Here is a 144,179-nt window from a genome sequence, read left to right as displayed (position 1 = left end):
AATTACTTTAAGTCAGCATCTTTCCCCCAGAGTTTGAGCAAGCTGTTCTCTGCAATTTGTATTGGTGGCCCAAGACTATATCCCGAATCCATTTCCAAGCCTAAGCATGTCACATACTGTAGCAGTGAAAGACACGTTGCTGCAGTAAGCAAAGACACGGGGGCTCTGCCAGGAGTACTTTGCTGGCTGACCATAAACCCCACATGATGGAGAAGGGCCAAAACACATAGAAGGAAAATGAGCAGAGAAGGGAAAAAGAGCTCCTACTCCATTAGGCTCAAGATGTTTTATCCTGGAAAGATTAAATGTAAGTTTTTGCCAACATTTATTTGACTTCTATTTATTTTGGCCAACTCCCCATTCTCCGTTCAATACCTGCACAAATAACTCTGTGTTCATTGTGGTTTTCATGAAGATTAAGAAAATCAGCAAATGGTTTTGGTACAGGTGTCTTAAAAAGTCACCTGCTATTTACTGTTTGTGAGTAAGGCTCTTGTAGTTCCCTCGTAATTTTCTTCCAACACTCTGAAAATGTTTTCCATGATGCCACATTTCCAGGGTGGCTGAGCAAGCGAATGGCTTTATTTCTTTGACTTCACATTCTGCCTCCTTATAGCATTAGCTATACTATTAAGTGGTGATAACACTTTCCACACTTAGAATTGCTTTCTGGTTACCTGGAAAGGAGAGATTTCTTTGAGATACAGCACTTCTAACCTCTCTTGACATCAAGGGCACAGAAATAGTTGATAAAATAGATGATTGATTACCTACTCTGAGCTCAGCACTTAGATTTTCCATTATGTTCAGAAACTTTCATTAGGCCCATACCTGGAATGTTTAGGTATTTGCCTTTAATATCTTTATCTGCTGGGATATACTCTAATATTCCTGGTTGGGGTTAGTTGTACTTGGAAAGAGCAGAGGAACTAAGTCAAGAATACTTTTTTTTCCATAAATATATTCTTAAATCTTAATAATAACTCATTGAGATTTGGTTGATGTTCAGGTTGAAGCTTCAGATTAGTTCTAATATTATCTCGACTGGTTTGGCCATATGTATTCTAATCCCATATAAAAACCAACATTTCATTCTTTCATAATACAATTATGGTTTATGGTATAATAAGAGCTCCATCCATTATGTGAGACATAGATTATGCAGGCATTGGACACAAGGATGAAATGGCTCCTCTTCAGCTGTTCTTTTCTACTGTGTAATTACATGATTAGGATATAGACTATCCATCATACAATTCTTTTTGTAATTCCATGGGAAAAGCTACTGAATATGGACAACAGATGATTCTTAAACCTCAATATCACAGCTGGTTTACATTTTTTAACCCTAAATCCCGTAAGTGGGCAGGCCATGTTACAGAACCTTTTCATGCCAAATTTCCTTTTTAAAAATTGAAACCACTTTGGTATTATTCAAGAGAAAGGGAGCATTAGGGAATGGTCGACTGTTTACCTGATGTTCATAAGTTCGTAAGTGTTTCAGTGCACAGTTTCCTTTCTTTAAAAGGTTTTCACCACTTTTAATTCCCATTCTAGCTTTTCCATGTTTTATATTTTTTCCAATCTTCATGTTTTTCATTAAAATCTTTCTTTTGTCCCTTCTGTATTCAATGCCTCCTGTTTCATTGTCCAATCCTGGGCAGCTTAAAATTGTTTAAAGACTACTAGGTTCCCTTTGCAGGATCTCACTCAATTGATCCTCTTTTTATGCACAATATATCTACTACCTACCTTATATCACTTGTTCTCTAACAATATAAAAAAAAGAATCTTTAGATCTAACTCAATTCAAAAACATATTAATTATTAAAGAATGCCCTAAATACATTTAGTAGAATTGGTCTCATATCATTAACATAATCATTTATCATTAACATAATCATATGATCATAGTAATTTCATAACAGGAATTGAGAAAAATGGGGACTTCACTTGATACAAGAAAATGTATGGGTCTCCTACTATCACAAATGTAGCTCAGTGTGAAGACAGCAGGATATAGAATATTGCAAGGGATGTAATTTTGGATTCATTTCTGTAAGTAATGCATAATGGGAATTAGGCCAAGTGGGTTTCTTTGTTGCTCATTGCTTAAGTTACTATAGCTATAGAGTGGAATACATTATGGGAATAAAAGAATTTTTAGCTCCAATCAGTTCAATCAGCATATATTAGATACATATTCTGGTGAGATACTTCGCCAAGTGTGTCAAGATAGAGTTGTTGATAAGATGACCCCTCTATCTCAAGTTGTTCATAATCAAATTGCGAAAATAGGCTTAGCAACAACTAATAAAAGCTATTCTAAGTGTCACATAAAATGTGTAAATAAAACATGGAGACTATGTGAATAATTTCATTTGGAAGGATGCCTATAATGACTTAGTGGAAGAGTTGGCATTAGAAATCAGCCCTAGGTTGGGGTGTAGCTCAGTGGTACAGAATGGGCTTACTATATGAGAGACATTGGGTTCAATCCCTGACACCAAAAATTAAAAAAAAGAAGAAGAAATAGAAATAAGTCTTAATCAATGAATTTGAGTTTTAAATGGAGGGAGTGGGAGGGAGGAAGAGAATTTAAAATGTAAAAATAATGGGAGCAAAAAACAGAGGCAAGAAAGTTCAGAGAATTTTTAGAGAACAATTAGTGGTGGAGGGGTGAGTCTGGAAGAGTATAATTTGACTTCAATTATGCTTTCATTTACAGAAGTTCTGTCACTTTTTCTTCAAATGTCTTTTGTCCTTTTTAAAATAGTTTCTTATTTCTTGCTTTATTTTCAAGCTTTGAAAAATTCTTTAGGTATATTAAACATGGTGTTTTGTAATCTGTTTCTGATAATTACAGAACCTTAAATCTGTATTCATTAGACTCTGCAATCTGTTTTTTCTGCTTACTTCTGCTCAGGATTATTTGTTATGTGCCTTTAGGTTTTTGACTATGTGCTGCTCATCAACTGTGCACCTGTATCTATATGAGTTATTTAAGGCCTGTTTTATAGTAGGTTCTTTGAATTGCTTTTGCTTCTGAGATTTATGTGGTGTTTTCAACATGTACTCATTCTAAATAAATGATCATTAGAAGATTTTTAACTGTGTAGGCATCAGGAATTCAGAGCCACAAAGCCGTGAGAAGAGCCCACGTGTGCTTCTCAAAGCATATTTCCCCTTCTTATGTCAACTCTAACATTAATATTGACAGATTTTTCTGGCTTTCTCCTTCTGTGTGAGAGGCTAATTTCTTGTCACCCTTAGATTAAGTAGGATACCCTCTGGGGTCTTTTACATGTAGGGCTTACCCTTATTCGTGTGAATGCATGATGGGTTGATCTACTCTCAAGTATAGCATAACCTTTGAAAAGGAGCTTCAGAGCATCAAGGAGCCCTGGAATTAGATACGACATGTGGTATCTCTGGTAACTCTTTACCTTCCAGGGATCCTTCTTTTACTTCTGTTGTGGCTTCTGGTGTATTCTTTTACACTAGTGCAGCAATAACTTTCAAAAGTTTGTTTTTACATTTTATTTGGCATTTAGTTTATTTTAGCTAAGAAAGTCATTCTGGGTATTTAGTCGGTTACATTTTCATGAATATAAATCATAAAGGGAAATTTGGGGTCAAGATTAGGACCTTATTTTTTTGCCTAAAAGCTTAGATGGTATTTTTATAGTTAATCAAAATCCACTAACTTTATTTTTATTTTAAGTAAGGAAGTGACATGCTCAGAGCTTTATATGGAAAAGTGAATCTGAATCTGACAGGAAGGATATAATCAGTGAGAATGAAGGTGAGTTAATTAGAAAGTGTTTATCTGGTTTAGAAGAGAAGTAGACAAGTCTGATCTAGGAAGTATTGTAGGAAATGAAGAGTCATGGATCATGAAGAATACAGATGAGAACCGATCCCTTTTTCATTGGTTAAAATAGCTGGTTATATTGACTAAAAAGAGATACCATTGAAGATGTGCACTATGGAGGGACCTTGGATGATCTATCAATATAAATTCTGACTGAAATGTCAACGCATCTGAATGCTGACCGCTCTATTAAAACAAAGATAGATTCATGTAGTTGGACTTTCTAAGGAAGAATTTCCCTAGTAACTATTCTCAGTCTTAGTTTACTTAGAGGAGAGCCCTAACCTACCTTGAGGTGTGACAAATTTCAGGGAAATACTAATGAACTTTTTATAACCCATATTTGACTTTACTCAATGATTCATAAGAAATTTATGCAATTTAGTCTTAAGAAAATGTACCTTAGTCTATAAATATCACTTTCTAAATGCAATTCATTTCCAAGAACTTTATATGTGGTATACATGCAGTTGTATTTATGGAGTCTCCTTTATTTTTCAGGTACAAAGCTGAGGGCTTGGATTAAAGGATTAACTGTGAAGGATTTTTTTTAAATGGTACAAACAGCTAAAAGGTTGGGTGACCACAAGGAAAGCAGAGTATAGCATAAAAACATATTGGAAATGTTCACAATTCAGGCTCAGGGCTTTGGGAAAGACTGCCTGAATCAGTGACATCTAGTTAGTGCCAGAAAATGAGTTTGAGATGGCTAGAGGAAGACAGAAATGAAGGAAACAGGCAGAGGGAACAATTGCAAAGGCTCAGAAGTGAGTGAAAATATGGTAATTTTGGGAAAATGAAAGAAGTTCAATATGATTGAAATATAGAGAATAAAAACTAAAGGTAGATTATGTTCTCTTTCTCTCTGCTCTCTGCTTTCTTCCTCTCCTTCTCTTCTCTCTTCTTCTCCTTTTCTTTCCCTTCAGACATCCCCCCCACACCAATAAAATCTCTTGGTTGAAGAAAACAAAAAACTAAAGGTAGAAAGGACATCAGAGGTTAGATCATAAAGGACACTGTAAGCCATGTTTAGGGACTGGACTTTGCCCAAAAAAATTTAGGATCTTGAAAGGCTTTGGCATAGAAATGATGATTTTCAATTTAGAAACCTTTGTGTATTTGAAATACAATATTAGGTAAACTGAATTTTGCAAATCAAGTGGATAGAGCTTTCTTTCTTTCTTTGTTTTAGAAAGTGAACAAACACAGGAGGAGAAGCAGGCTTAGAAGAATTGAAGGCAAGATGAAGAAGAGGAATAGTGAATTCAGTTTGAAGCAGGTTGAGTTTGAGATGTCTCCAGACATCCTGTCAGACATGTTTTATATATGGGTCTGAGTTCAAGAGTGAATTTGAACTAGAAGAATATTTGAGAGCCTCAGGTAATAGAGGCAATTGAAGTTATGGGCCTGGATACACTTTCACAGAGACTATAGAATATAGATTCCAGGTTGAGTAGTGTGTCCCTGCCCCAAATTCATGTTTATGTGAAACTTCCGAATGTGACCATATTTGAAAACAAGGTCTTTGCAGACATAATTATTTAAGATGACATTAAATCTATATTACAAAGGGCCCTAATCCAAAGACCTATATTCTTATAGGAAGAGAAAAACAGGCACACACAGAGACCTGAAAGGAGGACACCGTGTGATGATGATGGAGGCACAGGTTGATAGTGGCACTTCCATGATTGCCTCCCACTGCCAGGAATGGGCGAGTGGCAAGGAAGCGTCCGTCTCTCCTGGAGTCATATGATGAAGCCTGACCCTGCTGAAACCTTCACTTTTGACTTCAGAACTATGAGGGGAAAAAAAATAAAAAATTCTGTTCTCTAAGCCACATGGGTTGTAGTACCTCCTCATAAAAGATTTAGGAAACCAGAAACTTGAGAAGCACCAGAGTCAGAGGAGGAAGCACCTAAAATGAGGCAGATGGATACATCAAAATGGTAGGAGGAAGAAAACTTGAGAAAGCAATGCCACTGGAGTTAAGTTAAAGGAAATTTCACGAAGGACCTGAATAGTCTATAGTGCCACATGCTGCTAGTTAGGAAGTAAGATATGGACTAAATGTCAATAGAATTAATTGCAAGATAGTCACAGACTCAGTGAACTTGGCAAGAGAAGCTTCCATGGCATGGTTGGTTGAGAAAAATAAACACAGGTAGGTAGTAGAATCAGGAGGGGCAACAACTCTTTCAAGAAATTTGCCAAGAAACAGTGGTGTGAGACAGAGGAGTACCCACACAGAGAGGTAAGACATTTGAATGGTCATTTTTAGAGTTAGATTTCAGCATGTTCAAAATGCGGACAGGGAGGAGTCTATGGAGAGGGAAAGGCTGAAGTTAAAGGTGATAGAGAGGGAGCCATTAATGCAACCATGTCCTTGAGAAGACTGAAAGTGAGCTTGAGAACTTAGGTGGAGGAACAGTCTCCTCTTCCATTGTAGTAGGAGGAAATAAACAGAGCGTAGGAAGAGATGGAAACACATTTATGGGCTCACTAAAAGAAAGTTCAGGCATTTCTCTCACTTTATAAGGTGAAGTCTTTGGATGAGAGAGAGGAGATCTGTGGTGCTATTAGAAGTTTTAGGAGAGTGGGAAAGCTTTGAAATGATCCCTGTGGAGAAGTGAAGAGAGAGCTGGCCAGGAACTATTGAGCAATATTGAGACTCTAGCTGAGGTTAGAGACCTGATATTAATATTGGCACCCAAAACTTGGTGTAGTTTAGTTTTTCTTTTCTAACTGCATCAAATAGTCTCAGTGGAGGACAGGGTTGGTGGTTGGTTATATTTGAGAACTTTCAAGTTAGAAAGTTCTCCAGGCAAAGTGGCAGAGGAGTTGGGGGTGTGTCATGCAGGGACTCAGACCCAGGAAACAAGGTTGGAGGATCCATCAATTGAAAAAAGATGCGAGTAGTAATATTAATCATCCTTTATTAGGATGGGGCCATAGCTATTAGCCAGCCCCCTCACCCCCACCGGCCATTTTCATAGGCCCTTTTTATAAACAATTCAAACAAAGAAGGCACACTGCCAACAGGTTACATAAGTGGGGTGGGGTGCATGCTTACATGTTAATATCTATGACCTTGAGTCTATATGCTGAATCACAGCATTTCTGGTCTTGACCAACCATAACATAGCTGGTTTCCAGCCTTGGCTACACACTAAAAGTCTAATAGCCTGCTGGAAGCCCTGGCAAGGAGCCTAACTATAGCATTTTGGGACTGCCCCAAGAGGGTGATCAAAGCATACTTTGAAAATTTGACGAGAAAGCAGTAAAAGGAGGAAATGACCAATAGGAGGGTAAAGAGGGATTAAGATACTAAAAGTCTCTCTGAGGTTGGGGGAGTAATGTGAGCAACTGACATCCAGTTACTACATGTGTGTTTTGTGCCCAGCACTGTGCATGAGTAAAGGGTAGTGAGTCAAATATTAGCTAGGGAAGCAAAGATCTACTATCTTAGCTTTCCATAATTGGGTTATTGCAAGTGTTTAAAGTACTTGGGTCTTGGATCCCTCTTCAGTGTTTAAGAGGAGTAGAGAATGATGGGAAGTCATGTAGAACAATGCCTTTACTTCCCAATTTTCAAAGTGGCTCCTTTTGAAAATTAGATCATCTCCTCTTCTTAGCCAAAATGATTTTTAATGAGTAAGTTTCTCTTATGATTTTCAATTTTTGTTTAAAAATTACTTCCATATTATCATTCCCACATCATTCATGAATTTAGAATTGAAGTTGTGATATTTCTACCATGCATTTCTCTAGTTTAGTTGTAGCAATTACAAGAACACATTGACACTGTTTGAGTTCACATAGAGGGTTTTGTGGTTAATGATGAGCCTGGGTATTCAGGGTACCTCAGGGGTAATACCAATCCTACAATACAATGTACAGGATTGAGGCTGATTATGTGCTCTTGCCATGAAATTATGTTTTGGCATATTAGAAATAATATGTGCCATAATTATGATTAAATATATTTTAATTTCTTCAAATCCCTGGGATTTAAAAGACTTAGATTCTTGTCCCTCAATAGCTTTCTTTCTTGTCTTTACTAGGAAATGAGAAGAGATTAAATTATTTTGCAAATAGGCAGGTCATATAGCTTAGAGTAATGTGATGATAATTAATTGAAATAAATGTATTTCCTCTAAGCTACTCCATCAACAATAAATAATTCAGAAGTCATAAAAACTTACCTGATTTGTAAAGTAGGCATTGTCTACAGTGCTAATGTGGTTTTCCTAGGGAGAAATGGTTGCATTCAGTTAAAGAACATGCTATTTTGGAGAAAAATGGACTACATTCATTTAAAAGAAGCATCCAGTGCTTCCTTTGTGCAGATTGTTTGCTAGGAGGTCTCTCTGGACTGCAGATGACAGTCTTCTGTTTGTGTCTCCAAATAGTCTTCCCTCTGTGTGTGTCTGTCTGAAGTCCTTCTTGTAAAAAGGTGGGTCATACTGGATTAGGGTCCATCCTCATCTTACCTCTTTGAAGACTCTCCACATCCATGTCCAGTCACATTCTGAGGTAGGAGAGGTTAGGATGTCAACATGTGAATTATGGGAAGTAACTCAGCTCATACAGTGAATGAAGTTGATAAGTTCTTTTTTCATGGAACCCATATGCTACTATGGAAGATGACAGACAGTTTTAGAAAGGATCAGATAGTATTTTATGATTTGAAAGCCACAGAGGATCTCTGTTGCATATTCTGGATTTGGCTCACAGGACTTAGTGTGCCACTCCCTACAGATGATCCAGTCATTATTATGGATCTATGATGCAATGCTAGGTGCTCATAAGTGCAATGCACATACATACTATGGATAAGTACATAGAGAATGGCATTAGTGTGCTGCTGTAGATATGGTGGTTGGAAAGACGTAAGACACTTGAAAAGTCCTCTCTAGTTATGAAGGAAGAATGAAATAAGCGACTTCTTATTTGAGTGGAGTGTGGAAACAAGTGATCTAGGTAGAGAAAGTGGTACAGGCAAGATGCTGAGGTGGTTATATACATGAGTGCTTAAGGAACAATCAGATGCCACTGTGCCTGGAACACACCTGAACTATTTTCAACTGGTTTGTCAAAACACCGTTATTGGTATTCATGCATATTTCCTCCAAGCCAAACCATATACTAAATATAAGTTTATTGTTTTAAAATTATCTTGTAAATTTGCCTCATGATTATTATTCTGACAATTTTACAACTTTGAACCGAATTACTGCATTATTTAAAATATATTTAACGTGCTGGTTTAAGGGGTATGCAAACTTTGGTTACACAGAAGATTTTAAAAAGTGAAGACTTACCACCCTTCGACCCAGCTATCCCATTCCTGGGTTTACACCCAAGGACTTACAAACAGCATCCTATAGTGATACAGCCACATCAAAGTTTATAGCAACACAATTCACAATAGCTAAATTGTGGAACCAACTCAGATGCCCTTCAGTAGATGAATGGATAAAGAAACTGTGGTGTTTATACTCAATGGAATATTACTCAGCATTAGAAGTGAATAAAATCATGGCATTTTCAGGTAAATAGATGGAGTTGGAGAATATTAAGCTAAGTGAAGTAAGTCAATACCCCCAAACCAAATGCTGAATGTTTTCTGTGATATGAGGATGCTGATCCATAATGAGGATGGGGGGCAGAGCATGGGAGGATGGAGAAACTCCAGATAGGGCAAAGGGGAGGGAGGAGAAGAGAGGGAGCAGGGGTAGGAAAGACAGTGGAATAAGATGAACATCATTACCCCAAGAACATGTATGAAGACATGAATGGTGTGACTCTACTTTGTGTACAACCAGAGATATGAAAAATTGTGCTCTAATATGTACACTATGAATTTAAATACATTCTGCTGTCATATATAACAAATTAGAATAAACAAATAAATTTTAAAAAATGAAGACTCAAGTCTTCTTAAATATCCTTTGATATTTTAACTTATTCAGAATTTATGTGAATATGCAACACTGGGATTAAATCTTTTTGATGATCGTGTTTTACTCCAATCCTATTCCGTCCAGGATGTTTGGGCTATGCTGGAAGTTCTGAATATAGGGAAAGTGTGAGAAAGGCAATTTTTGGTTAGGTGCAGTGGCACAAACCTGTAATCCCAGTGACTTGGGAGGCTGAGACAGGAGGATAGCCAGTTCAAAGCCAGCCTCAGCAATTTAGCAAGACCCAATCTAAAAATAAAATATATTTAAAAAGGGCTGGAGGTGTGGCTCAGTGGTTAAGGAACCCCTGGATTCAATTCCTTGTACAAAAAAAAAAAAAAAAAGAAAAAAAAAAAGAATCCTTGCTGAGAAAGGGATTTTTTTGTTCTGGCACAGGACTGGTAATTCTGAGGCTTGACCTGAAATTCTGCTAGATCTTGGAGTATTCAATTGTTTTTCTACCACCCTTTCTGCTGCCCCATTTTTCCTCAGACTCTAACTAAAATTTTATGTGAGCTCCCATGTAATCAAATGTATTAAAATAATTGACAAAAATATTAAAACCAGCTAGAAAAGAATTGGTGGTTTTTCTAATTTTTTTTTAACCTATCATATTCACTGGTGATTATATGGAGCTTCTCAAAAGTTGTTCCGTACCTCACTGATGCTTTCTTTGGTTCTTTCAGTCTCTTGTGTTTTTCCTTTGATATGCCTCAAGTTCACTAATTATTTTCTTCTGCATTGTCTAATCTGTTGTTAATTCCATTCACTGAATTAAAAAAGATATTCAGAGATTGTTATTTTTATCTCCAGAAGTTTGATTTTGGTCTAGCTTTATGTCTCTCTTTTAAATGTTTGTCCCTTTCTCTGCCTTTATTGAACATATGAATATAGTTATAAAAACTATTTTAGTGTCTCTGTCTACTAATTTTGACATCTGTGTCAGCTCTGGATAGATTTTGATTAGTTGATTGTGGGTTATATTTTCTTGTTTCTTTGCATGCATGGTAAACTTTGATTAAATGCCAGACATTGTGAATTTTATATTGCTTGATGCAGGATATTTTTGTATTCTTATAAATAGTCATATGCTTTGTTATGCGATTCAGCTAGATTACTTGAAATAGATATTTTTGAGGCTTGCTTCTAGACTTTTTAAGGTCCAATCGGAGGAGCCTTTAATTTAGGCATAATTTTTGTCCTACCACTGAGCCAATACCCTTCTGAGTACTCCATTTGATACCTTGTGATTTACAAGGTGTTTGCTAGTCTTCTTTGTGGGAAAGCAGACCACTCTTGGCCTGGTGTTAGCTCCGGGGATCGTTCCATTGGTTCCTTTTTGGGTGACTCTTCTCCTGGCTTTGGAGAATTAGTCACTTTATTATCATGCATTAATCAGTACTGGGTGGAAGACTTGAAAAGACCCTCTGTGGATTTGAAGTAAAAGCTCTCTTCTCTCTGGGACTTTGCATGGGTCGTCTAGCTGCTGGACTTTCCATGCTTCCAGATCTGCTTCCTCAACTCCTGAAGACTGGCCAAGTTCTATTTGACTCTGCTTTCGGGTTCACTGAATTGTGCTGAAAATTTCCTCCATGCAATGAATTGAGGAAACTCAATACTCACTTCATTTATTTGCTCTTTATTCTTGTGCTACCTGATGGCCAATGTCTAAAAACTATTGTTTTCTATTATTATTATTATCATTGCTTCAGGTTCTCTTTACAGTAGCCTTGAAGGGACAGATCATTCAGTTAATATGAGAAATGCTAGAGGAAACTTCTTACTCCAGGGAAAAAGCATTGGTAGGAATTGAGAGAGGTCAGGCTTCAACTGTCCAGGTAGTTGGGTTTTTGTCCCCAAGAAGATGTTTTTTTTCAGACTCAGAAGTAGATGGGAGAAAAGATGGATTGTGGCTCAGGTATTCTATCCCAAGAGCTTAAGGGAACCTAGAATTCATATCATCCTGGTGCATAGGGTCAGCAATTATTTCCAATCGAATTATGAATTTTGGCCAGGCATTCGCTAAACATGCAAGTAGAATATAAGCACTTAATTTGTAATAGTGATTTCCAAACTTTCTTACAAAAGAGAGAATGAGGTCTGTTTCATAAATTCTTATAAAATAATATGAGTAGACAGCTAGCCACCTAGAAATGAATGAAGCCACCAGAAGACTCATTAGGCCAGGATTCATTCTTCCACTCCTACTCTCCAGTCTTCAGTAACTACACATTTCTACATGCCGTAAGTATTTGGAGTTGATTGAACCTTGAATGTTAAATACATGAACGTCAGGTTTTGTTATGATTTGGATGTGAGGTGTCCTCTAAAACTCACATGTGAGACAATATGATAGGGTTCAGAGGGGAAATGATTGGGTTATTAGAGTCTTAACCCAATCAGTGAATTAATTACCTGATGGGATTAATTGAATGGTAACTGAAGGCAGGTGATCTGTGGCTGGGGGATCTGGGGCATTGGGTCCATGGATTTGGGGTATGTATTTGTATCTGGCAAGGGGAGCTTTCTTCCTCTGCTTCTTGATCGTCATGTGAGCTGCTTCCTCTTGCCATACTCTTCCACAATAATGTTCTAAGCCTTGCCTTGAGCCCCAAGGAATGGAGCATGCTGTCTATGGATTGAGACCTCTGAAACCGTGAGCCCTCAAATAAACGTCCCCTCCTCTACAATTGTTCTGATTGGGTCCTTTTATTCACAGCAGCATAAAAGCTGACTAAAACAGGCTTAATATTATTTTGGGCTACAATTTCTTTTGTTTCATTGCCTGTCCTAAGGCATGGAAATTTTGAAAAAGGAAGTAAAAGAAAGAAGCCAAAAAAAAAATCACAGACCAGTTATTCTCTGAAAATATTAGTTGGATATTTCTCTGAAAAGTCAAATGTGTAACTGGATTGCTGTGATGGCACCAGAGTGCCTCTGTCCTCTGAATGACAGAGTGGTGCTTGTCACCACACTACTTTACTATGTACTGGAAAGAGTTAGCCAACCCATCATCTCTTTATGTCCTCTTTAATTCTTAGACCTTAAGTATTACTGGTCCAGGAAATAGGTGTCATAAATCATCTTTAGTGGTTGGCCACCTAGTTCATTGAAATAAGCTTTCTTAGAGATGGACTTTAAAATAGTTTTGAATTCAGGGGGAAAAATGACTTGGTATTTCAGATCCAGAGTGTTCTTCAAGGCACATGCACTGGCATGAAAGAGAAATGAGATGGTGGTTGACTGAAAGATTTATTTAGGCTGTATGTAGGAGAAAAGTAATGCAGTAGGACTTAGACTTGGGGATTCTTCATAGTTTCTGGTTATTGGGTTCCTATTCTCCCTGAAATTGGGAACATTGAGCCCTCACTTGCAAGTTAAACTCACCCCATTTTTCAGGACCAATATTGATAGAGTTAAACTCAACCATTAGACACACACACACACACACACATGCAATCAAGATAATTCTCAACAAGACTTGTAGGTTTTGTCTGTGACTTAAAAAAAATCACATAGTTGACCCTTGTGATGTTTAGATTTCAGAGGTCAACTCAGTTGCTTCAGAATCAGACCACTGGGAGTTAAGCTGGGATTAGAAATTATGAGAACAAAGTGGGTTGTTTTTCTAATTATTTTTTATTTGTGAAAGCACAATTGTTAATACAATCTTCCAGGGAAATCTCTCTCTTTTTGAGCTAACCCTTTGGAGCTTTGATTAAAATTGAGGAATCCCTTTTTCTTTTGGTTTACTGTGGTATTTATACAAGCACGATTCAGTTCAGTAGGTATCTGTTTACAACTATATGCTTAAGGTAGCTTGTTAAGTGCTGTGTGCTAAGCATGGAAGGAAATAAAACAGCTTCTGCCATGTAGAGAAGGTAAGCCATGAGCCAAAATAAACTTTTTAAAAGACAGCTGTGGTAATTAGAGATTGTAATGGGTCATCCAATGAAGAAAGTATTTTTGGCTGAAGAGTTAGGAAACAAATCTGAAGGAGACAGCCTTTTCCCTGAGGCTTTGAAGCTAGTTGGACTTCTGAAAGTTGGAGTCTAGGGGCAAGGGAAAATAGAGGCCAGGAAAATATTCATCTACCAGAGAATGAGGTTAGGGAATTAGGAGAAAATACATAATGCATATAATATTCATTTGTACAATTTTGTCACCAATTTCAGTGTAGTGTATGTAAATGCTGGAATGTGTATATTCCTTCTCATTGTTCCAGGGCCTTGAAAAGGGGGTTATTTATTCTATATTTCAGAAAGGGACTTAAGTTTGTGCAAGTGTGCTTGCTGACATTTTGCAACACAGGCTAATCATAGATTGCACTGGTGCTTACCATATAATAGGAGATGGAAAAGCATGGTGTTTACTAAAGGAGCACCAAGTTCTTGAAGCTTCCCTGAAGTGCAGGTAGAGCAAGGAGTGCTGGAGTGAGGGATTCACTTTACTTCTGATGGGGCTTGGCTTTGCTCTAAAAAGCTTCTTCCTGGGGTCGTGAAGATAGACTTGCACACTGCCTTATGCTGAGTATTTGCCTGGGACACTGATTAGAAACCTACATCAAAGGACTATGCCATGAGCTGTGTTAGCACCTCATTAACACTCCCTACACTAGAATCCCAGGTATTGGAAGTATAATGCCATGTCTGTTCCCTATTTTCAGCCTTCACCTATATCTCACCCTGAGTTAAATGAGTCTTTGTCTTCTTTGGAATTTTATGTTTGAGAAGGAGAAGAGGAAAAGAAGGAGGCAGGATAATAAGTGGTATAAAAAAGCAGTCCAATTTGTTTCTTATTTACCTGTTCTGTATCTAAATGAGAACATTGTTTTTAAATGTGCAGTATTGATTACTGTTAGGCATTTAAGAAAGAGGAACAAAGGATTAAGTGTCGAGTTAGTTGATGACTAAATTTAAGGGATCTGCAGGTATAACAGCAATTGTTTTTAAGACATTACTGATTCTTTTCACTTTTCCTCCTCCTGGAATGCTGATTAGCCATAATGGGTAAATAATGATTATGGATGGAGATTTACATAACAGATGAATCTGTTTATAAACTATCCAGAGATTCAGACCATTTTGCCAACCCTTTTAGAAATCTATACAAACTACTTATTGGTGTCTACAGCTCCCAAATAGCTTCTCCTAATTACAAGTATTTAAACATAAATGAAAGTAGAAGTTTAGGATTGATGCAGCGGGTAATTCTAATAAAACTTCAAATTGGCTGAAAAACCCACTTCTATTTCCATTGCATGTTAGTTTTTTTTTTCTATTTTATAATCAACAAAATTTATTCACATAATGACAGTGGATCCCAATTAAGAGGGTGGACAAGGGGAGTGAATTATTGACCTTCACAGATGGGATCTTTTAAAAAGGCATATCTGCTGAGATACCTATGAAAATGTAAAATGGTAAAATAATTTTTTTTTCTTATTGATTTGGTCAGTTGGTAAAAGGGGAATGACAATAAGAAGAATGTACAGTCCCCCATGTTCTGATCTTTCTGAGGTTGCAATCGAGAGGTTATACATTTCATTTGAGCTGACAGGAATTTGAAATGTTATAGATAGGTTTCCTGAGCCCAACCATTATTTACTGTTTGACTGTAATGTCAGTCTCTTTCTCCTTCTTCAATATTGTTTGCACTTTACCTTTGTGAAAAGGGCCTTGATTGAGCCATACAAGGGGAGATATTTCTATCTTTCTGTGGGATCAATGAAGATGTGTTTACAGGTCCCTGGCACAGTGTACACACCACAATAATGGATTTTAGTCCATGTTGACTGAAAGCTCTTTTTCTTTGTTACTTGTCAATCTTGTATCTATTACTTGATTGCATCATAAAAGGCTATTTGGCCAAGCACTGAAACAACAAGTCTATCAGTCAAGCTGAAGTGGTTACCTGAACTAAATATATTCAGCTGTTAGTCCAAGTCGCTTATAACTTGAAAGCAAGCAAGACTTTATTTGACTCTCCATTTAGGAAGCATTTTATGGTTATACTCACCTAAATTTTTAAATGTTTTTTCCTCCTCACAAAGTAGTTATAGTTAAGTTGTAGTTGTGATGAAGAGCAGTTCCAGTTTCAAATTAATCAGAGAATTGTACACATAACAAGAAATATGATATTATTTCTTGAAGAGGAAATCTGTTCCCAACAAGAAGAAAAAAACTTGTATGCCCATCATGGTTTCTTTTCCCCATGATGGAGGCTGGTTTTTGAGATTAGGGGTGGGGGGAAGACTATTCCTACTCCACGTGTATATATGACTCCTTAGTAAATGATGCTGTGAGACTGAAGGTGAGGAATGTTTTCCTTCTGGTCATTTCAGTGACAGCTTCATTACATTAAATGAGGTATTCTTCTCTTCATGATTTCACCTCTAGAGCAGCTAAAGGTTGTGGCTCACTCCCAGCCATCTTGAAGATGGCCCAGGAAATCTGGATCAGTACTGACTCCAAGCCCCTGGGCACAAATTATAATTATTCTTAGACTAAAACAAGAGTTCAATTGGAAACTCTGATAAAGATGATTGAATGTGTAGAAATTTCTTCAGGGAAACCATTTCCCTCCATTACTTTTGTTGCTGAAGATCATCTGGTAACACTTATCTAGGAAATCATGGCCAAAAAACTTAATAGGAAACTCGTTGAGAATAGATACATTATCACAGATCTTAAAGCATGAGTCTTGACTATGAAGTCATGGAAATCAGTTTTACCATTATAAATATATCTCACTTGCTGCAACAGGCACTTGGAAAAGATATGCGTAATTAAATTTTAAATTAAATTTTAGTAAATAGACTTGCCCTTTGAAAAAGATAGGCAACTTACCATTAAAGAAAACTCATGCAATATATACAGTCATCCATTAACTGTTTTGAACATCTGTATTTCTGTGTAGCAGATGAAACCAACAGAATATACAGATACTCTCTTGGATGGTATAGTTACTGTCTATAGTTAGCCATTGATGAAACTGGGTTCAGAATGCATGCCTCCAGAAGCTTAGCCTCACCCTCTGAGGGACAGGGAGGGGAAGCTGTAGCAGCTTGCCAGGTTGCCTTAAAAAAGTACCACAGATTGGTAGCCTGAACAGCACAGGTGTATGTTCTCACAGGTCTGGAGACTCATAGCCTCCGTTGTCAACAGATGGGTTCCTTCCAAGGGCTGTGAGGTAGAATCTGTGACAGGCTTCTCTCCTTAGCTTCAGGTGCTTTGTTGGCAATCTTTACTTTTCCTTGTTTTATAAACGCATCACCTCAATGTATTCTTTAACATTCATGCAGTGTTTTGTCTCTGTGTGTGTCTCCAAATTTTCCCTTTTTGTAAGGACACTACTCATGTTGGATTAGGGACCACCCTAATAGTCTCATTTTAACTTGATTAGCTATAAATATTCTTTTTCTAGGTAAAGTAACATTCTGAGGTGAAGACACCAACATGAATTTTGAGAAGACACAATTTGACCCACACAGAGGATCTCTTCGATTCTAAGTCTAGCAAGCCTCCTTATTTCAGAAGCCACGTATTAAGAGGCAAGGAAAAAGGAAGGTAAAATTTTGTTTAACAAACAAAACCAAGCAAATATTCCAGGCCTCTTTAAAAAACAAAACAAAACAAAAAAACCCAAACAAACAAACAACAACAACAAAAACAAAGGTAAATTAACCAAGTAAACAGAAATTAAATGGACTTTTAAAGAGGGAAAGAACAGATTTTTAAGTGTCTTCAAGTGTTTTGTGTAAAGTAAACATCTTAGTTACATTCTGAACCCAGTCTTTTATCTGTGGGTTATAGAGGTTCCTTCAAACTTTATATTAGACACCATTTTATCATCCTTGCTTGAATTATTCTGTTTCCTCAAGGTGAAGCTACAATGCTTGTAGAGTCAAAACTTTTTACAAATCAAATCAGCTTCTTGATTAGAAGTTAGCAAAATTAAAGATTAAAACAACAACAGCAACAACAACAGAACCAGCAATAGCCATGCATGATGGTGCATACCTGTAATCCCAGCAATTTAGGAGATTTATGCAGCAGAATCACAAGTTTGAAGCTAGCCTCAGCAACCTAGCAAGGCCCTAAGCAATTTAGCAAGACCTTGTCTCAAAATAAAAAAAATAAAATAAAAAGGGGCTAGAGATAGTTGCTCAGAGGTTAAGCATTCCTGGGTTCAATCCCTCGGTTCCAAAAAAAAAAAAAAAAAAAAAAACCAATGAACCAAACAGAAAAATAAATAAATAAATAAAAACTATTGAAATGTTGCATTCAGTGGATTTTTGTCAATTTACCCAACTATATTTGCTCAACTTGTGCTCTCATGATGGAATCAGCTTCTTGAGGAGAATTTATCCATTGAAATATTCCTAAATAGCATCTAAGTAATTACTTCTGCCATAAAACTCAACACAGGGACAGGTGGGTCTAGGAAACAGAAGAAGAGTTGATATGGACAGGAAGATTAATAAAAAGTGCTCACTAATTTTATTTTGAACTGACACTGCTTAGAGTAATGTTTCTAATAAAATTTCCAATACCCCATGCACTGTTTTTTAAACATCTGGCTTTTTGAAGATGATGGGGATGCAGATCAACACTATTCTGAAGGGAGCCAGGGATTGTTCTTGGTCAGTGCTTTTCAAGCTGGTGCATATACACTGCTAGGGTGTTCAGTAATGTTTTGGGAATATTAGATGCTTCAGTCAAAAATAATGCAACTCCATAGATTGTCAATTTCACTTGAGATCAGAGGTAAGTGTTCTCAACATTCGAATTCTAAAAAGGTTTATTGCCTGCATGCAAAAGCAAAAGTAGAAACCCAATCAAGAAATTGCTCATGCAGTGAATGAAAGTGTTTTTGTTTCTGTGACTTGTGGGTACATGGTGCTATTTATATTACAGAATTGTCATGAACACGATGCAATACTATGGTAAAAATATTATGCTGATGATATTAGCCCATTAAGGTTTATCTGCAAAATTACAAATATTTCAGTGAAAATGTGTGATTTTTCGCACTCACACACATACTCACATACACACTCCTTGATTAATTAAAATTAAATTACTTCCATTACAAAGCAACATTTAAAACCATTTTTTGTTACATGAAATGCTATTGTCACCTACAAATATGCTTATCTTCTTTCTGCAGTTGTGAGAAATTAATCAAAGTTTGGTTCATAAAAAATATGAGTATGGATATATCTCAATTGAAGTTCCTCTAGAAGCCACCCTTAAAATAAGACTTTGAGTGCAGAGGATTTAACTGGGAAGTGATCTGAGGAGATACCACTAGGAAGTGGGAAAATGAATCAAAAAAAAAAAATGAAGGAAACGAATAAAGGGAGAGTGTGTAATTAAGCCAGTTACTGAATGCAGGTGTTGAGACATATTCCCACTAGGGAGTTCCAGGATTCAGCATGGAACACATCTCAAAGAGTTAATATCACTGAAGGACCAAGTGGGTATTTAAACAACATTGCCTTCTGTCAGATCTAAAAGTATCCATGAACGGGTCCTCTTTGATAATGGCAGCTTGTCTTGTTCTTGTATAGATGGGATCCTACACCAGAAAAAAGAGCTCAGGCAGAGGGCTGCAGGTGCTCCCAGGAAGTAGGCTTCTGTGTATGAGATGAATGCCTGTGGATGGAGAAGGAAGGGCACCCACAGCATTCATGGCCGTTGCTCTCACAATAACAACAAAAAACCTGCTTGATGCCTCCTTCAATGTGAATTTCAGAATTTCCAAGGAAAATAAAACCCAATGAGGAAAAAGTCAGTGATATTCTATGTTGCAGATCTGATCATATCTGTTTTAGATCACAAAGAAACGGACTCCAAGAGTTGCATTTATTCAGTTGTTCAAATGATACACTTTATTGTAGTTCAACTATATTTCTGAACAGCTATTTGGAAAAAAAAATGAAGTAAATTTAGTACTTTAACTTGTGGCATAAAAATATATCTATTAATATTCATCCTATGTGCTGTTTGTAATGATGGCATACATGAAGATGTACTGATTGGGAAGGTGTTTAGTGTGATACATGGTGAAGAAGTGCTCAGCCAATAAGTATTTCCACAATCATGCTGTTGACCTGGAAAAATGTGTGCAGCTGAACCCAGATGGGGAAAACTCTGGGATGTGGAAGGCCTGCTGTGAAGGTCATGCTGCCCTCTCCCCAACAGCAGCCAGCACAGTGTGAAGCACAGCCCCAGTCCAAGGGGTTGACCTCTTGATTGTCTCAGAGTATAAAGAAAGTGCTAAAAGGCAATATTTGGTTAATGCAATAGTTTGAAATTTTTAAAGAAATATTTGTTATAAAATATGAACTCTTAACAATTGTATCTCAGTCGTACTCTGATCCAAAGAACTTAGTCTCAGTAACCAAAAGTAATTGCAAAATAATATTTATTCTGTTTATTAAACAAAATGAAGAGATACAGTGTAGCAATTTTTCTTTTTCTTAATTCCTCTTTAGCTGCTCCTTTTCTTTTCTCAGCATTTTCGATACCCTCTAAATCCTCATGTGTGAACCTCATTCTGTCCTCTTTCTTCCCTATTGCTTTCCCTCAGTCACAAACTTCTATGCAATGTCTGGGAGGAAGGAATGGCTTCCAGGGGAGATAGAGGAGAAAGCTGAAGCAAGTGAGCTAGAAATCTTTCTAACAAGGAGGGAAAGGGGAAAGACGAAAAAGCTGGGATACTCATACATTAATCATTGAACTTGTGAAATGAGAAGTGATTTTGAATGCATATTCTTCTAAATAAATATATGCAATATAGTGTAATAATTACAGTTTGTGAACCCGAGTTAGAATCCTACTTCTACCTGTAAGGTCTTTGGATTTTTCATATGTAAAATGCAGGTAATTATAGTATCTACCACGTGGGGTTGCTTAAAGTATTAATAGATACTGGCTTATAATAAATATACCAAACATGTTAGCTACCATTATCGTCTTATCATCATCATCGTTATTACACTGAATTGGCAGGGAAAAAGTGCAGGGGATGATATTTTAGTTTGAGGTGTGTGTGTACGTGTTTTAAGTTGGAGGAAATAACACATCACAGTGATAATTATAAGCCCAGACAGAATGAATACTTTTTTTTACCCTTATGATAAAATGGAGCTGACCACATTGACTTATTTAGCTGACTCTCTCAATGAACATCAATATGGTATAACTCTAAAGGATTTCCCATTAACTGACATAGTTCCACTAAAATTTAAATTTGAGAGTTCAATGAAGAAAACTGATATAGGGACTATGAGTTTAAAAGGACCTACAGCCAATGAAAATTTCAGAATTATGATCAATTATACAACATCATTGCAAATTTTTTATTTAATGGAAGAAGGCTTTCATAAATATGTGCTTGAGGTAGAAGAGAATGTACTGCTAAGATTTCAGTGTCACACTCAAGTACATGTGATATGACCTTGTAGTAAGGTACTATTTTAGTCAGCTTCTCATCACTGTGACCAAAATACCTGATCCGAACAATTTAGAGATAGAAAAGTTTATTTGGGGCTAACAGTAAAACAGTCCATAGATGGACAAGCGCATTGCTTTGGGTCTAAGATAAGGCAGCTATCACGCCACAGACAGGGCAGAGGAAAACAGCTCACCTCATGGTGGCCAGAAAGCAGAGGGAAAAGGCCCTAGAGAAGAGCAGCCCTTCTAGGACACAGTCTCAGTGACCCTCCACATCCAGCCACGCCTTGCCTGCCTGCAGTTACCATCCAGTCAGTCCATTCAAACTATGATAAACTGCTTAGCCTACAGATCCCAAGACCCACCATTTTACCGCCAAAGATTTCTTGCATTAACACAGGAGCTTTTGTGGGACACCTCAGACCCAAACTATAACAGAGACTATGATTTAAATTCCTATAATCAGTATCAAGTCTTGTGTCATCTCTTGACCAGGATTCTGGGCATGTCACTAGAGTAATTTCCCATGAGTAGCTTGAAAAGCATTCAGAAAACTGCTGTCACGTCTATCTATGTATTTATGTGAGCCTGAAACCTCATACAGTGCCAAGTCAAAGAAGAAGTAGTACCTGGGTTCTAGACCGGTTTGCTTCTTCTCAGCCCAGTTGTCCTAAACTAATAGACTTAATACATCATTTCACCCATCAATCTCTGAGAAAACTAGCAGTTGTTTTTATTTATGATCATTCAAATATTATTTATATATTAAAAATTACATAGTTGGAGTATAAATTCACATGTATTTAAAAAATAAAGCATCAGTCTTCAAAGAAACTTCTACTGTTGTTGGGGTCACTTTGTTTGATATTGTTAACACTTCTTTCTTCTGCCTGATAATTTATGGGGGAAACTCCATAAGTAAAGTGGTATTTGAGCTGGTATTGGGAGAAGAAGTATGTCAATATGCAATTCTGGCACTTTCTAGTTGGGCTTGATATGACTGAACTTTAAGTCATACAGGGTAAAGGTCATAGAGTTCTGGTTTTTCTGATGGACAGTAGGCTTGTGTCCATTAGAGAGGAAGAGAACATGCCCTGGATACCTGGATGAAGTTTTTATCACCAGACCAGGAAGGTATGAGTAATATGTTGTGACAAAGATCTAAATATAGAAAGTATAGGTCAGTTTGGAAGAGCAATGTTGGAGAGTGTCAGAGGTACAGCAATATAGACATCTCATGACTAGTACATCCACGGGAAGTACTGCAAGCATCCAAGGGGTGAAGAAATAAGAGTTGTCTGAAGTGGCCTCTTCCCACCCCAACACTGAGATAAAGAGTTGCCCTTAACTGGAGTACAGGCTTTGTAAAAACAATTTCTCTGGATGCCTTTAAAAGCAGTATCATTTAAAAAATACAAGGAAAGAAATTCAATCAGATTTATAATGTATGTTTCTCAAAGACATAATATAGAATTTAGTGACAACTGTGCTATTTGAGGTAGTTGTGGTGAAGATTAGTAGAATTTAAATAACATAATTTTGAGATGTGACCTAGGCCAAAAATATTGTTGAAGAATTTGAGCATATTTTAGGAAGTTAGGAAATATATAGGAATATAGGACACACTTAAACCATTTCCACCTTAGTACTATGTAAGATTCCAAGCTGCTCTATTGGACAATCCAGATTATCATTTTTCCCACTGTAGGAAGTGTCTACTTTACTCCTACACTGCTTATAGTAAACTGGCTTGGGCAGGTGTGTGTTTGTAGGTTGGTTTTCTGGGCAGGAAATGGTGAATGCATGAAATCCCTGTTTGTTCTAGAAAGCCTTCTCTTTAAAATAGATGTACTACCAGACTGTAAAATAAGAGCAGATTTTTTTCTGGTTATTAGAGTCACTAAAAATCAACAGTGGAAAGATGGTGAATCTGAATTCATTGTTAAAAATAAAAAAATAATGCAGGTCAATGAAATGAGTACCATGACGATTATAAGAAGTGCTAGGTGTCATTGTAAGTGTCTGAATGAAGATGTTGGTATTATAAACATCAATGACTGGTTTTACGTGTTCCATAAATTTCGAAATGAAGAACTTAACTTTAAAAGTGGTAGGGTGTGTTTGCATGTTTCATCTGTATTTATCAGTTGAATGCAGGGTGGAGAGCGAGTGTTGTAGGAAAAGAAGATATAAATACAGTGATTGTGTCATATCCCTTTATTCAAGAACTTTCTAAAATAATGATAAAATAGTTATATTATCCACTCCCTTGCTAAACTCATTTTAAAGTCTGTTCTGATTCACTATGGGAATGAAGCTTAATCCTTTTAAAAACCAATATAAGATTTGCTGGAATATTTTTGAACATTTTAAAGAGATAAAGAATCACTATTTTGGGGCTGAGGCTGTGGCTCAGAGGTACAGTGTTCGCCTAGCACGTGTGAGGGCCTGGGTTCGATACTCAGCACCATATAAAAATAAATAAAATAAAGATATTGTGTCAACTACAACTAAAAATAAATACTTTTAAAAAAAGAATCACTATTTTGTCATTTTTCTCTTTTGGTTAATGATAACCCAGCAATAACCAGTCACATTAGGTTTGGGGATGCCATAAAAATTGGTAATTCCTGGTTTCATAGAACATTATAGTTGCAAGGGCCTCAGACAGCATCTTGTTCAACAATTCACACAAGTAGTTAATAGTATAATAAAGTGGAATCATATTTTGCTTTCATTTTGATCAATTAATTATGTCTTTCTAGCAAAGAATTTACATATAAGCTATAGGGACCATTCATAGCAATGAACAAAATAAATAAGTAACACTCATAAATATTGCATATTTTTTCCTCTTAGTGTTAATTTCATTGTTAAAATATAAATGCCTAGGGGCTGGGATTGTGGCTCAGTGGTAGAGTGCTCGTCTATCATGTGTGAGACACTGGGTTTAATCCTCAGGACTGCATAAAAATAAATAAATAAAATGAAGGTAATTGTGTCCATATACAACTAAAAAAATATTTAAAGAAAGCCAAGTGCCTAATACTGGCACAGAAGAAGAAATGTTTAAAATAACAAGAAATGAGTTTGGTTTTTTATATGAAAAGGTGTACACATTGATGGAAAAATTTATAAACTCAGTGTGTGCTTACACATAATATTTCAATTGTTTTGTCTATGTATGTGTCATAACCTGTCCTCAAATGATAATAATGAGGTACTAAAATTACACATTTTATCTTTATTTGTTCTTTCTGACAACAAATATTCCCTGAATGCCTGGCATGTGCTGATATTGTCCCAGGTTGTGTATATACTTGTGAACAAAAAAGTGAATTTCCTCTCCTTAAATGGCTTACATTTTACCATGGGTGCCAGATAATAAATAGACAAATCAAAAAGTAGGATAAATAATGTCAAGACATGATAAATGCTATGAAAATTATTAAGTCGGGTGTAAAGTCTCATAGTCAGATGCCACTTTAGATAAGGGGACCAAGGAAGCTCACTTGACATTTGAATGATAGCCTGAATGAAAAGAGGAAGTGAAAAATAAATTCTGAAGAAATTAATAAGGAGGAAGAACAAAACCTCAAGGTGTGAACTAGCTCAGGATGTGAAGAGCGGGATACACAAGGCAGAAATCACAGGAGACAGGAGTAGAAGTAGTATGGTCTTTAGATTTTATTCTAGATATGGGAAACAATAAAAAGGTGGACAACAGGAAATCTCTCCTTCCAGTCATCTGACAAGCATTTTTAAAAGATCACCTTAGCTGGTGTGTGGAGCATAATCCAGAAGAGAGAGAAAAATTGATGATGCAGGAGAGAGAAGAAAAATTGCAGGAGCCAAGTCCTGGAGTAGTGAGTGGGGTGGGACTCAGTAAGTGGAGGGGCTGATGTCAGGTAGAACACAGACTGTTGACCTGTAAAACAGGAGGCTCTGCAGAGCCTACGGGCAGATTCAGGAGCTGATTGTAGGGGCAGCCTGTGGACTTTCTCTCTTCATTGCTTCTTTTTTTTCAGTAAAACAAGAAATAACCTAATCACCTGAGAATGAAGAAATATAGAAGTGAGATTTAAAGAGAGAGGAGATAAATGATCGGAAGAGCAAATCAGCTAAATGCATATACATGCACACATATGTATGCTTATGTCTATAAAATGTGCATGTTAGATTTCGACTTTCAGGTAAAGTTTAAATTTTAATGCCTAAGACCTACATGTTACTTACAGTTCCCAGTGATCTATATTTATATGCATTTATACCATTTATGACATTGTTTATTACTCTTGAGAAAGTTGAAGTAATCTACTAAATGAAATAAATGTTATGGAAAGAAGAAGTAGAGTTCGAGTCCAGTGTGTGTGTTTTCAGGTTCCCGTGACTGCCACTTCCACTGTTAGGAGAGGGGAGACTAGGGAAGAGAGACAAAGGGTTACAGACACCATTGAGAACTTTTAAGTCAGAATGTACCACGACCATTGTGTTTTTAAAGTGTGTTTATGATTTTATCTTCATTTTCCATTGTTCATAAAAATGTACTTAGAAGAGCCTAAGTACTACTTGGCAGTGTAAGAGCCACAATTCAATGGTTTTCTAAGTTTGACTTTATGACCTGAGACTATTTTGTTTAACAAAATGCTGTTCGATCAAGAAATTAATGGGTAATACTGGGAGGAGCCAATCTTAAATGCATTGATCATGCAGGATTTGGGGTAAGAATTAAGTATAATAACACATGTAAAACATGTAATGCTAAGCACAAATCAAATATTCCAAAACCCTTTCTATTATTATTATTATCATCATTAATCTTTTCATCTTTGAATTTTGGTGTTAATAAAACATCTGGATAACATCATGAAGTTTATTTTATACATCAATTTTTCTCTTGTGGCAGAGACTTATGTGCTTTAGTATGGTAAGTTTTTGTATATAGACTCATATCTTTTATAAAACAAGACCACTGAAGAATGGGCCATAACTTAGAAGGTCTTATAAGCCAGTACTACAACGAGTAATAGTATTAACTCAAAACAGAACAACTGTTTTTATTTGAATATCTTTTTATCTCCTGGTGATGATTACTATATTTTAGAGTCATCTGATATACCTGGGGCTCTATGTGGTTGCAGAGGTATTTAGGCAAAATGCACAGTCTGACAGAACAATTCCTAAATAACTGCCCTTACTTCTGCCACTAGCCACAAGCTCAAGGGTCCCCAAGGCCACTCTCATTTCAGAGCAGCTTGCTACATCAGGGATTCTTAAGACCACCCTTAGATTCAATAATTTACCAGGAAGACTTACAAATCTCAGGCCAGCTCTCTATTTATCATGATAAATTTATGTTGGTGAAAGAATACAAATCGGAGCCAGCCAAAGAAGTGACACATGAGTTAAAGTCTGGGAAGTAACAGTACAAACTTTCTAGCATCCTTTGTCTTTCCAAGATGTCTTACATGGAGTTCTATCCTCCTGACTGTGACGTGTCATGGTGGTTGTCAAACATGGAAGCTCACCTGGGCCTTTCCTGTCCAGAGTTTTTACCAGAGCTTGATCAAAAATCAGTCGTGTGACTCTCTCTCTCTCCTGAGATTCAGAATATGCCTTGAGTTCCAGTTCTCCTGGAAGTCAGAACTGACAGGTCATGCCTCAAGTCCCGTCATAACACATATCTCATTGCTAGACTATCCAGTAGCCAATCTGTGGTAGGAACAGAATGGAAACTTTCACAGTTTAAGAGCTGACAGGCTGTGGTTTTGTATGCTGATACACTGCAGCTCTGTTTACTGACATCTAACTATAGAGGATTGCAGCCGCTAACAGGTAGCTGTAACAGGTACCTGCAGGAGCAGAAGCAGGAAATAATGTAGTGGGACAGAACAATCCCCATTAGGCTTAGTGCAGTAAATGTCCCTAAGCAGTATAAGCTAAGAGTCCCTAGGTTATTGACAAGCTTGTACCCACATAAGGAATATAGAATGCACCCTCCAATAGAATTGCACCAACTCCCTTGCCTTGATGTACCCGAAACTTGCTTATGTATAAAAGTAAAAGCCCTGCTGTGCTTGAGGCTCAGACTTTGGGAATTATCTCTCTGGGCCATGGCATCACTAATAAAGTTGCTTCCAGATCTCAGTGTTCTGATCCTCATTTCCTGTTATAAAACCTCTGGGCAAACAAGGACACTCCTACCAGGTAGTACATTCCAAAGGCCTAGTGATCACCCCTCAGTAGCCGAGGGCAAAGACCAGATCTCTTTTTAGGCAAAATTATTTACTGCACAGTGGTTTTGACACCAACTAGTGCTACATTTAGTTTTTATTTTTCTGTTTTCGTTTTGTTTTTATGAATGACTTTTGAACATAACTTGGTTTGGTTTATTATTATGAAAAATATTGCGTTTCACTGTTATATAACCAAATAACTGATATTCAGAAAAGTTAGCACCTATCCTGTCCCTTTAATGTATCCCATTTCTTTTCTAGAGGTAATCTGTATTTTCATTTCATAGCTTACGTTTCTTTATTTTTAATATGAGAAAACATGTAAATGAATCCACATGCCCTCTTTTTTTTTAGATAAATAACAGACATTATGGGATAAAGCTGTTCTTCATAGATTTGCAATACCACGTCTTCCATATATCAGATCCATTGTATATGAAGATCTTTCAATAGATAGGTAGATGGATAGATAGGTAGGTCTACCAATCTACCCAATACCAGTACAGCATCATAATCATTGAGGCTTTACAAAAAGATGTGACATCTGGCAGGGAAATTCTCCTGCCCTGTTTGTTTTCTTTAAGGATGTCTTGGCTTTTTTTGGCCCTTTGGGCTATTTGATTCAATTTTCAAATTCAAATTATTAAATCCCTCCAAAAAGCATTGCAATATTGTCAATAGAACATAAAATTTATTCCTCAATTTTGTCAGAACTAGATGTCCTTATAATATCGTCTTTCAATCCATGAGTGTGGTATCTGTTCTCATATTTAGAACTATGTTAGCATTTTCCAGTAAAGTTTTACACTTTTCTCTACAATGATCTTAGACAAAATGTGTTACGTTTATTTTATACACTTTATATTTTTGGTGGGACCTTAAATAGTAACTATCTTAAAATTTGGATTTTCTGTTTGTAGTTATATACAAAATGATATAGATTTTTAAAATATTTATTTCATGTTTAGCAAGTTTGTTAAAAACTATCTCATACATTCCAATAATTTGGGACAAATTATTTTATACTTGGGAGTACAAAATAGCATTAATTTTTGATAATTATATTTGTTTCAATTCTCACGCTTTTTTTTTCTAGTCTATATGCATTGGCTAAGACCTCAAATTTTTTACTTAGAGAATATTCGTATTCTTGTTCTGGGTCTCAAATGAATGTATTTCAATATTGTGCCACTCTAAATAATGTTTATTTCATTTTTGTAGATAACAAGAAAATTTTTTAAATTTCTAGGCTGATAAGGTTTAGTTTTTTAAGTATAAATCAATGAGGTATGTTGACTTCCATGGATTCTTAACATTTATTTAAAATTCATGTGCATTTTAATAGGTTCATTATTTAATTTTAATAGTTTGTTTAATCAATTGTTTTGTTTTTTAGTCTTACACCAATCTTGCTTGAGATTATAATTATTTTACCTGTGATAATCAGTTTGTTCATGAGGCTACAGTATTTTCATACTTTGATGAATTTGTTTTGCTTATATTTAGTTTAGGATTTTTGAATCTTTATTTATTATAGCCTTTATTTTTCTTTTCTGTCAATGTTATGCTAAGTTCTTCAATGTGTTTGGGAATACCCACTTTTTTTCTATTCATGTAAGAATTTGTATAAGATTTGTATTTTTTTGTTTCTAGAAAATTTGGACCTGGAGGTTTTACTGTAAGGAAATTTTTGTGATCTGTGACAAAAATAGTCATAATTTTGTTCAAAGGACAAAAAAAAAAAAAAGAAGTTGAGAAGCTACATTGTTTGCTGTAGCAGAAATAATTACTGCTATTTTTCAAGGAGGTTGTAAAGTTTAAATGAAGTATCCACTCCATATGGAAGTACCCAGAACAGTTCCACCCAAAGGACACGTGGATACATACATTATTTATAGCTGTATTAAACTTGTTCTTACAGCAGTCTCTCTAACCTTATTGGCAGCTGTTGTGTTCATTGTCATGTCCCTAATTTTTCTGGAATTTCAGAAGAACAAAGACTAACGTGAGCAGTTGTGCCCACTGCCATCTCATTCCAGTGCCACCCTGAGACTCTACCTTCTCCAGGCCTCAGGAAATAACAAGTATCATCTCTTGCTGAAGAATCCGGATCCTTTATCTAGCTCAGGTGAATCTGTTTCTTGCTGTGCAGTAAGTAAGGGACTGTCAGCCTCGGTTTCCTGTGTAGATATCATAGGGATTGGAGTTACTATCTAAAATGCCATCCAGGTCTAAGACTACGTGATTTCTCTGACTGAATTTAATTCTGACGTGCCACTACTTTGGCAGTTTGGGCTGACTTAAGCATTCTTTCCTTTTGCCCACCTGAAGTTAACTTTTGAGCTGTTGGGCTGTGTGACTGCAGAGTTTCACCTCAGGGGCTGCTCCATTGCAGCAGTTAATTCCACGATCCCTACATAGATTGTGAATATAGAGTGATAGCTGCCAAAAGCAAGTAGTAGTTTTGTTGTTATCATGAACAAAAAGTTTCACTTTCCTTCCTCTTTCTTTAACCTTTTCACTCCATTTTCCTAATTGTCTCATCAAACATCTTAAACACTGCACACTTCTTTTGCTTTGAAAATTCAGAATGGAAAATACACCATAGTAAAATATTGAGAACAGGTGGGAGGAGTCAGCACTTGGGAGAAAGGGTGGGTCTCTCATCAGTGGCAGGTTAGAAGCACTGTCTAGAAGTGGAAAGTTCCAAATGTTTTATGTTGGACTTTTTTTCTGATCTCACCCTTGGCAGTTTGATGTCATCTCAGCAGGTGCTGCCACTGTCAATGTCTGTCAGATTCTTTCTCTTGTACTGTAAACAGTGGAAAATGTACAAAAGAAATGATCATGATATTTCCTTCTCTTAGCCTCAAAAAAGAGAAGTATTTCTCTATTAATCAAATGACCTTGCATATTAGCACGACTATGCAGGAATGTGTGTGTGTGTGCACAAGTGTGTGCTTGTTGTGTAATAGGTTTTGCCCTCCGCAAAGTAAGAGTGTACTGGACCTGCAGGGCATCAGCTGAGTCTCAAGGAAGTCCTGGTTTTCTGTAACCTTCTGTTCAGAGGGTCTGATTTCTTATCCATTTATAATAAGAATGTTGAATTAGGTGATCTCCAAGCTTGGTTGGTAATATTTCTGATGCAATGATTTTTAAGTTGCAGTTAAATAATGTTAGAAATTATCCTAATAAGGTTAATAATTGTGTTTGGGCAAATTATAGTCTCTTTAGAATAGATATAAAAATTCTGTGCCAAGGGATGTTTTGTGGTTTTCAAAACAAAGGTCATCTTCAAACCCTCTTTTCTATCTGTGCTTACAGGGATCAGAGCAGACATCCTGATTCCTGCAATTCATGGCTTTGTGAACTTGGGGAAACGACTGCACTTTCCTGAGCCTCATTTTCCTCCCTTGCGAAGTGGAATAATCTCCAGGTTTGCTGTCTGACCCAGTAAGATATTCCTTGCTTACAAAGGCTCTTAGTAAACAAAAGTGGGCAAAACAAATGCTAGTTGTTATTATTTCTCAGAGAATCAAACACATTTTTTTCAGTAAAGAATTTGAATCTTGGGTGCTTGTGACTTTACAAAGGATTCCATGGTGACTCAGTGGCTGATGAGGGACCAGATCTCTGAAATCCATGCACTTGCACTGGGAAGCCTCAAGTTTCCAGGTGTGTGACTCAGACTGCTTATCTTTCTCATCTCTCTCTCTCTCTCTCTCTCTCTCTCTCTCTGTTTGTGTGTTTGTGTGTATGTGTGTGTGTGTGTGTGTGTGTGTATGTATGTATGTATGTATGTGGTATTTTAACAAACACACCATTACCAATCTGCTGAAATTATTTCTGTGCCTCCTTCATATCTGTTGATTTTAGTTCAATAGTGGTTCAAAATCCACCCTCCTTGTTAACATTTTCTTTGTTTTATTTGGAGGGCATTTTATTACTGAAAATGCAAGAACCTAATTTTTACCCTCATATTTAAATAAAGCAAATTAGAGATGATGGATAAACTGGATGAGAGCTTTACATAATTTCAGAGCGCAGGAATGGAGGTGTTTTGGCTTCTTTGTGTGTGCTGAGGGTGGAGGGGTATGTTCATTGGTGCTGACTACAAATGGGACTGAGCCTGGATGTTTGTGGTTTGGCTAGGGAAGAGAATAATAAAGGAGAATATCCCAGATTGTCACCAAGGTTGAGTGAACTATTCCCTCTGGCAAGTGGTCCCTGAGAAGACATGTGTGAGCACGCCAATGATTGGATATCAGTCTCTTGTTTCACTTAGGACAGTGGATGCTTTTGTTTTCTTTCTCAGCTGAAAAATGACTTGTTATGGCTTTTGAACTCATTTCTCCACTGCAACTATTACTCCAGAAAAAAGTTTTTGCTTTGTTTTTTAAAATATATTGATTACCCATGATCATAAGATTTTTGTGGTTCATTATTGTGGATTAAGATGATTTAGAAGTTTTAATCAGATGCTGAGTATTCATTTCTTAAGTATATATAGTCCATGAAATGTGTTTATAATTGCTGAAGAGGATTGGCTTAGTTCAAAGGAAAGACTGTGGAAAATGGCATTCTCAGGGTAACATATTCATTCTTTAAAGCTGAAAAGGTATACCCTGTTTTTAAATCTTCAACAAATTTAAGTTGAATATTTACTTAGTATCTATTAAAGTTGTACATGTATGCATGCCTGTAGAATGTATACAAGTATTCATTCATTTATCCACTTCTGATTCATGAACAATGGTTTGGCATCTATTAGTTCCAATTCCTGTTTGGACTCAGGAATATCACATACCACTTGGCAGTCATGAGTAGAATTCAAGAGCGACATAATCAAATACATTAGATTATGCATTCAGAGGAATTCAAAGATGAGAGCTAATAATACATGTGGGATGTTAGTAGAAAAGAGAAAATTTTAAAAGTTGATTCATGTTGTGAAGACAGTGATGAAAAATGTTTACTTCTTATATTTTAAGGGTTAATAAGAGCAGTCTGACTGAAGTAAAAGCTTGAGGTTGAATAAAAAAATCTATGGAATAACATTTTAGGTGACTTTAAATGTCAGAAAGACTTCTAAATGAGAGTTACTGAAGCTGGAAAAGGGGGTATTTTAACAAATTTTAACAAAAGTGGTATTTTAACAAATACATTGTGTGAAATGAAGTGCAAGAGGATTTTGGTTTTGTTACTCTCTTTTCCTAGTTTCATTGAAATTACACATAGACACAGCTAAAATAGCAAATATTCTACAAGAAGTAGTATAAAGTCTTCTTATGACACACAGTAAATCTCTGGTCCTCTTTCTCCTAATCAGCTTCTTGGAAGAAGACATGTTCGGACTTAACTTCAGGCTCTTTTGGTTTATAACCTCTATGTAGCATATTTATATTGCTGTGTCCTGATTTTTCAGATACCCACTTCCTGTTTCTCATCCTTCCAACATAGCTATTTGAAATCTTGTTTTCTCTTGAGGCTTTTCTGTTTGCCTGGCTGTTTTGAATTTTCACAGAGAAGTAACTTATTGTGTGTCTACCTTCATACACTGTGCTGGCCACTTAGTAGACTTTAAAAAAATTTTTTTTTAGAAGTTGATGAACCTTTATTTTATTCATATATTTATATGTGGTATGTGGTGCTGAAAATCAAACCCAATGCCTCACACATTCTAGGCAAGTGCTCTACCACTGAGCCACAACCTCAGCCCATTAGTAGACTTTTTATGCTAGAATCTTATGTGCTTCTGTTCTGAAATAAAATGTTGCAATTATGTAGATGATGATGTCCTCCATCTTTTTTTTTCATTTGAAATGTTCCTCTAATTTTCTCATTTTTCACGCCCATTTTTGCCTGTTTTGTTCTTTTCCCCTATTTCCTGGGAAATTCCTAGAAATCCTTAATTTTTGACCCTCCCAATGGTATTTTTTCCTCTTTTTTTCTCTTTGCTTTTAATTTCCCAAAATATTTATTCTCAAATGTCCTTTTCAGATTACATCTTTTGTTCTTTCTTTCCTTCCTTCCTTCCTTCCCTCCCTCCCTCCTTCCTTCCTTCCTTCCTTTCTGTACTTGTAACATATCTTTTTAGCTATCTAAAGATAATAATTCCTTTTCCCTAATAATTTTGGTTACCCTTAGCCCTTTCTATTTGTCTTGGCTTCCTGCTTTCCCATTAGAGGGCTTTCTTAATTGTTCTAGCAGTTGAATTAGATTTAAGAAGGAAAAATATAAAATTTCAGTGGGGAGTCTGTGTGGGCAAGGCTTGTCCTCCGGATCTTCATTTCAGATCACGAGGTTGGGCTGCTTTGTAAGGTGATATTCAAGCTCAGTTTCCCCAGGTTCAAGTAAATCATGTTCCAAGTGTACAAGTCTGGCCACGTTCTCGGATCCAGCAAAGTAGGGGGACTTAAACTTTGGATGTACAATTTCTTAATCTTTCCAGTTTTACTATGGCATACACGGAAATACACATTCCGCGATAATCAGCTAATTATATTAAAAAAATAAATCCTTAGTCTTCTTCTAGTAGCCTAGCCGCACAGAGTGATGGAGATCTGCAGCTTTCCTTCTTTCTTCCTTTCCTTCCCTTCTCTTTTTCTTTCTTTACCTTTTTTGCATTCTTTCTTTCTCTTTTTATTCTGAACCACATTTTAAATTCATCTTCTCATTTTTGTTTCCACCTCCAGTCTACTTGCAGAGGAAACTTGCCTTGTAGAATTCTGAATGTTCTGAGAGCTATGTAGTGTGAAATAGGTTGTTTTTAGGTTTCCCTATTTTTCTGGTGAAGAATTCAGTTTTTATTATATCTTCCATGTCATTCACTACCCTTTTATTTTCTTTTCAACTTTCAGCATTTAGTTGCTATTATCTTTTAATCCAGTATCATCGTTCTTGAGGTTTATGTCTTTAAAAAATACTTTTAATCTAATTTTTGAGGGATTTAGAAAGTAACTGAAGGAAACTATGACAAGTGATAATGAAGAAGGACATATGAGGATGAACACCTGAGGAATTTTCAGGAGGCAGTTTTACTGATTGCAGAGTTCAGAGGTGGCTCTCTCCTAAGAATTCTTCCTCTGAACAAAGATTTTAGAAATTCTTTGAACTTTATACCCAGTGTGTGTGTGTTGGGGGCAGGTGTAGGGAAGGCTTGGAGGTTCACGTCTTCTAGACCAGACACAGGTTTCACAAGTTTTTACCAAGAAAACAGAGATAATACTTATTGAACAGCAAGTTTGCTGACTAACTCTGTCACACCTCTTGTGTACGAACCTGGCATTTACAAGAAAGAGGTAACTACTAACCACAATAATCTCTGCAGACATCTGCTGATCTGACAAGAGGAGAAACTTAATTATGGCAAAGGTCTTTTGGGTGGGGATACCTGGTCTACTTCAATAAATTTTCTGCTTTTAACTGGAAGTCACCAAGAGCTTTAACCTTGGTTTTGCTGATGTGGGATTACTGGAGACAAAGTAACAAGTGATAAACTGCAAGGAAAATTCAGTGGGATAAATCGGCTGATTTAGAAGAAAGAAATGAAGAGTCAAGGGTGACACTGGGAGGTTTATGTGGGTTGACTAAAGTAATGATGGCGTCACCACTAGAAATTATTAGAATTGGCAAGCAGTTTCTAAAAAAAATATTTATTGGTGCATTATATTTATATTTGGTAGTGGGATTCATAGTGACACATTTGTACTTGCATACAATATAACTTGATCAATTTAATTTCCCAGTACCTCCTCTTTTCCTCTCCTCATTCCCCTGATCCTCCTCTACTGCACTGCTCTCTCTTTGTCATGGTTTGGATGTGAGGTGTCCCCCAAAAGCTCATGTGTGACACAATGCAAGAATGTTCAGAAGTGAAATGATTGAGCTATACAAACTCTAATCAAAATATTTTTATGTATTCTTGATATTAATTCTCTGTTGGAGGAGTAGCTGGAAAATATTTTCTCCTGTTCTTTAGGCTCTCTCTCTCCTTATTCATTTCCTTTGCTGCACAGAAGCTTTTTAGTTTGATGCCATTTCATTTATTCTTGGTATTATTTCCTGAGCTTTAGGAGTCCTATTGAGAAAGTTGTTCACTGTCTGCACCTCCATGGTGGAGTGTTGACCCTACATTTTCTTTTAGAATTTGTAAAGTTTCTGTTCTAAATCCTACGTCTCTGATTCTTTGATCCATTTGGAGTTGACTTTTGTGCTGAGTGAGAAACAGGGTATCTAGTTCAGTCTTCTACCTATGGTTATCCAGTTTTCCCAGCACCAATTGTTGAAAAGGCCATCTTTTTTTAATGTGTGTTTTTTGCATCTTTGTCAAGGATCAGGTGACTATCCGTGTGGATTTCTGTCTATTTCTTCTAGTCCATTGATCTACCTGTCTGTTTTTTATGCCAGTACCATGCTGTTTCTGGAACTACAGTTCTGTGGTATAATTTGAATTTGGGTATTGTCTGTGTTCCATGTCTGTGGTGCACATGATTCTGCTGGAGCATAGGTGGCTTCTTCTGGTTTCTGGGGCACATGTGTCAGTGGACCTGCATCTCTGGGCATGCTTGGGAGTAGCTGGCGTCTGTGGAGCTCATGTCTGTGGGCCAGTTGCCTTTGTGGTACATGAGGTGCTTCTGGGACCTGGTCAGCTTCTGCTGTTTGCTGGATTCACATAGCTATGGTCAGTGGTTGGTTCACTTGCTAATCCCCAATGTGGCATTGCTATATATATATATGAAATAAATAAGGATGTTAGAATGGATGCTGAGTGTGAATTCATAATATCAAACATAATCACCCTCTTTGTTTACTCAATGTATGCAAATATTACCAAACAATAAAAACAGAAGTAACAAAGGCCTATACATAGTGCAACTATCCATTGTACAATTTAAAAATACCTAAACTTTTCACTCAAAGGGAGAAGCTTCACCTATTGATTATGAATTCATCTTTGAGTGATATGCATTTCCCTTTTTGTTCAATCACAATCCTACCATGATATTCTATAAACTAATGAATCAGTTACAAAGCTGTAAAGAGAAATTTTAAGGCATATAAATATGCATAAAATAGAGAAAGTATGAAAAGTCAGAAAATGAAGTGCATTACTACAACGATTTGATAAACTATGCTGTAGTTAGAATGTCTTTCCTCTACTATGCTTTAAATAATCCAATTTCTCCTAAACAATATGTTACTTGGATTCTTCAATGGGTGAAGGATGACTTAATTCTTTACTCTTGTGGAGATATGACTCCTCAGTTTTCATTCCTGTTTTGCCACAGCCTTCCAATTATTTTTAGTATTAAATATAGAAATATTAGTGATACTCCCCAAATAATCCCTTTCATATGAACATAATCTCCCTTGCCATATTTTCATGTTGATTAATATGGTTATAATGTGGTGTCCCCTTCAAATCTCCCGTTTACGTACAAATGTTCAGAAGTGAAATGATTAGATTATGACAGTCCATCCAAGTCTGAGACTGACGGGGTGGTAACTGTAAGCAGCTGGGGTGCGAGTGGAGGTGGAGGATCACTGAGTGTGAGCTCTGGAAGGGTGCATCTTCCCTTTGTGCCTCCGCCCTTTGTCATCCCCACTTCCTTGCTGCTATCTGGGGAGTGTGCTGCACCTGTGCTGCACCCTGCCATGATGCTCTGCCTCACCTTGTGCCCAGAGCAATGAAGTTGGCTATCTCTGGACTGAGAACTCTGAAACTGTGAGCCCCAAGCAAACCTTTCCACCTCTAAGTTGTTCTTATCAGGTATTTTGATTATAGCAATGCAAAAACTAACTAAAACAATGATCAAACACTTTGTTCAATATAATAACATACTTTTATGTGTGTTGATTCAATGACACAAAAAAGTGGCAGCATTAGCAATTCTTTTTCATATCCTTTTGTTGGCAAAAGTATTCTTCCTTTGGGAATGAATACTCATAACCAGCAGAGCCCCAAGTTGGTAGTGATAAAAAGCAAAAACTTTGCAGTGGATCATTAGGTATAATAGTGAGAAGAACCACAATCCTAATTCTATTTCTTTGTTCCAAATTCGTGAATTCTGGGCATGAGAAAAATGGCATCATGTACAGGCACAGATTTAGAACATATACCACATCATGTGACCTTTACATAGGGCAGCACCAAGCTTGCAAGGTATCATTGTGTAGCTGGTGCCATCAACAGACAATTCCACAGTACAACTGCTTCTAAATGATGGGGCACCCAGAAAGACTAGTGACTCCCATGGGTATCAACCCACTGATTCACTTTCTATTTATGTATAATAATTTCTTTGATTACAAGGAAAGGTACAGAATGGTAAATGTGACTTGAAGACTACAGACGGTAAGCTTGTAAATGCAGTCAGGTGGGAAGGTGAATCCTTTCTGTTCTCTTCCAGTGAGGAGTTCTTTCTATGCCCTCTTTGGAGGATGGGTCCAATTCATAAGGATTGATATCATACTGAAAGCTTAGGATTGATTTCTGTTGTTGGAAGAGGATAACCATTTGTATCTGGAACAACTTGGGAGAGGGTAAATCTTATGACTGAACATGTACATATCATCAAGTCCCACCATGGCTAGTTTGTTCCTGGACAGTTTGAACAAGCCTTTGAGCAGTTTGGGAAAAAAGGGGATTGAGAGGAAACTTTAATAAATTCTTCCTTAAAAGACTCTGCTCCTGTATAGGGAGTATGCTTGGATGACAATTCATAACAGATACAAATATTTTCAAAATCTGAGCCAATTCTGAGAGATATAGCCTCATATCTATTTCCTGGATGCCTTAGTTCTTTAATTTGACAAACATCCTTGAAAGCATATGGTGCGTCCAGTTACTCTTTTTTTTTTTTAAAGGAGAGAGAGAGAGAGAGAGAGAGAGAGAGAGAGAGAGAGAGAGAGAGAGAGAGAATTTTTAATATTTATTTTTTAGTTCTCGGCGGACACAACATCTTTGTTGGTATGTGGTGCTGAGGATCGAACCCGGGCCGCACGCATGCCAGGCGAGCGCACCACCGCTGAGCCACATCTCCAGCCCCGCGTCCAGTTACTCTTAACATACAGGGTACAATAGTTTGCAAAATTCTGGACTTGTGGCACTCACATTATTAGTGCTCTAATCTTAATCCTTCTAGTCCTTAATTATCAAGGCAGCTTGTTAGTACTGACCAAAACTCCATATAGAGGCCTCCCTCTAGTTATATTTTCTTCTAGGTAAAGTGATTGACCTGAGATGTCATGCAAATTTGTGTCTACTGGAGGATTTCCTTCTGCATTTGACCGAGGGACTTTAATGCTGCCATGCAGAAATTAGCTTAACCTCACATGCAGAAATTAGCTAATTAGCTCAGTGGATAAGAGCCCAGTGCTGATTTAAGTGCAGGATGGGGGCTCTGGTTCCCTAAGAGTAGAGTATCACACATTTTTTTATTAGTTGTTCAAAACATTACAAAGTTCTTGACATATCATATTTCATACATTTGATTCAAGCGGATTATGAACTCCCATTTTTACCCTATATACATATTGCAGATTCACATCGGTTACACATCCACTTTTTTACCTACTGCCATATTAGTGTATGTTGTATTCTGCTGCCTTTCCTATCCTCTACTATCCCCCCTCCCCTCCCCTCCCTTCCCTTCTTCTCTCCCTACCCCATCTACTGTAGTAATTCATTTCTCTCTCTTGTTTTTTCCCCTTTCCCCTCACTTCCTCTTATATGTAATTTTGTATAACAATGAGGGTCTCCTTCCTTTACCATGCAATTTCCCTTCTCTCTCTCTTTCCCTCCCCGCTCTCGTCCCTGTTTAGAGTATCACACATTTTTGTTATTGATGACAAAAGGAATTATGAAAGAGTGTGTTTGGTTAGATTAGCACATAGACATCAACACTGACAAAAACATATTCCAATAGTCATTTACTGATGATAGATTTGTGACTTCAGTTTTACATGTGAAGTGATGTGGTTGAAAGGGCAGTTAACTGTTTCAGATGGCTTATATTATGACCTTAATTTTACTATAGGCTGCTAAGAAAATCACCTAACATATCCTATAAAGACTGTAGTAACGTTTGACTTAGCTATTTCCTAGGATCATTGTGAGGTTAAAATATGAAAATGCCATAAAATGTGTTATGCTATATATGAAAAATACATATGTACAATTTACAAATGAAGATATTTGTCAAAACATCATTGTCTAAATACTTAATAATAGTGGTTAATTAAATAAATATTCTTTTACTCAGATTTTTCACTGCTGTGACTAAATGGCCCAACCAACCCAACTGTAGAAGTGGAAAAGTTTATCTGAGTGCTCACAGCTTCAGAGTTTCACAGTTTCTCAAACTGAGATCAGAGCGCTCACAGTTTAATCCAGAGAAGAGCAGCTCCATTCCTTGGGACTTGAGGTGAGGCAGAACACCATGACAGAAGAATATGGCAAAGGGAAGCAGCTCATATGATGATCAAGAGGCAAAGAGAGGTGTCCACTTGTCAGATACAAATATATACCACAATGCCACACCCCCAATTTCCATGTCCTCCAGCCACACCCTACCAGTTTAGTCTGCATCAGGGGATTAACTGATTGAATTAATCAATCAATGAAAACTCTCACAACCCGATAATTTCTGCTCTTAACCTTCTTGCATTGTCTCACACATGAGCTTTTTGGGGATACCTCACAGCCAAACCATAACGAATATAAAGTGGATAATTATGTTTCCCAAGAATATTTAATAACTTACAGAATTTTTCATTAAGTAATGTTATATGACTATCTACTCAATAAAATTGTAATATAAACCCAAATTTTAACAGAAAAAAATCATAAAATTTTGACAATGGTTTTTGAAGAACTTTTGGGTTGAAGAATTATATGTGATGTTTGTTTTCTTCCTATTATCCTGATTTATGAATACACTGCAAAAGGTGTACTAAGTATGAAGTGGCACCCCCTCCACAGAAAAGCCCTCTTCACCATGGCTGATTTTAGGACTGTCAGAAAAAGAATCCAATGTAGATAAACTTCCTATTTTTGTGTCACCCTGTTTACTTGGCCACTAGCCGAGAAGATACCAGCACTCCAGGTGCTGGACACCCCCTTACTAGTTTTTCACAAACGTATCCAGTATAGTACTTTGAAGAAATATGCAAACAAGGCTTCTGGCCTTGAGCTGGGGCTTCACAGAGATGTCTACATTTTTAAGATAAGTTACAAATGGGCTCCATGGTAACAGCTGGCAGGGGGAGGATAGAAAGAAGCTCCCCCTTTCTCAGGTGTTGTCCTTGAAGAGTTAAGGTGCCCAGAACAGTGAAAGAAAAAGCTGCTTTTATGTGAACTTCTGCAGACTGTGAACTTCTGAGACCCTCCCCTTACATGCTGGGTATAAAACTCTGAAACTCCCTGAACTTGGGGTTCAGGGGATTGATTTATTACAGCAAAGGCTGTACCCTCTGAACCTGGCTGCAGCCAAATAAAACTGTTTCCTGCTATCTTCATTGCCTTGCCTCGTTTGTCCCTACAACAAGTATAGTTCAGGGGAAAAAAACTTGAGAAATTCTTTATATTCATCTTATTTTCCCTCTATATTTAGAGAGTAGAACTCTAACAATCATAGAAGATTAAAAACTGAAACAAAGCTTTCCCCTCCTTCTTTCACTCTGTTGATTTGCATATTTTAGGTTGCTGATCAGTAACTCTATGAGATCAGTGTTACTATGTTCTTCATTTTACAGAGGAGAATATGGAGGCATGGAGATCAAATCACTCCTCTAGGTCTAAATCAAAATCACATATCTAGGACTGGGGTTGTGGGTCAGTGGTAGAGCACTTGCCTGCATGTGTGAAGCACTGGTTTTGATCCTCAGCACCACATAAAAATAAATGAGTAAAATAAAGGTCCATCAATGTCTAAAAAATAATTTTTAAAAGAGTAGAAAATCTTTTTTAAAAATAATATAACCAATAGTTTGCATAGTTAGGATTTGGAGATGATTTGCCACTCTAGTCTGAACTTTTCATTTTCATACTATAGGACATATTGATACTCATTTATTGTTCCTTGTCTCTAATGTATAAGACACAACCCCTACCCTGTAGGAGTTTTATTGTTGCAAAGAGATGAAAATATGCATATATATTAAAATACAGGAGGATAAGTTAATCCAGATGTGAATGAAGTCATGGAGGAGTTAAGAGGAATATGTCACTTCCCCTGGGCAGAGAGGGAAGGCATTAGGTAAAGCTTCATTGAGAGGTGACATGCAATCTGGGTACTGGAGGAGGAGAAGCAGCTGGCTAGGCAGAAACATCAAAGGGCTAGCTGGGCAGAGTGCTCTAGTAACCCCTCTGTGATAAGGCCACTGAACCTTGTATTCCCTGCCTTAGACCTGGTGGCCATTGCATGGTGAGAAAACATTCAAATAGACTCTCACACTTGTGGACCAGACAAGAGATGATAACCAAGGTACAAGGAGTTTACTGGGACTGGAGCAAGATAGTCTTATATATTCTCATCTGTGGTCAAGAGATGCTGGTGGTGGTGTCTAAGTTGTTCCTCCTTCCTGGATCATCCTGTTCCTACAAGGCAAATAGAACATGCTGTGCCAGTTAGTGAAATCTCTCAAGTGTTTTGGAGTCACCATTTTGAGTTAAATTGAAGCTTTTCATTTACTCTTGGATAAACATAATTTTCTTTTTAGTGTTTTTAAGAGGTGTAATTAAAAAGCTTAACAAAAGCAAATTTTGCCAAACATTAAAAAATAACAAGTGAAGCACTCTGATGTTGAACAAAGAACAAAAGAAACCCAAAGGATGTAGAAGATACTTTCAACTACAGATTAACTTTACATTCAGAGAGGTAGGACATTTCATACAAATCGCTTAGGGTGTTATTGAATCTGTGTTAAAAACTGAAACTTTGGTGAGAATAAACATGAAGGATAGAAATGTCCATTCAGATGTCAATGAAGCCAAGAAAATAGAAATTACTTTCTCTCCTTATTAATTACGCACTTAGAATGTGAGAAACTACATAGAGATATGTAGAGGAAGACATAGAGATATGTTTTTTTGGCAAAGGTACTGTTTATGGTTTTTATACTTATATTATGTTGTCAGTAGAAGTATACAGACTTGAAAATCTCACATCTAAACTTGATTCTTAGTAGTTCATATTTTTATACATTAATTGCATAGTAATGCTATAAAATTAACCTTAAAAAATCAAATGTTTCAGTAAGTTTCATTCTCAGTGTTTATGGACAGAGTTGGTTTGTGTTAATGAGGTTTTGGAAACAAACTTTATCACCAAACCTTAGAAACTGTTCTCAAAGTGCTGGCTGAGCCACTGAGCTCTTTTCTGGAGAGTATGCCATAAAATTATTAAAGCAACTGCTGTAAACTGTTGTGGACTGTGATAAAAAAAAATGTGGATTATTGGTATGTTGGAATAAAATGGAAAGCAAAACAAATGTCAGGGTTTCTTAAGGAAGGAGAGAGGTAGGTAGATTTTCCTGGCTCCAAGTGAAACAAGTGAAAGGATTCAAAACTTGAAAACTTGTCCCAGGGAAATAATGGGGGGCACTATTTACTTATATTATTAAAATGTATTTCATTTTCCTGATTAAATTTTGATCCAATTCATAACCTCTTTCTGAATGTTCCTAGGAAACCTAATGCCTTGGCTAATGATGTCTAAGAGTGAATAATCATTAATGAATCTGCCCTTCCCTTCTGCCCCCTACACTGTGATTTATACATTTCTTGTTCTAGGATAATGCATTCATTGTTCCTGGAATCTTTCCTGGCCCCATCAGTCCCTTGTCAGTGACACTCAGGTGTGCCTTTGCACGGTGACTTTGCGGGAGGTCTGGTGTCCTCCTTGTCACCCTTTTATAATAGTCTCCCAAATTGCCTCCCTGTTCTCAGGAACCTAGCACTTTCTTCCCACCCCATCCCCAACCTCAACCTCAGCTCTTCTCTACATGTTGCTACAGGTCTTACATCTTATTGCTACACTGATATTAAATTTTAGGTACCTGTGAAATAAACTCCAAAATCCTTAGCACTGAGGTATTGGAACAAACGTCCCCATGAATTCTACCATCCCCTATTCCCCAACCTAGAGCTCATCTCCCTCGAGCTCTCTGGTTCTCTCCTGTTTCTGCACCAATGGAACATATATGACATTCCAGCCTCACTCCTATAGCATGTCCTTAAAGGCCCATCTTTTTCCTATTTCCTTTTCTTATGCAATCCTGTTGACTCCTTTTGCTTCTGAATTCTAGCATTGCAGCAAATACATATTTTCCCAAACTACAGCTGGTTAATTGTCCACATAGCTCTATCTTCCTTCGTAGATAATAGGCTCATTGAAGGCATACGTTTCTTCTCTTAGTCTATCCTTCACCCAAGTAACAATATCAGTTTTCTGCTTATAATAGGCCTTAAAAATATATTTCTTGCCTCATTAAACAAAATATTTTATTAACCAATATGTAATTTGATGTAATTTTAAGTATCAATTTATGTAACCAATACAAACTAAGAGATTCAAATTGAATATTCACATTTATATTTAAATAAGTCAGTGGATGATAATGGAAGTACATTTTGTTTATTAGGAGAAAACTATGTGCCAAACCCTGAGTTGGTGCTAATCTGTTGGTTGGAGTCAGTCACTGATTTGAAGGGAGATATTGTGTATCTCCCATTTCCCAAGATTGTATTGAGAGCTCTGTTGGAGAAATGAATGAATATAACTCTACACTTAATGATCTTACAGTATAGTTCCAGAGAAGGACAGTACAAGTACTGATCCTAGTGTTTTACAAAGGCAGTGTCATAGAGGAAGGCACTAAGAGGAGTGGTAGAGTGTTGGAGAAAGGCTTTCTCAGCGCATCTACTTATTCCAGGTGGGCATAATGGAGAGGGCATCACAAGAGAACCTTGGACTTTTATAAGGAGTTAAATACGGCTTCGTGAAGAGAGTGTATGGATGTACCAGTGGAAGACAGAGCAGGTGACGTAAAAGAAGAGGCTTGGAAGGAAAACAGGCCGGGCAATGGAGTTGTGGAGCTCCTTGGGTTGACCTTAGAGTTCAAATGTTGTTCAGAAGAACTTGGGAAGGCACTGAAAGTTTTGATTAGGTAAAGGACATAATTAGAATATTGATAAATACTGGAATATTTAGAAATTATATTTGAGGACTTTATCCATCCTCTCTCTCTTTTTCTTTCTTTCTTTCTTTTTCTCTCTTTGTTTCTTTGTTTCTTTTTTTTTTTTGGTATTGGGGATTGAACACAGGATACTTTACCACTGAACTATACCCCCATCCCCTTTTATTTTTTATTTTGAAAGAGGGCCTCACTAAATTTCTTAGAGCCTCACTAAATTGATGAGGCTGCCCTCAAATTTGTGATCCTCCTGCATCAGCCTCCTGAATCATTGCAATTACAGTCATGCACCACCTTACCTGGCTACATCAGCATCTCATTTATTCCTCTCCTCACCAGATAGGTGATATTTATCTCTAATATAGAGGAGAAAAGTGAGCCATATCTGTATTTTCTTTCCACTGCTCTCACGGCTAGCTTTCTTTCATTATGTACTTGTCTGCCTCCAAGTTACTTCCCAAGAGAGGGTTTCTCTGACAATTTGACCTGAATTTCTTTTTCTATGGTGGCAAGACAGAGTGAAGAGTTCTGGAAGAAATGAAGGGATGGGATTTTAGTAGGTTGAGTAGGGTAGGCCTCATTGAAGAGTTGACATTTGGGCAAACTTTCAAGCTGGAGAGGGGATTACTCATGAAGATATCTTGGGAGGAACTTCCTGGGTGCTGGTATCAGCCAGTCCAATGGCATGAGGCAGGATCATGCTTGGGTTGTTCAAGGCACAACAGAGAATGGAGCTGGAGCACATCCCGACTACCCTTAACAGAATATCTATAGAGAACAGGCATGCAGTGAATAGTTTTTGAACAAATAAATGAATAGATGAAGAAATGTCATAGAAAGGTTCTCAGCTGGTTTGCTCTATCCCAGATCCTTTCTTCTATATTAACCTGACTTTCAATAAGTAATCCCTAGATGTCTGAGATCATTCAAACAGTGTTCAAGTAGTATCTTTATGCATGGGCATCCATGAAGGATTCCATGCAAAACCCATCAACAGTTTACCTTGCAGCTGTGTGTGCCATCTCTGCAGACAAATACCCTTTCATGTGTCTTTATAAGAAGCAACAGTGACACACAGTGGTCGATTGGGTGAATCAGACATGTTCTCCCTCCAGATAACACAGGAGGAACAGCAGATGTTTCTCAGACTTTATTTCTTTGGAAAGTTGGTTGTCTTGTTAATTCAGGCAGGTATTAACTACCCAATATATTCTGCATATCCCTCGTTGTAAGCTGTCAGGCTGTGACACAACATCACATAATGTGACGTTACATGATACATAATGCCTGAATTAAAAAAAAAAAAAAAACCCAGACACTTCTTTCAGTGAAATAGTAGGTGGGTAATCTGAATATTTGGGGTAATTGGCTCTAGGAAGAGGGAGGCATCATTATCTCTGGCTCCCTAGCGAGCGTTAATTAGCCATATTGCTTCATTGTGTGACAAAGAGAGCACTGCTAGTAGTGCTAAATCTATAATGACACCCTGGCTTTAGGAGCACAGGTATTTTAAACTACCTTGACTGACTGACATGTAGGTAATTCTATTCAGAGCTGAACAGTGAACTCAGATGGTTGGAACTGTCTCTCCTCAGAGGTGCAGGAGTTTGTTGTGACTCTGAGGTTTCCTTTCCTTTGTCTTGCCCCTCCCCCAAGCCAAATAGTCCTCCATCAGTATTCCCGACAGCAGGCCTGTGTTCTACCTGTGCTTTAAGAACAATACATCTATGTTTTTGAAGCATCAAGTTCTGCAGACAGAGATTCAATAGCTCTGAGCATTTATGGATGGGCCATGACAGCTAGGAAGGGCTTTCTGGGGCCCTGTGAGCCCCTTTAATCTTTTGTTTGTAGATATAGCAGGAAGGCTACTTGCAGGGTGAAAAACTTTTTACTGGCTTAGTTTTCTGGGTCTGACATTCAATATTTTCATTTTTATTTTAATAATAATAAAAGTAATAATAATAATAATAATAAAAGTTTAATAATATCAGAAATAGGCTGAGTAGCAACGGAAAAACATTAGTGTAGTGGTTTGGCTCTCTTATCGGGTGGAGAGATAAATTGTCCTACACATAGGAAAGTGATGCTGCTTGTCCTCAACACATAGGAAATGCTTTAGGACTCTCTATATTTTTATCCCAGTTGGGACTGTGGATTCCCCCCAAGCATCCACATCCTTGGAGACCATGCATGCATAATCAGGAGGTAGGTGGTTCTTATGACCTCTTCAAGGGCTTAAAAATTGCTTATAAATGTAAAAACTCTGACAGTAATTTTGTGTGTGTATGTGTGCGCACGCGCAAGAAAGAGGATAAAGAATGGTGAAAAGAGATGTTTTGAGGAAGAAGGATATCGAGATAAGACAGTCAAAGTCTTGATTTTAGGGAAAGTGAAGGACACTCCTAGAGTGGCCTTTTGCATTTCTCCTCTGTTTTCAGTGTTGCAAAATCCACAAAAACTCCAGAATGGAGCCTCAATTTCTAACTGCAATTTTTTCAGGTCCCAAGGATTTTAATTGTCTTTGTATGTGAAAGTTGAGACTTCTACATACCTCACTGAACAAAGAATGATTGTTAAGTAATTTAATTTTACATGGGAATAATTAAAGATTACATGGGAATGTTACACTAGTAATACATTTTGATTGGTTGCTACCAACAGAAGGCCCTACTGTTTGTCAGGATTCCTGTTGAGGCTTCATCTTGAAGATGGAGATTTAAATGATATTAATTTGATGCTTAGGGGATCCTCTTACACAGAATACCCAATTTCTCCCAGTTGAATTGGAAAATCTCAAAACATAAGCCACAAATTTTAGTGATTCTGGCTGTTTCTGTGTTTTGGCAAATGGATCTTATCTTACATAGTGAAAAGAGTAATGGATTACTTATGACTGCTGTAGTATTTTATAGCTTGAAGAAGATTTAGAAATAATCTAGATTCTGCAGAGTTGGAGAAACTGAGGTGCAGACACACCAAATAAAAGTTGCTCAAACTAGTTATGAGACTAGTTAGGGACAAAACAAAAAGTTCAACTGAGTTCTTACTATCAGTCAAATGCTTTTCCAGATAGAGCATTTAATCCATTCTTAGTTCTTTATAAACTCCTATGGGTAAGGAGAAATTCAGAACAATTTATGATGACTTGGCTTTCATCTTGCTGGCATCCTCTTGTGAGAAGTATTGGATTTCCCAGTCCTCAAACCCTGTGGGCTCGCATCTCTGAGAGACACCTTTCTCAGTGGAATGACTATTGTGGTTGACCTTTTACCTCATAAAACTTTAGGGTCCCTGAGGCTGACTCTTGATCTGGCTTTCTATTTGTGACATTACATCCATTCCTAACATCAGTATTAGTTACTTTTCTGAATGGTAATTTGATTTTGCCTCTGGATTTTACATGCTTCTAGCTTCTAGCTCTCTGACTTTAATTCCCAAAGGTGGGTTAAAAATAGAATCACTTCTAAGAGTAAGAAGAAAGAATAAATTTTGTTAAAATGTTTTTTGCCTAGAGCATTTATTTAGATTTGAGATTCTTATTGGGAATTGATATTTTAAATCAGGATGGAGCATGCAAAGACAGAACATAGAGAATAAATGGAAAAGAGAGAAGGAACAGAAACCAGAATTAGGTCATTAGAAATCCTGCATTGGCAGATCTCAAAATAATTGATAAATAAAATAATTAAATTAGAGACTAATGAATTTACCTTGTATAACATCAAGGCAAAAATTCTTTCAGAAGAATTCCTTTTGTTTTTAATCCTCACCACAGTTCTCTATGGAAGAAATAATTATAAATGCTTATTAGTCAGAAAACTAAGCTGGGTATGGTGGTATATACCTATAATCCCAGCAACTCCACAGACGGAAGCAGGAGGATTGCAAGTTTGAGGATGGTCTAGATAACTTACTGAGAACCTGTTTCAAAGTTAAAGATGAAAAAGACTGGGGATATAGAGCCATGGTAAAGTGCCCCTGGATTCAATCCCTAATACTGAAAAAAAAAAAAGAAAGCCTAATAGCAAGAAAAAGAGGAAGAAAACTAAGATTCATATGTTTTCTGGCTTGCCCACATGACCATGACCACTTGTTCTTCTGAGAATATTATGCTACTTCAGAGCTACTTCAAAAGACTCAGAAGAATAAGCTGGTTGGGGCTTTGAGACCATTATGGCAAAAGTCATAGGTCTGAGTTTTGTGTATCCTAGTGACTATTTAGAATTAAAGCCACAGTCAAGTATAGCTCAACTATAGAGTGCTAGAAGTTTCAAGGAGGACAAGATATCTGTGGATATGATGCTAACTCATCAACTTTACTGAAAGAATGTATGCTCTCTATCGACTTAGTAAAGTGCTAAACTATCTTTGCATATAAATGGCAGCACATTTTTAGAATCTTCTCATGTTATAGTTAGTATTGTTTCAAGATGTGGGATTGCAAAAGTCAGCACTATAGCCTAATACCCAAATTTAACTCCCTGACACCAGGCAAACTGAAGCATTTTGAAATATTATTGCAGATGTCATTCAAGATATATTTATATTATCCTGAGTGAGCCTTTTTTTTGTAAGTTCCCGTGGATGTTAATAGACATTATTAGCTTAAGGACCTATGAGAATCTTGGACAAAAAAAAAAAAAATTTCATCTTGACGTGAATGTTTCTAAACCTCAAGTACATGGGAAGGCCTTCCATTTGAATTGATTGGGTAGAAGTAACATTGTGATCTTCAGAAAACAAAAGAAATTATTTCCTCAGGAATTGGGCCCTGGAATCTTCTGCCTTAATTCATTTATTTCAAGGGAGGATTTGAGAAAAAATAAAATCTCATTTGCCTGGCAGCTTGTCATTCCTGGGGGAATACATGTTTACATTTTGCAGATTACACAACTCCAAAGCAGTTATTAGAAGGCTAAAGATGTATTAATATCGAGCTGTAGGCAACCACATGTTGATAATGAGCCCATTTTGTATCTTGGCTTGTGGAAAAGAATGTGAAAATTCCTCATTCTGTGTTATTTTTTTTCCCTTCTGACAGTCCTGATATACTGCCGCAGGCAGTCTAAAAATAATAGCATGAGGTTAACTGACAATTGCAGGTGTATTTACACTGGTATTCTGATATTAGCATGCTGCTTAAAAATACTACTGGAGGTGATACAGTAGTCATCCAAATAACATTTCTTTATTAGACATGAAAAAGTGGCAGAAAAGACAATGATGCTTCTTTTAAATGATTAATAGAAATAACCATAGCTACCTTAATAATTTGCCACAATGGACTCCTGACTTTTTAAAAACTTGTGTTCTGTGGATTGAGTATAAAAGAATCTGAGAAGCATGTCACAAATGGCCCTCACTTCTCCACCCCCATGTTTGCACACATATACCCGTGTGTACACGCATACCACACAGTTTCAGACTCCTGTGTGTGTGAACATGATCAGAGGCTTCTTGTATCTGTGATATATTGTCTACTGTCTACCTCTAATATCAGTATTTGTTATTTTTCTGAATGGCAGTTTGGTTTTGTACCTGCTTCTAGGTATCATTCTTTTATGGAAAATATTATTGAATAATATACTAGATCATCTCACCTCCAACATATACTTTCTGTCCTGTTTTTTTCCCCATGAAGTGCATTTACAGGCTCTCTTGATTCAACTTGGATTCACAAATGGGAGGGTTCAGGAGGAGAGACTGAGGCGTGTATTTCTGTTACAACATCTCTCATGGCCCTCTGGGTCTGTTTCTCTAAAAATGGCCACTGCCCTTCTCCTGAGTCCTTTCCTAAGCTGCAGTTCTTAAGGGTGCAGATAGGACTCCATCCCCATGCCCACTGGGCAAGAGCTGGTGATGGCTTCCTGCTATTTCCAGACTTGTGTGCTTTACCATCTCTTGTATCTCTTAACTCTAGCATTGTAAACTATCCTTCTCTTGGATCCTCTTCAGTTATTCTGCTTGAATGTGAATTCTGTTTCCCATAAGGACCCTGAACTAAAAATGATTCTGTGTTCAGGTACTACAATGGCCTTGGGTTATAAAGGCTAGTAACACCCAATCTTCTCTGCTTTGGGGCTCTGAGAGTTAGCTCCATGGTAGGGAACATGCTTAGCTATGCACAAGGCCCTGGGTTTCATTCTCAGCTACACACACAAAATAATAACATAAATCTCTGCTTTTGATAACAGCAATATATTTCTCATTAGTTTGTCCCATATTAATCAAATAATAATCAGCATAACAATGCAAATGTCCACGAACAATCTGATTCCCTCAAACAGTATGATTATAGTTCTGTTTTCATGTTTTTTCTACTTTTAATTCTTTGAGCATATCCCACTAGGAATGTACAATCAAATTACAGTGTTTTAAAGTCACACAAGCTAGTTCCTTCTATGTAGCTCTGTCCCCACTCTTTATGAAGTTAGGTCATTTTTATACCTTTTTAAAAAAGAGATTGTATTTTACAAGTTAAGCTGTTTTACAATTATGCAAAATATCTACATGGGTCCAAAAGCAAATTTTCGAAGTAAGGTATAATCAAGGAAGTCTAGCTTTTATCTCAGATTATTCTAATTCTTCTCTTTCCATACAAGTAAATTAAAACATATGAAGAATATTTTTTGACATTCAGGAAAGTTTGTGTTTTGTCTTAATAATTACCTTTGTGTGAATACCTTTGTATAATATTTCTCTGCCTTCCTCCCTTTTTGACTATTGACTATTATTTACAATTTGAGCACTAATACAGTCAGCTAATGATTTCTTTATCCTTCTTCTCACCCAGCATTTCTTAATGTAATGTCCTTGTAGATTCAATAATACCTATTAAGCCTGACTTTATTGTACTTCTCAATTTTTTGATACTTGTACTCTGTGTACATTGTTAGAGTGAATAGCCATTTTATTCTTAGAATCTTCAGCTTTGGTTCTATAGAAAAGGATATTTTTTTTGCTCCTTATATCAAAGTCTATGAAGTCACTTCTGTTGTATGAAACTCATTCTCTAATAGATTCTTCAGGAAGAATGTAGGAGAATGATTCCCTGAGTACTTGCATATTCATGGTAACTTATAGCATATATATATATATATATATATATATATATATATATATATCCTCACACACATATATACAGATATATATATATATATGTTTTCATCCTTGCTCATGCTTTCCTTTAGAGTAACTTAAATGTAACACATTACTATGTTCTGTCATACATATGTACTGCTGAAAAAGGCTAACGATAATCAGTCTAAACTTTATTATGCAAGGTTTGTTTTTTTGTCAGTTTTAAGAGTTTCTAGATCTCACACCCTAAATTCTCTAAGGAGTTTCTAGATCTCAGACCCCAAATTCTCTACCAGCTCATACTTTGGATCTCTTGCACTCACCCTCAAATTGGAAATCTAATCCTCTCCACCTCACTCATCCTTTCCAGGGAGCACCTGCTAGTGAGTTGGGGTCTTCCAACTCTCTTTTGTCTTTCTTCCAGTTTCTCCCACACAGTTTTGATTTCATATGCATTTCATATCTTTTTGATGATTTATATTTATCCCATCATATTTTGGAGTCTGTGGATATATTCACGACCTGGTGGGATTATAGATTTACATGGGGTCTGTAGTTTCTCTACCTTTGTGGAAGGGTTCAGGAAGCTGCTAGATCTTCTAGAATCCTTCTTGAACTGACTATTTGCTAATTGGCTGGGTTTATAGGAAGGAGGGCCAACGAGAAGAGTTCAGTAGAGGAATGTGAGGGCTCCCAACCAAAAATAGCATAAAGGAATGTGTGAAGTTGTGAATCACCATGGTGCAACCCTGCAGTTGTATTCTGGTTCAACTTGCCTAGGTAAAAGGTTCCTTTGAGCTACTGACACCAATGAAGCTTGATCTCAATGAGCCGGATGTGCTAACCTGGCAAACCTGAGCTTCAATTCTGTAGGGAACTGTTGCAGGAAATAAAGCCAGGAAGTTAATATGTAAACTTAGTGTCCTTTATTTTCTTCTACTTGAATGTCAAAGCTTAATTTGAACATCACCTATTATGGAAAATCTTGAACAATCATTAACTGAGTACCTAATGTATGCAAAATAATATACCAGCTCTTATATGACCATAGGGATAAACAGATCATCCTTTGTACCACTCCCACCCCAAAATTCAAAGACTAAAATAAAAAACCTTTACTATTCACCTTAAAAAATAAATAAAATAAAATAAAATAAATAAAGCCAAGAAGTGACATTAGATGAATAATTTATAGAAATTTCTCTGGCAGCAATGTAGAGAATGATCTTGAAATGGTCCTCAAGTAGACAGGACCCCCACACCTACCTCATATTGGGCAACTGTGGTAAAATGAGGGACTGAATCTAGGCAGTGGCAGGTGGAACAGAGGCTATTTGTATGGCCAATGATTGGAGGTGAAGGGATGGATTTAGATGAGCTGGGGAAACCTAGGATGAACCTTAGGTTTGGGGACAATATGTAGGGTTTTTAAGCTACTAACCATTTTGCTTCTTATGGTTACTGGATTGTTTTGATGCTTTTCAAAGTAGTTCTTCTGCAGATGTTTGTTTTATTATAATGTTATCGATGTATAGTCCTTGGTTTTAAGACCATGATTCTACCTTCATTCTTTTAAAATTTCTATTCTACCTTTATTCTTTTAAAATTTCTATTAAAAATGGTCTGTAACTTACAAAGTAGCATAAATTATTTTTCTTTTACATACACCTGAAATGAGCTATTTCCTTTCCAGAATTTGACTATAATATTTATATTTATATTAGCATTCCAGTTTTTTTCCTTCGACTTGAGAGAAGAGTAAGATCAAAGTGAAAAGAGGCAGAAGGTTGAGATGCATATTTTTAACTATGTTTGACTTCATAGAAATTAAGGAATAGAAAGAAGGGCTTGCACGTGCATTCTCTCTCTCTCTCTCTCTCTCTCTCTCTCTCTCTCTCTCTCTCTCACACACACACACACACACACACACACAAACACACACAATTGAAATTTTACTCCTGTTCCTTCCACTTATGTCAACCAAACTCCTATCAACCTGCCACTCAAGGTGTGGTCTGCAGCAGCTGCACCGATCTTCCCTGGGAACTTATGAATGTGGACTCTCAGGTCCCACTTCAGACATACTGAACTAACACCTGTATTTTTAAAAAGATTCTAATGTGATTCATCTGAGCATTAAAGTTTGAGAATCATTGAAGTAAGCTTTTCATGATTCTACCTTCATTCTCTCAGAATAGCAGGAGCTCTATTACAAAAATTCATTCATTTAGTGAACATTCTATATGAACTTGAAAGAGTTAACATAAGGGGAAATATAATACAGCAGTTTAGGATTTGTGCTCTGTATGGAGTCATGGGAAAGACAGCTTTCCTATAGATTTGTATCCTCATCTGTAAAAGTGCATTAATAATTCTTACCTCTTAAGATTGTTGTGAGGATCAAATGAAGCAGTGTGTATAAAGTGATTAGCTTAGTTCCTTGTGCAAAGGAAATGCATAATAAATATCAGCTATCATTATTAAAACTTAGCTTAAAATGTCTTACACATACCTTGGATGATTTTATGACTTGTTGGAAATAACATCATTCTTTTTAAATGCACATTATTAGTTTACACTTTACTGTTCAAGCATCGGAAGATATTTCTCAGAGAAAAATACATCTTCACTGTGATGGTTACATGTGTTTATATTATCTAATTTCCAAGGAAAAGTGAAATATCAACACTAGAATTCAGAAATATTTTACTTGAGAATTTTAATAATCTGATACAACCCATCAAGGTGAACAACAAAACAAAACAAAAATGTTCTCTTAAAACATCTTGAACTTAAGAAAGCTTGAGTTATTTTTCTTGATTCTATTCACTTAATTTTATTTATTTATTTTTGGTATCTGTGTCCTGATAAAGTCATGATGAAATTTCACATTCGATGCTGAGTGGCCCCGTCACTGTTTATGTCTTGAAACATTGTGAGCCAATCACATTGGAGAGCAGCAGCCACCATATGGGCATTGCATCTAAACACAAACAAACAAAAGAAAATACAGATACAAATCCCTGGGGTTTTAAAAGCTTCAGAAACTTATCTGATGTGTTCTATCGTCATCCACACATTTTAAAAGTGGTGTTTTTATTCCCCAGCAAGTATTTTAAACGAGAGGCCCATACTACAGAGGGTAGAATGAGGTTGGAGAAATAAACCCCAGATTGTATTTATTTCTTATTACAGAGCTCAGCATTTTATGTTCTCTCATCAACATAAAGGCTCTCCCTACACACCCTTGGTACTTTCTATTTATGTTCACCTGCTACTCAATTAACACCCCATCAAACCCCATGCTTGCAGGGGGTTTATTGGAGGACCACTGCACTGCAGCCCTTAACCCTCTATCTCACCTACATCACACATGGAGTTAAAAACAGTCCCTGAGTGCGCTTAGAAAACATGTCTTTTCATTTGGTGTTTGTGTAAGGTTTTCCTTGTGCGCATTACCCTGGGTGTTCATAAAGTTATAACTGTATCTACATGTGTCTGACATTTATTACCTTCCATAGGACTGTAAAACACACTTTTCTCTTTTAACTGCATCTGCTGACACATTACATAAAATAAACTTTAAATATTACCTATAAATTAATTAGCATTTTCCCTGTGTTAGGAAAAGCCAATGAAGACTTATCAAGATTGATTTAGTGAATTTGGAAGTTTTAATTGGATTCCACACAAAAGAGAATGGAATTATTCTTTCCCCATTTGTGTTTTATTTAGTTCTATTTATGTATGTGCATTAGCTAAGTAATATACATTCATTTGTAGAAATTTAAGAAAATACAGTAAAGTCATAAGAAGAAAATAATAACTCCCACTCCAAAATTATTTCACTGATTTAATAGTTCCTATTATTTTTTTCCTCTTAAATTATAAATTACTAGTAATTTTTTATATAAATCCTATGTATTTATAAATATTGTGTTTTTATATATAATTATTTAATGGATATTGCACTTCACATAACTATGTTCTTCAAACAACATTTGGCATTAGGCTTATATTTTATATCTTGTTTTGTGTTTTATTTTCATTACTTAATATTATATAAATATCATGTCCCACGTAATTGATGTCTTCTTAATTTTTATTTTTAATGCAATTTTGTAGTCATTCATTTCATAGACATGCCATAGGACTTTTTTTTTTACCATTTAGATGAGTTCAAAATTTTCGCTGTTATAAATTATACTGAGGTAAACATTTTTCCATGTGAAATTATCAGCACTCATGATTGTTTTTAGAGAAATTCTTAGATGTGGAAGCACTGTACCAAAGACTCCCAATTCCCTATGCCAGAAAGCTTTCCTGAGAGCAAGAAAAATTTTATAAATCCAAATTTTACCCTGATCAGCTTTGAATAATTTTATTGTGACCAATTTGATAGTTGATCATTGATATTTCAGTATCCATTTCTGCAGTTAGTAGTTTGAACATATATAAACTTTGTGATATAGTGTCCTCGTTATGTTCTTTTTTTTTATTGATTGTTCAAAACATTACAGAGCTCATGATACATCATCTTTCATACATTTGACTCAATTGGGTTTGGAACTCCCATTTCTACCCCAAATACAGATTGCAGAATCACATCTGTTACATACTCACATTTTTACATAATGGCATATTAGTGACTGTTGTATTCTGCTACCTTTCCTATCCCCTACTATCCCCCCTCCCCTACCCTCCCATCTTCCCTCTCTGCCTCCTCTGCTATTGTTCAATTCTCTCCCTTTTTCCCCCTCCCCCTTGCCCCTCATAACCTCTTATAATTTTGTGTATCATTGAAGGTCTCCTACCATTTCCATATGCTTTCCCTTCTCTCTCCCTATCTCTCCCCCCATTCGTCTTTGTTTACTGTTAGTCTTTTCCTCATGCTCTTCCTTCCTGTTCTGTTCTTAGTTGCTCTCTTTATATCAAAGAAGACATTTGGCATTTGTTTTTTAGGGCTTGGCTAGCTTCACTTAGCATAATCTGCTCTAATGCCATCCATTTCCCTGCAAATTCTATGATTTTGTCATTTCTTAGTGCTGCATAATACTCCATTGTATATAGATGCCACATTTTTTTTTATCCATTCATCTATTGAAGTTCATCTAGGTTGGTTCCACAGTCTAGCTATTGTGAATTGTGCCGCTATAATCATTGATGTGGCCGTATCCCTATAGTGCGCTCTTTTAAGGTCCTCAGGGAATAGTCCCAGAAGGGCGATAGCTGGATCAAATGGTGGATCCATTCCCAGCTTTCCCAGGAATCTCCATACTGCTTTCCAAATTGGCCTCACCATTTTGCAGTCCCACCAGCAGTGTACAAGTGTACCCTTTTCCCCACATCCTCGCCAACACTTATTGTTGTTTGACTTCATAATGGCTGCCAATCTTACTGGAGTGAGATGGTATCTTAGGGTGGTTTTGATTTGCATTACTCTGATTGCTAGAGATGGTGAGCATTTTTTCATGTACTTGTTGATTGATTGTATGTCCTCCTCTGAGAAATGTCTGTTCAAGTCCTTGGCCCATTTGTTGATTGGATTATTTGTTATCTTATTGTTTAATTTTTTGAGTTCTTTGTACATTCTGGATATTAGGGCTCTATCTGAGGTGTGAGGGGTAAAAATTTGTTCCCAGATGTAGACTCTCTGTTTACCTCTTTTATTGTTTCTCTTGCTGAGAAAAAACTTTTTAGTTTAAGTAAGTCCCATTTGTTTATTCTTGTTGTTAACTCTTGGGCTATGGGAGTCCTATTAAGGAATTTGGAGCCTGACCCCACATTATGTAGATCATAGCCAACTTTTTCTTCTATCAGACGCAGTGTCTCTGGTTTGATATCTAGTTCCTTGATCCATTTTGAGTTAACTTTTGTGGCTGGCGAGAGAAAGGGATTCAATTTCATTTTGTTGCATATGGATTTCCAATTTTCCCAGCACCATTTGTTGAAGATGCTATCCTTCCTCCATTGCATGTTTTTAGCCCCTTTATCAAATATAAGATAGTTGTAACTTTGTGGATTAGTCTCTGTGTCCTCTATTCTGTACCATTGGTCCACCTGCCTGTTTTGGAACCAGTGCCATGCTGTTTTTGTTACTATTGCTTTGTAGTACAGTTTGAACTCTGGTATCCCTATACCTCCAGATTCACACTTCCTGCTTAGAATTGCTTTTGCTATTCTGGGTCTTTTGTTTTTCCATATGAATTTCATGATTGCTTTATCTATTTCTACAAGAAATGCCTTTGGGATTTTGATTGGCATCGCATTAAACCTGTAGAGAACTTTGGGTAATATCGCCATTTTGATGATGTTAGTTCTGTCTATCCATGAAGAGGGTACATTTTTCCATCTTCTGAGATCTTCTTCTATCTCTCTCTTTAGGGTTCTGTAGTTTTCATTGTATAAATCTTTCACCTCTTTTGTTAGGTTGATTCCCAAGTATCTTATTTTCTTTGAGGATATTGTGAATGGAGTGGTTTTCCTTATTTCCATTTCAGAGGTTTTGTTGCTGATATACAGGAATGCCTTTGATTTATGCGTGTTGACTTTATAACCTGCCACTTTGCTGAATTCATTTATTAACTCTAGCAGCTTCTTTGTAGACCCTTTTGGGTCTGTTAAGTATATTATCATGCCATCCGCAAATAGCGATAATTTAATTTCTTTTCCTATTTTTATGCCTTTAATTTCTTTTGTCTGTTTAATTGCTCTGGCTAGTACTTCGAGAACTAAATTGAATAGAAGTGGTGATAGAGGGCACCCCTGTCTTGTTCCAGATTTTAGAGGGAATGCCTTCAGTTTTTCTCCATTTAGGATGATGCTAGCCTGAGGTTTAGCATATATAGCTTTTACAATGTTGAGGTAAGTTCCTGTTATCCCTAGTTTTTCTAGTGTTTTGAACATAAAGGGATGCTGTACTTTGTCAAATGCTTTTTCTGCATCTATCGAGATGATCATATGGTTCTTGTCTTTAAGTCTATTGATGTGGTGAATAGCATTTATTGATTTCTGTATATTGAACCAGCCTTGCATCCCAGGGATGAATCCTACTTGATCATGGTGCACAAGTTTTCTGATATGTTTTTGTATTCTATTTGCCAGAATTTTATTGAGAATTTTTGCATCCAAGTTCATTAGAGATATTGGTCTGTAGTTTTCTTTCTTTGAAGTATCTTTGTCTAGTTTTGGGATCAGAGTGATGTTGGCCTCATAGAATGAATTTGGAAGAGCTCCTTCTTTTTCTATTTCTTGAAATAGCTTGAAAAGTATTGGTATTATTTCTTCTTTGAAGGTTTTGTAGAACTCCGCTCTATACCCATCCAGTCCAGGGCTTTTCTTGGTTGGTAGTCTTTTGATGGCTTCTTCTATTTCTTCCTTTGTTATTGGTCTATTTAAATTGTGTGTGTCTTCCTGTCTCAATCTGGGCAAATCATATGCCTTAAGAAATTTATCGATACCTTTACTATCTTCTATTTTATTGGAATATAGGGTTTCAAAATACTTTCTAATTATCTTCTGTATTTCTGTAGTGTCTGTTGTGATATTGCCTTTTTCATCCCGTATGTTAGTAATTTGAGTTCTCTCTCTTCTTCTTTTCGTTAGCATGGCTAAGGGCTTGTCTATCTTATTTATTTTTTCAAAGAACCAACTTTTAGTTTTATCAATTTTTTCAGTGTTTTTTTTTGTTTCAATTTCATTGATTTCTGCTCTAATTTTAATTATTTCTTGTCTTCTACTACATTTGCTGTTGTTTTGCTCTTCCTTTTCTAGATTTTTGAAGCATAGTGTGAGTTCATTTATTTGTTGGTTTTTTCTTTTTTTGAGGAAAGAACTCCAAGAAATGAATTTCCCTCTTAAAACTGCTTTCATTGTGTCCCATAGATTCTGCTATGTTGTGTCTGTATTATCATTTGACTCTAAGAATTTTTTCATCTCCTCCTTTATGTCTTCTGTAACCCATTGATCATTCAATAACATATTGTTCATTTTCCATGTGGTGTAGGGTTTTTCCTTCCTTCTTTTATCATTGATTTCGAATTTCATTCCATTATGGTCAGATATGGTGCATGGTATTATCTCCACGCCTTTATATTTACTAAGAGTTGCCTTATGGCATAATATATGGTCTATCTTTGAGTAGGATCCATGTGCTGCTGAGAAGAATGTGTATCCACTTGATGATGGTTGATATATTCTATATATGTCGGTTAAGTCTAGGTTGTTGATTGTGCTGTTGAGTTCTATAGTTTCTTTATTCAGTTTTTGTCTAGAGGATCTGTCTAATGGGGGGAGCGGTGTGTTGAAGTCACCCATAATTATTGTGTTGTGGTCTATTTGACTCTTGAACTTGAGGAGGGTTTGTTTTATGAACGTTGCAACTCCATTGTTTGGTGCATACAAATTGATAATTGTAATGTCTTGTTGGTGCATGGTTCCTTTTAACAGTATATAGTGCCCTTCTTTATCCTTCTTGATTGACTTAGGTTTGAAGTTGATTTTATTCGATATGAGTATGGCCACTCCTGCTTGCTTCTGAGGGCCATGTGAGTGGTATGATTTTTCCCAACCTTTTACCTTCAGCCTGTGTATGTCTTTTCCTATCATATGAGTCTCCTGAAGGCAGCATATTGTTGGATTTGTTTTTTTGATCCAGGTTACTAGCCTATGTCTCTTGATTGGTGAGTTTAGGCCATTAACATTTAAGGTTACAACTGAAATATGATTTGTACTTCCAGTCATGCTTCTTTATTTATTTATTTTAGTTTGGCTAGTTTTACTTTTTGATTATTTTCCTCCCCCTTTACTGAGATACCTCCTGCTATTGGTTTTGGGCACTATTTTTCAATTCCTCTTCTTGTAGTATTTTGCTCAAAATACTTTGCAGTGCTGGTTTTCTTGCTGCGAATTCTTTTAGCTTTTGTTTATGGTGAAAGATTTTAATTTCGTTGTCAAATCTGAAGCTCAATTTTGCTGGATACAGTATTCTTGGTTGGAATCCATTATTTTTCAGCGTTTGAAATACATTGTTCCAGGATCTTCTCGCTTTCAAAGTCTGTGATGAGAAATCAGTCATTAACCTAATTGGTTTACCCCTGAATGTAATCTGCCTCTTTTCTCTCGTAGCTTTTAATATTCTCTCCTTGTTCTGTATGTTTGCTATCTTCATTATTATGTGTCTTGGAGTTGGTCTATTATGGTTTTGAATGTTTGGGGTCCTGTAGGCTTCCAGGATTTGGCAATCCATTCTATCTTTCATCTCTGGGAAGTTTTCTACAATTATTTCATTTAATATGCTGTCCATTCCTTTGGTTTGAATCTCTGTGCCTTCTTCTATCCCGATGACTCTCAAATTTGTTTTTTTTATGACATCCCATATCTCTTGAATAGATTGCTCGTGGGATTTAAGCATCTTTTCTGTGTTGACTATACTCTTTTCAAGTTGATAAACCTTGTCTTCATTATCTGATGTTCTGACTTCTACTTGATCAAGTCTATTTGTAATATTCTCGTTTGAGTTTTTAATTTGGTTTATAGTTTCCTGCAATTCTAGGATTATTGTTTGATTTTTTTTTAAGATCTCTATCTCCTGGTAGAGCTCATTCTTTGCCATTTGAATTTGTTTAATTCATTTTCAAAATATACTTTTATTTCTTGGACTTGCTGTCTCACGTCTTCTCTAATATTCCTTTCCATTTGAGTTAGGTATGCCTTGAGTTCTTTCCCTATCCCTGCTTCTGATGTTTCTATGTCCTCCTGTAGAATTAAATTGTCTTGCATTGTTTGTACTCCTTTTTTCACTTGTTTTCTCATGTTGTCCACGTTACTTTCCAGCTCTTTTTGATTGTCATGTTTCTGCTCTCTTCTATGGCTTTGTTTTGGTTCTGTATTACTCTGATGTCTCTCCTTTGTGTTGTTAAACTATGCCTGCTAACATGGATTCCGCTGGGAAGGAATTCCGATGTCCGAGCTCCAGTGACGACACTACTCTGCTATGGTGGGCCCCAGGCTCCTTGCCGGGGTGTCCTAATGGGGGGGTGTGACTGGACTATCTCTGTTTGGTTTCAGCTCCCAGTCGCGGCAGGCGGGCGGTCTCCAGTCGCCCAATATCACAGGCCGCGGGCGGGTGATCGGTTGCCTGCGGGCAGCGTTCTCCTACCGCCCAGTTACGCAGGCAGTGGGTGAACTGTCACCGGCGGGCCTGCGGTTTCCAGTCACCCAGTCGCAAGGGCCTTGCCTCTAGTCTCCTGGTTTCTCCTGCTAGTCTTGGTTTCTCCTGCTAGACCAGATTTCCCCTGAGTGATGGCTCTCGGCAGTTCAAACTGTACTCTGGGCCTGCCATTTGTTGGGTGTGGAAGATGACTATTGGGAACCTCGGCACTCTATTGTTTTGTTTCCGTTGTGGGGGATAGAACTGTACCGCTTCCTTCCCCCTCTAAAATCCCGTACTAAGCCCCGGGGTCAGTGCTGGCTTGGCTGGCGGGATTCCACCGACCTGCAGCCACTTTTCTCCCTGCTTGCTAATTAATCGCTTCTCTGCGGCACCACGCCTTCTGTAGCCGCGGGGCAGGCTGCGAGAATCCTGGATCTCCTGGGTCCTGCTGCAGGCTGTTGGGATCCCCGGCACTCTATCGCTTTGATTTTTTCTGCTTGCCCCTCCCCCAGCGCTGGCTAGACAGGTTTCGTTTTGGCTGCTGATGGGAGGCGGGGTTGAAGGTCAGGTGTCTCTAGTTTTCCCCTAGTCTTTATGCAGGCTCACTCTGATACTCCCTCCCCCGGAAAGCCTAGGAGAGATTTTATGCAAATTCCCCAATGTCTGGGGGGTGAGCTGAGTGACACACACCTGTTTTGATGTTGCAATCTGTCGGAGAGTGGCGGTGGATACTTCAGCTTTCCAAGATGGTGGCCGCTGATTGCCTCCGTGGAGTGTCCGCTGTCCCTCCTTATGTTCTTTATAGATCATATTAAGTTCTTTCTTTCTTTCTCTTTCTTTCTTTCTTTCTTTCTTTCTTTCTTTCTTTCTTTCTTTCTTTCTTTCTTTCTTTCTTTCGTCTGTCTTTCTTTCTCTTTTCTTTTTTTTTTCAGTGCTGGAGATCATAAAGTTCTTAAGTTCTAAAAATAGATGAATTTTACTTCACATCCTGACTTTATCATTTACTTGGCAAAAGCTGTTCGTGTGTAACATTCAGTTTCCTAAAATAGAAATGGTGATAATAGGAGCATCTACTTTATAGATTTGATGTGAGGATTAAGAAAAATGTGCTTGGTGACTGACATCGTGTGTGAACTTTCCAACACTATAACAAAATACCTGTATAATCAACTTATAAAGAAGAAAACATTTATTTTGGCTCAGAGTTTTAAATGTTTCCATTGCCATTGCTTTTAGGCCTCTGATGGGGTACTAGGTGGCACTTGCAGGGAGTGTGGCAGAGGAAAACTGTTCCTCTGAAGATGAGGAAACAAAGGAGAGGAAGAAGAGAGGACCAAGTCCTAAGGTTCCCTTCAGGGAATGATCTCCAAGACTTTAAGACCTCCCATTAGACCCCACTGATTAAAGATTTTATCATCGCAAAATAGCACCATGGTATGGAGACCAAGACTTTCACACGTGGACTTTTGGGAGACATTTACCCAAATTATAGCACATGGTACGTGTTCCATATGTACTAAATGTTGAATTGTTATGTGAATTGGCTTTTCATTATGTGAATCCACTGTTTTTTAAATTTGGTAGTTAATATAAAGAAGCTCTTCAAAACTAAAAGAAAAATTATTAGGTATATTAACCCTTTTCTATGCTGACTCTATGTAATTGATTTTGTCAGGTTTTGATTTAAAATGTAATTTTTATTTACAGTTATATATCCAGCACCCTGAATGGTGTCTGGAAAATAGGGAACACTTAATACATTTTTTGAATGAGTGTATTATACTTTTCTAAAATTTCCTTAGCTTCTTGAATATTTCTCTGCATGCAAATCTTAGAATCAAATTAACAAATCCTCTAAAACATCCTGGTGGGATTTTAATTGCAAAGCATTGAATTGATTTGGGGGAAGAAATGACATATTCCTGCCATTAGAGCTTCCCACACAGAAACACAATACGTATTTCCATGGAAGTGGGCCTTCTTTTAAATCATTCCATCACATTTTATACTTTTCTTTATGTAGAACTTGACCATTTCTTGTTAGATTCATTTGAAGGTTTATTGTTGTTTTTGTTCTGTGAATTAGGTTTTATACTTTCAATTACATTCACTAATTGTCTGTTGTTCTAAAGGGAACTGCTAATGTTTGTATGCTGATATTTTATTCCTTCAACATAGAGACTCTAATAGTTGTAGCAGTTGTTTGTTTAGTTCTCTTAACTATTTGCACAACTTATCAAAGATGATTTTCTTTTTCCATGTTTATTTATATTTATTTTATTTTATTGGCTCCACTGTAAGAATAATATTGGATAATGATAGTGACAGTAGAATTTCTTGCACTAAAATCTGTCCTTAATGGGAATGTCTCAATTCATGATTAGGTGCACTACTTGCTGTGAGTTTCTGCATAATAACCTAATATTTTAAGGCAATTTTGTTTAAATTCTTCTTTATAAGAGCTTTTCTCAGGACAGGGTATTCAATTTTATAAAAAAATTTCAATACCTATTAAAGAGATCATTTTTTTTCTTTCTTAAGCAGTAATATATTGAATCACATCAAAAGATTTCATGACATCTAGCCAATCTTATACTCCAAAGATAAATCCTTCTGGGTCATGTTGTAGTCTTTTTACTGTGATGGTAGATTTAATTCATTAAATGTACTACTTAGGATTTTTATATCGATGTCAAGTGAAACTGGCTGATACTTTGTTCTTTCATTATAATATTCTTTGCTGGTAACTTATTTACAGACATTGACAAAACGCCCCACTACAGGAATTTATATAAATATTCTTTTCTTGGGCCTAAGTGGAATCTTCTTGCATTGGTTCAGCTGTTGGATGCACCAGGTATAATGTTTCCTGAATACTCTTGGTCTTTCTTCATGATTATTAAATCATGATGATAAGATCTTGCATCTCCAGTGGTGTGACAACGTTAAAGAAAAATGACTGAAAAGGGCTTTGTTGGAAGGTGAACAAAAATGAAAGAAAATTATATGAACAAAATATATTCTGAAACCAATCAGCAGAGTGAGAACATGCACACAAACACATGCTAACATAAAGAATGGAAAAAATATAAATAAATAAATAAGAATTCTTAATGAAAACTGAAGGACTTATTGTTGCTGAAGTGTTCAAAACTGTCAACAAGAATGAATGTTCACTCCCTATGCTGTTGAGCCCTTCTCTGCATTTCTTTTTGGCCTATGCACTCCTTGAATTAAGGTCTAGGTGTTGTCGTACAATTTGACATTTTTTGTTTTTCTTACTGAACTACCAGTTGGTGTGGCCTGGGACCAAAGCTGGTTGTAGCGGCTCTCACTGTCCCATCTCACAGTATGGGGCAGGACAGACTGGGGAGTGCTGACAACTAGAGTTTTGTCTGGACAGACTAGGCCCATGCATTCCTATACCAGGCCTGGTGCAGAGTTTTAAGTGGGAAGTTCCAGCAGCTGGGGTTTAGTTCTGACCATCCTTTGAAATTTTGTTGGAGGCCATGTACTCCAGAGAGATTTAGATCTATAACCCTTGTTGCTGGATAGTTGCTAATCTCGGCTGGACATCTGAGTCTCAGGGACCTCCTAAAAACTGTACTTGTAAAGTAGAAATTTTTTCACTTCCCAAGTCTTTCATATCTACTACTTTTATTAAGATTACCTGAGATTAGATTTGTTACATTTTTAACTATAAAAACATTTATTTCTTCTTAACTGTTTCTTTTTTTCTTACATCTTCATTCTCTGAACGTTTATATGCTTTCCAATTGTTATTTTTTTCCCAGCTGTTTTGAACTATAATTGACCCCATTAAAAATATATATCTAAGGTACATGATATTTTATACACATGTATTACGAAATGATTGCCACAATCAAGTTAATTAACACATCATCATTTCACATGAATATAATTGTGCATGTGTGTGTGCATATATATATGTGTGTGTGTGAGAGTGTGTATGTGATGAAAACACTTAAGATTAACATTCTTAGAAAATTGAAAGTAAACAATAAAGTATTGTGAACTATATTCACCATGCTCTACATGAGATCCCCAGAAAAAAAGGAGTTCCTGCTATTCTACCCAAACTTTATAAGTAAATATTTATACACTTTGACCAAGATCTCCCCATTTCTCCCACCTCACGGTGTCTGGTAACCATCATTCTCACCTCTGTTTCTAAGATATCAACTATCGTAGATCCCACATATAAGTGATATCCATATAGAATTTGTCCTCTGCATCTGGCTCATTTTTATTTAGCATAGTAGTCTCCAGGTTCATCTTCATTGTTGTACATAGAATAATTTCCTTCTTTTTAAATGTCTAAATAATATTCAATTGCATATGTGGGCATGTGTATTTATGTGTATATACATATGTATGTCTATATAAAACATTTTTCTTTATTCACTCATCCATTAACACACATCTAAGTTGCTTCATATCTTGGCTATAGTCAACAGTGCTGCAGTGAACATGGAATGTAGATACCTCTTCAAGATGCTGACTTCTTGTTGTCCTTTAGATATATGCCCTGAAGTTGGATTGCTGGATCATATGGTGTTTTATTTTTAATAGTTTGAGGAAAATCCATATTGTTTTCCATAATGGCTATACCAGTTTAAAATTCCATCACTAGTGCAAGTGGTCTCTTCTCCCCACAACCCTGCCAACACTCATTTTTTTAAAATTTTTTACCTTTTTGATAGTAGCCATGGTAATAGGCTTGAGGAAGTATCTCATATTCCTGACTATGGCTGAGAGAGTTTATAACCAACTTACAGAGCCACTTCAGGATCTGAAGTTGGACCAATTCTAGCAGGTCTGCCTCTAAGGGCATGGGCAGGCATGTCCCCTGGAAACTGGGTACCTGCTATTCTATACAACAATTCCTTGTTTGTGAGACATAAGTCATATATAATTTCAACAATGTTTTTTTTTTATGGTAGTAGGTATTGAACCCAGGGGCCTGCATGTGTTGAGCAAGTGCCTTATTACTGAGCTATATACCCTCAGCCTGAAGTATTTTATTTGAGATATAGTCTGTTGTTCAGGCTGTTATGGAACATGCAATTACCCAATTACCCTGCCTCAGCCTCCCCAGTAGCTGGGATTACTGGCATGAGCCACCACACTTACCTTCAGAGATATTTATAGCTCAGCAAGACATCTATTTCAACAGGATACATACTAGTAAATCTATAATAATTCTGCTCATTCAGGCTTTTAAATGACTGTCTTTTTTTGGTGTCATGGTCTGAGCATCAATCATAAAATTAATCTTCAATGTCCGAATCATGCATATTTGAAAAATCTTCCCTTTACTGGGCAACTGATGAGTCTTTTCAATTTGAATAATTTCACCTTTATTTTAAATACCTTTTGTAACTTATACTTTTGGAAAACACCTTTTATAATTTTATTGTTCATTTCTCCTTTTTTCTCCCATCTTTCTGTGATTTTTAATTAGATAATATTGCAATTCTGTATCTATCCTCCATGTCACTTAACTTTTTATTTTATTTTCTGTTAGCATCTTGTGGTGTTAATGACCCACCCAGATTCCAAGTACCACTTTTACCTTCTTTTGTACCCCCCCCACTCACATTGCTACCTGAATACAGACAATAGTTTATACCTGTAACCTTCTTTGAACAATTTCCTTGGGCACTTGGAGCTACATTGTTGGGGGATGGCCAGCAGTCAATGATGAACCAATATAGGCAAGAATATAAAAGTTCAGCTATTTTGCCTCAAGGTAAAGCAAACTCTCTAGTGTAATTTGCTTTTCAAAGTGCTCCATGAAATAGAATGATGCTAGACATTCATATTCCTGCTTGACTTTTTTGCTTTTTTTTCCCTTTACAGGTTATGTTAAGAATACTCTCTTAATAAATTACTTTCATGTGAATCCTTGTTTCAGGTTCTGTTTTTATATAATCCTATGGTCTCTTTATCTTTTTACTTTCTGGTCCTGGGAAACTTCTTGGCTGCGTCTCTTGGGTTACTAGATTTTATCTTTTGCTGAGTTTATTTGGCAATGTAGTATATCTATGATTTGTTCCTATTTTTTTAATTAAACTTTAATGAATAAAAATTTCCCTGAAATATGCATGGTTGAAATGGTATTATATGAGTTTTCCTTAAAGTTACCTGAGGTGGAAGGATAATTGGGAATAGAGATGAAATATGATGTGACATGGGAATTAATTATACCATAGTTTCTTCTTTTGCCTATGTTTAACATCTTTCATAACAAAACCTTGTTTTAAAGGTATCTGTTGGTTGCTTGTATTTTTCATAGATATAGTCCTTAATTTTTATAAAATTGTGAAAGATAATTATACATTGTTTAACTTCTGTGTTTTTAAAAGTATTATTTTTCTTAGTTTGCTCTTTTTTTAGAGAGAGAGAGAGAGAGAATTTTTTAATATTTATTTTTTAGTTTTTGGTGGACGCAACATCTTTATTTATTTTTTTAATTTTTATGTGGTGCTGAGGATCGAACCCAGTGCCCTGCGCATGCCAGCCAAGCGTGCTACCTCTTGAGCCACATCCCCAGCCCCTGCTCTTTGTTTTATTTTGACCTTTTCCTTTTCTCTTTCCTGGTGTTAATTTTCCTCAAATAGGAATATTGAATATCTATCATTTACTCAAGTTTTGGATCATCTTTAAATGTGAGAGTTGTCATTGACTGACCTGTTTTGCTTATAGCAGGCTGCCTTAGATGGCTAAAAAGGAGGCATAATTGATAGAGTCATACACAGTGATCCAAGAGTTCATGGGCAGTACAATGATATTCCCCATATCCTCTCTGGTTCTTGTGTCTCTATCCTCTTCTATATTTTGAATGGAAAAGTGTGAATATGGGGTGGTGTTGGAGAGTGGTTTTGGATAGGGGTGGGTATCAACCTATTTAGCTTCTCTAAATGCAAACTCCTCCTTAAGGAAAATTGTAGGAGTCATATCCACAGACTATTGCTTTTGAAGCTGCTTCTTCATTAACAGCCTTTATTCCATAATGGTTTAATTCTGTATATTTTTAGAGCTATAATTTTCTTCAGCTTTAATTTTTCATAAGTCTCATACTGTCTCCTTTCTGTCTTATGTGGCCTTTCCCTGCACTGTTATAAATCAATTATTTGAAAAGAACATTTTTGTATGAGTTGTGTCATGGCATTAGTGACAGGAGGAGAGTCATGTGAGCAGAGTTCATCATTCTGGCTCACCTCCCACCGTGGCTTGTGATTCTACTGTTTGCAATTCATTTATTTGTCATTTAGTTATTGCTTTTGCATCACATTTCCTTTTGTCTCAGCTTTGCTGTTTCCTCCTGACTTCCTGTTCCTGTACCATGTACCTCTGCATGCTATTGAAGATGCTAGATTCCTTGTTTTAAGTTTGTTCTGGTTGCTATATTAGATAATTTTGACAAGAAAGCTTATCTATGGGTTAAGCTTAACCTTTTTTTCTCTGAGGTAGAGCAGGGGAGTCAGTTGATGTAACAGCTCAGAGCACAGTTCCCAATGTCCAGTGTCTGTTGGTTGTTTCTGTCCTGGGGCTTCTTGCACCAGTTCAGGAAGATACCCCTTGGTGCCCATGACTGTTTCTCTAGTACTCACTGTCCCTTTCCTATCCTCAGACTCTAAAAGTCTTATTAGGTGGGTCAAATCTCACAGAAACATTATGCCCAAACCAGTACTTTTCCAACCTCTGAGTTTCTATGTGTAAATCAAAGTAGAAAGATTAACCTGGTCAAATACTCAACAGTTGCGGGTTGCTTTCTGCAGCCTTCCCTGAAGACTGAGGTTTGGCCTACACAGATGAAAATATGCCTTGTCTCTCAAAAAAGCAACATAGATTGACTAAAGGAAGAGAGGCCCAGTAATTCTCAATCTCACAGATCATCTGTACCACAAGGTAGTGCTAAAGGAAGGCTTCTCATATTTTCTTTATTCACATTGAGTGATTTCCCCTATTTTGCTCATTGTATATCTAAGGTAAATTCCTCTATATGCTGAAAATTGATCCCCTCTTGGGGTTTGATTTGCATGTTGGTATGAGGTGTTTTGTTTTTCTTCCTTATCATCATTTCTCCTCTTGTTGATTTCTCCTTTTCTATTTGCTTCGTTTTCTCTGTAAATTTCATAGTTTCTATTATTGCTTCCATTTCTCTTTGTGCATCTTATTTTCTTGATCTGCTTCTATTATTCCCTACCTAGCAGAGGGTAATCAGAGCAGCAACCAACCAAAAAGAAACTGTGGGTAATGCACTGGTCAATTTTAGCATATTTTTAGTACAAATGTTATTCTCATTAACCTCCAGCAACCCTCCAGCCTAGGTTACTGAGTTTCTGAAAAAATAAGATAAAACCACAGCCCACTATTAACTTTTTTTTATCCTTTCAACTGGACCTAATAGGTAAGGTAAAAAACATTTTCATATTTTATGAGACAAAATCCACCTAATATTCAAACAACATAGACTTTCCTAGGTAACAACAGCAATACAAAAATCAAAACAAAACAATAAAAGCCACAGAAAACATAATTTTAAATATAAAAATTGCCTGATGTTAAAGTGGCTCGATATGAAGGAGTAGAATCTATGTCATTGTTTAAGACTAGCAGTTGCAAGTGATAGGAGGAGCAACAAAGGACTTGGAGGCCATTTCTCAATTCACGAAAGCTCCCCTGAGCTAGCTGTGGTAGTGCTCTGATTCTTACTAGGGTGCAGCAGGAGAAAAATCCCTGCCAGGTAATCTCTGTTCATTGTGGTCTGTGGTCCATGTCTTAAATTTTCCAGTGGTCCTCACCTGATCAAAGTAAAAGGTGTTTGTTGATTTCTGCTGGATTTCAGTTCATTCACTTTACAGGGGCTGTGGAGTGGTTATGGGTCTTCTTTCCCTGTTTTAATATGTCTAGTACCCCATAACTCGGCAATTCTCTTGTGTGATGTCCCAAGGGACAATTTCCAGTTCTGAGATAGGCTTTTTTTTCTACTTTATACATGGGTAGTCATTTCAATGACAATTTGGAAATCTGACTGGAAGGAGTTAGTTGTGTTTAAGCTACTATTTTTCTGCAAGTCTCTTCACTTCAATGGATCACTTGGTTTGTAATTTAATTTCTGTGTTTGTAGAGATAAAGAAAAATGTTGTTCATAGATGTAAAAAAGATTTGGAAGTAAAGGTTGTATGGTTAAAAATTATGATTGGGGTTTTGAATAGTCACAGTTATTGTAGCAAAATTTATGAGTTTAGTACTGAAATTTTCAACTGCTCTTTGTGGTTGAGGTACTCATTCCCTACATTAAAACTGGCCAGTGTCTCCTTTCATGGTACCTGTAGGCCATCACCTGCATTAACATGAAGATGAATACCTTCTTCCCAGTTACTGGCTTCCAGAAACCCGCTAAAGGGGATAAAAACCAGAAACTTTGTATTTCCATAAGAAGTGCATGGCCAAGACGTTGCTTCAGATGTTCTGGTGAAGAACAGAAGAGTTACAGGGTTTGAATCAGTGGTGGGAATAACAAACAAGGATTCCTCTTAAAACAATATATCTTGTCCCATGGACATACTCACCTTGTCCCATGGCCATATTCATCTGCTACAGAGTAAGGGGCATTCCTATTACAGACCAAGGAGAACTAGAGAGAGAGCACAAATCTGTTCTGGGTCGAATTGTCATTGTCAATCTGACCATTCTCAACTTGGTTATTGTTTAAAAAGAAAAAGAGAGAAGGGTATTACTGGATTTATGGATACTACAATGGCTTATCACCTGGGACCCCAAAGAGCTTGCAGACTCTGCAAACTCTTCAGTTTCTCTAAAGAAGATGCTGCCCATCAATACATTGTACAAGGAAGGTTAGAAACCCAAGACCAAAGCAATGAATATTGAAGGTCTGGTGACTCTGCTTCTCCTGAAACAGAAATGCTGGCATATTACTCTGAATAAACAGTGTATTAAGAATAAGGAAGAGGCTGCAGAGTATGCTTAACTTTTGGCCAAGAGAATGAAAGAAGTCAAAGAAAACATCAGGAACAGATTGCCAATTGACACAGACTGTCTCCTCTGAGGGTCTGAGAGATTCTACTTCTAAACTTCAGTCCAGCCAAAAATAAGAATTGTTAAAAGCAACAAATAACATCAGACACCCCCCCGCGCCAAAAAAAAAAAAAACACCTAGTGGGTATAATAATTTTGTTGAGTGGTGTGCTGAGTTAATCAGAACAGGAGGTAGTGCCATATTCTTGTAGCCAACTAAGCGGCACTCAGAATAGGAACAAATAGTGTGCAGTTTCCTTTTACTGTACATCTGTTTTTTTCATCTCTATGTTCTTTAAAAATAAACTGCAACTTCAATAAAACCACCTTATGATGAGTCTACTACATTTCCATAATATTATGATGCACATATTTCTTTACAGCCAGACTTTGAGGAAGCAGAGGTAAAAATCAATGCTTCAAAGTTACTATTTGAATTTCCTTTTCTGTTGGGCTCTTTACTGTGGGAATTGCTCAGAATCTATAGGACTCCTGACAGTATTTGGCCACTTCTTATGTTCTGATACTTATTTTTAAAAAATCAAATAACCTTTCATGTTGAAGAAACTCCTTTTCTTATTACCCAACAGGTAGTAGCATGTAGATTATTATTGCCTATTAGGAATCATTTATTTGGGCTTGAGTTGTGCACCACCATGCTTCAACCATTTTAATTCTGGATTTTTTCTAAATAAATCAGACTCCATACCTTACCTTTACTGAGTGGGTAATTGTATCTTTCCTAATATTCACTCATTTGTTCTAGGGTGGTATGGAGGCAGAAGTGGACTTGGACTGCAGACAGGTCAGTAACCTATTTCTTATGGCTAATATTTTCCTTACCTTCTGTGGTATACCTCTGCATACCAGAAAGTTGTAATACGAGAGGACAGATTTAAGACAAAGATATTAAAACAAATAAATCTATTCTTTAATTGCTTTTTTAAAAATGACTTGTACTAGGTATGGAAGCAAGATGAGTAGGTAAAAGGTATCAATGGAGTGAGCACACAGAGGGGCTGAATCAGTACTGTGGAAAGTGTGGGATAACAAACTGCCTCATTATAAAGCACGTGATTACCGTGAAATTCTCAGTTAAATTGGAACTTGTAATTCTTAGTAGATAGGTAATGGGCAAATGAGAACTCTTAAGTTTAATTTAAATATCAAACAAGCATTTGTTTCTACATCCGATATTGATATTCTATTAATGAAAAATTTCATCCATGAAAATGAAATATTTGATTATAATATGGCCATAAGAGACTTTGCATAGAGACTTTGACTTCGTCAATTAAATAACATATGTGTAGTAAAAGAATGAAAATTGCAACAACCTTGATCTTTTATAAATCTTGATTGAGAAAATCTTAAGGTGCTTTGTTTAAGTAATGCATTTCAAATGTCACTGAAGTTTTAATTACATCAATATAAAGATCCTTAATTAAACTCACAAAAATTATTTGCATTGGCCATAATGCCTAGTACTATTAAACAGTTGACATGTCAGTCAATAGAACAAGATGGCCGATTATCTAAAGGTGATCATAAATTACTTAGTATTGACAGTATGCTCAATCCTGATTTAAAGAGCATATGATGCAGAACCTAAGTTCTGACTTTGAATCAAAGTCCAAAATGTTGTTCAGGCATGGCTTCTGTTTACACAGTGGTACTTCTGAAATACACAGGGTATTTTGATCATTCTTCAAGTGATAGGGCCTAATGAGTGGTATGTATCAAGGCCTTTGTGTAAAACCTTGAAACAGTTATTCTCTCTTTAATTCCACCTGTTCTACATCAATTCCCTCACCTCATTGGCCTCACCATAATCACTTTTCAGCTTTTACCATTGATGTTCCTCTCTCCAGAAAGCTTCACTGACTCCTTAGACTAAGTTGTATCCCCTGTTAACTGCTAATATAGCAACTAGTACTTCTCCTACAAAAATACTCATTACATAATTTTCATATCATTTGTTTAAGTCTCTTCTACTCTGAGCACAATCCCTAAGACTAGACAGTGAAATGAATCCTTAGAAGGCAGGAACCATCCTTATTGTTTTCTGTATTTTCTGCTTTTACAGAGGGTCAGGCCTTTACAGAGGATGTTAACAAGTATTGTTGCAGGATGGGGGTGTAGCTCATGATAGAGCACCTGTCTAGCATGTGTGAGGCTCTGGGTTCAATCTTCAGTATCTCTCTCTCTCTCTCTTTCTCTCTCTCTCTCTCTCTCTCACACACACACATATGTATTTGTGTGTATATCTATCTATCTGTCTTTATATATGCACACACACAAACACACACATATATGTGCATGGGAATAAATGGTTATTCAAATTGCTAGATATGATCACAATGGAAAGAAAACCTTTACTTAAAGCTAAGTTGGAAGTTCATCTTAAAATCAATAGGTTTGAATTTAAAGTCAGCATATTAACCAAAACAATTAAAGCCATTTACATGGTTTGTAAGAATGAAAAATATATGTAATTAAAAATTTTTAATTGTCTCAATTTGATGATATTAAAAAATTGAGAGTTGAACTGCTTTCTAAATAGAAGGTTTTATCTTCAGATAGAAAAATTATTGACCTCAAGTCAGCAAAGTATTGCATGCAAATATATAATCCATCCTTATCTATAGGTAGATTTATAAATGAACTTTGCTCATGGTATTTTTTCTTCCTTTAGCCATTTAAAAATATTTTAGACTATATTTGGGTTACTATCATGCGGTATAAGAGAACTTGTTTCCCAAAACATAAATGAAGAGAAGAACTTTAATTTAACCCCAGATAAGGATATTTTCTTGTTGAGGAAACATACATTCTCTTTGACCACTCACTTTAATAAATGTCAAACATGCTGAGCTAGGTTTTTAACTCGATGGGGATACCTTCTGTGCCACTTCAGAAGACAGTATGATAATGTGAACCTGGATCTTGAATGAGATAAATCTGAGTTACATTCCCTATCCTCTATTGAAAACTTAGTAAGTTTCCTATATTTCTGAGACTTGGATTCCTTATGTATATGGTGGGATAATGCTTATGCCATGGAAGTGTTGTTTGGGATTCAGTGAGACATTAAATGAAGGACCAGGAGAACAAATAACAGTATTTTCCTCTCCTCCTCCTATGCTTCAGTGAACCAAGAGGAATATGAAAGGAACTTTCCCACTTCTCCAGGTCACCAGCAAACAAGTTTGTGACAATCCTTGAAAAACTTTAGAAATTTCACTTAGTATATTAGTAATAGATTTATTGTAATAATAAAATGATGATGACTAACATAATACTTCAGTGTTTCTAGGACACATTTTCATATTTACTTATTAACTTCTCACAATGACCTACTGAAATGGATTTCACAGTACATGGCAAGTGTATTAACTCTCAAGTCAAATTATCTTGGTTTACATCCTGGCTCTCTTGCTTACTAACTTCTGAGTTTAGGCATTTTCCTTTTCTGTCTGTGATTCTGATTTTCTATCCATGAAATAAAGATGATAGTATCTGCCTCACAGAATTGTCATGAGAATTGTGTACAGTATAATGCAGGTATCAAATTTTTAGTGTTAGCCATAATTATCTATGTTTACTCAATGAAAAAACTCAAGGCCAGAGAATTCAAGTGACTTTACAAAGTTCACATAGATAATTTAAGTCTCATTCATGGTTTAGACTATGATATCCTGATATCCATTGCAGATTTCTTAAGATCCAGGAATTTCCAGGTGAATTCTATGTAATATCAAATGATCACTAAATGGCCTATGTTGGTTGCCTGTATTTACGTTCTGTCCTCTGGTGAAGCATAAAAGAATCAAGAGAAGGCAAATGGTCCGAGTCTGGTCCATTGGTTTGCACTAAATAATAGATTATAAAATGTAGTGAATCAATGAACAAGTTAGATATTTGTTGGTCATTAGATTTTAGGGTAATATTTCTAGTGGCATAAATTATTTTTTCCTCAAAAGTGGAAGAAGATAAATTTACTTTTCTTACATGACTTGGATTGTCTGGATGTAACATGAAAGAACATCAGAAACCATTAATGCACTTTGGCACACTGTAATAATTTGACATTTTGACACTGTTTTTCATTGCCAAGGTGGTTATTTTAAGGGACAAAGCATTCTCTGTAGAGGATGAAGTGAAGTAATTTCTTGTTACTTGTTAGTAAAAAGGCTTTCCAAAAATTTATCATTGTGTCTTCAAAGTTTCCACTGGAAAGAAAGCACAAATTTGATCTTAGTTGATATGGCTTTAAATCTGAAATAGATTATCCTTGCCTATTTATTCAGCATTTTCTTCTTAAATTTAAATACTCTTTGGCTTTTGCTGTGATTTGAATATGATTCCAAAGTTCATGTATCAGATATTTAATCCCCAATTCCAACAGTATTGGGAGGTGGGATCTAATAGATTAAATTTTGTTGTGAAAACTCTGCTCTTCTGAGTGGATTCATGGTGTTAATACTATTGCAGGAATCGATTAGCTATTGTGTAATTGGACTTGTTATAAAAGCAAGTTCATCCCTCTCTAGCTCTCTTATTCTTGCCCTTATACCTTCCACCACAGGAAGATGCAGAGTGAGAGCCCCCATCAAACACTAGCACCATGCTCTTGGCCTTTCCAGCCTCCAGAATTGTAAGAAATAAAGTTATTTTCGTTATAAATTATCCTACCCATGGTATTCTGTTATAGCAGCAGAAAACAGACGCAGATGGCTCTAATCTGAGGTTGTGTATTTAATAACTTAGGTTTAATTAAAGCAGCACTAAAATTTTTGGTTCTATCATTAAGTCATTCCTGAGGGAATAATTAGAAAAAAGGCAGAACTCCCGGGAAAAAAATTTGAGAAAACAAGGAGTTTGCAGAAGGGTTCTTGTAGAGAAAACCTGAGAAATACCCATGTACAAATGTTAAATAGAATGATCAAATGTTCTCTCAGTACCACCAAGGAACACATTTTTGGATTTAGGAAATACAGCTCGAAAGTGTCCCAAGCATTGAAATGAGGAAAATATCAAGTGATTGAACTCTTGGGATGGATGTCAAAGAAAAGAAGGCCTCTCAAGAGGCGGTGATAATGATGATTGAAGAAAAAGAAAAGAAAATTTGAGAAACATTAGAATTTTTAAACAGAGGCAGGATTTTGGCTGAATCTGAGGGAGTAAGGTCAGAGTGACTGCAGGTTGTTTGCTTGAGAGACTTGGTGCTGGGAAACTTTACCAAGTTGAAGACTATAGAGGACAAAGGGCTGTTGAGGTGGAGAGAGTGAATTAATTGTGGACATGTTACTTTTAAGGTAATTACATGAAATTCATTTACTTAGTAATTATAATGCACAAGGTGCTAGGGAAAGCTAGCAAGAGTCTTGGAGAGACATGGAATATTAATTTGAATTTAAAGAAATTCATGCTCTACTAAAGGGAAAAAAGATGTGACTGTAACTCAGTAAGTATTTGTACATGATGCTAAGATTCATGCAAGAAATAGAAAATCTAAAGAAAAAATATTTTTTAATTTGAAAAATGATTACTCTGTCTCTATCTTCTAGTTAAAATTCATTTTATATTTCATTTGTAAACTAATTATCAATGAGAAAAATTTGGTAAAACCATGAAAGCCTTTATATGTGTTGAAAACTTTGGTTGACACTGAACAAATTTTAATTTGTAATTCATATTTATATTATATTGCATACTATTATGTGAATCTGGATAGAAAGAGTATACTCCCTGGAGCATAAATTTCTCTGGGTTTTGTGAACTTAAGGTTTTTCTTTGCATTTATTATTGATTGAATTTTAAAGTATTTACTGAAGGCACAATAGTAAATGAGGTATATTTTTGCCATTTAATTTAGATGGATATTACCATCTAAAGTTGCTAATAAAATATTATCTTTTTAATTAGGCATTTAATATATTATTTTACAGATTAAGACATTTCTAAAATATTTCTAAAACAGATAATATTCATTTACAAATGTATGTCATGAATTTTATATACTAATTTTTACCTCCAATATCCCAATAATTCAAATTATTTTCATTAGCTCAAGCACATTTAGCAATACAGCAAACCATATTTCTTGATTGCTACATTAGAAAGAAAAGAAATTTGTATTTTATATCATTAATCCCTTCTAATGGAGATATAATTTCTGTGGGCTTTTCTTTATTAGCAAAGTCAGAATTTCTGTGTAACCCTTTTAAAAATATTTGTATAGCTTAGAATTGAAGGCTTCTTAAATTTGTTTTTGTATGTAATGCTTTCTATATAAATGTATGTGCTACTAATTTTGAAGGAAGAACAAAGGCCCTGTGAATTATATTGTAGATATTAATGACATTGTTAAAATGATGACAGATTGCTTTAATGGTGGATATGCACTTAATTGGAGGAAGTCTAACAAAATGTGCTATTTCATATTACTTAAAAGAGTTAGTCAAGAGCCATCATCCATTTATAGTCATGTCTTAGCCCAAATCATAAAGCATGTATAGTATTAAAACCCATAGAATTGCAAGAAGCATGTATTCATGCACTGTACATTCATCTAGACAACCCATTAATACTGTTTGTTAACCTTTAATTCAGATGTCTGCAATAAGATAATATAATGTAAAACACAAGTCAATGGAGGGTCGTAAAACTGTTTCTGTTACCATTTTTATTAGCTTGCTATTTTCGATGCTGAATGCAGTTGCACCCCGAAGCAAGACTTGTATACAAGTATGTTATCAATATATTATGATACAAATTTAACCTATTAAATTTGTGACAAGTGTTATGTTTATTGCTAGAGCCCATGAAAATATAGACATTGTTGTTGATAAATATCACCACATTGTTCTCTCTCTGTCATGGGCTTGCCCCTGAAATTCAGAGGACCCATGGGGCTCTCAGCTGCACCCTCCAACTTATGCTGCCATAAAACCCAGAGTGGTTTAGCTACCCAGAGGATTTTAAATTTAATTTTTATATTACCTGTTGTATATTTAAAGGTATGTATATACACATAGACATGTGTTTTGCATAGACAAAAAGGAAGACTATTCTATTAAAATGGGGGGGGGTAGAATTATGAATGTTTAATGTTCTTTTCACTTATTTGCATTTCCAGTTTTTCTATAAATAAACATGTATTCTTCCATAGTAAAACAATGTTAAATTAACTTTGTTCTTGTTGAATAGAAAAAGTGATGATGAAACCATGCTAATCTCCTGGTCATGCTCATAAAACAATCTTCTTGCAATAGAAAAATCAGATAGTTTCTTAGAGGAGGAAACTTGACTGAAGTTTGTCATTTGATCAGCCAGAGAATCCATGTTTATTACTTACTGAACACAGATGGCAATTATTTTTCATGTTCCTTCAGGGGTCGGGGTTATGGCTCAGTGGTAGAGCCCTTGCCTAGCATGTGTGAGGCACTGGGTTCTATCCTCATCACCACTAAAAAAAATAAACAAATAAAGTAAAGGTATCATGTCCATCTATAACTAAAAAAATCTTTTATAAAGTTCATAGTAATAACTGACATATAAGTATTAGTCATCAAGATACTTACACTGCCCCTCAACACTGGAGATGATTGACACAAGCTCTCAAGCTTTGAATAGAGTCAGAAAATGAAATTCATTTATTGTTTGTCAGACTCCTATCTTCCCTAGCTAAGGGTTGGTTAGTAAGCATTCACCATTTTTTCTGGAAAAGTTGACCTTGATTAGGAATAAGGTAGAATAGTTAGGAGACTTCAAAACATAACCATTACCATAAACCACCTATTTAGAGAAGAATGCAAATCACTTTTCTTCTTACTGGTAAGAATGATTGACATAGCTTCTAAATTCACTTAAGCGAGGGGCAAAAAAAATCTATGAGTCTTTCCAATTTTCTTTCATCTGTGCACACACACAAACATATTCACATACATACACATTTGGATTTACATTTGTGAGTTCACAAGAACCAAGTTTATTTATGTAAGTCCTATGAAGTGACTAATAATGTTCTTGCTTCAAAAAGAAAAAAAAGTATGGGACTTATTGATGCTTGTGTTTCTTGCTAGTTTTTCACAAATCCTTTTTGCCTGTACCCTACTTTTCCTTTTAGCTACTGACCCAATATATACAGTTCTTCAAGTAATGCACAACTTGCTTTGATGTTAGATGATTTTTAGATACTTGACTATTAACTTTCTAATCTTTAAAAATTGTCACCATGTGTCTATTTCAGTCAACTCATTTAAACATACACAGATTTAAAATAAAAATATATTGTTGTAATTCCAAAACTTATTTTCTTCTTTCCCAAAGTTTGTGACTCTTTAAATACCTAGAATGTTAGTTTTGAGGTATACTTGGAAACCATGAATGTCTGGTACGATCTCTAGAATAAGTCATATAATATTGAAACAGCTAACAAATATAAGGATTTACATTTAAATCCTTTATTAACTCTCCTAGAGTTTTTTATCATTTATAATTACTTCTATAAGATTATTTACATTATTTATGCTGGTAAATAGAGTCATTTCTTCCAATTAAATTGAGTGTGCCCTGACATTCCGACTACTTTATTAGGATGGTGGTCAAGTTGCTGTGTCTTTAATTAAGGACCACTATAATTTGGGCTAGTTGAGTTACTGATAAAGGTTAGTAGTTTCATAATGGAATGGGAAGCAAAATTTATTTTCTCTCTAAAAAGTACATTTTCCTGCCTCCAAACTGTTTTCTAATAAGTCTATTTAAATGTTTGAAAATTTGGGGCAGGTTCAAAGTCTTTCCTGCTAAAACTATTTTATTCCAGCCACATTCTTCTTTATTGTGGACATTATCTCCCCCTGAACTACTGTATACATAGCCTGTTAGAAGACTTGAGAAAAGTCAATTTTGAGATAGTTTTCTACCTCAAGGTAACAAATCGTGACAAATTTATGAACTTAAAAAACCCACATTGGTTGTCTCCGTTTGCGTGGATCTGTACCACAGAGCTGCAATCAAGGACTCAGCAGGACCGTGTTTCTTTCTAGAGCCTAGGAAACCACTTCAAGCTCAAATAATTTTTGGCAGAATTCTGTTTTTTGCAATTATAGGACTAAACTCTCCTTTCCTTGGTGGTTGCAAACAAATGCCAGTCTCAGGTCCTAGAGTTGACCCCAGTTCCTTCCCACTTAACCCTTCCGTATATGTCTAACAACTCAGCAGCCCGTTTTCCAAGGCCAGGAAGAGCATCTTTCTGAACTCAGATAAGACTTCAAACTGACACAGTCAGGCGCTCCCAGGATAATCTCTCTTTTGATTCATTGAGAAGTCAGTTGATCTGGCCTTTCATCACATCCGCTTTATCTCTTCACTTATGGCATGGAAGGGAACTGAATAGAGGGCATAATACCCCTGGAGGCCAGGGTCACTGTAAAATTCTACCTATGACAAAATATGTATTCACGTTTTAGGAAACTGTAAATTCAGGGAAGAAGTTTAAAACCAGTAGAACTGTTAGATATTTTCTTTCTCATCATATAGACATTTTATTCTGCCACACAACCTGTTTTATTTTGTTTTGTTTTGCTTTTCATGGCTTAAAAGAAGGACTGATTTCAAGAATCCTTTTTAAATGTGAAATATATTTGAAATGGAGTTGGGAGTGTACTTAGTGCTACAGCACTTGCCTAGCATGCACAAGACCCTGGATTCAATCCCTAGTATCCCCCCCCCAAAAAAAAAAAGAAAAAAAATCACAATGTTTTCTGAATAAACCAAAGATTGTAGGAATAGAGTACGTAGTGTGTGTTAGGAACTTCTAATTCTAAATTCTGTGATGTTTTCCCCTTTTATTTTACTGTATAGGAAAATCATGTGGATTAGATAATGAAAGTTGACATGGCTCATCTGGAAAGTTCACAGAGCACTGATGATCAGTGTACACTCAAATCTCACTCATAATAATTTCCCTTAAAGCCTTGGGGTTTGGTATTAGAAGGATTTAAATCTATAACCAGAAAGAAATACTGTCATTGAATAGATGTGTGTATGTCACAGCACCCTTGGCATCACATTGAAATGGTAATGGATTATACTATTTCTAGAGATGCAGCAGAAGACAGATGGGAAAAGGGTTAAATACCTGGAAGCTTTATTGCAGTTTAATGTGATTTTCTTCATTACTCTATGGGAACAATAAAAAAGCTTTAAATATTTCTAGAATATTCCCCTGAGTCAATCACTTTGTTAATGCACAGTGAAGTTGGAGGATGTATTCTTTCTAAAGAAAGCTAAGTTTACTAAGACTTGTGAGTTACAGCACCACCCCCACCCTCCTCTCCCTTTTCTAATATTAATCTATAAGAGCTATAGTTAGGTTTCTCAGGCATTGCTCACTTTAGGGGAAAAGCTTCCTTGTGATAATCACTCCTTGTAGGGATTAGTTAGCCTCTCAGAAGATTCTAAAATCCTCCTGGTTAAGAATCATTTAATACTTTCCACAACATATTACATAGAGTGTTTGGGGGCAGCATGTCCATGGAGCATGACAAGAGTAATGGTGAAAAAATTCTAGGCCTTTTGTGATAGCTTACTGATTCCAGAAAGTCAACAGGACTTTGGCCAATAGTCCCTAAGGTGTTATAACTAGTTGAAGTAGGGCTGGGAACTTATAAACTACTAAAAATTCTGCTTCACTGCACTACACTATTAAACATTACTGAAAATGTGTGGCATATACCCTCTTTCTATGATTCTCTTTCTTTTTAATTCTCTCCTTAGTTATCTAATTTCTAAGTCATTCTCTTTCTTCTAGTAAAAAAAAAATTTAAAATATAGATTAGAGCTTTGTATAGATGGTATTTCGTAAGTCAAGTTAAGAGTAATTTGCTGAAAAGCTAATTCACCAATATTCAGGACTGCATGACCCATAGAATTTGCCACTCATGTTTATTCCAAATGGGCACTTTCAGATAGCTATATCCTAGAGAGATATAGGCTTATTAAATCAGTCCATGAAAATTCAGCTACTGTTAAGTTCTTTAAAGATGAGGTAAATGAATATAACTTAATATTCACAACACAATATATAGCAATCTCAGGAACAGAAGTAGAAGCTAATTTGGGGGCAAATGCACTTTTAATAATATTGTGACCCTAAAAGATGATGTCACAATTCACCTAATTCTATATCATGATCCAAAGAAATATGTATCAATAGTAATGCTAGGCACTCTGTATACTTGTCTCACTTATTACTTAATAACTCATGAAAAATATATCATCTCCCTCAATAAATGTTTAATAAATATTGGGTGTATTTTCATATCTGACAGGCAGAGCTAGAATTCAAACCCAACTCCATCCAATTTCAAAGAATATGCAAATCAGTTATGACATGTAGATAAGTATAAAGTTGTGTTATATATAAAATCAGACTGATAGTTAATGTAATCTGACCACCAAAATAACCATAGATGTTAGGCTGTGCCTTCCTTAGTTATATACTGCTTTGTTGAGGTTGGCTGGTGTGAAACACACATATTTGAAGATGAAAGTTATCAACATTCTGTCATTTTTTCTCTCTCCTCCATATGGAAGAATGCACTTTTAGTGATGTTTCTCCATATGGAGAGAGAGAGAGAGAGAGAGAGAAATAGAGGAATATCTTAAAAGTTTTTTCTCTAAATCAAAAAGAGAAGTAAGCCCCAACAGGGTAGGATATGGTACTCTTGCTCATGACTGTTTTCTCAAAGTTTAGTACATTTCCTGACATAAAATAGTTTTTAAAAAATTTGTGAAATGAATGAATGAATGTTAACAAATGCCCAGTCTTTGCCATTCCGTGAGAGTGTTCTTCAAACATTTTCCTCTTTTGTTTCTTACAAAATGAAGGGTACCATCCTTTTTTAGGTAACTCAAGTCTGAGTCCAGGAGTTACTCTATTCTATGCCACAGTGTAACTTCTTACCTCCTTTTGCTAGAGTACTCCTACATCCTTCCTCTCTATGCCACTGGTTTACACTGTGGTTCAAATCCATACCCTCCTATAAACTACTGGGTTACTTTCCTAAGTGGTGTCTGTGCCTAAAGATTTGAAATCCTCCAGTACATCTCACATGATGCTGTTATCTTCAGAAATACAATTCTAATTATTATTTATAAATTTGGAATCATTCAGTAATTTCACTTTGTCCAACCATGATGACAAATATCTTGAATGAGGCTGTTAGGGTTTCCATATTAGTTTTCTCCCAAAAGCTCATGTGTGAGACAATGCAAGAAGGTTTAGAGGTGAAATAATTGGGTTATGAGAACCTTAACTCATTCATTGCATTAGTCCCCTGATAGGGATTAACTGAGTAGTGACCTAGGCTGAAAGGGTATGGCTGGAGGAGGTGGGTCATTGGGGTGTGCCTTTGGGGTACATATTTTGTTATCTGAACTTGGTCTCTCTCTGCTTCCTGGTAACATGCTCCCAGCTGCTTTCCTCCACCACCCATTTCTGACATGATATTCTGCCGCACCTCAGGCCCCAAGGAATGGAATAGGCCAAGTATGGACTGAGGCCTCTAAAATCAGGAGCCCCAAATAAACTTTTCCTCCTTTAAAATTGTTCTTTTCATGTCATTTGGTCATAGAGCAAAAAAGTCACCTGAAACAGAGGCAAACAACAACAACAAAACATCCTACAATGGGTTCCCTGATTATTAGTATTAATTTTGGATTCTATTTCTGCCAGCATTTTTTAGAATGTTTCGTTATCATTTTTTCTTATCATTACTGAATCCTTAATCTCTTCTCCTGGAGTGAAACCATTCTGCAAACATTTGAATATAAAAATAATTTTGATGTTAAAAGATAATTTTAAACTGGGGCTGGGGTTGTAGCTCAGTGGTAGAGCACTTTCCTAACACAGGTGAAGCATTGGGTTCGATTCTCAGCACCACAAAAAAATAAATAAATAAAATTATAAAAAATACACATTTAAAACAATGATTAAACTCTTCCTTGATGAACTAAGACACTAATTTCAACTTTTTTTCATAAATAATTGTCTACCTCCTGCTTATTTCTTATCCTAGCTCAGCTTGGCTTCCACCACTATGACTCCACTAAAAATTTTCTGGCTAAGTTGACTTCCCCGTCACTAATTCCAGTGTTCAGAATTAATCTTCCTTGGCCTTATACAAATATGACAGCTGTTCACCACTTTCCTTTTCCCTGAAAGATTCCCTTCCTTTAACTTTGTTGCATCACACTCTCCTTGTTTTCTTTCTATCTCTCTGGTTTTATTTCATTTTCTACCACAGCCTCTTTCTTCTCTACGAGGCTATTAAATGATAGTTTCTCAGAGTACAGTCATAAACTCTCCGTTTACTTGATATCTCCATTTGAAATTAACATCAGATATTTATTGAATGCTTAGCATGTATTAGGTACAGTGCTGAGAAATAAAATTAAAAATTTAAAAAGCAGACCCTGGACATCTAGGAAGTGATCTGATACAGTAAGGCCATGCTGTTCTCCTGCTGGGCATAAATAATCTCTCCAACATTACACAAGGTCACTGTGAGACCATGAAACAAAATAAGACCACTTTATAACTTTGTTTCAGCACAGACAAAACAAGATTACTGTACAGAATACCAAACACTCCCATATCCTGGCTCATATGTGGGCCTGCTACTTTATGGATTACACATTTAGACTTGCTATATATAGTCTGCATTAATCATGGGTAAGATTTATTGAGATGTCCAATCACAGAATCACCCCCACTTCCCGATAGTGCCCGTACTAGAGCAAAAACCTCTGCTTGCTTGGCTCCTTCCCCAAACCTTCAACCAAAGCCCATATCCTGTAATAGATACCCTCTTAATATTTGCCCCTACGCTACCCAGCAATCCCCATGTTGTGCTTTCTCTTTCACTGAAATAAGTAATAAACTCAACCTGTTCAATTACAAGTGTTTTCCTGATTTTTGGTCTTTGGTTGGAGAGCGTGGACAATTTAAGCTTTTTAAGTATATTACTTTTTAAATTCTTGCAACAACTTTATAAATTATAATCACTATTATCTTTCCCAGTGTATATGAAAACAAACCAAGGCTTAAAGATGTTAAAAATTTCACCCAAGACTAGTCAGTGTTAGAGAATTTGAACTTGGACCATTTGAGTCTAGAGCTAGCACTCTCAAGAAATACACTAAGGGCTGGGGTTGTAGCTCAGTGGCAGAGTACTTGCCTAGCATGTGTGGGGAACTGGGTTTGATCCTCAGCACCTCATAAGAAAAATAAATAAAGGTATAAAATATTTTAAAAAGAAATACACTAAGTGTCCTCAATAAATTTTATTCAAATAGACTGAATAAATAAATTCCAATTTACAACTCACCATCCCCTAACTTGAGACATATGGACTTCCGTTCTCTTTTATGCTTTGATATAGTTTATTTAACCCAATATAGCCAAAATATTATTATTTAAACATGTAATTAGAATAAAATTATTACTGAGATGTTTTATATTCTTTATTTTAAACAATATCCTTGAGATCTGGTGTGTAGTTTACATGTACAGCATCTTTATTTGATCTAACTGCACATTAGGGCTTAAAGACACATGTAGTTAGCACAGCCTAGAACATGGAAATATTTCTGGCTTTAAGAAATTTAGTCATGGCTTTTTAATTTTAGCAAAATGGCTACCCTCCCAAGATATGCTAAATCAATGACAATAAATGCTCTCTTACTTACAATATACCAGGTAGTATGGTTAAATTTCTTCTTTTGATTTTTTATTATGTGTAAAATTTTTACCTTCTTGATAACAGCTTAGCAATGCTGTGATAGATTCAGTTATCATAATATAATCGAGGTATGTTTGCAATATATTGACTTGGCTTAAAGGACTATATCTTGCTGTCAAATTTCAATATCATAGTCTTATTTTAACTACAAATTTATCAAGAAAAGCTTTTGCTTATCAGAACCTTCACATTTTCCAAGAGTAGAATAATGTAATTCCAAAATACACTGACAGAGATATGCAGCAGAAAATATCAGAGACATTTCATTATTTTCTTCTTTAGCATGCAATAGCTCAGCATCACCTTATCTTAAAAACAGTAATAGACAAATTGCATCCAGGAGCTCCTGGATGAACTTCTTGATAATCAAAATAAATTGTATGCTTAGCTCTTTAATATTTAAAAGACCATTGAGATCTCTGGAAAACTTATGATACTTTTATTCCAATTAGGACAGTGATGGAAATAATAAAGTCCTCTTTAAAGAAAATTCATCTCATAATGATAAGGCTATAAAATGAAAATGTAACTCTATTATTCTCATGAATATACATTTAGTATAGACAAATTTCCAATTTATTGGCAGTGATAACTATATCTCAGATGAATTTAAATAAAAGAAACTGATTCATAGGAAGAGATGATATCTTCTTAGTAGATGAAAACAAAATGTTATCCCATTTCTGATGTGTTTTTGTTAGCTCATAACTGTTTTGTAAAAATCTTATTAGTCTCCACCTCTAAATTTCCAAGAATAATGACAGGAATAAACAGGAGGGCCACAGGCCTACCTGCCCATATAACATGCACCTAGAGTGTTTATTTGCCGGCAATATTAATAATTCGCTCTTGTAGAAGATCTTATCTTTTCATTTTTTTCTCTTTCTCATCATTCAGTCATTTTTATTAACTCCAAGTCTTCAGGAGTATAGAAGAGAAAATGGAACTGGTGAAAGCCACAAGAAATTTGGAGAGAATTTTAATTTGTCCTGAATACAACTTGGTCAACACAGAGTGGACAATAGAAAATGGATTCATGCTTATAATTTTTGATATACTCCTTCTAAGAGACATTCTACTATGAAATCCCCATTTTATTTTTCTTTTAATTGTCCTGCTTTGCCTTTGAGCCAGATCCAAATGGACAATGGCACAGATATCTAAGACCCTAAGAGTAAACTCTGGAGAAAGGAACTGGAAAAAGGAACTCCTTCCGTAAGTGAGAATGGGGGAATTCTCTGTTATTGCTCCCCTCTGTTTTGCTTTGGCTTTGTACCTTACTTATTTGGAATTCTGCCAGAGGACAGGAGGCTTAAACTCTGAAAGAATCTATCCTTTCTGGCCAAAGGAACTGGAAAAAGGACTTTCTGAGACCTAGAGGGTATGGCTGGCAGAGAATCATGGCGGGAGAGAGCTGGAGAAGGTCATTCCTAATTTTCCAGTTAACAATAAATATTTTAAATACCATAGTCATTGCTAAACTTGAAATTTATACAAGTTTAGTATTTTATTAATGCTTTCTCTAGGTATGACAACATGATTGGTAGATTTCAAAAAATATGTTAACACTTTTACCTTCTTAACGACAATGTAAGTAAGGACTTTAGAATTTTGGAATACTTTATCAATATTTTCCTGCTATTGATTTATGTCATTATAGTCTTAACTATGGTTTTTTATATGTGTATGTACATGTACATATATTTGTATTTATTATTATATATTTATGTATTATGTACATATATTAAAATATACACATTATTATATACTTATATGCTATTCTAAACCATCAATATTAGCTTAGATTTACCCACATGTTTAAAGTTTTTTTCCCTTGGATCTTCCAACTTTCATCTGGGATAATTATCCATTTTCCTAAAAAAATACCATATAGTACTTCTTTTTTTTCCTTTTATATAATATCATTAGATTTCAAAAACACCTCTACTGAATTGAACTTAGTTTCTTTTTTATCCTATAATATTGCTTGTATCTGTAGCTTGAAGTCCTTCATTAGAAAGTTTTTAGCTATTAGTGGTTCATTAAAAAGTTTTTAGCTATTATTTCTTCAAGTATTATTTCTTCCCCCTTTTACTCCTCCTCCTCCTCCTCTTCTTCCTCCTCCTCCTCCTCCTCCTCCTCCTCCTCTTCCTCCTTCATTTTTACCATTCTTTAAATGGTGCATTATAGTTGTACGTACTAGTGGGATTCATTGCCACATATTTGTACATGGACATGATATAACAATGTAATTTGGCCAATGTCATTCTCCAATACCCATTTCTTTCTGTATCCTCTTCTTTTTTAGATTTCAATGTGTTAGCCTTTTCCATGGTATAATCTATGTCATTTATAACATTTCTGTTCTTTGTCTCTTCATGTTTAATTCTGTGAAGTTTCTTCTGATCTGTGCTCCTGTTTCCTGTTTCTTCAGCTATGACTTTTCCAATGTTAACTCATCTGTTGATTTCTTATTTTGGTTATTGTCAATTTTTCAATTCCAGAATTTCCATTCATTCTTTTTATATAGTTTGAGGTATATAATGAAATTTCCAATCTTTCATGTTCTTGAACTTCATTAGTCTACCTATTATAAATTTTATGTACTCCAATTCTGTTTTTTGTTCACATGGATTTCTATTTTATATTATTTTTTCTGACTTTGCTCATGTTGAAATATCTCTTTATGGGTGTTTTGTTGTTGCTTTGGTTTAATGCTCTGGGTCTTATATAATTATTGGTAGAAGTAATATAAAACCTAGGATGATGTATCCTTCCTATCGAGATGAGTTCTGTTTACTTCTTTGAGGCACTTGGTGGTACTGAAAACAGACTTTCTCCACTTCTATTGGTGGGTAGGGTCTGTGTAAGCTACAGACTTCTGCAGTGAAGAAGTGTTTGCACCCAATCAAGGCAAGGGATGCCTACCAGCATCAGCTCTGAGAGTCCCTGTCAGCAAAGCCAGATTCTTCTCCACTACCATTGAGCAGTTTGTTACGTTTCTTAATGTCAGGTTATGTCCTCTATTGTTATAGCTGACCCCAGAAGCTCACTTCCAATTTCTTCTTCCTGTGTTCTTGTCTGAAGGATGAAATTTGTGGACATCATAAGACAAGAGTGAAAGGAGTAGAATTTACTCAAATGTGAAGAAAGCAGAGAGAACACCCAGCATGGTGAGAAGGGAACAGATAGCAGGTTGCCACTTTAATGTGCTAGTTTAGGGTTCATATAGCTCTTGGGTCAATGTTATTTGTCCATATTTATGCGCATCGGGGTTTGGAAAAGTATCAGCAATATTGATTAGCCCTTAAGTCTGAACTTCAGGTCTTCCCCCGCTTCCCTTTTCCTGTGGCTCATTGATGATGGCTGGGCCACCGTGGCATGACAGGTTGGAGCACCCTGGCTCTCTGCATCTCAGACCCACACCAGTATGGTGGGCTCCACACAGCCATGAACCAGGTCACTGTCCATACTCCAATCTAACTGGGCAACTGATCCAGGACAAGAACTTGGTTTCAGTACTACCAGCATAGAATTACCATAGTCCAACTTTAGCAATAAAGTTGATTCAGAGCTGAGCTGCAGTGCTGTGGTACTTTTTCTATTCATGGCTTATCCTCTCTGTTTCTAGATCACTAGAACCATATCCTTGGTGGGACTTGAATATCTTTCTCTTCTAGCCCATAGAAGCCATCAAAAGTAGGGGTAAGTCTTTCATTTAGAGACATTTACTAATGGGAATGTGAAAATCCACTCAATACTCCTAGAGTAGTTCCAAATGTTGCCAAGTGAGCTCACTTTGTTGAGGTTCTATCTTCCCTAAACCTAGCCTCTTTATTATCTTATTATCCTTTGATACTTTCAAGCAGGTTTAGTTTTTCATACTTTTCTTGGAAGACTAGACTGAATACTTTGTCCTCCAATTTTATGCATTGATGAATTCTTCACTTTGCCATTGAGCTGGAAAGTTGGTGATAGTTTTTTTAAAAATATTTTTTTTAGTTGTTAATAGACCTTTATTTTACTTATTAATATGGGGTGCTAAGACTCAAATACAGTACCTCACATATGCCAGGCAAGTGTGCTACTGCTGAGCCACAGCCACAGCCCAGTTGGTGATAGTTTGATGCTCGGAGAATCATTTGGGCCACCTCCTTCCAAGTTTTGCAATGATGGTCTTACTTCTCTCTAGTATGTGGGATATTTAACACTCATTCTCTTGGCCTTTGAGTTTCTCTTGCAACTCTGAGGTAAGAGGAAGCATCCCATGTAACATCTGTTGTTGTTTATTTCTCACAATTAAAATTAAATACTACTTTGTAGGGCTTTTATTTCTAAGAAATTTGAGTTTATGAAAATTTTCTCATTGTATCTAATGTGTAAGTTTTATGTAAAAAGAAATTGTGATTATCTTGTTCTTGAACTATTTTGTCCCATCCTAATGATAAAACCTAAATAAGATAAGAAACCAAAATAATCTTTACTTGATAAATGAGACATTGGGAAGAAATAGTTCTTTATTTTCTTAAGTTAATTCCTCTTGTTGCTAGCAGTCTACTTATTGACAAACTAATATTCATATTTTAAAGTATTGAATTCTGGCTGGGTGCCATGCACATGCCTGTAATCCCAGGGGCTTGGGAGACAGAGGCAGGAAGATTGCAAGTTCAAAGCCACTTCAGCAATTTAGCTAGCAACTCAAGGAGACCCTGTCTCTAATAAAATATAAAATAGGGCTAGTGATATAGCTCAGTGGTCGAGTGTCCCTGAGTTCAATCCCTGGTACTCAAAAATAAATAAATAAATAAACAAAAATGTTTTAAAAGTACTTAATTCTTTTTTAAAAGGAGAGCAAATTGATTTCTGACTTCTAAGCTATTTAGTTTATTGAGTTTAGCTGTTTGTGGCCTAGCTCTACCATTTGGATTATAGTTATTTGTGCTTCTTTTAACAAGTGCTTAAAGTTGATAATGTGGTATGGGAAGACTGTCTTTTTAAGTAATTGGCATTTCATTGTGAAGAAGGTTTTGAAAGAGGCTAGATGAGTGTTCAAAGAAATAAACCAGATCTAGAGATTTCAGAGCATTGGTGGGGGAAGAATTAAATTTGTTTATTTAACTATTTGAATTCCTATTGTATGCTGGTGTATAATTGTGAGCTTTGCTGATAATGTTTTAATGGCACTTATATACCTCTTGGGGTTAGAGATTAAATAAACATGAAAAATAGATAGCACAAAATGCTTGAAATGTTATTTTGATAGCCTTTTGCTTTTTAAATGAATTTCAAGTGTAATTTTTATTATTTTACTGAAACTGAATTATAGGTCAAATTTCTGTATGTTTTAATTGTTTCCTATGATAAGCCATAATTAATCACATTTTTCACAAATTTTACAAGTTTTAAAAAATGACCCAGAAATTTTCAGACCTTTTAAAAAAAACACTTTCATTGAAAAATAGTTGTACATATTTGTGAAGTATAATATAATAATTTGTTATAGGTATATAATGTGTAATGATCAGATCATGGCAATAAGCATCCCCATCTCCTCAAACATTAATCATTTCTTTGTGTTCTTTTCTAATTTTGAAGTATATCATAGATTGTTGTAGACAACAGGTACCCTACTGTGCTATAGAAAACTAGAACAACCTCCTCCTACCTAACTCTTTTGGTACCACTTATCTAACTTCTTTTCAACCCCCTCCCCACTGTCCTTCCTGTCTCTATTGACCACTATTTCACTCATGGTCCTTTGAGATTAATTTTGCAGTTTCCACAAAAAGGTGAGGATAGGTGGTCTTTGTTTTTGTGAGTCTGGCTTCATTTAACTTAACATAATGACCTCCAGTTCCAATCACATTGCAGCAAATACAGAATTTCATTCACTCTGTGGCTGAATAATATTCTATTGTATATAAATGACACACTTTGCTTATCCATTCATATAGTGGGTGGGTATCTTCATTTATTCCATCTCTTGGCTATTTTGAATAATGTTGCAATAACCATGATTATGCAGGTTTGTCCTTTATAAAATTATTTTATTTCTTTTGGCTAGTATACTCTATAGTAAGGTTGCTGGATCATAAGAATTTCTATACTGTTTTCCTTTGTAGCTCTACTCATTTGCATTTCCATAGAAGTATATAAGAGTTCTCCTTTCTTCTGCACCCTAATTCGTAGTTTTTGATACCAGTTATTCTAACTGGGGTGAGGTGATAGATATCTCATTTTCAGGGGAGATGACCAGCATCTCAATAAGGGGTCATTCTTTCTGCCCAAGAATCCAATCTACCACAAAACTTACAATCTCAGATAATTAATAAGTAACAAGACACAGATATTCAGAATATGTTTACATAATGAATAGCACCTGATAGATCTAGTCCACATGGGTTCTGGAACTAGACAAAGAGAAAATGGATTTATGGTTTATTTAAGTGCATACATTAAAGGCAGGGATAGGGTTTCAAGGGCGGAGTCTTGCTTCGTGATGTCTTGCAGTCAGCAGGTTGATTGCCATCTTGGGCTGGTTACATCCATCTCAGGTGCTGTGTGGGCTATGGCAGAGTGGAAAAGAGATTCACATTGTCCCTGGGCAATTGACCAGAGGAAATGTCCACTGGTTATTCCCAGACACCAGATGTCTCTATCCATAAGGTTTCCATGTGCAGTGACCCACATGCAACCCATGAACAGCTTGTGACATCTCATTGTGGTTTCAATTTGCATTTTCTGATGGCTAGCGATATTGAACATTGTGTGTGTGTGTGTGTGTGTGTATTTGGTTTATATTTCTCCATTTGAGAAGGACCTACCCAGCTCTCTAGTCCATGTTTTAATTGAAAGATTTGTTGTTATTGAGTTTTTGGAGTTCCTTATATTTTCTAGATATTAATTACTAGATGAATAGTTGACAAATATTTTTCCCATTGTTTAGGTTGTCTTTTAACACTGTCAATTGTTTTCTTTGCTATGCAGAAACTTATTTGATATAATCCTATTTGTCTATTTTCTGTTGCCTGGGATTTTGGGGTCCTATCCAAATAATCTTTGCTGATGCCAGTGTCTTTAAGTGTTTCCCTTATGTTTTCTCGTGGTAATTTGAGTTTCAGATTTTACATTTAAGTCTTTGATCCATTTTGAGTTTATTTTTGTATATGGTGACAGGTTTGTATCTAGTTTCTTTCTTCTGCATCTGTATTTCAGTTTTATCAGCATCATTTATTGAAGAGACTCTTCCTTCAATTTGTGTTCTTTGAGCCTCTGTCAAAATCAGTCGGTTGTATGAATGTAGATTAATTTATGTATTCTCTATTTTGTTCCATTCATCTCTATATCAGTTTTTATGCCAGTACTATACTGTTTCAATGACTATAGTTTTGTGGTATGTTTTCAAAGTCAGATATTGTAATTCTTCCAGCTTTCTTGGTTTCATTTTTGCACAAGATCACTTGGGCTATTCCAGATCTTTTATGGTTTCATGATTTGGGGTTGTTTTTCCTATTTCTATGAAGGAATTTCATTGATAGTCTGATAAGTATTGCATTCAATACATAGTTTACTTTGGGTAGAATAGTCATATCAGCAATTTTAATTCTTCCAATTCATAAATATGAGGTATCTTTCCATTTTGTGTATGTGTCCTTTGTAACTTCTTTCATAATTGTTTTATAATTTTAATTATAAAGATTTTTTTACTTCCTTGGTTAAGTTTACTTTTAATTAGATTTGTAGCTATTGTGAATTGGATTACTTTCTTAATTTCTCTTTAATGAAGTCTGTTATTGGTGTGTAAAAATTTTACTGTTCCCCAGCACTTAAAACAATAAGCTAATATTTTTGAGCATTAACTTTGTACCCTATTGCTTTAATGAATTTATCATTTTGATGGAGTATTTAGGTTCTCCTATGTGTAGAATCTTGTCGTCTATAAACATAGAAAATTTAACTTCCTCCTTTTTGATTTGGATGCCTTTTATTTCTTTCCTTTGTTTAGTTTCTTTTACTGAGTCTTCCAGTTCTATATTGAATAACAGTGGGACAAGTAAATATCCTTTTATTGTTCCAGATTTTGGAGGAAGAACTCTTAAAGCTTTTCCCCATTCTGTATGATATGAGCTGTGGGTTTGTCATATGTAGCATTTAATATTCTGAGGTATGCTCCTTCTGCCCTAATTTGTTAAGAAATTTTATTATTAAGGGATGTTGAATCTTAGTGAATGCTTTTCCTTCATCTATTAAGATGATCATATATTTTTTGTTTTTCATTCTGTTGATGTGATATATTACATTTATTGATTTTTCATTTATTGATTTGCAAATGTTAAACCATCCTTATATCCCTGGGATTAATGCAACTTGATCATGGTGTGTGATCTTTTAGGATTTGGTTTGCTAATACTTTGTGGAGATTTTTTGTATGTAAATTCATGAACAATATTTAAAAAAAATTGATAAGCTCAGTCACATGACTTACTATGAAAGGCTTTACTCTTTGGGTAACATCTGAATGAATAACAGGAATTTAAAAATTAGAATTATATTTAAAAATTATCAGGAGTAATATTTTTCAGTCCTTGTTTTCTAAATAGATTAATTCCCTCAAATAAAATTTTAAAATGTGATAATTGTTGATCCCTATGTAGTCAAATGAACAATCAGAATCTAAACTTTCAGATAAGTGTTTTATAAGTTTATTTTTAAAATAAAATTTGCCTATATATAAAAGAAATTTTGAAATTGTGTTCTTTTAAAATATCTCAAAAATGTAAGCAGAGTATTTGAGCCATTAACTTAATAAATACTTGTTTTGTGTAACAATTCACAAAGGAGGTAGAAATAATTCTTTTATTCATATATATTACATAGTTTTGTAATCTGATTATATGTCTATTCTAACTTATTTTTACCATTTTATATTGAAAAGGAATAGGTGAAATAATAATAAAGTAATTATAAGTCCAAAATATGATTTTGAATATATATTATAGTAATATTTGAACAAGTACTGAATTATTATTTTTTTTGCCCACCTCCCCACCCCCTCAAGTACTGAATTATAACATAAGGATTAGGGGTGGAATACTTGAATACAAGGTGTCCAGATATACAATGTGGGGTAATTCACTAAATATTTATCAAAACACAAAACAATGTAGAATTTACAGCTCTCAAAATAAATAAGGAATATCATAATCATTGGACATGCTGGATTAGTTTCACTGAACTCTAAGATTGAATAGATGCTTGGTAAAAGATAGTATTCCTGGGAACTAAAGCATAGATATGATCATAAAATATTATAAATTTCAGAGTTAATTGCAAATTGTAGATTTTCTTCTCTTTTGTTGATATTTTTATATACTTTCTTTATCTTTCTTTTCCTGTACTATTTTCCTAATTTAAAACACTGTATTGTTATTATTACAAGTACAACACAGTGTTTTAAATTAGGAAAATAGTACAGATATATACAGAATTATAAATATTTTTATAAATATTTATAATATTTATAAAATAGATATACAGAATTATAAATATTTTCTTCTATATATCTGTTTTACTATCCTCTTAAAATTGATATTTTTAAAAGTTTTTTTGTGTGATTATATAATCTTCATAGTAACTTTTTAAAATAAATCCATATTATTCCTGAAAATGTATCTAAGGAACCAAATGGATCATACATATATTATTTCATGCCACACTGAATATTTAGGTTTATTTTACTCCCATAAAATATTGCTGAGGTGAAAATTTTTATACCTACAATTTTCTGAATATAGGATTCTCTTAATCGTGTCAGGATTCCTGGAGTTAGAATTATTTTGATCAAATTATTAAAATACATAGCAGCCACATATATGATTCATTTGATAAATGAGAATATTATGTCATTAGTTTTAAATTTGCATTTGTGTGATTATTAATGAGAGCTCACATTTGCATCATGTTTATTCACTAATTATAGTTTCTCTTGTGAATTATCTGATGATGTCCTTTGACTATTTTCTTATGGACTCTTAAGGATTATTTTATGAATGCATTTGGGTGATTTATGTAATGGAAAGCAATCTTTGTATTTTTTAAATTTATATATGACAGTGGAAAGCATTACATCTCTTATTACACATATAGAGCACAATTTTCATATCTCTGGTTGTATATACCAATTTGTGTCTTTTGCATATTTGCAATGACTATTTGCTTGAGGCTATAATATTCATGACACTCCATTTCTCTTTTTCTACCAAAGAAAATATAAATAATACATTTTATAGTATTAAATATAACACTGTTTTTCCTTTGCAATTTATTTTCTTGTTTCTAAACTTAAAATTTCCTTCCCTTTATATGTGTTTTATAAATATTTTCTTCTAGGTTTACTTTTCATATAGTTTGATAATCTATGTATGTTTATAACTCTACATATAAATGTATTTTGGCATTCAGAGTAAGATAAATTTCAATTTGAGTCTTTTCTTGAAATTTTTTAATGATTTTACCTAATATTTACTAAAAAAAATTAATTCTATTTCTTTGTTCCTTTATAAATTTTTTAAGCTACAGGGTTTTAATCTGGATTAATTTTATTTATTTGATCTGCATATTTATGTGTATATCAGATATACCTATATTTTTTCACACTGTTTTAATTATTATAGTTTAATTATGTATTTTAATTTCTGGTAGGGACAGTCAGATATCTTTGTCAATTGTCATTATTGTCCTTGATACTCTCAGTTCTTTTTTTCTTGCATAAAATTGGGCCAATTTTTAAGTTTCAAAAGCTCCATTACTATTTTAATTGATAACACAAAACACTTGTAAATTAACATGGGAAAACTTTGATCTTTATAAAAAATTTGGTATGGTTTGGACATGAGGCGTTCCCCCAAATTCCTCTGTTAATGCAGGAATATTCAGAGGTGAGAATACCCAGAGGTGAGAATACCCAGAGGTGCTCAGATACTCAGCTATTCAGAGATTATTGTAGCCATAGTCCAAATGCTATATAGTCCAAAGTCCTACTGCTTGAACTGATGGCAGATTTTGGTATCATCCATGTGTTTGTGGTTTTGCAGTATTACAGGATGCTGGAGTCAGGGGTTCATGGATGCTTCCAGTGAGATTTCAAAGAAATATCTGAGGGGTTAGGCAAGGTGTAGTAGCATTGAAATCTCTGCTGGCTGCCCTAAGAGAGTGATGCATGAAGCTATGTAGGTGAAGGTGAAGTTGGAATGGAGACTCCAGGAATTAAGAGAAGTCAGTAACATGAAATGTCTGCCAAGGAAAGCTACTGACTGTGGGGAAAGCCAGGCTGAGAAAGAAGCCATGAGTATTGAAACTGTTAAGGCCGAAGAAGTGGGGCTTTCCAAGTCCTTGAAGATCACATCTTGCTACCATATGCCACAGATGCCAGATGTGGAACTTCAGGACCTCTTTTCCCAGGTAGGTTTTGGTCTTCTTTTGATCCCATCCCTTTTTTCTATGCCCTTATTTCTCCCTTTTTGAATGGGAATATTTACTCTGTGCCATTATACCCTGGATACATGTAACTTGCTTTTGATCATTACAGTGACTCACAGCCAGGAATCTGAAGTTCAGATGAGATTTTGAACTTAAACTTTTGGGAAATGCTGGAATTGTTAAGACTATGATGGAATTCTCCAAGATGGACCAAGTGCATGTTGTATTAGATTTGGACATGAGCTTTTGGGAGATAGGAGCAGAATGTTTTGTTTTGGATATGAGATGTCTTCCTGTGTTAATCAAGGAATATATAGAAGTGAACTTACTTGATTATGAGAGCTATAATCTAATTAGTCCATCCAAGTCAAGAACACTTTGCATTGAGGGAGGGCCTGAAATCATTATATGTCAGCAAGGTTGGTAGCTGAAAAGAAAGCTGGATGTCAATAGAGGCAAAGCCAGGACAAAATAGACTGCCAGGCCTAACTGGGATATTCTGTTTCCAACTTTGATGGTGTGTGCAAAGTGCAGAGGAAGTCAGCGTCCTTCATCATGAGGTACAAATGCAGCAGTTCAAGTCTCCAAGAAACCAAAGGAGGAGCTACATTGGGAGCTGGAGGTGAGCTGGTAGAGTCTTCTGAGCCTAGCACTGATGCTCTTCTTTTTGTTCCAAATACCATGCAAACTCCTCCTGTGGCCAGGTCTAACCTGGAACCAGATGGAGAAGGGAATTCTGGTAAATGTATCTGCATCTTAGCAAAGCTACAATAGGACAGTTTGTTACAGTTTACTATACAACTGGAATAATATTCATCTAGGGTTGTGCCATAAATATTAAAGGTAAATTACGTAAAGTCTATTGATACAAGCTCAGTGATGACTATTACTATTACTATTTTGTCTAATTTGTCTTTGGATTTGTGATGATTCGATATATATAGTCCTTTCTGTATTTCACAGGTAATCTGGTATGGAGTTATCACAGCATATAGAGGGTAAAATACAATGTTTGCCTGGTGTTTTAGGCATGCGTATCAATCGGAACAATAAGAAGGCATTCACTATGGGCCATCATAGTAATTATGAAATTTCTCTTATATATTAATAGATAATATTTAAAATTATAATTCCTTGGTTAATCAAAACTATTATAACTAATATAAATTAAATGAAGTCAGCAGTGAAATTCTTCACAATTTCTTTAGGTGCATCTTGAAAATATGTTAGTTCGCACAAATTTACTTTAAAGAAGTAATTCAAGTCTCATCAGTGTATTTATAGTTTTTTCTTTTATCCTGTAAGTTATGCTTTCTCTTCTTTTAGTCTCTATGCCCTATATATATCTCCAAGTGATATATGTTACATTCCATGATAATGGATTAATGTTTGATCACTGAGTTTAAGTTATAAATCCTTAATAACTTTACAGTATCAAGGGTACTAATAAGGGATGGGTGCAAGTAAAGTTTAATTCTTTGATTTTTGTGGTGTAGGAAGAAATTTAAAGTCTCAAAAGGCTCAAAATTTAAAGTCTAAAAAGGCTGGCACTTGGAATAATTAATGATATTTGTTGATAGAACTTCTCAAAGTCACTGTGATTTTCATAACCACTAAAAAGCATTATTTTCATTGGGGGACTTAAGAACTTCTATCCATGTAGCATGACGATTTTTTTCCAGTGATAGAACCAGGTTTTGTGGGCTCTGAAGCATATATGATTTGGGTAAAAACTTTTCAAGCCAAAAGAACACAAAATTATGAAAGTAAAATGATTAGGAAATACAGTGTCACCCAGGATGGGACTCTTTAATTGATGGACCCTGACACTTAAGCTTTATTAACCTCACATAAAATTGGCTTCTGCTCTCAGGAAATATTGGATGACTTTTTCATTAATGTTAAATGCTTTTAAACAAAATTAAGATGGCTTTGATGAAAACTTTAACCTTTTGGATGTAATTTTGTATTATAAGATAATCCACTTTTTAATTCTAAGCACTCTCCCAATAGACATATATTAACTTCAGAGTTTATTTCTATTTTGAATCTTGATAATCTTTGAATGACAACAGAAGATACCAAAAGTTACTATTCTAAAATTTGTCAGTGGTATTTATTTCATGCCTACTGTGTGAATAGCAGTAAAATAATGGTATAAAACATCATTGGGGTCTTTCTTCTCAACAATTTTCAAGAACAACATAACTCCTGACTTGTGAGGGCACTTTGGAAAGGGTAAATGAAGTGGTAGCACAAGGTTTACTTTAACAACTGAAAAAATGTGTCATATGTATTAATGTCAACAACTGGAATTTTACCTCATTAGGCAATTTCTGGATCTAAGGCTCTGATTATTATTCTAAGCAGAAAAAATATGCTAATTATTCACTCTGAATGTAGAAGGAAAAAAGGTGTAAAATCTCCCGTTAGCCGTGTGACCATGTACTAATTGCATGTCATGTGTCAAAATAATGCAGCTCACTGTGCCTAAAGCAATTAGACACACAGAGCTCCATTAATGAAGCACTGTCTGTCACTAAAAGTGTTTTCTGTGCTATAGTTGAAGATTAAAATATTAACTTCTCAAATATTTATGATAGTTACTGACAGCATTTCAAAATGTTGCCTTTAACAAAAGCTTTCTATTAAGAATTAGTTTTTAATTTGGATTTTATATTCAAAGAATATATTAACATATGGGAGGAAGATAGGATTTCTTAGGTATCTGAAGAGAGTTTATTATAAAAGGTAGATTACTAGTAGAAAACTTGCCCTTTAATTTTTTTTTTCCTCAGAAAGGGGCTTTGTGATGATTTTACCAAACATTTTTTTTCCTTCATTGAAGTATCCGATATTTGACAATGCTGTGTGATTGTAGATTCTACTTTTATTTTTATCTATTTTATTCCAGTTAATTAGTTCTGAACTAATTATAACAAGCCAGGCCCTTCTTGGCAAATAAATTATAACTTATGTTTTATTTGTCATTTTAAGAAGGATGCAGGAGAGAGGATGACATGAACCTTAAAGATCATCAGTTCTAACTGAGCCAGTAACAATAACATCACTTTTTCTATGCTAAATCCTTTTATTGAGTGATTGCTATGTACCAGGCACTAGGCTTAACATACAGTATTTTATTAGATTCTGGTGTTGAGCTCTTGCTTGTGTGGTCCCTTATTTTGAGCTGTGTGATCCTGAACTACTTACCATGATTGATAACTGACTTTGTTGTGGTTTATGCCTCAATTTTTAGTTTGACAGTGTTTGGTCAAAACAACAACCTTTTTTTTTTTCCTTTTAATTTTTGCAGTGTTTTAGCACTATTCTTCTCAGTATATTCAACTTCTCTACCGATTCTTTTATGAATGAAAAAAATTGTGTTACCTCTTGTTCAGGATTCCTTGATTCCAGTTTATCTACTTCTAGTTATTTTCTGAAATCTCCTTAGATTCATTCCCAAATGATATGATTCCCCTTATAGATTTAAAAATGATTGCTATTAACTTTAGCAATACTACATTAAGATGGCATATCCACTGAGTTTTAGAAGTCTGTTTTGCCATTTTTCAGGCATCTTTTGGGATCAGTAGAATTTTGTTTTGTTTTGTTTTCTAATTATAATTTAGAAAATTTAAAGTCAAACACCCTATCCTGAATTAGTGCTCTGATATTTTTTAGTCTAGCCTAATAAATGTTATAATTCAACCCAAACAGAAGTGTAAATTTTTACTCAGGTTGTAGTAAACACTACTTTTTTGTTTTCATATCTAAAGTTTAAGTTACTTAAAATTGTTGTGCCAGGTTGTGTTTCTTTTCTCTTCATTGCCCCTATTTACATAGGAGAAGGACAGCCTTGCTATCTAGAAAGATCCATTAGTATTGTCAACTGGGAGTAACACATTTTGTAGCCACTTTAGTAATTTTTCTGATTGGTAGGAAAACTCAACAGTTATTAGCTGAGTGCTTATTCATTAACACCTTGAACATGGTGATGTCCAGGTTTTCCACTGTGGGATAGTAGATGGTGAATATTAACAAGTGTTTATCTAGCTGGGGGCTGACAGGGAGTCTCCAAAGAAACAGGAAAATATTTTAGTATTTATGATAAGGATAATTTGGTCTATATCTGCCTGCACCAAAATTTGAAAGACAATTATTTCAAAGTTTTAACATAAGGGTATTGAATGTTCAGGGGCAAGAATTCAATTGGTTTTCATATTCTGTGAAATATTAAATTCAGAATAAATTCTTTAAACAGCTAAAAAAAATAATTTGCTCAGCTAGCCTTTCAAATCAAACCCTGTGGCCACAAAAACCAAAGCTCTAATTTTCTAATTTTTCATTATGGAAATGGTAAAGTAAGATGAATATATCAGAAGAATTTGATTCCTTAAGAAGATTTTTGTCATTCTCTATTAAATTTAATTATCGATAGGTAATGTTTTTCTACATCCATTTTGTAGTTTTTTTCCTAGCTTTATTGTAGTCCTTTAATGCCTTTTTCCCTTTTGTGGTTAAGATATTTACTCCAGTAGTATGTATTAAGCCCTTGCCCATTATTCTCCTTGTGCCCAGATTGTTGGTGATTTTAAAATACTTTTTGGTTTACGATAAAAATCATTAACTCCTTTTTATTTCTCTTTTTGGTAACTATATAAGTGTTAATTAATTTTATAAGCTCTATTTCATTAAGTCAACTTAGTTGAAAATAATAAAATGCATGTTTTGTGAATACAGGATTATATTTCTGTGTTCTTTAATACTGGTGCTCAGTATTGTTTAATTCCTAGTAAATGCAGTACTTTATAGCATTAACAGTATTTAATAAGCATTTGCTAAATGAGAAGATGAATGTTTTATGTTCTTTTCTGTCTTTATTAATTTTATGTTTATTATATTATTATAGTTTTGGCATATACAAAATGTTTTTTGCTATACAAATGTTATTAATAAAGAATAAGAACACAGTGAACATTCATTAAACAAACCCAACACTCAGATCAAGATTTAGGACATTACCAACAATTTGCATTTACCCATATGTTCCTTTCTTGTCTTATATTCTTTAGAGACAGCGTTATTTTAAATTTTGTTATTCCATTGCTCTTTTAAAAATATAAGGTTCTGCATAAACACTGGTGCTTGAGGATATTTTGTTAATTTTGTGGTTTGGGTTCCTTAATAGTGGACTCGGAACTGTGTTGTTATATTCTTAGACTTGCTATTTTAAATTCTATATTATGCTTTCAAGATTTGTCCCTCTTGTTGTACATAACTTTCTTTCTTAGACTGCTATACAATAATCAACTGTATGACTGTTGTATCTTGATGGAGATTTTTTCTGTTTTTTCACTCTTATGAATAATGCTTCTATTAATATTTATGCACATCTCCTACTAAAGATAAAACTATCTCAAGCTTATGCCTAGAAATGGGATTTCTGGATTGTGGAATATTTAATGGATCACTTTTGAGGAAACATTTTAAATTATTTTCCAGGATAATTTGAATGTTGGAATTAGTAGCTTGCCTTCCAAGCAGCAGTATATGAGAATTCCCATTGTTCCATATCCTTTTCAACAATGTTATAATCACACTTCTCAATTTACATCAGCTTTGACATTTTTGATGATTTTCTTTTCTGTTTTTGTTGTTTATTGTTTTAGAAGACAGGGATTGTTGGAGACTAACTCTACCTTTTGTGAGTCAGAAATGTCTCAAAAAGTGCAGTTTTCAAATTCCATTATTCTGCAGTGAAAGAATACTATGATGCTTTAAGTCAGTCATGTCATCAAAATGAAATGTGTCTGATTCACTTGCTATTTGAAAAATTATCCAAAGGTTGCTAGATATAAGTTTAATATACAAAAGTCATTGCAGTTTTGTATGTAAACAACAGACAATTATAAGAATGTATTCCTTTAAAAAACATTCTTTATATTACTTACAAAAACTATAAGGTATGTGAAAATGAGTCTAAAAAGATGTGTTAAAACTTTTAGGAAGAGGGGCTGGGGTTGTGGCTCAGTGGTAGAGTGCTTGCCTGGCATGCATGGGGCATTGGGTTCAATTCCTGGCACCACATAAAAAAAAAATATAAAAACAAATAAAATAAAGGTATTGTGTCCATCTACAACCTTATATATTTAATATAATACCTTTATATATATATATATATGTACATATAAACTTTTAGGAAGAAGAATATAGCATTTAATTGATTATCAAGTATAAAATAAAGAGATATATGTTCATTAATAAAAGATTAAATATTTATAAAATTGTTGGTTCTACCTAAACTGTTGTATTAATTCAAAGTAATCCCATTTCAAAACCAAATAAGTTTATTCACAGATATCTAAATAACAACCTCATTCTAAAATTTATGTAGAAAAAATAAAAGGCTAAGAATTGCTGTGACTTTTGTAAAGAAGAAACTTCAAGCAGGAAGACTTATCCTATTAAATAGCAAGACTTATAAGGAAATCTATTAACAGTGTAGTAGTCTTGGTTATGAGACATAAATAAAGTAACAGAACAAAACAGCCAAGAAATCTGTTGAAACATAGGCATTTGTAATCATGGCTTTCATTGAGATCAGTGAAGAACCAAAAAATACATTCATTAAATATTACAAGAACTAATTGTTTTGCATATTTAAAAATGCTTTCTATCACATACCATATACAAGAATCAATCACAGAAAAATCAAGTGCTTAAATGTTAATGAGAAATATTTAAAATTTTAGTAATCACATATATTCAACTCAAGGTAGGGAATAATAAGCAAAAGAGATTAAAAAGTAAAAACTATAAATAAAAATTAATAAATTAATATTAAAATTAAGGGCCTTAAGTATATACGCAAGAGAAACTTGTATGTAAAGACAAATTTAAGAATATTGAGAATAACACTAATTATAATTTTTTAAAAAACTGAAAAGTATTAAAAATAGAATTGTATACTAGAAAATAGAACACTGTATAGCAATTTAAATAATTATGTATCATTAATAACCCTAAAATTACAATGCTGGTGAAAAAAGTAAGGTAGAGAAGGATACTTTAACCTTCAACATTTGCCCAAAACTGTTAGCATTGAGAGATACAAACATGTAGTGAATGTATAAAAACATGCATGGAAATGTTAACCAAGTTTAACATATTGATTACTCTCAGAGGCAGAGGGAGAGAGAAGAATGGGAATTTAGTGATCACAGATGGGTCACATGAGGTTAACCAAATATATCATATTTCATTTATTGAGCTTGTTATATCATTGTTCATTATAATATTGGCTGTGCCTTCTGGAAATCTGATACATTCCACAAAATACACAATTTTTACTTTATTAATCTCCCACTAATTGGAATATGTATTATTTGGCCTGGTTTTCTTCCATTTCTAGTTGATATTATTCGATTGCAGCTCTATATAGATCAGAACATAAAAATGGGCTAAGAAATTATGTTCATCTTTATTTACAATCTTTTAAAAGAGTTTAGCTGCTCAATAACTATGTATTGACTCTGTGGGAGCTACTGTGCCAGCGTAGAGAAAGGGAAAAATAAGAAAGATAGCATCCCTGCTCCCAAGATTCTTGCAGTTCAATGAAGATCAGCATAATTATAGTGTAAAATGCAAAGTGAAATTAAAAAAAAAAACAGCTAATGAACTGAGTCATGAAGACTGAAGAGCAGTCAGGCATTCAAGATAACTGAGTAACTTTTAACCAAAGTATTAACTGTTTCAAAATTTCGGATTTTCTAGACTACCTGAATGCTGCCTCCATTTATGTTAAGGAAGTTGATCCTTGCCTCAGTTCCAAACAGCTATTGTTATAATTCTACTTATTTTTCCAGTGTAAAAGAATTCTCAGGGCTTGTTTTCTGGACACTTTTGCCACCAATTGCTCTTTCATTTTGTTGTTTGTTTTAAATTATGGAGTTTAGGCTCATTCTTAGTTTCCTATAGAATTTACTAACCCAGGAATAATACTTTTAACTGGTTCACAGATAAGTATATAATACAAATAAGTAAACAATATTATTTTATGTTAAATCCTATCTATTTTATAGCTCTGAATTCTTAGAATAATCTGTTGTTTTTATTTTCATGAAGTAGTTGTTTATTATTTAAGCTGGGGGTTGGGTTTAGAGATTGAGTAACTGGCTTTCTTTTCTTTTTTTTCCACAGGATGAAATGTGGCACAGTGTGATTTTTTTTTTCTCTAAAATAAATTCAGTCTGCTGGGAGCCTACAGAGAGGCAGATGTAGCTCCATGAGACAAGTGGGGAAAGCCCCATGTAGGTGGTTGTTGCATTGCTTCCAGGTTTTAGCAACTGGAAGGATTAGAAGAGGGCAGAAAGAGAAGAGAAAAATCTTAAGTAGATGGAACAAGTCACATACAGAAGTGGCACAGTGATTGGTGACTATTTAAAGATTAAAAGTTGGATTATAGATAAGGAGTTCTTGGGTATGTATTGGATTTCAACCTAATTAGTTTAGGAACAACAACTTGACTGCACGCCTACAGTGAGTAAATGCTGTGCTCAAGATATTATCTATCAAGAAATCTTGATATAATTTCAATTCAAGGGATGAAATAAATGTACACAAAAAATAAACCTAAAATTGACAATAGTTCATGCTGGAAACTAAAAAGTAACATTCAGTCTCTAGATAGTCATGGGGTGAATTGAATCTATGAACTGAAAACCACAGGACCTTTTTAACAGAAGCGTTATTTCAACAAGAACTCCAAGTTACCATGCTCCCTGGTAATAGCCACTATGTAAAATATGTTTAGAATGCCTAATTAGCATTCTTAGTACGTGTTTCTAGGAAAATGAAAGAATTCAGTAGAAAATGACATGAGAAAGAGTTACACCGATATAGGCATATTGAAGACAATCTTCTTCATTGGTGAGAGCTCAGTCTTCTGATTATCCTCTACCTCACTCAAAGGATCTGGAATTGTACAGAAGTTTTTGTTCCAGAATCTCCTGGATTTTAAGTCGTTCTCAGGTTTTCCTGTTGGGGCACACACAAGCTATTTTACTGCCTCTGACAAGGTCTCAGCTTGTGCTGAAACATTCTGCATTTAGACTGATAATCTTAGAAAAAAGCACAATTGAACTTTAACATTATATTAACCCCTTCTGCCTTTTTTCCCATCTCTCTGATATTGGTATTTTAATTCATTCACTATTATTACAAAAAGTAATTTCTACTCTGGGCTTTGGACAGCTTTTCCTAAAATAGTTTTCTTGCTCACGTCTCCTGTCTCCTTTCTTTCCTTGCACATGCACCCCCCAACCCCCAACACACACACACAAACAGTGCCAGATTCCAAAGTGTCACAAGTACATTTAAATAGGGTTGCCTACATCATTTGCTGGGCCCAGTGAAAAATGAAAAATTGGGACTCCTGTTTTAAAAAAAAAAGAAAAGAAAGAAATTTTAAAAAAGGTTTTTCTTTTCCCCCATGGTCACTATCAACCTATTTCACATGCCTCCTCAACTATGGGATGCAGAGTCGAAGAGGCACACAGGACCCTGCCCTGGAACTCACAATACATGAAGTGTACAAGCACAGCTTTGCTCTTTCTACATTTATGCCCAGGATCCTACCAGAGGTCATGGGAAGGGCAATTTTTGGGCTGGCACTGGGAGCAGGCTGAGAACTGATCCCCAGAGCTGGCAAAAGGTGGGACTGAGTTGGAACTGAGTTTCCAAGTCCTTGGTGCAACTGCCATTGTTCTTTTTTTCATAAAATACAAAATCAAAGATTAAATTATTAATAAAGTTTAAGTTATTAAACAATTTAACAATTGAAAGCAATGACTGCAAAGGAATAAACCAGAGGTGGTGGGGGCAGCTTCTGAGTGAAATCCCACTGCCAGAAGTTAAGTAAACTTCTCCAGGTTTCTCTGGAACTCTATTGGTATTGCATTATTTTAATGAAATTTTATGTTGACTTTGGAAGTAATAACTACCCCTCATCAAGCACCGAGATATCATTGAGCAATTTTATGAACTTCTTTTTCTAAAAGAAATGTGCAACTTAGGCTTAATACAAATGCTGTATCTAATTAGGTTGAGCCATATGAAAATGCTGATGTTCAACCATTTCTGACCTACAAAAACAGCAGTTTCATCTTTTATTACCTGGCCCATGTTCTTTTCTCCTCTAACAAGTATACACAAATATTATGTCTCATTTCTTGTTTTCCTTAATCCAATCTCAGTGGCTTGATAATTTCACAATATTGTCACCTTTTAATAAAACTATTTCAGCTTTTTTCCTGATCATACATAAGCTTTTATGATGTTTAAGGTAATACCTTTTAATACCATGAGAACATGATGGTATTATTGATGTGTGCTGATTAACTAGAAATTATATCAAAGTAGAAACAAACATACTTGCTTTTATCATAGTAAGATGGAAAGTAGAAGATGTTGACTTTGTGTCTCCAAGATTTTGTTTCACCATAATCCCATTGAGTATTGCTTTTATATTGAGTCTTTTAAGGAACAAAGCAAGTCTATGTGGGAAATGTTATTTATTTATCTTACTTCTTTTTAGTTCTCCTTTTTTTTTTTTTTTTGGTGTGTGTGTGGGGGTAATGCCTAGGATTGGGCTCAGGGGCACTCGACCACTGAGCCACATCCCCATCCCTATTTTGTATTTTATTTAGAGACAGGGTCTCACTGAGTTGCTTTGTGCCTCATGTTTGCTGAAACTGGCTTTGAACTCACGATCCTCCTGTCTCAGTCTCCCTAGCTCCTGGGATTACAGGTATGCACCACTGTGCCCAACTTAGTTCTCCTTTTTGACTTAGTTTATAACAGATTCAAAAGTACATTCGTTTACATATTTTGTAATCAACCATTTTCCCTCCACAGCCTGATAAAATGCAGAAGGTAGAAAGGCATATAAGGTATTAATTGTTCTTTCAATTAAATTTTTTTATCTTCAGTACCAGTATTTAGTCTGGGCTCAGTGACTGGCAAGAGAGAGAGCCCAAAGGACATTTGGGTACTAAAGAACAGGAAAATACCAAACCATAAGACCGACACATTTCCAAACCTTCTAAATCAAACTGACGTTCTTTGATTTCAATTTCTGGAATGTTTGAATTATGAAAATTTCTTTGTCTTCTGGTAGATGACTATTAGTTATAGAATTATCTCTTTGGAAAAAGCAAATGTTGTTTATGAAATCAGTAACTCAAGAGCTTAATAAAAGTGATAGAAGTATTTTGATTCAGTATTTCTGAAAGTTATCAATCATAATCATGACAAAAAGCAAAAATTCAGTTAGAAAACTTGGTGACACTAACATTCAAATAAAACTTTCAAGCAGTGCTTTTTTTTTTTTTTGAAAGAGAATTATGGGATTGAAGAAAACCAAGATATTTAAATTTCAATTTTTTTGAAAGGTGCCTTGCCAAATATTATCTTTCAGAAAAATATTATGAAACTATTTAAACCTAAGTAAATTAATGCTACATGACCTATGAGCATCAGTGGTCAATTTTTACTCCAAAAATGGAAGAAATTTGACCCGGAGTGCCTCTGGCTTGTATTATGGCATCAATTGTCGAACTTCCTTTTTTCCTTTTAACCACAGAATTGTTATTCCTGTATGTTGACTACAGACTCGGCCTTAGTTTGGGAGCTATTAACATCTATCAGGATCAATTGTACATACTTGAACTAAGAAAAATTTACTTGACAACTCTAATGGCTGTGAAAAAGCCATTACAGAGTCATGGAGAAAATCAAGAAAAAAGGCCAAGGCATGCGAGGAACCAGAGGAGGAATTTTTCTCATTTTCTCTTTTGGACTCCTACCGTTCTTTGTATTTTTAGCCACAACTCTACTTTTTACCCTGCCCATTTTTACAAAGTTAAATGCATATGAAAAATGCATTGAAAACATGCACACACAATGTGGATGGTGGCCTGGGAGCTGGGGATATGGGGAACACACAGTGATGCACTCTGATGCAGCTGAGGGGCTGGCAAATGCAGGGATACAACTTCACTTTAAAAAGAGCAGCCAAGAGCATTAGGGAAATCTCCTAATGGGTGCCATTTGTCAGGCCACCAGAGCAGCACCGCCTTGTGTTCAGCCCTGCCCAGGAGCCTTGCAAACAGGCAATAAGGGCTTGATGCCTTTGGTGAGTGGAATCATTTCTCAGAGTCTTTTCCATTATTTTCCAAACTAACACCACCCAACATGTCCCTAACAAATCCTATGCCATATTTACAGTAAATACACCTAGAAAAAGTAACCACAAAAGCTCTATAAGCCCAGCCAAATTACCTGCAAATTGACATTGTGGAGGATGTAGGCAGATTTAATTAATGTTCCTTTGAATCAAACAAAAAAGGAATGTAATTTTTTGTTGTCCTTTGAAGCATAGTTGCCATTTTCCCCAAAATACATTGAGAATGTACTTGTTATTTTTTTCCTTAGGTTCCTGCTTCCTGTTATATATTTATATTTCATGAAGCAACAAAATGATGACATGGATGTTGTTTTGAAGATGACTATGGAGAGATGGTGGAGAAAGGGGTCATCTCACCCCTTGCAATTGCTTTCCAAATCAAATGACTTGTTTATGAAAATAATTCTATAACCTCAGCATCTATTTAGAATGCGGTTGAGATCTTTCAAGAGAAAAGAAATGCATCAAAAAAAGGGGGAAAAAAGAGGGAAGAAAGAGAAAAAAAGAAAGGAAACAGAGATTTTACTTTTAGCTCATCTTCAGATTTGCAAGGGACAATAAGCGAGATTCATTAGGCCATTTGTTTCTGTCATCTGCCATGATTCAAAATGAAATACTAAATGTTTCATGGACTCAGAAAAAGAGTAAAATTTGTCTTTGTGTTGGCTGTGCAAAGACGGTGTGGCTTACAGCCCCATACAAGGGGTCTGACGGATGAAGGGGGAAGGGTGGTGCCGTCTGAATGATGATGGGCTAATATCATCACCCTCTTGTCAGCTGTAATAGGCTTTTCCTCACAGAAATAATTCATAAAACCGCTACATTATATTCTATCCCTGACAGGCCCTATCTATCCTCCAACCCAGCAGGCTCACAACTAATAAGAAAATATGTGGTTCAGGAACCTTGAAAAATTAAACAGGTAGTTTATGAACAATTTGTTTCATGGGGATGTTTATTATGTTTATTAAATATTGAGCCTTTAATGTTTTCCCAGTGCAGATGATATCATAAAAATGCTGACTTAAGCCTCGGATGTATTCTTAGAAAATGACATTTTACAGCACCAGTAGTACATAGTAAATAACTAAATTATAGCAGCTTCTGTGTGAGTATAGAGACAGTATGTAGAAAATGTAATTTATAATGTATCTTCGTGTGCATGTGTCTGTGGGATGCATCCTTGGGTATCACTCAAGCTTCTCTTGTAGGCTGAGGTTTGAAAGTAAGTTGGGGAATACCATTATTTCAGCGCTTGTCTTGGGGAAGGTCAGCCTGAGATTTGTTTTATTGCTTGTACTAAAGGAGAAACCTTGAGTTCAGTGTTTCAGGCATCAGGAGTACACACACTCTGGGCACTAATAATAAACTTAATCAGGAGTGTTACTTTGTAAGTACAATTTTTATATAAATCCTTTACTTGGGTTTTCTCTGGAGACCAATGTATGTGAGAATATTGAGGGTAAAATGGCTCCTGGTAATGCGATGTTCTTTATTTGAAAAGTATCAAATTAGATACAGAAACTGTTCTGCAGAGAGCAGGCAGAGAGTGCATGAAGCATGTTCTTCCAGTGCCCATACCTTGCGCATTACTGGCTCTGCTGTCATAATATATTTAATCAGTGTGACAGTAAATGATCTTCTGCTGTAGACAAGCAAGTGGAAGATTATCTGCATCTTACAGGGTTAATGGCCCTTCCATAATAAACAATACCCACAGTATGAAAATAAGGCAATAATTCACGTACATATTTCAGAAAGCACATGCCCAAGGTGATTTACAAAGGAAGTTGGATCAAACCTGTGGTTAAATGCTATAGCATTCCAGGGCACAGCTTTACTGATCTCAGAAGGACATCTTAATTTACTGTATATACCCACAGAGAAACATGCACACAGGCATCTTATAATGAATACACCCTCATAGGGTTTCGCCGAGGGTATAGTAGGTACATATAATATGAAAATTCAGAAGAAATATAAAATACCAGCATGAAGAGGTTAATACAGAGTCTGTTGGAAGAGTGGTTATCAGTGAATCAGCTACAAACTAGGAGAGTTCTTAGAGGCTATTCACGGACCTTTGTCATCTAATACTTTTATAAATGTCCAAAATGATGGAATAGAGACAAACTGACCCCAACCTTGAGGATGACCCTAGAGGCTAGCGTCCAAATTAAGGGCAACTTTTGTAAATCAAGAGGCATGGTCAAGGATAAGGAGAAAGGGGTTCAGAAAGGGGAGGTACCCTTGGGCAAGAAAGCTGAGCTTGCACATATGAGATGGGGATGCCTAATGCTTTGTAGGTGCGAAAATAATCTTTGTTGCTTTCCCCATGGAAAATAATCCAGTCGAGAGAGCAAACACACTGAATTTCTAAAATTCAAGAAAGATGCTGCAACTATTAAAACGGCCTAGCTTAGGGAATGTAAAACAATCTTTGTATCCTGTGCTGCTCTGCTCCTAAGTTGTTTTCAGCCTAACTGCTACAAATGAAGAGCAGTGTAGAGAATTTGGACAGAAAAGGTTAAGGGACTGTGTTATGTAGCTTGCAGAAGAGGAGAGTAAGATGGAATTAAGTGCCTTTACTTAAAGCACACCTTACCTAGACAATGGGGCGGGGGGGACCTGTTTTCTTCTCCCTCCAGTAAACCTGCCCAACAGGATGGCTTGAGATTAAATGTATTGTTTCTTATAATGGGATCATTCAATATCAGATTAGTAGTAGGTATATTCTTTTGCTGAAATTTTAAAAATGTATTCTCCATCTGATAGGATGTGTCTGCTAAAGAGAGGAGGGTTGGGTGTTTAACCTCTGGTGGTTCCTTCCAATTTTAAGGATCAACATATCCATGGTAGTCTCCATCCTTGTGCACAGTTTCTGACATTTCCCTTTAGAGTATATTTTAACAATGATTATGTTGAGTTGAGGATTCTTTCAAAGTTTCATCTTAAATAATAAAAATTATGGTTCTGTCCATCCCCAAATACCTTCTCACAAGGTAGATATTTTCTAACAAATATGAAAATTATGTCCTGGCATAGGCTTTCCGAGGTGAGGTTGTGCTCCTGGAGTTGGTATCAACTGAACACAAATGGTTAGTTAGCTCTTGTGGGGGCTCTGGGTGGGGGCAACCCTTCCTTTCTTGCCTGTGGTTTTCTATATGGTAAACTTATTTTTAAGCCTAAGGGACCTGAGAGTTCTCTATGTAAGAGAGAAAATGGACAGCAGTTTGTGGAGAGAAAAAATTTACTCTGGGTCATTAAAGAACCATGAACATCCTAAACAGTATCAGGCTATGTTTGGTCTCACATGTTGTGCCACCAATTTCAGACATTCCCCTTTTTAGAGGGAGGCAGTTGGTGGCAATTAATTACCCCTGGATAGCACATACAGCTGCAGCCTATGTATGGAAACAGAAGAGAAATTAGATTTAATTGGCCTTAGCACAATCAAGAATGTGGCATTTATTTAATTATGACTTGTTGGTAATGGAACCTTGATTAGTGTTTTATTGCATTTTTAATATTAATAATATAATTAATAACACAGCATATAAAAATGAAATAAGCTTCGTGGTTGTTACCGTAAGGTATTGTGTGTTATTTTTAGAAACACATAAAGTGTGTTCTTTTGACATTCAAAAATTTCTCAATTACATCAAAAACGAAGGGTTTGTACCCTTGAGTGTCAGTCATATTGATTATTTCAAAGTTTTCCTTTATCAAGCCAGGGCGTGACGCATCCTTGGCAGAGCCTATATTATTTGGTGAAATGATTCATTAAAACTCAATTTATTTTCTATTTTGGTCTACTTTGAAATTAAAATGTTTGAAATTAAGTGGCCTAGCATCTTTTACTTTGTAATGACTAGGAATTTTTTTTAAAGGAAAAAATATCTGCAGTTCAAGCTACAATTAAAGAAAATAAAATATTCTAACTATATGGGGCTTTAATATTGTCATAACTCTCAAATACTGCTTTAACCTTTATGGAAATATCTTCCTAGGAAATATTTTAATCACATTAATAAAATAATTGCACTTATTTACATAGTTTTTTTTTTTTGGTTCATATATCTCAAATACAATTCTTAAAAACCAGTCTTTATGTCTTTTCTTTTTAATCTTATGGTTTTGTAGGATGAACATTTGCTCCCAATTTAAGGCAACATACTGTATTACAAATCTGCATTTGAACAGTGTCTCATTGATGGGAATGTCCCCCAAATGCCACACAGACTAAACAAAATGAACGCTTCTGACTGCCATGTTGTATTAAAAAAAAATCTGTCTTATACTTCACACATACCGGGCAATCTTTCTGCACAGTTTCACACAAAAGCAGCGGGATTAGAAGTGCTTTTCTGTTGCATCCGGCATTTGTAAATAGAGGAAAAGCAACACCCCATGGTCCTACAGATGTTTATAAACTACGGCAGTTGTGTGTTCTAGAGAGTAGGACAGGATCATCTTGCCATACTCACAGTAGTCACAGGGACTTGCTGTGCTGTCTGAAAACCCTGTTTATTCATAACTCCTCCATCTCTGCAAATGGGATGCTGAAATTTTACACCCCCTGAGTTAAGTGGAGAGGAAGGATTGAACAGTGATTCTGAGTTCAAAGGGTAAGCGAGAAGCAAAGAAGGCCCGCTATAAATTCTCAACGTGGAGGCTTGCAGAGAAGATTATTTTATATAGGATGGTTTTCCGTTTCTTGAATTTTTTTGTATTGTGATTTTTTTTCATCATATGAAGTACAGAAGATGCTTGATTCATCTTTATCTTAATTTCATCAAACATTTCTTAAATATCTGCTGGGTGTATATATATCCCTGTTTAAATTAAATATATCAACATGAAGGACAGTTTGCCCTTAAAAACACATAAAAGAGTCAGAGAATCCAAGCAACTGCATGACTTTTATTGTGAGGCATCCCAGAAGCAGTGCTCAGGGACAACCCCCTTCAGTTTTGGAGTCAGGAGTCCTTGTTTTGATCCTTATTTGTCAGGAAATGACTGTGAACCTGGACTTTTCAAGTTCACAATTTCTTCATTTGCAAACTGAAGGCATTAAAATATTTAAAGGATTTGTGAGAACTCTTCATATCGAATATTTCATTATTTTTAGCTATAGGATTAAGGGGAAGTGCAGGAAGCTTAAAGAGAAAGGAAAATTCTAAAATTCACAAATATTTTCTAAGGATATAACAAATGTCTATTCAAAACAAAAGAACAGGATCACCTCACTGAAAAATATCCCTATGAAAACCAACTCAAAGACTTAAGTAGGAAGTAGGGTGGAAGCAATTGTTTCCTTTCCTTTTCTCAGGAGCAGAGAGACATTTTCATAAAAACAGGGAAAGCCAGCCATTGCCTGGTGCTCTGAGGGCCCCTGCAGAGTAAGCTGCACCTGGCATTGGTGTGCTGTGAGCATCCTGCCTCTCTAGGGGCTTTAGTCCTTCACCCGGGGATGGGTTAGTGCTGAGGAAAGACCTTAGTTGCCTCTTGGATCAGCCTTTAAAAGTTAAATGGCAGAGAGACGTGCAGAGCGAATGAAATCATACCTCATATTATTGCAGGGTTTGGCACTTGATGCCATACATCAGAAATAACAGTTAAACATTAACACGTATGTGTGCATTTATGTGTGTCTATAGACATAACCCCAGCCTTCTTGCTAAATTCCCTGCCAAACTGGGTTCACTGTTCCTGTTTGATTAGTTGTGAAGCTGTTTTCAAGATCTGCCAGTTGGAAGTAGCTATGTTGTGTAAAGTTAAATGAACTTGGGCTAGGAAACAGCCCATTATATGAAAAAAAAATTTATATAAACATTTAGGAACTGAATGACTTGTTGTTACTTAAAGCTGATGACAAGTATCATTATCCAAAGAGTTGTTGGTTTGGTGCAGAAGCTGTGTGTGCTCCTAATGTACTTTCTTTACTTTCTGCAGGAAAACCCCTCAGATACAGTATGTAATAGCAGCATGTACCTGTCTGTCAACAAGAAGTCCAGGATGTGAAATCACCACCACAGCAGCTGGCAGAGACAGGCAGCAATCAACCCAGGCTTGACACAACCACCCAGCCCTTGGCGACTGAGGAGCCAGTGGCAAAGCAGCAGTTAAGAACAGGGATTTTATTTCCTACTCTCCCAACCTCATCCTCTCATCACCCTTTTGTACAGAATGTATAACTAAAATAAAGCCTTCCAGTGAGAACAAAGCATCAGGGATTCTGGTAGCAATTATATTCAAAATAAAAATACTAAACACACACACACACACACACACACACACACACACACACAATCAAGAAAATAAAGCCAGGTGAGCATGAGTACGTATCTGCTGGGTACGATTAGAAAGGAGATGTATCCCAAACTTCATTATCAATCTATGATTTGACATGTCCCTTATAACGGAACTCATTACATTTACAAATAAGTCTTCGCAGGTGTTGAGAATAGAATGGCTGGCTGGAGCGTGTATTTAATTCACAAGGAAGCTAGGGCATACAGGTTCATTATGTGTGTGGTTGCTTAAACAAGGCTCTGTTTTGTGCTGGAAAAAAAAAATGTAACGATAGGTTTTTAAGACAAGGCTTCTATATGTCAGGGGGACTCTACATGGTGTAATAAGGCTCTGCCTATTGTTGGATTTTATTGATATATCCTGGAGATAAATCTAGTCTCCTTTTGATACCATGCTGGGCAAGTAGAGAGTGAAAAGGATTTAGGAGACTGAGAAAGGGAAGGCAATCCAGTTTTTTTGGTTGAGATGAAACTTGTATTCATTAAAGTTAGTTTCTGGTGTGACTTGCGGGCTGCCGACTGACTTTGAAGATTTGTATTTGAGAGAAATGTGGAAAGGAGAAATGAATGATTTTTATACACACTTGCCCATAGCGTAGGAATGTAACATATATGCTCCTACGGCTGGTGGCCTCTGCTTTATATAAATAACGAGGCGAGGCATCTTAAGGCTGATTTTTGGTTATCCTGTTGAATGACTGCATTCATAGCTGTTTCTTATATATTTTGTTTGTTTATTGGTTAATAACTGTGATATAAGTTTTGAAGTCTAAAAGTAAAACAGACGTGATTGGATTTGGGGAGAGTTTGACTACTTCTGGGACAGAAAAGAAGTTGCTGCTGATCAGGCCTGCAGCAGAGGCTCAGATGACCTGCCTGCCCGGCCCAGATGTTTATCTTAGTGAGAGTTTTTCCCAGTCCCTTTGCTTTATAATTTCCTCCTTTTCTGGTGAGCTATTTTAGTTTTTCTCCAGCTGCCCGAAAAAAACAGCAACACATTCCTCACAATAGAGGGGGAAAATAAAAACAACTTTAAAAAATGTTTTCATGTCAATGTTTTATAATTTTAAAAGATTGAAGAAAGTTGTCTGTACATCATATATTGCAGATACCTGGTAAACACAGGGGCATACAGACACCAAGAGGGAGAGGCAAATCAAACTTTTGCCTCAGGGAGAAATAAGCAGAAGAATATTTTATTATTTACATGTGTTATTTTGAATATATTATTCTGAACAGCACTTAGCACCTTCATGGTGCTAAATTAATTTAAAATGATAATATTTTCTCATTCCTTTCTAAGTGATCTCTTCTGAGGGTGTTGTCGAGTACAGGTGGAGGTTTTGATCCTGCATGTGAAATATTCCAAGTCCTTAGGGTTTTTACATACTCAACTTGTTGCTGGGTAACCCAGCATGGAGGCAGAATGAGATGACATTCCCCCAAAAGGATGTTTTCATTGGTTTATAAATATTGTGCTTTTATAAAATGGCCCTATCTCTTTCAAAGCATTTTGCGTTTGGCACTTCTGATCTTACTTAATCCTCCAGCTTCTCCAGGTGGTAGTGCGTGCAGGAGGTGGCCCGTCACTAGTTTACAGAGGAGGAAGGTGGAAGGGCTTTGGCCAAGTGGCGAGAGCTATTGTCACCAGGACCTGAACACCATCTCCTCCACCTCACCCAGAAGGGCAGGTCTATTTGAAACAGAAAGCAATTAGCCTTCTTGAACCGGTTTCATATTTTATTGTTTGGTTCTAGGGACTAGTATCCTGAATTGAGATGGGGCAATTTTTTCTTTCCTAATAGAGGAACTGGCTCTTGTAGAGGCACCTTGTTGTAAAATGATGTCAGTTTGTTTGTTTGTTTGTTTGTTTGTTTTCAGCTAAGGATGCTGAGGTTCACAGAAGGAATTTATGACTCTTTAATAGAGACAGACTCATGAAGTGGTGTCTCTGTCCCTCCTTTTCTTTACACTCCAGGTCATGCTGAATCAGAGTTTCCTTTCCTTCTATGGCTTAATGCATGCTCCTCTTTTTCTCTATCAAAACTGACTTTCACGAAGTAAGTGGCATTCTCTGATATTCCGAAAATTCAAGTTAAATATTTCTCTGTTTCTCTGTTTCTTTCTCTCTCTCTCTCTCTCTCTCTCTCTCTCTCTCTCCATATATACACACACACACCCTTTACTCGAGAAAGATTTTTATTGTCTTTCCCATGATTTCTACAGGAGAATAACCATTTCCTTAAAATTACTGGCATGGAAAGTGAAGTTGAAAAGACTTCAGTGATAAAGAGATGTTTAAAAGAGAAGAAAAATTTAGGAGTAAATGAAAAAAAACTTCTAGCTGCAGGCATTGTGGGAAAGTTATGGACATGAAGAAAGAAAAATAGAGAAAGATGGAAGGAGAAAGAGAAAGGGCTGAGAAAGAGGAAAAAGAAAGACAAAAGGAAAAAAGAAGGGAGTGAACAAGGAGAAGGGAGAAAGGAAGAAAGGAGGAGAGAAACAGGAAGGGAAGGAGAAAGATCAGAAAAGGGAAGAAAGGAAGAAAAAGCCCTTAAATAATGGAGTAGACAGGAAGAAGAAAATACACACATGTGTACATTTTTAGAGACAAAGTCCTCAAAAGCAAGGAGTCCCACCTGAGATTTTGAAGTTAGGTTTAAATTATGAATATGGTAATATTTAATATGATAAATTTGTTAAGGGTAGATTTTTTCTTTTGAGTTTGATGAAGATGTAGATACAGATTATAGGTGAGCATTTTAGTCACTTTTTAAAATAAAAAAATTAATCATTTGAAGCTAATCAGATCCTGAGCATTGCTTTTATATCTTGGTTGTTCAAATAGGAAATTTTGTTTTCTTAAATGTTGTTTTTGGGGAGAGCACCAGGGATTGAACTCGGGGGTACTCGAACACTGAGCCATATCCCCAGCCCTATTTTATATTTTATTTAGAGACAGGGTCTCACTGGGTTGCTTTAGCACTTCGCTTTTGCTGAGGCTACCTTTGAACTCATGATCCTCCTTCCTCAGGAATTTTTGAACAAGAGAAGTTTGAAAATTTACTCATAAGTGCTATAATAATGACAAAATTAATCATAAAGATAAGTTCCCTGTGAATTATTATTTATGCACTTAAAAATATTTCTCTTGATCAATTCCTTTTAAATTTGAGAGGTGGGCTGATGATGTAGCCCAGTGGTAAAGTGCTATGTGCAAGGCCCTAGGTTTAATCCCACTATTAAAATAGTAATTTGGGTAACAGCTCATTAATTAGTCATGAATTTTTTTATTGAGACAGTAACAATCACAATTAAAAATAAGTGAATAAGAATACATCCGATTTTTTAGAATTGAAACATAAAAGTGAGTACAGCTTATATAGGATAGTAAATATTGATTTCCTTTGTAAAAAAAAAAAAGCACTATTTTTCTTCATTATAGAACAATTTGCAATTTTTATTCCTGATGCTTAATTCATCCTTTAGTCACACCCTAATTCCTGACATTCACTGAGTTGTCCAAACACTCTTGAGATTCACTCCAAATAGATGCTGGTTTTGCCCACTAACTGACAATTTTCAAAAGGTGAAACTTTTGTGGTTTGTGTCTTAGAGTGCATCTAAGTGCCCCTGGGGCTAAAAATGACCCAATTAAAACAATCACAGCAACATGTCAAAATAATGTGTTCCTGGAAGAGTTGGGAGATCAAATCCTGCCCAGCTGATCAGGGCCTTACACCTCAGCAAAACACCCAATCCTTTAAGAAAATTCCATCTCTTCCTCAGAATTATGTAACCATTCGCTATCAAAACTAGCCCTCATTTATAGCTTCTTGAGGCCCAGTGCTTTAAGGATCTAATTGTTAATATAAGAATTTAATCAGAGCCAGGCGTGGTTGTGCACACCTATAATCCTAGTGGTCTGGGAGGCTGAAGCAGGGATTGCAAATTCAAAGTCAGTCTCAGCAATTTAGCAAGACCCTATTTCAATAAAAAATTTAAAAAAAAAATTAAAAGGCCATGTTAGGAACATGGATCAGGGGTTCAATCTCCAGTACAAAAAAAAATAATTGGAGCTATTTATGTATATGGTTAATAGGGATAGGAAAAGAAGGATCATTTTTTAATCACAACATTGCACATAATACTGATTCCTGGGGCTTTTGTTGCAGGGGTGTGCGTGTGTGCCTGTGAATGTACCCCAGAAGTAAAATGCTTCTCATACTGCACACAAAATAAAAAATGTTAGAGAAACATTGATCTGGGTGGTATTGAAAAAAAAATTCACAAGGAGTTGGATGTATCCTGTTCTCTGAGATATTTTAATGTCGTCCATATTCCTGATGGTAGGTTGGTTTATGTCACAATGTACTCATTTTTTCGTATTTCCAGAGTTAATTTTTCATTCAAAGGCATTATTTAATTAATGCATGTAAGTAAAAGAAATTTGGTGCAACATCATATGTCATTAAGGAAGTGCAGATTTAAATAACAATGAGACATCACTGCATACCTATTATTAGCATGGCCAAAATCCAAAGCACTGATAATACCAAATGCTGGTGAGGATATAGAGGAACTAGAAATCTCATTCATTGTTGGTGGGAATGAAAAATGGGATAGCCACTGTGGAAAACATCTTGGAAATTCATTTTTGTTTTTGTTTTAACAAAACTAAACATAATCTTACCAGGTAATGCAGTAATCATGCTCCTTTGGTATTTACCCAAATGAGTTGAAAAGTAATGTCCACAAAATACCCTGCACACAGGTGTTGATCAATTTTATTCACAATTGCCAGACCATGGAAGCAAACAAGTTATCCTTCAGTGGGTACATGGGTAAACTGTGAGACATGCAGACAAAAGAACTAAACAGAAATTCAGTACTAAAAAGAAATAAGCTATCAAGATATTAAAAGATGATATAAGGTGACTGACTCATAGTTGGGTAGAGAGAGGGAGCATGGGAGGAATTGATGAATGCCAGATAGGGCAGAGGGGTGAGAGGGGAAAGGAGAGGGCAGGGGGTTAGTAATGATGGAGGAATTTGATGTACATTATTATCCAAAGTACATGTATGAAGACATGAATTGGCATGAACATACTTTATATACAAACAGAGATATGAAAAATTGTTCTATATGTGTAATAAGAATTTTGATGCATTCTGCTGTCATGTATTTTAAAAATAAAACCAATACTAAAAAAAATCTAGATGAACTTTACATGCAGGTCACAAATTAAAATGGCCAATCTGAATAAAGCTACATTCTATATAATTCCAATTACCTGATATTCTGGAAAAGACAAATCCAAGAAAACAATAAAAGGATTAATGGTTTTCAGGGATTGTGGGGAGAGATGGAAGGATTATTAAATAGAGCACATAGGGGTTTTAGGTCCATGAAACTGTTCTGAATGGCACCACAACAGTAGATGGCTGCCACTATACCTTCATCCAAACCCATAGAATGAATGACATCAAGAGTGAGCCCTAATATAAGCTAACTATGGATTTACATGTCAATGTAATTATATGTCAATGTAAGCTTACCCAGGTTTGCAGATGTGTCACTCTGGGGTGGGTTATGGTAGCAGTGGAAGATTCTATATATGGAGTTAAGGTCCTATGAGAACTCTCTGCATCTCTACTTGTTTTGCTGAAAATTTGAAGCAACTCTAAAAATAAAGTGAATTAATTTTTTAAAAGAGGGGATGCACACTTAAAATGTCAATCTATTTTTCCAAATTGACCTCCAGAAATTTATGCCCATTTATTCTTCCATTAACATTAGCTGCAAGTGTCGGTTTCCCCACACCCACACCAACTGTGATTACTAATTTTGTCTTATATATTTACCATTTCAATATGTGAAAAACAGGATCTCATTACTTTTTCAATTTGCATAGCTTTAATTATGATTAAAGCTAAGCACCTTTTGCTATGTTTGTAAGGTGTTTAGATGTCTTTTTATATTTACTACCTGTTCAGGGTTTTTGACAATTGTGTGATTTTTAAAATTGATGATCATTTTAAAATTATTTTAAATATTATAAAAGGTACTTTGAGTCCTATAGAAAGAAACTTAATGCAAATCTAGAGAAGCAATTAGCACCATGTGATAAAAAATTAGTGAGATAATACCAGATCAATTGTCAATCAGACCTGCCTGTTCCTTGGGCATCCCAGAGACGACCAGCAGTATTCTGGCTCCTGGGGATGTGGACCACAAAGCAGCATATTCAGGACCATATTCTCAAATCAGAGGATCTGGAAATCTTTCTCATTTGCTTATTTACCTCCTAAAGTAATAGAATGGAACAGAACAAATGGGAAGAGGAGGTAAGGGAGAAGTGGATAGTAAACACACACTTTTTAGCTAAAGAGTCAGGAGCTGGTGATGACATAAGTGGGGGTGGGGGCAGGAATGGGAATAGTTGCCATTCTGCTGGGAAGTGGCATGGGCTCTCTGGTGGAAATCACTAAGTTAAATGCAACACTGTTCTGTGATCTGTAGACTCGTCTTCCAGACAATCAGCAAATTCAGAACAAATCTATTTTCAGTCTGTGTAGTCTAGAATGAGCACGAGAGTTCTTATTTTCTCTTGGTTGTTTCAGGCTCTGCTGCCTCAGTCAGCTACCCACTTCCACCATCCACAGGCTACCTTTTGGTAGTTTGATCTAGAGAGAAAGTACTGTAGCAAATGCATCTTCATCTTTAGTCCTGCCCTTAGTCCCTCAACCTGCAGTTAAAACATTGTTGGGAGCCAGGAAGAAGCCCAAGAACCCACTTTATCTGTGGATTTGCATAAAATCAGATGTTAAGAAGGCAGCAAAAGAAGAAACCCAAGCCTTATCTACAGAATAAGACATGTTCTTGTGTAGTCCCAACTCTGACAAATTAGGGTATTTTAGTAGTGTTCTTTTCAAGTCATTTGGGTTATTTGTGCCTATTGACACTGATCTAACATTACTGCAGCAATTTGGGCTGGGACAGAGGGTATATGTAGCTCAGATGGATACAAATCCTTTCATGCCTGTGTTTATGAAGGATACAGACTCATTTGCTCGAATTATGAACTCTTTGTCAGGAGTGGCAATCACAGAAAACCTCCATCTCCCTCCCCCACAGTTGTTTTAGTTGCACTGAAATAATTTTTCCTGTCTTGAGAGGAAATGTCATTGGAATTCAGTCTCCTGGGGCACCAGTTTCATATATACATCTTAAAGAAATAGACAATCCCAAATGGAGGTGAACCCCCAAATTATGTTTTCATCGTTATCCCTGGAATAATTTTAAAATGTGTCCCCCAGTACCCCCTTGTAGCTGCGGTCTCTGTAATCCCTCCATCGCTGCATTTGCATGCCTTTATTATGTAGTCTACCTTCATGAGGGCAATGTGTCAGGAAGCATCCCATCTGTAAGTGACTAGAGTTAAAATCATCCTCAACAAATCGGCAACGCGATCGGCTCAGAGCTGTGCTAATAATGCCATCCTGTCAGCTTCCACGCTTTTGATAAACACTCCTTCCCAGCGAAGGATGTGGGGAAGTTATGTAATCATTTGGAAATATGTCAACATAGCCGTGGGATTGGGGCAATTAAGCCTGCTCTTCCTTACGTAAATGCAGAATGGGGTCAGAAAAGTGGGTACTTATACCCAATTTAGTGATGGCATCTGGAGCCAATTCATTTGTTTAATGTCTCCTCGTTTGTATACAGTTGGAATTTCTTCAGGGAGGGGTGAAGAAGGTGGGGAGAGGGAAGAGGGGAGATGGAGAATAGCTCCACTGAAGAGAAAAACTAAATGAAAGAATTTCTATGTGTGTGTGTGTGTGTGTGTGGATGCGTCCGTGTGTGTGTGTGTGTGCGTGCGTGTGTTTGTGTGTGTACGTGCGCGTGTGTGTGTACATGCGCACAAGCATGTGTTTTGGGGGTTAGGATGATGTGACTCATTTTTGTTCTCCCTCCCATCCCTGACTTCACAATAACCCCCTCCTCCCTTTACAATCTCCCTGTACAGGCATCCTGCTATGCTGCTGGGACTTCCTCCTAGGTACTGGACACCTCCTGCAGGAGCAGGTACCGTCACTCACACGTGCGACAATCCCTGGATGCATCGCTTGGCTCCAGTTCTGACATTTGTCCATGATGAACAGTGACAAGTATTCTGTCTCTTTTAGTGCCACATTTCATATTGTACAGGAGTTGAGACTCTAGTCTGCCTGCTCAATTCCGTGTGCATTTCAGAGTATCACTCCCCTTCCTTATTCTCTTGTTAGGATGCTAGGTTTTGCTTGTTTATTTTGGTTTAAATTTTTAAATTACCCCTTTTCTTTCTGTCCATTCTTTAGCCACACATTTGGGGTACATCATTTCTTTGAAAGCAAGGAAACTTAAGTTAGCATTTTTGATTCTTATCAGGTCAACAACTCAAAGCCAGATAAATTTGAGTTTATAAGAAATGACAGCACACTTGGGCTGATGCTCCACTTTGCCAAAGACCATAGAGCTGTGAGTTCAGCCTCATCAGACCCATTGCTGAAGTCTGTGTGCACACATCCTGAGGTTTGTAGAATGGGAGGTCTAGTTTAGCTTCCTGTGGCGGTTTCTTGGCCTTACTCTTTGGGGCCCAGCTCTGGCTAGGATTGTGCTTCCCCTTGCTAGGATTGTGCTTTTTCCTTGCCCCATGCAGCTGGTGAAAATCCAAAGGGATGTTGGGTTTCCAGGAAGGCATGTAGTGTTTAGCCCTGCATCCTTGTGGTTTCGACCTTTATTGTTTCTGGTGCCAAATGCCAGCCCTTGAAGCAAATTTGCCAGAGAAGCCTTGGATTCCAAATCTTCTGTGAAATTCCTGATGTTTGAAGATGGAGAGTGATAGCAACAGGGAAGAGGTGTGATGAAATAGAATCCAGCCTACATCAGGCAGGGAAGTTGCAGAGAAAGAGAAGGAGGAGGGCAAAGAACCCTAGAGTATGGATGTTTCCTTTCCTCTCTCCCCTCTGTTCTCTTGTCCTCTGCATACTCCTTTTTTCTTTCAAACCCTTGTTTCTGATCTCCTGTGGAATGGGCTCTTGACCTGCCTCTCTATTGTTAACGACCATGCTAATGCCTGCCAGGTGTTTCCCTTTTTAAGCTGGAGTATGACAGGATGGGAAAGAGAGAAAACAGTGGGGTCAAAGATCTAAGGCTTTGACTAAAAAGCAAGGTCTGATGAAAAAGGAATCTTTAAGACAAGAGGAAAATAGTGTGTGGGGGGTGTCCACTTAGATCAGTGCCCACACTCCACGGACTCACTATAGCTGCCACACTGGCTGAGTACCTATCACTGTGATGTCAGAGAAGCATGATCTCCATCCAGATGCCCTGGCCTACTAAGGTTTGATGAAACTGTATTCAGAATGTCAGGTACTGTCTAAAAACACCAGCCACAATTCCTTGAATGTGATAGAGGGATAAATTAAGAGCCATTATTTGCAACCTCTGTCAATGTAATTGTGGAGTTTCATCTGTAAGCAAGACACTCTCTGAATGGGAAGGGCAGCAATATTCATCAGAAAATGACAAATGCAAAAGGAAAGTTTAAAGACACTTTTTTTTCCAAGAAGCAACCGAGTCCAAATTTAGTAGTTATGGGGATCATGGGAAAAGAGGGTATTAGGTCATGGGTGGAAAATTTCAAAGCAGAACATAATGACAAATTTGTTTAATGGCCTTGGTAGGCTGATCCAGGACTGCTAACCAACTGGAGATTATTAGATGGAAACTGCTATGTTGTGTCCCTCAAGACAATTTCAATTTCTGAGGTAAAAGATGTTATAGTAAATGTGATCTATTAAGATATACTTTATAAAATTCATACTCTATGTATATTTTTGCATGCTAGTATGTGCATTTTAATGCATTACAGAAACATATACAAAAACAAAACTGACCCTCCATATTTCTCTGAAGTAGGCATGATTAGGAGAGCTGTTACTTCTGGATGGATAATGTCTAGCAAAAAAAAAAGAAGAAAAAAATCCCCTAAAACCCCACTGCTGTGAGTTTAACAGTAATAAGAGATTGTCTTATTACTCAAAAAGAGTTGACAATTAAAAAAAATCAGTCTGTTTAGGGAATCACTTACTTATGGAACTGTTGAAATTACTAGAAACATCTGGTTGCCACACATTCATTCCTTGTAACTATTTCCTCTGTTAGAGTTAGTTCCTGAATTAGTTCCCAAATCTCCACCATGAACTCCTTGTCTTGGTATTTTTCTGGGACCTTATTTTTTTATGGATTTGAGATGAGCTTGTGCCCAAAATAAAAGTGTTTCCTACCCATGAATTGTTCTCATTGTCTTAAAATTGTAATTGGTACATTGATTTCTATAACCCTTATTTTGAGCTATGTAATGGGGTCATCCTAATTAAAATATTTCAGATTAACATGCATATTTACATAATATTTATTTACATAACAAATATTTCTATTTTCTCCTGTGCAAAAACAATATTATTTCATGAGTTCTTTAGCTTGCCATGATGCAGAAGTCAGACACTGAATTCTTGAATATCGATCTTTATCATTAGAGGGTATGGAAATTGATGGAGATACAGAGAAAATAGAATCTAAGTTCTCTATTTTTTGTGTGTGCTATTTGGAGGAAAGAATTAGCAAATCTCAGACATTTAAAAATAGGTCTGACCAGCCTGTATTACAGAGTAGAACTTCAATTTGGCTCAACCTCCTGTGCCTATCATATCTAGAGCTTGCTGCTGTACATCAAGAGTTAACATCCAAAAAACTGACTTCAAAACACTGCGGTATCTTAAAATAAATAGCACAGATTTCTATTATAGTAGAAAGTCTCTTATCCTAACTTGACTCAAGCTCCTCTAGACTGGCTGATTCTCTCCACTTAACTCCCTGCCTGACGCCATGTGCCCCTCAGCTCCTGCAGCCAGCATGTCCACACTCCCCATAGGTGGATCTTTATGTTAGCCAGGAGCCACTTGTATTTGCTCCCAAATCTGATTATGTCAGTCATGCTTGTTCTTATAATTACATAATTTAATTAAATATTATGTAAACTGATGAACTAAGAATAGGAGAGCTGTTGTTTCTAAGGCGATTGCTTTGAAAATTCAACAAAGCAAGTCACCAAAACGTTACTATCTGAATACACAAGGACAAAGCAACTATAAAGGGTTGAGAGAAAAAAATTCATTTCTCAACTTGGATTCTTCTCTGATATTAATTCATAACTATCATTAAGTTCTTAATTCAATTAAAGCTGGCAATCACATTTTAATTTGTGAGATTCCAGTAGAACTGACATTTTTCTTTAAACACAGAATCACTTCGATTGTATACGATAAAGGAGCCTCTTCTATATCTGGTGTGCTGTCCACAAAGAAATAGAGAGTATGTGCAATCATTCATTCATTTATGCATTCAACAAGCACATATTGACCACATTCTAGGACCTATACTAGGAATGGTATTCAAGGTCACGACACTTAAGGAACTGTACTAGCAAAGAGAGAAAGACATATACGCAAACAGTAGCAACATAAGTGGAGTTTAGGAGTTTAGAGCATAAATAAGAATTGGCCAGATGAGGGCAGTACGCTCGCCTGGCATGCATGCGGCCCGGGTTCGATCCTCAGCACCACATACAAACAAAGATGTTGTGTCCCCCGAAAACTAAAAAAAAAAAAAAATGTAAAAAAAAAAAAAAAAAGAATTGACCAGATGAATAAGGCAGGGGAAACACTGTTCGTGAAAACTGTAAGTAGGAAGTAGCATGCTGTTTCAAGACCACTTGGAGTAGCAAACTGTGAGGTTAACAAGGTTGGCAGTGGACACATGGTGATGAGCATGTGTGCTGAACCTTCAAGTTATACTTTATCCTGAAAGCTGTGAAGAGCTGATGATGGTTTTAAACCCCAAAGACAAGAGTGAATCTGGGTCTAGGAATTATTGCTCTGACATCATCTTGAAGTTTAGATCCGAAGCACTGAAGATTTACGCCATTCATCTGTTGAAGGGCACCTAGATTGGCTTCATAGCTTGGCTATTGGGGATTGTGGTGCTATAAATATTGATGTGGCTGTGGCACAGTATCATGCTGATTTTAAATCCTTTGGATATACACCAAGGAGTGGAATTGCCGGGTCAAATGTTGGTTTCTTTCCTAGTTTTTCTGAGGAATTGCCATACTGCTTTCCAGAGTGTTTTGCACCAATTTGCAGTCCCACCGGCAATGTATGCGTGCACCTTTCCCCCCATATCCTCGCCAACATTTATTATTACTTGTATTCTTGATAATTAGAACAAGATATATTCCATGCTTGTATAATTAGGACAAAAGAGATTCTGCCATCATGTATGACTAAAAAGAACCAATAGAAAATAAAAAGATTTAAGCCAAAACATCCAGTGAGGAAGTTATGGTTCAGTTACAAAATGATGAGTATTTGAACATTTGAATTAAAGTACACTTTAAGTGAACTTATATGTGGAGAAAGCAAGAATGAGAAAGAGATTAAGAGAGAAAGAAAGAAACATTAGGTTCATTTCTGAAAATCTCATCACACTAGGGTTTAATTCAATCAATTGCAGTCCCATCAACATGGATATAATTTTCCTTTTTAATTAGATTACATGATGGAAATTTAAGTTTCAAGAACATAAGTCTTGGATTTTAAAATAATATGGTAAGGGAAAATAAATAAAATTATTTCAATATTCTATCATTAAATGACATTACATATAAATTATAGCAATAATGCTTCCAATTTAACAGAAAGGTTAATGCTCTGGAATATACTTCTTCACTTTGATCATACACTAGTTAGTATAAAATATGTTGTCTTTTTAAATGAAAAAATTGTCAAACTTTGTTTTCCTTGATAATATACAAAGTGACTTTTAGAGGATGGTTTAATTGGGGGTCATGTCTTTGTACTTCTGCATCATCCCAGCATGATAGTGCTTAAATTTATAATAAATTCCAGTCCACTGAATGCCCCAACTTGAATTTGTTAGAGAATAGCTAGCAAAGTAGCACAATACAAGATCAATATAAATAAATTGCTTTTCTACTAATAATGAATCTGCTGAAAAGGAAACTGGGAAAACAATCACATTCACAGTAACTTCAAAAAAAAAGAAAGAAATTAAAAAAAAAACTTGAGAATAAATCTAGTCAAGGAGGTGAAAGATGCTACAATAACTATATAACTATAAAACCTTGAGAAAAGAAACTGAAGAAGATCTTAGAAGGTGGAAATACTGCCTATATTCTTGGATTAGCAGAATTATTATTGTCAGGAAGGCCATATTTCCAAAATTGTTATACAGATTCAATGCAATCCCAATAATCTACAAATGACAGACTTCACAGAACCAGAAAAAAAAACAGTCCTAAAATTCAGTTGGAAAAATAGAAGATGCAGAATAACCAAAGCAATCCCGAATAAGAGTGATGCTGGAAGGATCACAATACAGGACCTCAAATTATTCTACAGAGCTATAGTAACAAAACAGCATGATATTGTCATAAAGACAGACATGAAGACCAATGAAATGGAATAGAAGACAAATCCACATAGGTAGCTATTTAATACTCAACAAAGGTGTCAAGAGCATATTTTGGAGAAAAGATAACCTTTTAAAAATAAATGGTGGTGGGAAAACTGATTGTTCATATGCAGAAGAATTAAACTAGAATTAAACTTACCCTGCACAAAAGTCAACTCAAAGTGGATCAGAGATCTAGGAATCATATCAGAATCATATCTGTTAGAAAACATAGGCCCAACACTCTGACATATTGGCACAGGCACCAACTTCCTTAACATGACCCATGAAGCTTAAGAAATAAAACCAAGAATCAGTATATGGGATGGTTTCTGTGTAGCAAAGGAAACAATTAAGAGCATTAAGAGAGTCTACAGAATGGGTGATAACCTTTCCAGCTTCTCCTCCAACAGGAGGTGAAGATTCAGAATAAAAAAACTCAAAAAGCTTAACATAAAAATAAAACAAAACCCAATTAATAAGTGGGCACAAGAACTAAACAGATACTTCTTACAAATGGCCAACAAATATATGAAAAAATATGTTCAACTTCCCTAGCAATCAGGAAAATGCAAAACAAAACTAAATTGAGATTTTATCTCATTCCAGTCAGAATGGCAATCATCAAGAACACAAATGTTAATAAATGCTGGCAATAATATGGGAGAAGAGGTACACTCATACATTATTGGTAGGATTGCAAAGTAGTACAACCATTTTAGAAAACAGTGTGGAGACTCCCCAGAAGACTAGGAACAGAACTACCATATGACCCACCTATTCCACTCCTTGGTATTTATCCAAAAGAACTAAAATCAGATACTGTATTGATACAGCCACATAAACATTTATAGCAGCACAAGTCACAATAGCCAAATTATGGAATCAGCCCATTACCCATCAACAGATGAACAGATAAAGAAAATGTGGTGTGTATACACAATAGAGTATTACTCAGCCATAAGGAAGAAAAATATTATGGCATTTGCTGATAAACGGATAGAAGTGGAGAGCATCATGCTAAGTGAAATAAGTCAGACTCAGAAAGTTACAAGTTGAATGTTTCCTCTCATATGTTAGAAGCTAGACCAAAATAAGGTGGAGAAAGTATATGAGATGGAATTCGATGGAAATAGAACAGAAATCATTGGAGCAGAGGAATGGGATTAAGGGAGGGAGGAAGGATAGGAAAAGGGAGAAACAGTGGAATAAAATTGACCAAATTATTCTATGTATACATATGATCATGCATTTGATCTTTATGTATATCCATTAAGCCCTAGTTTTTTTAAAAAAAAATCTGTGAGAGCTGGGGATATAGTTAAGTGGATGAGCATGCACTTAGCATAAGCAAGTTCCTGGTTTAAATCCCCAGAACTAAATAAATAAATAAACAAAATAAAATTAAATTTAAATTACAAATAAATAGAAAGGAGAGCAGTAGAGGAGAGGAAGGGAAATAGGTGAAGAAAGAGTAGTTGGGATTGAAGTGGAACAAATTATATCCAATGCATATAATTATGTCAAAATGAACCACAATATCATGAGTAACATAAAATACTTTTAAAATGAGAATATTAAACCTAGAGATGGCGAAGAAATGTGTAAAAGTTGGTTTAGCCTTGGTCTGTCATCCCCATGTATAGATATGTTAAAATAAAGGAAATGCCAAAATAAAACAAAAACAAATATAATTCTACAAATATAATTCTATGATTTTTCTAATATATATTTATATTTACTTAATTACTGAAACTGCTTAACATCCTCTTCTGTGATAAAGAAAACCCTGTTAGGTTGAAAACCTCATTATCACAAGTATTTAAAAACGAGGCAGCAGGACTTATTGTTATATGTTGAGTGATTTCTGGGTCATTGTGTCAACATGAATTTTCAAAGGAAAATACAAAATCACATTTTGGATTTAAAGATTGGTATTCAAATTTACTTGGAATAATGGTATGAGCTGGGACAATGCCTTCTTAGGCAACAGATATAAAAGCTCAACTCTCGATATGAAGTAAGTCTGAAACCAACATCTTTACCCCTCTCTCATTCTCATTTTGTTAGCTAAATGTGTATTGTACATTTGAAGGCTTTGGCACATCAGCTAACAATGCACTTTTCATTATTCAAAGCTTTTAAAAAAAGATCTCCTTAATAATTTTTGCAGTTCTAAAGATGAGATTGTCATAAATGTCCAGCTACATAAGAGCAGAATTAAATCATTTATAATCAAAGTAGCTGAGAAACTAGGAAAAAAATAACAACCTCAGATTTCCTGTATTCTCCTTTTTATTCACAACACTGTGCTGCAGGTGATTTTGAGGTGGCAGCACTCCATTTATTGTACAATTATGTCATGATATTTTCTTATTGCCACAAAGCTGCCATACTGCATGCTCCACATATGCCAGAAGAGTTTACCTTGTATGAATATTTGCATTAAATAAATGAAAATTCACTTCTTTCCACAGATATCATGCAGAGACACAAAAGTGTTCCCTGCTATTAGAAATGGGCTCGTACAGACTATAAACATTGTAAATGAATTTTTGGTTGATTTGTTCCATTTATATAAAATAGATTGAACATGCAGCTTTATGAAAATGTGTTTATTTAACCAGAAACCACAAATATTTTTAAGAATGCACTTTCCCTTTTAACTTTTAATTTCAGGATTTCGTTTTATGAATGTTCATAGTGATTTTATTGAACTGTAAGCTAAAACAAATGTACCAGTGGGATTTTGTAGCATTTTTTTCCCCAAACAAAATGTTTATTTGGAGTAGAACACAAGTTTAGAGCTATGATTGATAGGTGATTGAAATAAAATGTCTGCAAAACCAGAGAGTATATTCAGGGCGACTTCACTCTGAATATTTAACAGTTCAAGTCGATATAAACGTTAATGGACGATGGAAAGCTCCCTCAGTAATTATATATTTTCTTTGTGATTAAAAATTCTCACAAGACTGTACCTTTCTTCATTTGCAACCTCAGCAAAAGAAAGCTGGATCCTTTATATAATAATGTTAGTACTATTTTGAAATGCCAGAAAACAAAATCAAAATAATTTCCACTTTAACGTTGGTGATTATACTCTGTTCTTCAAAAAAAGCACATACTTATATATATGTAGATATATGTACATCTATGTAATAATATAATAATTAGTATTTTGAAATAGAAATTAAATAACAGCTGAAGAAAAAATTGCACCCAGAGAAATGAAGTCTGAGTACAAATCTATTTTGGTTATCCTGTCGGTAATTCATGCTGGATAATCATGAGCCCAGCAGTTAATGACCTCTACTCTGATACATTAAGTCCAACCAAAGATAATGGTGTCCTGGGTAAATTAACAAACCCAGTGGTAAACTTGCTTCCAGTTCAGCAGGAGACAGTGTGCAAATTAGCATTAGTTCTTAATAAGATCAGTGTCCTGCAATCCACAGTTCTTCAGTCTTCAAAATGCTGTCTCTTTCCAGGTGAAAATTCTTTCTCCTGAGAAGCCTTGCACAATACATTCTCTTGACAGAGATTGTTTTCATCCTAATCAGTCCCCCACCTTAAAACTTTCTCCATTTCTCCCACTTTCATGCTGTGAAGGCTGCTGTGAGTTGTTGAGAATGATTATTCATTTGTAAGCTTCTTTAATAACATTTTCGTTAGATGTTGAGGTTCCCAGCAGAGTCAACCAAGAGTTTGATTTTATAATTATAACCATTCTGCAAAAGTTATGGTCAGGGTATGGGCAATGTTGGTGGAATTTACTAATCCCTACTTTACATGTCTTTTTCTAACAACATTTATATTTTGTTAAATCACTGGAACACCCATGGACAAATAGATACTGAGTTATTTTGCAGGGCACAGGATTTTTTAAGTGCCTGAATCTGTTTCAGGTTGTATTTGAAAATGGGAAAGACATGCAACAAGAGATGAAGAGTGATACAAATCTATTTTAAAGGCATGTTTCACTATAGGGCTTGGAAAATTATTTATTTTTAAAAGCAATTATTAGTAAAATAAAAAATTATAATGCATATGATGTTGATACACATCTGCTATTTTATTTGAATTAAATATAATTGGCTGTTACAGAGCACCTGCTAAAAATGATATGAGTCTTAGTGTTTCAAAGAAACGACATTTAAGTGTCTAAACAAAGAAGATGTGTGTGCATGTGTATGTGTATATATACATGCTTGTGTGTGTGTATGTGTGTGAGTGTGTGTGTGTGTGTGTACAACCATCTATCTTAAGAGTTGAAGCATAAGATGATGAAAGTCTACATGCATATTGCAATGGAATGTTGGGGATACAAGTTATCACACATTATCTGTCAAAAGTTTTGTAAGTTAAAAAAAAGTTAAATACATGGATCTTGTCTGAAGAATACTCTCACTGTAAAATGTTTACCTTTTGTGACACATACTATTATTTCATGATTATGTTAAAATACTCTTAAAGAGTTTTACATGTTAACCAGCTACTAAGAATGCCTTAATAGAGTACTAATTTTTGTTAGAGGTGTCTCGACAATTTGAATTTTATATGCATGCATTATGTTTTCTTAAAATGGGAAAATTATGCATCTGAAGGAATCTGTCTAGAATAATGGGGTTCTATAGAGGTTACTTTAATCACGTTCTCCAGCAGTTATAGCTGTTTTACATCTTATTTGCAACAAAAGGGAACTCTAATTATCTTCAAAAAGAGCATAAAGTGGTGTGTCTTGCTGCTGATGTAATGTTGATTCCTGAATGCTGCTGATAGGAACTGACAACTAAATGCATGTCACACTTTTCAAAAACCAGCCACAGTGACAGGATAACCACCTTTTGTGACCTAGGAGCCCGAAAAGAGAGTATATATTTGCCTGTTAAGTAGAAACAATTTGCAGTCTTTCTTTCTTTCTTTTTTTTTTTAATAAAAATACACTTTTCCCTAGGTTAGGAATAATTTATTTACTAATGTTAAAACTTGCTTATGTGATTTCAATTTTTAGAACCACCTAGTGTAAATTATCCTCAGTGTATTTAATTTTAGTTCAAACCATGGAAGAAGAGTAGCCTGAAACTGTGACCCTCTGTTTCCTTGCATTTTTTTCTTCTGGACTCAGAGACATAGGAGGGGTATATATTTATGCCCAATACTGGAGTCCTGCATATATGATTAACATGTGCTTCAGTTTTATTTCTAACTCACACAGGCCTCATTTATAAATACAAATGAGATGCATATAGCCTATTACAAAATATTAAAATTAGAATTGAAAAGAAGATTACATGTTTTAAGTCTGGCTGCAATAGTCATGTTATACAGTGTTTGTAAGATTGAACTGGTCGACTCTGAGCCCCAAATACAAAATTAATCAATGCAGGTCTGTAATATACTGCAAATAACCAACCTGTACCACAAGACTTGATTTAAGGTTCACATTAAGCAATGGTGAACTGGTCTAGAAAGGAAGTCATACTCATCCATACATGGCATGTTCAGATATACAGAACTCAACCTCAAAACTAAGGTTGAGCCTTTGTGGACAATAAAACTCATACTTTATACTCAGGCATACTTTAATGCACAACAGTGACATGACATCAGATCCTATTGCTTCTATCTGTCTTTACTCCTCTCTTGACTAGAGTAGAAAATTTGAAAGGGGCGGCAGGCAGAGGTGAAGACCAGAAGAGACGTTTTCCTGTTACACAGACAATTACATGAAATATATCTTTATTATGACAGCTTAGACCAGAGAAATTTTCAGTGAGCTCTGAATTTTGAACATATAGTATACATTTATGGCTCAACAATTTACAGAGTGCATTAATCTACTTTGGATATTAAATTGGCATTATTTTTCTCATTGCCGAGCTAGCTTTCAAATTTTCAATACTACAGTTGAATAGTAGGCAGAGAGATAGAAAAAAGAGAAAAAGAGGGAGAGGGAGGGAAACATAGAGGGGTGGAGGTATATAATATAAAATATATTTAGATTTATCAGCAATCAAGTTTGATAAAAATATAAATAAGCTTAAATAATTATTTGCCTTTTAAGATCATGTACACTTACCAGCGCAAATTTATAGTAATTTTCTATTAATAAATCTCAACATTTAAGCAGATAATGTAATTAAAATTTTGTCCAAAAATTTCTTCATCTTCTATTGAGACAGTTTAGGTGCTGAGGACACAAAAGTGAACAAGCAGACCAAACAGGAGATGTTGTAGTTGGGAGAAGTGGGATATAATTAACAATTGATGCAATCGTGATAAAGTCAAGGAGAAGCTCAGAGTCCTTAGAGGTCAGGGAAGATATTCTTGAAAAAATGACCATAGGCCATAGTGGAAATAAGTGCAGGAACTGGGTAGTGGGCAAGAAGACAGGTCATCTCAGTAGGTGGCAGCTGTGGGTAGAGTGTGGCAACTGAGTAATGTCCCTAAAACTAAGTTGTTCTTATAGCCCTTTTGGTAAGAGCAGCGAGACTCTTCACTGTTCTTTGCTTCTGACTTCAAGGCCACTTACTCTTCTACTGTCCAAATAAACGAATTTCATTTCCTTTTTGTTGTTTTATTAATGTGAACCAGAATCTGAAAAGCTCCACCAATCTCTAGCTGGGTCACTTAGGGCAATTTACTTGGAGCATCTGTTTCCCAATTTGTAAAATAGAGATGACACTTACATTATTGGGTTATTGAATAATAAAATACGTATGTGGCATCACACCTAGAACATAATAGGTACCTAGAGAATCACATACTTGGTAAGAGGGAATTAATGAAGAAAAGTTTTATAGAGGAGATTTGGAGACAAAATAGAAGAAAATAAAAGCAAAACCTTGGAGGAAGAAAGCAACACCTAGGATGCTTGCTACCTAGGAATCCTTCATCCAGAAAACACTGATTCAGTGCTCACTTCCAAGGTTATGAGACTCTGTAAGCCATCATGATCCAGCCCTGGACTTTAAACCTTTTCAAGCCAGACACCTTTGTCCTGTCTTCATGTTTGCTGTATTCTTATGCTGCATAGGTTATACTAGAATTAAACCAAGTTTATCCTATAAGATATTAATTCATGATACATTGAAAACAATAAAGTGATGAAATAAATTTAGGGCACTCTAAAGACAAATTTAGAACTTTTTTTAATTAAGCTAATGCTCATTGTTTATCCCTCATCTAGCTGCAGCCCCGTCCCCAGAAGGGGCACAGTGTATGTAGTTTTCCAAATGTTCTTGACATCTCAGAACATCTGGGGAAATTCTCTACCTCAACAGGAACAAAGGTCTCCTTGCTTCTCTTAGAGATTTTAATAAGGTCTCTCTCATTTTCTTTCTTTCTCACATATGCTCACACATTTCTCTTGCGAGAAAAATGGTTATTAAAAGTTGAAAGATGCTGAAGACAGTATAGTAGGCATAAGGATAGAAATAAAGATCAATGGAATAGAATTGCGAGTCCAAAAATAAATCCTCATATTTATGATCAGTTAATTTCTGACAAAAGTACCCAGATAATTTAATGAATTATTAATTCAATGAAAAAATAATATCTTTTATAAGAAATGATGCTGGTACAATTAAATTCACACATGCAAAAAAAAAGGAAAATAAAAGGTAGATCTTTTTCTAACAGCATACACAAAAAATTAAATCAAAAGAGATTGTGGACCTAACTGTAAGAGCTAGAACTATACAATACTTGGAATAATATGTAGGAGTAAATCTTTGTGATTTGGGGTTAGACATGAATTGTTATGCAACAAAAGCACAGTAATAAAAGAAAAAAAAAAACCTATAAATTGGATGTCATCAAAAAGTTCTTGTTATGCAAATAATATAAGGAAAATAAAAAGATAACCCACAGAATGAGAGAATTGTTTGCACATTATATATTTGATAAGAGACTTCAATAAAAATTATATAAAGAACTTTTGTCACTAAATTATAAAAATACAAATAACCCAATTAAAAAATGGGAAAGGATTTGAATAGACATTTCTCCAAAAAAGATTTACAAATACCTAATAATTATGTGCAAAAATACCCAGCACTAGTTATTAGAGAAATGCACATTAAGACAATGTGATGCTTACTTCACATCCACTACAGTTGCTATAATAAAATAGATGAACAATAGAAGTGTTGTCAAGGATGTGGGGAAATTGAGACTCTTGTCCACTGCTAGTGGGAATGTGAAATGGTGAAGAAGCCACTTTGGAAAACTATTTAGCAGTTCCTCAGTAAGTTAAACTTAGAGTTTCTACATTATCCAGCAATTCTATTCCTAAGTATAGGCCCAAGAAAAATGAAAACATGCACACACCAAAATTTGTACATGAATGCTCATAGTCACATCATGCATATTAACCCAAAAGTACAAGGAACCCAAATATCCATCAACTGATGAATGAATAAAATACGGCATATCCAAAGAACCAAATATTATTCAGTAATGAACAGGAATGAAATGCATATACATGCAGCAACATGAATGAACCTCAGAAATGTCATGTAAGTGAAAGATCAGTCACAAACATCAATATTGAATAATTCCATTTACATGAGAAGTCCTGTATAGAAAAAACTACAGAGCAGTAAAATAGTCCAGTGATTGCTTAGGGCCAAAGAAGGGTTGAAGGGGAATGGGAAATGACCACTATTGGGTAAAATGTATTTTGGGGGATTGTAAAAATGTTTTAAAATTAGAGCGTGGTAATGGTTGTACAACTGTGTAAATATGCTGAAATTAAATTTTATAACTTTAAATGAGTGAAATTTATGATATGAAAGTTATATCTCAAAATGTTACATAAAAAGCTGGGATGGAAAAAAAAATGAAAGATTCAGCTAGTCTCTGTGGTCACTAGGATAGGACTCAGAGTCTTCCCTAACTTTCTTAAATAAGAACAATGACAGAGAGATCCAAATCCAAAATATAACTAACATTTTAAAAAATACTACCAAATCTAAATTCATTCCCATACAACGTAATAGTTTACGAATATAAACAGCATGTACTCAAATTTGTACACACAAAAATAAAACTTTGGGAGTTCACTACTCAGTGTCATCATTTTGACTAAACAATATATTTCTTATAGCTTTAATTTTGTGTTTTACAAATTTTTATTCTGTAATTTTAAAAGGAGAGCATTGATCTTAGTGCAAGCCTAAGAAATGTGTCGTATATCTGAACTGTTAAACATCCATACTATGTCCAAATGTGTGTATGTGTGTGTATATACCTTAAAACAAGAGAGCTTTATTGTATGTAAATTACGGTGCATGAATATTAAACATATTAGAAAACATTTCACTTTGTTTCTGAGTGCTTTTTGTATTAAAAAAAAATCTTTCTACTACTGACAGACAGGGATATCGCTTTGAAGGAGGATTTTTAATTCAATCACTTCAAAGGTCTCTATTTTTGATGGCTTTACATAATACACATAGGGAAAGCAATATCTGATGTTTATGAAACTAATTCCTATTTTCATGATTTTCAAGTAGCTTGAAGGAAGAAAAATTTTTGAAAATTAAGACATAATTTTAAAATGTTAGTATAAATAGAACATTGTTTAATCCAGATAGGATTAAACATACAGCAGCCTGCAGAATTTCCTTTCTTAAAATTGAATAATTTTAGGATTTATTTTAGATAATTAATACTCCCAAAATGGTATGAAGGCAGATTCATAGGCACAGGAGAAATAGTTAAACTGAAGAAAACAACTATTTTTTCATTTTTCTAGTAACACAGTATGTTGAGCAATTTTTTTCTCTGCTTATTTATTTGCCATCTGTATACCTTCTTGATGAAATGTCTTTTGTCTTTTGCCTATTTCCTAATAGAACCATTATTTTACTGTAGAATTGTTAGTTCTTTATTTATTCTAGATATTAGTCCTTTGTATGATATGTGATTTGCAAATATTTGTTCCTAGCATGTAGCTAGTGTTTTACCCTCTTAATAGGGACTCTTACTTAAGCAAAATCTTAATTTTGATGAAACTCATGACATCAAGTTTTTTCCTCTTATAGATTATATTTTTAGGGTCAATTCTTGGTCTAATTATAAATTTTGCAGATTTCTTTTTTCTCATGTTTTCCCAAAAGTTTCATAATTTTACATTTTGAATCTAAGTCTGTGACCCATTTTGAATTATCCTCTTTTTTTTGGTACCAGGATTGAACCTAGAGACACTTAACTACTAAGTCACATCTCCAGATCCTTTTATGTTTGTTTTGTTTTGTTTTGAGACAGGGTCTCACTAAGTTGCTTAGGGCCTCTCAATTTGCTGAGGCTGGCTTTGAACTTACGATCCTCCTGCCTCAGCCACCTGAGCTGCTGGGATTACAGATCTGTGCCAACATACCTGGCTTGAACTGATTTTTATAAAAAGTATGCAACCTAGGCTGCAGTTCATTTATTACCTCTGTATGTTCAATTTGCCTAGCAAAATTTTTGAAGAGGCTGTTTTTATTTCCTTTTTTTGATTTGCCATTATATCTTTGTTAAAGATTATTTGGCCTAGTTCTGTAGATACAGTTTTTTCCTTACATTTGTTATTTCCTTTATTCTGCTTCCTTTGTTTTTATTTTACAAATTTTTCTAGCTCTTGAAGTGGGGCTTAGATTATTGAGACTTTCCTTCTTTTCTAATGTATACACTTAGTGTTACAAATTTCCCACTCCATCTTGTTTTATCTGTATCCCACAAGTTTTGATATGTTTATCTTAATTTCATTTAATTTAATGTATCTTTATTTCCTTGAGATTTCTCTTTTGATCCATTTATTATTTAGAAATATTATTTAGTTTTCAACTGTTCCAAGATTTTCTTTTATTTTTCTGTTACTCATTTCTAGTTTGATTCCATTGTAGTCAGAAAACACACTCTGAGTATTTACATTGTCTAAAAATTTTAAGGTTTGTTTTCTGGGCCAGGAGGTCTAACTTGGTATGTATTTTGTGGACAATAAAATGATTGTCTGTTCTGCTTTTTGTGGGGTAAAATGTTGAATAAATGCTGATTGAATCTTGTTGGCTGATGGATTATTCTAGTGGATTTTCTTTCTAGTTGCTCTGTCAAATATTAAAAATGGGTTATTGATATCTTGATTATAATTTTGAATTTATTTCTTTTCATTTTTTCAACTTTATGGTGAGTGCTCTGGGGATTGAATCCAGGGCTTAATATATGCTAAGCAGATGCTCTACCACTGAGCTCCACCCCAGCTCTTTACTTTTTAATTGACATATAATAACTATTTATATTTATGGGGTATATATGGTATTGTAATTCAATACATGTACACAATGTGGAAAGGTCACATCAAGGTAACTAATATTTGCCCTTAAACATTTAAAATTATTTATTTGTTTGTTTTTAAAACCTCTATTCTCCTCTATTTTAATATTTTATAAAATACACAATAAATTGTTGTGAACTATAGCCATGATATTATGCTATGCAACATTAGTACTTGTTCCTTCTATCTAGTTATATTTTGGCATTTATTGGATAACCTCCCTCTATCCCTCCTTGCCACACTTTCTAGCCTGTAGTAATCACTATTTTACTCTCTTACAGTTTTTTGCTACTCATATATTTCAGGTATGTTTTTTCAGGGAGAATACTTTTAGGATTGCTGTCTTTTGGGGAATTCAACCTGTTATTATCATGTAATGTCCCTTTCTTTGTTTTGTAATTTTCTTTGCTCTGATGTCTGTCAGAGATACATATGACATTAGGATAGCCAGTCCTACCCGTCATTAATGTTTGAATTATATATCTTTCCATATATATATATATATATATATATATATATATATACAATTGACTTGCACATGTTATTATACAGTCACAATCTAAACAATGATGTTTCTATATATGACAGACTGTACATAAGATGATGACCCCATGATATTATAATGGAGCTGAAAAGCTCCTTTAGCCTGGTGAGACAATGGCCATCATAATGTCGTGACACAGCATTTTACTCATGTTTTTGTAAACAAACCTATTGCACTACCAGCTGTGTGAAGGAATAGCACATACAATATAGAGTATAGTGATAGTGATAATAGATGACTGGTACTGGTTTATGTATTCGTTATAATATAGTTCTGATTGATATTTTAGAATGTACTTCTTCTACTAACAAAAAGAAAAATTTGATATAAAACAATACGTCTTGTTACAAGAGCAGCTGCCTCACACATCTCATGTTTTCTACCTTTCTTGATTGCATCAGAAGACCATCAAGCGACTGACCTAAACCACCTAGGTTCTTGTGAGTACATTCTGTACCATTCAAGCCACAATGAAATCATCTAAAGACATATTTCTTAGAAAGTAACCAGTCAATAAATGGTGCATGACTGAATTTAAAGTGAGCTACATGGCATATAGTTTAGTTGTGCTTTTTAAACCTACACTCCCAATCTCTGTCTTTCAATTGCATTTAGAACACTTATATTAAATGTAATTATTATGTTGGAGACTAAGTCTGCCATTTTGCTTCTTGTGTTTGATTTGTTTTATTTTTAACTGCCTTCCTGTGAGTTACGTGAACATACTGTATTATCACATTTTCACCTATTTACAGTGTTTCTGAATGAATCTTATCATTTATTTATTTTTTGGTGTTTGCTTTGTGTGTGTGTGTGTGTGTGTATACACATACACACACATACATAACTTAGCTTATTGATGTCATTTTACTACACTGAAGTAAAAGTCTTACCTCCCTTGTACCCTTTTAACCTCTCCCCAGTTATATTGTAGTCTTAAATATTTCAAATTTTAGATATTTGAAATCAGACATCATTAACAATTTTTGTGTCAACTGTCAAATAAAATTTAGAATACACTAAAGGAGAATATCTATTATATTTATCCAATTTTACTTATTATATAATTTTTCCTTCTTGGTATTTCATAATTTTTTTCTTATTGTTTTCCTTCTGTTTAAAAATTTTACTTGGCTGTCCTTTTAGGGTAGGTCTGCTGGCAACAAATTCTCTTAGTTTTCCTTCATTTGAGAATGCTATCATTTCTTCTGCATCCCCGAAGTATATTTTTGTTAGTAAGAGACTCAGAGTTGCCAGTTCTTTTAGCACTTAAAACATATTGTGCCACTTCATTTGGCCTTCATGACTCCTGATGGGAAATCCATGCTAATACAAATTGTTTATAAGGTATCTTTCCTTTCTGGTTGCTTCAAGACATTTTCTTTTCTCCTAATTCTGCAACTTTGATTCTTACGTTTCTTGAGATGGATTTCCCTGTTTGACTTTCACTTCGATTCTGGAGTGAATAGGCTTTTGTCTTTTGCCAAATTTGGGAATTTTCTATCATTGTTTCTTAGAGTGCTTTCCCAGCCCTGCCTTCTTTCCCCCCACCTTCCAAGTAACTGACTATCTAAATGCTGAATCTTCTGTAATAGTCCCACAGGTCCTTAAAGATTTGTCCTTCATTTTTCCAGGGTATTTTCTCTCTGTTGTTCAGCATGGATAATTTCTATTGTTCTGCCTTCAAGTTCATTGATCTTTCTACTCACCCTCTATTATGCTGTTGAGTCTAACCATAAATTTCTTTCAATTTAAGTTATGCTATCTTTCAGTTCCAAAATTTCTATAGGATTGCTCTTCTTATTTTCTATTTCCTAGTTGAGACTATTTTTTTTTCATTTGTGTCAAG

Source organism: Urocitellus parryii, chromosome 6, assembly GCF_045843805.1.
Source record: "Urocitellus parryii isolate mUroPar1 chromosome 6, mUroPar1.hap1, whole genome shotgun sequence".
NCBI classification, from domain to species: domain Eukaryota; kingdom Metazoa; phylum Chordata; class Mammalia; order Rodentia; family Sciuridae; genus Urocitellus; species Urocitellus parryii.
The sequence above is the reverse complement of the archived record's forward strand: the minus strand, read 5'-3'. Positions refer to the sequence as shown.